Source organism: Prionailurus viverrinus, chromosome D1 (assembly GCF_022837055.1).
Source record: "Prionailurus viverrinus isolate Anna chromosome D1, UM_Priviv_1.0, whole genome shotgun sequence".
Taxonomy (NCBI): Eukaryota; Metazoa; Chordata; class Mammalia; order Carnivora; family Felidae; genus Prionailurus; species Prionailurus viverrinus.
In genome coordinates, this window is record NC_062570.1 from 109962050 (window position 1) to 110095856 (window position 133807).

General features: G+C 53.2%; 9 protein-coding genes across 17 annotated transcripts; 8 read left to right on the forward strand and 1 right to left on the reverse strand.

Annotated features, from left to right (window-relative positions):
- Positions 1-3375: 3375 nt before the first annotated feature.
- Positions 3376-7959, forward strand: INTS5 (integrator complex subunit 5). Its single transcript, XM_047824190.1, has 2 exons — positions 3376-3514; positions 4812-7959. Exons 1-2 carry the CDS (start codon positions 3435-3437, stop codon positions 7789-7791), a joined length of 3060 nt encoding a protein of 1019 aa, XP_047680146.1. The 5' UTR covers positions 3376-3434; the 3' UTR covers positions 7792-7959.
- Positions 7960-8174: 215 nt separating this feature from the next.
- On the forward strand, positions 8175-24115 carry GANAB (glucosidase II alpha subunit). 4 transcript variants are annotated; one of them, XM_047879052.1, is made up of 25 exons: positions 8175-8265; positions 10925-11029; positions 11174-11282; positions 11496-11623; positions 15342-15521; positions 16023-16088; positions 16893-16962; positions 17131-17218; positions 17306-17402; positions 17660-17840; positions 18438-18591; positions 18807-19042; positions 19125-19251; positions 19357-19436; positions 19667-19810; positions 19912-20008; positions 20337-20438; positions 20616-20859; positions 21685-21749; positions 21946-22022; positions 22135-22209; positions 22402-22515; positions 22637-22749; positions 22913-23013; positions 23152-24115. In XM_047879052.1, the coding sequence occupies exons 1-25, from the start codon at positions 8228-8230 to the stop codon at positions 23259-23261; spliced, it is 2901 nt and encodes a 966-aa protein (XP_047735008.1). In that variant the 5' UTR covers positions 8175-8227; the 3' UTR covers positions 23262-24115. The 4 variants fall into 4 exon arrangements, 3 of the variants coding, with proteins under 3 accessions (XP_047735008.1, XP_047735009.1, XP_047735010.1); XM_047879053.1 differs by lacking the exon at positions 16023-16088 and having other exon boundaries at positions 8176-8265; positions 23152-24114; XM_047879054.1 differs by lacking the exons at positions 8175-8265; positions 11174-11282 and having other exon boundaries at positions 23152-24114.
- A 1916-nt stretch (positions 24116-26031) lies between these two features.
- On the forward strand, positions 26032-30753 carry B3GAT3 (beta-1,3-glucuronyltransferase 3). The gene is made up of 5 exons (XM_047824050.1): positions 26032-26297; positions 27421-27595; positions 29038-29398; positions 29603-29893; positions 30250-30753. Exons 1-5 carry the CDS (start codon positions 26216-26218, stop codon positions 30346-30348), a joined length of 1008 nt encoding a protein of 335 aa, XP_047680006.1. The 5' UTR covers positions 26032-26215; the 3' UTR covers positions 30349-30753.
- A 398-nt stretch (positions 30754-31151) lies between these two features.
- On the reverse strand, positions 31152-32986 carry ROM1 (retinal outer segment membrane protein 1). Its single transcript, XM_047876834.1, has 3 exons — positions 32145-32986; positions 31504-31750; positions 31152-31411 (listed from the first exon to the last, which is right to left on the reverse strand). Exons 1-3 carry the CDS (start codon positions 32732-32734, stop codon positions 31193-31195), a joined length of 1056 nt encoding a protein of 351 aa, XP_047732790.1. The 5' UTR covers positions 32735-32986; the 3' UTR covers positions 31152-31192.
- Positions 32987-33447: 461 nt separating this feature from the next.
- Positions 33448-42615, forward strand: EML3 (EMAP like 3). 4 transcript variants are annotated; one of them, XM_047876825.1, is made up of 22 exons: positions 33448-33576; positions 34401-34572; positions 34644-34898; positions 34996-35109; positions 36152-36219; positions 36385-36508; positions 36729-36899; positions 37097-37166; positions 37253-37363; positions 37609-37704; positions 38090-38245; positions 38400-38541; positions 38963-39114; positions 39197-39322; positions 39406-39537; positions 40005-40072; positions 40576-40664; positions 40736-40833; positions 40963-41050; positions 41575-41673; positions 41957-42087; positions 42179-42615. In XM_047876825.1, the coding sequence occupies exons 1-22, from the start codon at positions 33555-33557 to the stop codon at positions 42380-42382; spliced, it is 2688 nt and encodes an 895-aa protein (XP_047732781.1). In that variant the 5' UTR covers positions 33448-33554; the 3' UTR covers positions 42383-42615. The 4 variants fall into 4 exon arrangements, with proteins under 4 accessions (XP_047732781.1, XP_047732783.1, XP_047732782.1 ...); XM_047876827.1 differs by having other exon boundaries at positions 42067-42087; XM_047876826.1 differs by having other exon boundaries at positions 34647-34898.
- A 147-nt stretch (positions 42616-42762) lies between these two features.
- MTA2 (metastasis associated 1 family member 2) lies at positions 42763-51628 on the forward strand. 2 transcript variants are annotated; one of them, XM_047876830.1, is made up of 18 exons: positions 42763-43419; positions 44156-44223; positions 44871-44964; positions 46576-46693; positions 46831-46894; positions 47052-47169; positions 47468-47570; positions 47748-47847; positions 47986-48174; positions 48278-48352; positions 48478-48536; positions 48765-48862; positions 48982-49121; positions 49381-49609; positions 49813-49902; positions 50193-50311; positions 50421-50569; positions 50789-51628. In XM_047876830.1, the coding sequence occupies exons 1-18, from the start codon at positions 43392-43394 to the stop codon at positions 50952-50954; spliced, it is 2007 nt and encodes a 668-aa protein (XP_047732786.1). In that variant the 5' UTR covers positions 42763-43391; the 3' UTR covers positions 50955-51628. The 2 variants fall into 2 exon arrangements, with proteins under 2 accessions (XP_047732786.1, XP_047732788.1); XM_047876832.1 differs by lacking the exon at positions 42763-43419 and adding an exon at positions 43551-43693.
- A 1035-nt stretch (positions 51629-52663) lies between these two features.
- TUT1 (terminal uridylyl transferase 1, U6 snRNA-specific) lies at positions 52664-64133 on the forward strand. Its single transcript, XM_047876829.1, has 9 exons — positions 52664-53433; positions 54970-55160; positions 58925-59240; positions 59396-59496; positions 60895-61364; positions 61946-62055; positions 62205-62315; positions 62478-62570; positions 62986-64133. Exons 1-9 carry the CDS (start codon positions 53352-53354, stop codon positions 64131-64133), a joined length of 2622 nt encoding a protein of 873 aa, XP_047732785.1. The 5' UTR covers positions 52664-53351.
- Positions 64134-65162: 1029 nt separating this feature from the next.
- EEF1G (eukaryotic translation elongation factor 1 gamma) lies at positions 65163-76040 on the forward strand. Its single transcript, XM_047876833.1, has 10 exons — positions 65163-65316; positions 66402-66560; positions 67515-67578; positions 67733-67875; positions 68434-68577; positions 70646-70775; positions 71166-71370; positions 75164-75336; positions 75426-75550; positions 75804-76040. Exons 1-10 carry the CDS (start codon positions 65305-65307, stop codon positions 75960-75962), a joined length of 1314 nt encoding a protein of 437 aa, XP_047732789.1. The 5' UTR covers positions 65163-65304; the 3' UTR covers positions 75963-76040.
- An 11029-nt stretch (positions 76041-87069) lies between these two features.
- AHNAK (AHNAK nucleoprotein) lies at positions 87070-117794 on the forward strand. 2 transcript variants are annotated; one of them, XM_047823416.1, is made up of 5 exons: positions 87070-87234; positions 97531-97633; positions 97941-98097; positions 98475-98662; positions 99622-117794. In XM_047823416.1, the coding sequence occupies exons 3-5, from the start codon at positions 97941-97943 to the stop codon at positions 116914-116916; spliced, it is 17640 nt and encodes a 5879-aa protein (XP_047679372.1). In that variant the 5' UTR covers positions 87070-87234; positions 97531-97633; the 3' UTR covers positions 116917-117794. The 2 variants fall into 2 exon arrangements, with proteins under 2 accessions (XP_047679372.1, XP_047679373.1); XM_047823417.1 differs by lacking the exon at positions 87070-87234 and adding an exon at positions 88175-88193.
- Positions 117795-133807: the final 16013 nt, after the last annotated feature.

Sequence of the window (133807 nt, forward strand, 5' to 3'; positions counted from 1 at the left end):
CCACAAGATCGTGACCTGAGCAGAAGTTGGACGCTCAAACAATTGAGCCACCCGGGTGCCCCTCATTCCACGGCATTTCTACCTATTTTAGGTAAACTTGACATTTTTGAAGAGCCCAGTGTAATTTTATTTATCTATTTAGGAATAATCCATTTCCCGTCGCTTACATCAATTTGTCTCACGATTAGTGCTTCTAAGTGTAGAAACTTGGTTAAGTGGGTGTCTGTCAGATTTCTCCATTGTTAAAGTATACTTTCCCTTTGTAATTCATAAGTAACCTTTGGGGCTGCTACTTTGAGATCGCATGAATACCCTATTCCCCAAAATCCTTTCACCCCGTGATTTTAGCACCCATGATAATCTTTACCTAATAAGTTACTGCACAAAATGGTAATTTTCTAATTTTATCCTTCAGTCACTGATATTATTCATGTGATATATTCTGTAAAGAAAACCCCTTCCTCTATAAAAATATCACTATGGATTCTGATTGTTTCTCAGTGTGTCATAATCTATGACTATTGCTTTTACAGGCTTGAAGTCATGGCCAAAATTTGGCCAACAGGAGCCTTTTCAAGGTGGTCTCTGTGTCCTTTTGACACAACACCATCAGTATTTGAGCACTTCCTTGTTTTCTGACATGATGATCTGTTCCAATCTCACCTGCTGCTTCCCCTGGCCTAAGACTGGGATCAGCCAATTTTCCAGGGAAACAGAATTATGTCCAGTTTTGAACACAGAAAGGAAAAGCGGTTGTTTGAAAATGTATTCAGATGCAGTAAAGAGAGGAGGGGAGGCAATAGGAAGGAGAAGGAAAGACATTTTTTTTTAATTTATGTTTTTTTGAAGTAGGCTCTACATCCAATATGGGGCTTGAACTCATGACCCTGAGACTAAGTGTTACACACTCTACTGACTGAGCCGGCCAGGTGCCTCAGGAAAGACATTTTTAATATTTTGAGACAGAGAGAGAGAGAGAGAGAGAGAGCGCGAGCGCATGAGTGGGGGAAGGGCAGAGAGGGAGGGAGACACAGAATCTGAAACAGACTCCAGGCTCTGAGCTGACAGAGCTTCACGTGGGGCTCAAACTCATGAACCACAAGATCATGACCTCAGCTGAAGTCGGACAGTTAACTGACTGAGCCACCCAGGTGCCCCATCTTCTTTTTTTAATTAAAAAAATTATTTTAAATCTTTTTTTATTTTTGACAGAGAGAGTCAGAGTGTGAGCAGGGGAGGGGCAGAGAGAGAGGGAGACACGGAATCTGAAGCATGCTCCAGGCTCTGAACTGTCAGCACAGAGCTGGAAGCAGGTCTTTAACTCAGGAGCTGTGAGACCGTGACCTGAGCTGAAGTCAGACACTTAACTGGCTGAGCCACCCAGGCGCCCTTTAATAAGTGATCTTAAGTGATGTTTGCAAAAATCTGTCAGATAGGAGACATACACATTTTACAGATAAGGAAATGGGCTTCAAACAGTTGGGTCAATTGCTCAGGGTTACACTGCTGATAAATTGCAGACATGAATCTAGATCTGTCCAACACCAAAACAGGCACCTTTGGATTATGAAATCCTTAAGAGCAAGGACCACATAATAGTCTTATTCCTGGAGAACTTACATGTTTCAAAAGTCTCCTTAATTTTTTTTTTTTTACATTTATTTATTTTTGAGAGACAGTGAGACAGGGTGCGAGCAGGGGAGGGGCAGAGAGAGAAGGAGACACAGAATCCGAAGCAGGCTCTAGGCTCTGAGCAAGCTGTCAGCACAGAGCCCAAGGCAGGGCTTGAACCCACAAAGCGTGAGATCATGACCTGAGCCGATGTTGGACGCTCAATGGACTGAGCCACCTAGGCACCCCAAAAATCTCCTTTTCCAGATCATAAGTTGAGGCTCTCAGATGGTAAGTATTGGGTCCCAGTTGGAGACAGTGTTAGGAGCAGAAATATTTATTGTTCTAGAACAGATCTTGCTAGTAGGTAGTATATGATGGGGAGAACAAAGGCAAAAGGAAAAAAAATAAACTTCCTTACAACTTATAGCCTATTGACAAGTACTTGAGACAAGCAGAATGGCCTTCCTCTGGAAGCTTAGCTGCCTCAATGTTAATATGTTGCAAGAGGCAAAAGACAACCTTAGCGTGACATTAGTGGGACCTCCAGGATCCTGTAATAAATTCCTTTGGACATTTCCTTTATCTCTACCTGCCCAAGATACATGTTAGCAATCATTGCCTAAACATATGACCCACTGATACACATTTAAGGGGGCTCACACTAAGAGTTTACTAGGTTGTAGTAAATGATCTTTTTCTAACAACAGCTAGCCCCTCAAGATCCTAGAAACCTCTCTTCCAAATTCCTTAGAGACCTAATGCTCTTCCTAACCCCCTCCCCAACCTGAAAGTTTATAATCAGCGCCTCCGTACAAACCAATAGCAGCTCTTTTTGCCCACAGGTCCTGTTCCCTTTTTAGCACCGAAGATGTCTCAAGAATTCTTCCTTGCCTATTCACTCGTGAATCCCAACATTTAGGATCAGTGAACATATTCCCTGGTTTCAATTTTCACAACACCCTAGGAGGTAGTTGTACTGTTACCATTCTCATTTCCCGAGGAGGAAGCAGGCATAGGGAGGATAAGAAGAGTATACAGCCAGTAAGTGGAAGAGCTGAAGCTTAAGCTAGACAGACTGGCCATTTTGGGGGCTATTGATGAATGCATAGGAGTTCGTCATACAGTTTCCAGGCTCCCTCTCCGCAAGGGAGAGGAAGGGCCCTGAGTTGGCAGGTTGGGGAGAGAGAGCAAAGCCTAAAGAACGGAGACTAACATGACTGTAGAGCCAGCCTGTGACTGGAAGAACACCTACAACCCAATTTATTTCGGACTTCCTCTTCCTCCCTCTCTTTCCTTTTCCTCTCGGGAATTTTCTCTCCCTTCTTTCGTTCTCCACCCCCACCCCCCGCCCCCCGCCTCGCTTTTCCCTTCCCTTCTCTCCTTTAACTGCTTTCTCCATTGTCACGGTCTGTTTACTTATCTACTTGTTTATTCGTTTAATATTGTCACTGTTGATTAAAATTTTTCCCAGTGCTTCCTTTTTTAAAAACCTCGCGAGTTGAATATTTTGTATTTTTGGCTTTAGACAAAAATAATTAAATCCAGTGTGAATAGCCGCAGCCTGCTTTAGTTTGTGTGTCAAAGGCCCTTTGGGGGGGAAATGGTTTTGTTGCGGGCGGGTTGGCTTCTTGCTGTCACAGTCGCAGTCCTGCTCCGGGGATCCCGACTCCGGTCCGGAACCAACATATGAGAGTCGCGGACGTGGCCGGACTGGTTTTCCTGCGAAGCCTAGTCGCTGGTTCCTTTCAGGGTTCCCGTCAGCGCGCATGCGCTACCTGCGCTTCGCCGCTCCCGCCTCGGGCTCGGGCTAGGGCTCCGGGATGTCCGCGTTGTGCGACCCTCCCGGGGCCCCAGGGCCTCCCGGGCCTGCCCCGGCCACCCACGGTCCCGCGCCGCTCAGGTAGTCAGAGCCCCTGGCATCTTCCCCCACCGCGCGGCCCTGCGCCGATCCCCAGCCTTCTCGGCAGAGACCCGGATCCTACCTCGAGAACTCGCGTCAGGGTTCTCAGAGATTCCTGGTCCGGTCTTCCCAGAACTCAAGGGGCTGCCGCGCCAAAACTCTGGGCTCCAGTGCCCGCCCTTCTAAGATCTCGGTCGTGCCTCCCCCTAACCCGCAGCGCCCCGTTACCCCAGATCCCGGCCTTGTTCTCACAGGAGTTGGGGATATCAGAACTCTTGGGAACCCAGCTGTCCTGCCCCTTTTAGAGCCGAGAGAACCCGGAGTGTCCTGTCTTCATGGAGTCTCCCTGAGAACCCAGGCCCACAAAATGCTTCCCTCTAGCCTTTCCCTTGTCCTGCAACTAAGATACTCCCCCTTACCTTAGGGTGGTTTATTTATTTATTTATTTAAGAAATCAAGGCACAGTCGGAGCCCTAGAGGATGCGGTCTTTGGCAGAAAAGGCAGTAAGAGGAAGGGGACTTTGCCTCTTCCCATAACACTGGCTTCTGAACCTCTACCACTGAAGCCATATGTTTTGGGAGGGGAAGGGGCTGAAAGGCAGACATTATTACCTTGTATGAACCCTGGGGATACCGTGGTTCCAAGGCACACTGAGAATGCTGGGAAGGTGGTGGTGGTTGATGTGGGGTCCAAGTGGTGTGTGCTTAGGATGCTTGCAGAATATGGGAGGAAACAGGTACTAGGAGGCCTTAACGAGGGTGCTTGTGTTTTGGGGGAAGGGCAGTAAAGTTGGAAAAGTGTTTTTAAAGCAGATGTTGTAGCCACACAAGGTATACTTACTTGATTCAACAAATACTTAATGGAGTGCTTTCCATATACCAGGCACCTCAGTAGAAGAGTATTCGGTGTTGAAGAGCACAGAAGTGTTTACTGCCCTCTTGGAGCTTATAGTCTGATTACTTAACCTTGGTTTCTTTATCTGTAAAGTGGGAACATAATAGTACCTACCTTATCGGGCTGTTGTCTGGATTGAAATAATACATATAAAGTACTTCAAGAGTACCTGAGATGAGTTATCTAACATAGACATTATTGTTATTATTGAAAGAAAAATAGGTAGCATTTATTGGGTGATTAGTGGAAACTTGACATGGTGCATTAGTGCTTCACTTACATTATCTTTTGAAGCACAGTTATCCCTGTTTTATGTGGAAAAAACCCGAAGCTCACAGAGGGAATGTAATGTGCCCACCATCTCCCAACACTCTAAATCTGCTTCTCTTGCTTTCTTTTCAGTGCTCAAGAGCTGTCCCAGGAAATCAAGGCTTTTCTGACTGGCGTGGACCCTATTCTGGGCCACCAACTCTCGGCCCGGGAACATGCTCGCTGTGGCCTTCTCCTGCTCCGCTCTTTGCCACCGGCTCGGGCCGCCGTGCTTGACCACTTGCGAGGCGTCTTTGATGAGAGCGTCCGGGCCCACCTGGCTGCCTTGGACGAAAGCCCTGTGGCTGGCCCCCCTCACCTCCGTCCACCCCCACCCTCCCACGTCCCTGCTGGGGGACCTGGTCTAGAAGATGTGGTGCAGGAAGTGCAGCAGGTGCTGTCTGAGTTTATCCGGGCCAACCCGAAGGCCTGGGCACCTGTGATTAGCGCGTGGTCCATTGACCTCATGGGGCAGCTGAGCAGCACATACTCAGGCCAGCACCAGCGTGTGCCCCATGCCACTGGCTCCCTCAACGAATTGCTGCAGCTGTGGATGGGCTGCCGGGCCACCCGCACATTAATGGACATCTATGTTCAGTGTCTCTCAGCTCTCATTGGTAGTTGCCCAGATGCCTGCGTGGATGCCTTGCTGGATACCTCTGTCCAGCATTCCCCACACTTCGACTGGGTTGTGGCCCATATTGGCTCCTCTTTTCCTGGCACCATCATCTCCCGAGTTCTCTCCTGTGGCCTTAAGGATTTCTGTGTTCACGGTGGGGCTGGAGGTGGAGCTGGTGGCAGTGGTGGAAGCTCTTCTCAAACCCCCTCTATAGACCCCTTTCCTGGATCTCCTGCTATCCCTGGGGAGAAACGGGTGCCCAAGATTGCCTCAGTTGTAGGCATCCTAGGGCACCTGGCCTCCCGCCACGGAGACAGCATCCGACGGGAGCTTCTGCGAATGTTCCATGATAGCCTGGCAGGGGGCACTGGGGGCCGGAGTGGGGACCCCTCCCTTCAGGCCACAGTCCCCTTCCTACTGCAGCTGGCGGTCATGTCACCAGCTTTGCTGGGCACGGTCTCTGGAGAGCTGGTGGACTGCCTTAAGCCCCCAGCCGTGCTGAGCCAGCTGCAGCAGCACCTGCAGGGATTCCCCCGAGAGGAGCTGGACAACATGCTGAACCTGGCTGTGCACCTGGTGAGCCAGGCCTCTGGGGCAGGTGCCTACCGCCTGTTGCAGTTCCTGGTGGACACAGCCATGCCTGCCTCAGTCATTACCACCCAAGGCCTGGCTGTGCCAGACACTGTGCGTGAGGCCTGTGACCGGCTGATCCAGCTGCTGCTTCTGCACTTGCAAAAACTGGTTCATCACCGGGGAGGGTCGCCTGGGGAAGGGGTGCTGGGTCCGCCCCCACCCCCCCGCCCTGTGCCCTTTCTAGATGCGCTAAGAAACCACGTCGGAGAGCTGTGTGGAGAGACATTACGATTGGAACGGAAGCGCTTCCTCTGGCAACACCAGCTCCTGGGCCTGCTCTCTGTCTATACTCGGCCTAGCTGTGGACCTGAGGCCTTAGGCCATCTCCTGAGCCGGGCCCGAAGCCCTGAAGAATTGAGTCTGGCCACCCAATTATATGCGGGGCTGGTGGTCAGTCTGTCTGGCCTCCTGCCTCTGGCTTTCCGAAGCTGCCTGGCTCGGGTGCATGCAGGGACTTTGCAGCCTCCCTTCACTGCCCGGTTCCTGCGCAACTTGGCACTGCTAGTTGGGTGGGAACAGCAGGGTGGTGAGGGCCCTGCAGCCCTAGGGGCCCGGTTTGGGGAGTCTGCGTCAGCCCATTTGTCTGACCTGGCTCCTCTCCTGCTACATCCTGAGGAGGAAGTAGCTGAAGCTGCTGCCTCCCTCCTGGCCATCTGTCCCTTTCCTCAAGAAGCCCTGTCCCCCTCCCAACTCCTGGGACTGGTGAGAGCTGGAGTGCATCGCTTCTTTGCCTCTCTGAGGCTGCATGGCCCCCCAGGTGTGGCTTCGGCCTCTCAGCTTCTTACCCGCCTCTCTCAGACCTCTCCAGCTGGGCTCAAGGCTGTCTTGCAGCTGCTAGTCGAGGGAGCCTTACATCGGGGCAACACAGAACTGTTTGGAGGGGAAGTGGACAGGGACAACGAGACCCTTTCAGTTGTCTCCGCTCCTTTGGCTTCTGCCTCCCTGTTGGACACAAACCGGCGGCACACTGCAGCCGTGCCAGGTCCTGGAGGGATTTGGTCAGTTTTCCACGCTGGAGTCATCGGTCGTGGCCTAAAGCCACCCAAGTTTGTGCAGTCGCGAGATCAGCAGGAAGTGATCTATAACACCCAGAGCCTCCTCAGCCTCCTGGTGCACTGCTGCAGTGCCCCCGGGGGGACTGAATGTGGGGGCTGCTGGGGGACTCCCACCCTGAGCCCGGAGGCAGCCAAAGCAGTGGCAGTGACGTTAGTGGAGAGTGTGTGTCCTGATGCAGCTGGTGCTGAGCTAGCCTGGCCCCCTGAGGAGCATGCCCGGGCCACCGTGGAGCGGGATCTCCGCATTGGCCGGCGCTTCCGGGAACAGCCCCTGCTCTTTGAGCTGTTAAAGCTGGTAGCAGCTGCTCCCCCAGCCCTGTGCTACTGCTCCGTGCTCCTGCGGGGGCTACTGGCCGCCCTCTTGGGTCATTGGGAAGCCTCTCGCCACCCTGATACAGCTCACTCCCCTTGGCACCTGGAGGCATCCTGCACCCTGGTAGCAGTCATGGCTGAGGGAAGCCTCCTGCCACCAGCCCTGGGGAATATGCACGAGGTATTTAGCCAACTGGCACCTTTCGAAGTGCGTCTGCTGCTGCTCAGTGTCTGGGGCTTTCTCCGGGAGCATGGGCCATTGCCCCAGAAATTCATCTTCCAGTCAGAGCGTGGTCGCTTCATCCGGGACTTCTCCAGGGAGGGTGGGGGTGAGGGTGGACCCCATCTCGCGGTTCTGCACAGTGTCCTCCACCGCAACATTGACCGCTTGGGGCTTTTCTCTGGCCGTTTCCAGGCACCTTCACCGTCCACTCTCCTTCGGCAGGGGACATAGCCTTTTCCATGATTCGGAAGCCAAGGGACGTTAAGCAGTGAGAGAGAGGGGGGGCTAAGGTGCTGCAGAAAGGTGGAGGTTTCTCTTCTAAACCTTGGCCTAAAGAGCGGTGTCACTTTTTTCCTCCCCCGCCTTTTTTTCTAAATAAAATTTACCGAGTTGAGAAAAGCAGAGTCCAGTGCCTCTGTCTGATGCTTAAGAGCTGGCAAAGTCGGACAGCGCCTGGCTCTGAACAATCCCGCCCCCGCCATCAGGCCACGCCCCTGGCCCCGCCTTCCGCGGGCATTTATTGTGTGCGCTCTGCCAATGGGGTAGCCGCCCGGCCGTTGTGTGGCCGGGCCAATCAGAAGGCCGGAAGGGGCGGGCGCTAAGATACGTGGCTCAACGCGCGCGGGGGGAGGGGAGGCTCGGGGTCAAGGAGCAAACCCGGCACAAGATGGCGGCGGTAGCGGCAGTGGCGGCGCGTAGGAGGCGGTGAGGAGCCCGGAATCCCGGGGCACGCCCGGGACGCCCCCAGGCCCCCCAAGCCCCATATCTCTCTTTCCTGTATGTCCTCCTAAAACTCTGTCACTCACGGCCTCGTGAGCACCCTTTGTCTCTCTGGAGGCGGCCTCAGGCGCCCCCAGTTTCCTCGCGGTAGATCCGCGCGGCGTTGGGGGCCCTTGCTTCTGGGGCTTCCCGCTCCAGCCCGGCGGCTCAAGAGGGCTGCAGCCGTTTGCTCTTCTTGGCTTTGGCCGCTCGCAGCCGTCCCCCCTCGCTTGGCGGCTCGCGGCGGTTAACGCTGCCGCCTCCTTCCTGCAGTGCGCGGGGCCATCGGGGCGGGGGACGAGACGCGGCCCGGCCTCCGGGAACGCAGCCTGCTGCCCCGCGGGTCCCTCAGCCGGGAAGCACCGCGGCTTGCTGTCCGGTCTGCACTACCTTTCTTGCCCTACCCCCCAGAGTCTCGGACCCTGCCCTGCCCTTGTCTTCACGTGGACACCAACCCTGGCTTGCTCGGTATCCACGGTCGCTGGGCACGTTAACTTCACGGCCTGCCTGGATGATGGTGCTCAAACACAACATGCAATCGAATGGTTTGGTCTGCGCTCTCGAGTTTATATTACAAAAAAACCAAAAAACAAAAACGGTTCAAAACAATCACCAGCGCCACAAAGCGTTTACCCGGACCTAACGGATATACCGGGGTGGGAGAGGCATGTACTGTCAACCAGCAGTGAAAAAAAGATTGGACTGTAAACTCAACTCTCTGGAAGCCTGTGATCTGAAACAATAAACGGGTGCATCTTACCCTGTGGCTCATTCCTGACTTTGGCTTGTGACCGCCTCTTGCTCTGGGGCGTTCAAGGCATCCCTGAGTACATAGAGCCTTCCAACAGGTCACATTTGAAAGATCTTTTAGAAATCCTATCCTCATTGGCATTTCTCCAAGCCCATTTTATAGATTGTGCAAATAGTACTCCAGAGGGTATTTAAGTCTGATTACTGCTGCTCTGGGCAGGTAGACCTGGGGTCAGTGGTGTAGTGTGCCTGCTGCAGTCACTCCTCAAGACTTGGGCCCCAAACCTTGCTGTTGAATTTTCTGGTAGCATTTCTTCTGCTGGTTTTGCTACTGATTATTCCTGGTTGGCCTATCAAACCACAGTGCCTGGTGTTTTCCTCACTTTTCTGTGTGGCCTGACTTCCTTTGCATATTCTTCTGGAACTGGAGGGCTTACTGTGTTGGGTGATTTCCTTTCTGGTGATTTTCCTTAGTTTAGGTTTCAAGCCAGTATTGAGGCTAATGCTGGATACAATGTATATAGTAAGCCCTACTCTTTAGCTACCTTGTTAGCTAGTAGGTTGCAAACTTTTAAGGCTGAGAAGAAAGGGAATCATGTGTTGTGTTTTCTCCCCTATTTGGAACACCTGCATCAGTCACTGGAAAGGATGTTTAAAATGCAGATTCCCGAACTCCCGGGATATGCACTTAGTAAGTCCTGCAGGTAATTCTTAAGAGACAATAAAGTTTGAGAACCTCTGTTTAGGGTTTACTCAGAATGGGCGAACATATCTTTCAAACTAACTTGCTCAAATAAGCCTATTAGTCCCTTTTCTGTCATTTGAGAGCACATTGGGGAAGTGACAGTTTGTGGTAACCTTGGGGTAATGGTCCTTAATGACGCAGGCACTTTTCATAGGTTGTGTGCTGTATTGTGTATCGTGAAGTATGTGGGCCCCGGAGTCAGGCAGAGCTGAGTTCAGTCTCAATGTCACCCCTTATTAGCTTTTCAGTTTTGGATGGATCATCGAACCTATTATGCCTCAATTTTCCCATCTGGGAAAAACCCCAACCCTACATTCACAAAGAAAATAACGAAAAAGATGAAAAAGAGGGAGTGTGTATAAAGAAGTGGTTTTGAATGGTGGTTGCCCATTAGAGTCGTTTTGGGAAATTTAAAAAAACTGACGCCCCGCTTCGTGCCACTTCGGTCAGAATCGCTGGGAGCAAGACCCAGGTGTTGGCACTTTTAAAAACTGCAGGGAAAATTGAAAACTAGGGATATAGGCAGTTAGCCAGGCCCCTGGAGGAACATTAGGGCTCCGTACATGTAGCTGTTATTTTTTGTTTTTCAGGCTTAGGTAGTGGTAGTGGTGACTTATTTTGAAGATACAGGAGTAGACATCAGAGGACCAGTATGCCTAGGGTGCTGGGGATGTTAGGACTCTATTGTGATAGCAGGCTAGCTGCGGGTACATCCTTAACATTTTCACCCTAGCTCCCCCTGAGGTCTTGCCCGTGGGAAGGCCGGGCTCGCTTTGTTTCTCTTTTCCTCCCACGGTACCACCACTTCCCCCGGGACTGGCTGTTACTGCTCCTTTCCTCTGAGAGGCTGATGTAACCAGAGTCAACACCAGGGCCTCTGAAGGCCAAAGATCCTTTGTCCACTTCCTGTGCCTTTTGAAGGGAAGGTGTGAGCGAGCCAGCTCCTCACGCCTAACGCTTCACCCCATGTCCACTCTGCCTTTTCTGTTTAACCAGACTCTGTCTTTCTCCCCTTTTAGGGTTGTGGTGGGAAGGGGCCTTTACCTCAGGAGGTGGAGCCCTTTCTGACCTCTGTGCTGATCGTTCCCTCTTTGTCTTTTTTCTCCTCAGGTCTTGGACAGGTTTGGTACTCGCTTGTTTAGGTGTCTGTCTGGGAGTTACCCTTGCTGTGGATAGAAGCAACTTTAAGACCTGTGAAGAGAGTTCCTTCTGCAAGTATGATATTTCTTAGAGAGTGGGATGGAAACTGGGGTAATGTGGGAGGTGCTGTGGCAGATTGGGTAGCCTGGGGACACTTGAGGTGGTAGAGGGACCTAGGAACATCGGGGAACCCTGCCACCTTCCCATTTCGCTTGGCAGGAGGCAACGGAGCATACGGCCAGGCCTCTCTCCGTACCGAGCCTTGCTGGATTCTCTGCAACTTGGTCCTGATGCCCTCACAGTCCATCTGATCAACGAGGTCACCAAGGTCAGGGGAGAAAAGGAGGAGTCTGGCGGGGGTGGAGAAATGGCTAAGGGGTAATTCGGGAAAGGTGAACCTGTAGCCAGCCAACATCCTTTCCCAACTATCTTGGGATTTTATGAGGAATAAGGAGGAGACCCCTCAGGAGGGAGTGAGTTCAGAGGGCATTCTGTGGTGTAGCCCTCTCCCTTCCCCACATCCAGACCTCTGCCCCCACAGGTGTTGCTGGTGCTGGAGCTCCAAGGGCTTCAAAAGAACATGACTCGGATCAGGATTGATGAACTGGAGCCCCGGCGGCCCCGATACCGGGTGCCAGATGTGTTGGTGGCTGACCCCCCTACAGCTCGGTAAATTTTTCCTGAGAAACCTATCCATTTCCGCAGCCTCTTTCTCCTTCTTGATGCAACTTTATTTGACTGACTTTCTTTTCTGCTTTTGGGTAACAGCTGACTAGCATCTTGCCACTCTCCTCAACCTTGCTCCATTTCTCCCTCTGCTTTATGTATTTTCTCTTTCACTTTTTGTCTTCTTTCATTCTGCAAACAGCTATTGCCTCCGTTTCTGTGCCAGGCCTGGGCTAGGTGCTGACGACGGGAGAGGAAATAAACAAGGCCCCAGGTCTTGCCCTCCAGCATTATGTCTGTGTGGTTGGTTCCTCCCTTACCTCTCCTTCCGATCACTTTTCTTTTTTCTTTCTTTCTCCTCAGATACTCAGGGTAGGATTACTCAAATTCTTGAGTCATGCCACACAGTCATTATGAGTATTCCGTGTATGGCTCTCTCTTTTTTTTAAGTTTGCTTATTTATTTTTTTCAGTAATCTCTGTGCCCAATGTGGGGCTCAAAACCATGACCCCAAGATCAAGAGTCCCACGCTTTTCTGACGGAGCCAGTCAGGCACCCTGTGCATGGCTTTCTATTAAGTACTTAATTTACAATTCGATATGATGAACCCTCCACGTTGTATACCGTTTACCTAACCCAACCATATACTTCTCCCTGTCCTGTGCCCCTGATCACCCCCACAGGTGATTGTTATTCTCAAGTTTATCATTCCCTTGTTTTTTTGTTCTTACAGTTGTACCGTGTATGTATAAGAACATATGTACACAAACATATTTGTATTTACATGCCTAAGCCATAAATAATGTAGTTGTGTTTGGTTTTGAGTGTTACAGGGCAAGTAACTTAGTGAATGTGGGCTTCTGGAATTTCCTTTTTTTTTTTTTTTTTTTTTTTTTTTTTTTAAACATTTATTTATTTATTTTTGGGGAGAGAGGGAGCAAGTACACATGTGCAGGAGAAGGGGCAGAAAGAAAGGGAGAGAGAGAATCCCAAGCAGGCTCCGTGCTGCCAGTACAGAGCCTGGCTTGGGGCTTGATCTTACAAACTGTGAGATCATGACCTGAGCCAAAATCAAGAGTCGGGTGCTCAACTGACTGATCCACCCAGCTGCCCCTGGAATTTCCATTTTTTGCGTAACTTTATATAGCTCTGTTGCATGTAGCTTTAGAAATTCGTGTTTACTGCTGTAGACTATTAACGTATGAATATATCCCACCTCATCGATCCCTTTCTACATTAAGGGGCACTTGGGTTGTTCCCAGTATTTCTGCTATTCAGAGTGTTGGCGTGAGCACTCTTGTCCATGTCTCCTGTGTCCGTGTGCACGAGTTTCTCTTTGGGGCAGAGCCACAGAGTTGTAGAATGTGGAAACACTGTTTTCCAAGGTAGAGCCGGAGCAACTGACAATTTACACTTCCACCAGCAGTATAGAAAAGGCCTCTTTGACCCACATCTTCTGCAACCCTTAATACTATTGGACTGAATTTTGGTTGATAGAATGGCTGTAGAATGATGCTGTGTGGTTTTCTTGGCTTCGTTGTCTTTCCCAGTTTTTTAGTGAGACTGAGCACCTCTGCACATGTCTGTCTGTTCTGGTTCATAATTCTGTGAAACGCTAGTTCATAGTTCTGCTCATTCTCCTGTTGTTCATCCTTACTGATTTGTAGAAATTCATTAGTCTTTTTTTTTCTTTTTTTTTTTTTTTTTAAAGTAATCTCTGCACCCAAGATGGGCTCAAACTCATAACCCCAAGATCAAGAGTCGCATACTCCACCGACTGAGCCAGCTGGGTGCCCCAGAAATTCATTAGTTGTTTTTTTTTTTTCTTTTTATGCTTATTTATTTTGAGAGAGAGAGAGTGTGTGTGTATGCGCACGAAAGTGGGGAAGGAGAACAGAGAGAGGGAGAGGGACAATCTTAAGCAGGCTCTACGATGTCAGCATAGAGCTTGATGCGGGGCTCGATCCCATGAGCCATGAGATCATCCCCTGAGCCGAAATCAAGAATTGGATGCTTAACTGACTAAGTCACCCAGGCGCCCCATTCATTAGTCTTGATCCTTTCTCACTTACCTGTATTGTAGCTCTATCCTTTTCCAGTTTGTAGCTTATCTTTTTACTCTCCTAAAGGTGTCTTGAAAAAATTTTTAAAAAAAAAAAATTTTTTTTTTTCAACGTTTATTTATTTTGGGGACAGAGAGAGACAGAGCATGAACGGGGGAAGGGCAGAGAGAGAGGGAGACACAGAATCGGAAACAGGCTCCAGGCTCTGAGCCATCAGGCCAGAGCCCGACGCGGGGCTCGAACTCCCGGACCGCGAGATCGTGACCTGGCTGAAGTCGGACGCTTAACTGACTGCGCCACCCAGGCGCCCCGAAAAAATTTTTTTATTTTAGAATAGTTTTAGATCTGTAGTGCAAGGATCTTATGAGAGTTCTTGTATACCCTGCACTCCTCTTCCCCTGTTGTTAGTATTAACGCAGTACATTTGTCATCCCTGATGGCTTGATATCATTGTTACTAACTAAAGTCCATGTTTTATTCAGATTTCCCTAGTTTTTATCTAATAAAAGTTTATCTAACAGTTTTTATCCTTTTTCCAGGATCCCACCTAGGATAACGTATTTAGTTGTCAAGTCTCCTTAGGCTTCTCTAGACTGGGACAGTTTTTCAAACTTTTCTTGGTTTGATGACATCTGAATGAGAAAATTTGGATTTGATAAGCAGGAATTCTGGATTTGAAATGTTGTTATGCATATCAATCTTTACTTTCTGATGTTAGCACTTTCTAAGTTGTGTTTTCTGTTTTTTAATGTTTATTTTTGAGAGAGAGCGTGTGCAAGCAGGGGAGGGGCAGAGAGAGAGGGGGACAGAGGATCTGAAGTGGGCTCTGTGAGATCATGACCTGAGCCGAAGTCGGACGCATAACTGATTGAGCCAGCCAGGTGCCCTCTAAGTTGTGTTTATTTTTTATTTGTTTATTTTTTTGAGCGAGAGAGGGCTCAAGTGAGTGAGGGGCAGAGAGAGAAGGAGGGAGAGGGAAGTGGGGCTCACCCAAAGCGGGGCTCAAGCTTGCCCAATGCGGGGCTCGACCTCACCTGAAGCGGGGCTCAAGCTCACCTAGTGAGGTGCTCACGCTCATGAACTGTGAGATCATGACCTGAGCCAAGGTTAGATGCTTAACCAACTGAGCCATCCAGGTGCCCCTAAGGTATGTTTAAATAATTCTCTATTTCAAAGTCGGAAAAAAAAATTTTTTTTCAAGTTTACATCTTCTAAAAATCTTAGGGGTGCCTGGCGAGCTCAGTCAGTAGAGCATGTGACTCTTGATCTCAGAGTCATGAGATCAAGCCCCACGTTGGGTGTAGGGATTACTTTAAAAAAAAGTTACAGAATCATAACCTGTCTGGAGTTGATATTAGTATGTAGTATGAGGTAGGAATATAGATGGTATCATTTTCTTCCTATTCCCAAAATGTTTTTCCTCCTTCACTATCAGATAGTCCTTTCCTCACCGAACTGCCATGCTACCTCTGTTACATTTGGAACTTCTACGTATGCTTGGGTCCGTTGCCCAGCGCTTACTTGATTCCTTTGATTTGTCCATCCTTGGCACTGTCCCCACACGCCTATAGCCCTTCGCAGGTCCCCTCTCTTCTGAAGTGTTGTGACTACTTTTGATCCTTTGCACTTCCTTGTATCCCTTCTGATCTCTTTCCCAGGCTTTCTGTCTCTGGCCGTGATGACAACAGCGTGGAGCTTACTGTGGCTGAGGGACCCTATAAAATCATCTTGACGGCGCGGCCATTCCGCCTTGACCTGCTAGAGGACCGCAGCCTTCTGCTCAGTGTCAATGCCCGAGGACTCTTGGATTTTGAGCACCAGAGGGCCCCCAGGGTCCCGTGAGTACGGGGCCTGGGACCGGAAGGGACCTGGTGTAAAAGAGCCTAGGGGTGTGGTGGGTTTGGCACTGGTTCCCTGGGAGGAGACAGGGTGGCAGGACCACCAGGTAGGGGGTGGGGCTGGGAGAAGCTGACTCTCAGGGAGGGTAGGAAGCAGACCCGGGTCACAGTTTTCTCCGTTTCCTGTACAGACCAGGAGGCAAGTCAGTTTTGTCCCTGAGCTGTACCCTGGGCACCTCCTCTGGGAGGCCTGCCTGGGTCTGCCTTTTCCTCCTTCCCCTCTCACACCATCACATTTCCCAGATTTATTTTCTTCCTTTTTTTGTTTTTTTTTGTTTTTGTTTTTGTTTTGTTTTGTTTTGTTTTGTTTTGTTTTGTTTCTTTTCCCCCCACCCCCCCATCTCTGGAAGTTTGTCGACTGAAACTCACTTTTATGTTTCTGTTTTTGTGTTGGTTTTGTGCCTCCTTTCCCCCTTCCCTACCCATCTCCTCCTGCCCCAGTTTCTCGGATAAAGTTAGTGTCACGCTCGGTAGCATTTGGGATAAGATCAAGAACCTTTTCTCTAGGTAAATCCATGGCCACTGGTACTGTATCTGTTCCTCTGCCCTTACCTGCCCTTTACTCTGGCCCCCAAGGGAAGGTGCCCCAGACCTTCCCATGCCCCACCCTGCCCTCACCCTTCTTTCCCCAGGTATGTGGGTATCTGGTCACTCTTCCCTGTTCCCTTGGCTGGGAGCCCCCTGGGAGAAGGAAGATGAAATGCTGGAAGTCCTTGAGGAATGTAGGCAGCTTCTTGCTTTGCCAAGGGGTGGAGAGATACTGCCTGTTGCTGGGGTTTCTGGCTCTCAGCTGGGGCGCACTGAGGCTCTAGGTAGAGCTGCTTGCCAGCTGCCCTTGAAAGCATTCTTTGGCAGAACCTCTTGTTTGAGTCCCTGCATATATCCGTAGAGGCTTGACCATGGTATGACCCACTTGCCTTTGTAAAACCCTGGTGTCAGGCCAAGAGGCCCGGTGACAGTAGTTGGGGCCAGAGTCTCGGAGGCAGCATAGCCAGCACTGGCATTCCCAATGCAGGCACTGGAGCCATCCTGCCTGTCTCTTCTGGAAGTGGGCAGAGGCTGGGGATTTGGTCCTGTGTGTGGAAGGCCCCTCCTGGTGGCATTTACTCATCTCCCTTCCTCATTTCTCTCCCCGTCCTTGGCACATTTATCTGCTCGCTGGGGTCCCTCACCAAGCTTTAACGTTCAGTCCCTTCCTCCAATGCCTTCGTTCCTTTGGACCCTTGGCTCTCTATTCCCTTACCCCTCCTTCCACTAGCCCCTCGTCCCTGCCCCCTCTGGATTGGAGCAGACAGCTCTCCTACCTTCCAGGCAAGGATCAAAAGACCCAGCTGAGGGTGGTGGGGACCAGCCCGAGGAAATGCCTGGGGACGGTGACAAGGCAAGTCGGTGGGCCAGGTGGTTGGGGCACAGGGCTGGCCGGGAGGCTGGAGGGGAAAGGCCCACAGGAAATTTGAGCTCAGTCTCCTCATCGGAGATGGAATTTAGAAAAGGGTGGGGGAAGAGAGAGCTATGTGTGATTGGAGGTGGTCTGCTTTCCTCCTCACAGCCAGAGGAGACCCAGGGGAAGGCAGAGAAAGATGAGCCAGGAGCCTGGGAGGAGACATTCAAAACCCACTCTGACAGCAAGCCATATGGTGAGGGACTGCAAGAGCCTTGGACAGGGATGCAGGGACTCCTTGTCAAACGGGAGCTCTGGAGCCCAGTTTTTGCTTTCCTTCCAGGCCCCACGTCTGTGGGTTTGGACTTCTCTCTGCCAGGCATGGAGCATGTGTATGGGATCCCTGAGCATGCTGAAAACCTGCGGCTGAAGGTCACTGAGTGAGTCCCATGGTGACACCAGGACATGGAGGGGAGGGGAGGGGAGAGAGAGGTCGGAAGTTGAGGCTGTGGGGTGGGGTCCATGCAGTTTGGATACTCCAGACAAGCATGAACCACTTCCTGAGGCCAGATCTCCTTGGTGATCAGAAAATTCTTCAAGTAAGGGTAGAGGAACGAGTTCTTATTACTCACCTATATCTGTGGGGTGGAGGTTGTGGGTGCCATAGCCTAAGGCCAGTCTGTCTGTCTGCCTTCAGGGGTGGGGAGCCGTATCGCCTCTACAATTTGGATGTATTCCAGTATGAACTCTACAACCCCATGGCCTTGTATGGGTCTGTGCCTGTGCTCCTGGCACACAGCCCTCATCGAGACTTGGGCATCTTCTGGCTCAATGCCGCAGAGACCTGGGTTGACATATCTTCTAACACTGCAGGGAAGGTGAGCGTGCAGGCGGGGAGCAATGAGTGCATCATCAGGCCTGAGACAAACGAGTGTGCTGGGGCATTTGCTTTCAAGAGGCTGGCGGGAGGCCCACAGGGGTACCTGTTTGGGGACTGCAACGGAGAAGAGGCCCTTGGCCTTGGGAGCAGCATGTGAATTCCCCAGTCATTTCCAGAAAACACATACTAATGGGGAAGGTATTGCCCTTTCTGCACTTATGGTTGGTACATTTCTTATTGACTCCACATCACGTACTAGATACTTTTCTAGGTGCTGGGAATGTATTGCTCATTGAGGTAGGAAAGGTCCTCGCTGTCAGGGTGGAAGACAGATGTCAGACGTATAACAAGGCAGGGGAGTTCAGTGGTGGTAAGTGCTGAGAAAGAAATGCAGTGGTCACATGCTGGGGATGGGGACAGTGCTGCTTTTATGGTGTGGTCCGGGAAAGCCTTACTGAGGAGGTGACCCTTCACCTCAGCCCAGAGTGACTTGTTAGGAGCCAGCTGTGTGAGGATTCTGAGAACATTGGCTTTGTCGCCGGGTCAAGGAAGAAGAGGGTAGGTGTTAGACCTGTGTCTGTGGTTCCCTCTGTAGACCCTGTTTGGGAAGATGCTAGACTACCTGCAGGGCTCTGGAGAGACCCCGCAGACAGATGTCCGCTGGATGTCAGAGAGTGGCATCATTGATGTCTTCCTGCTGCTTGGGCCCTCTGTGTCTGATGTGTTCCGGCAGTATGCCAGCCTCACAGGTACGCGCGTCCCCTCTCTGCCAGCCAGCAGCCTCCTTTGCTGGCCCTTGTCTTCTTGAAAGGGATGACTGCATTTTCAAAAATCCTGTGCCTCAGCCTACTTCCTAGCTCCACACCCTTCGCTTTCTGTCTAGTTGACAAACTTCCCTCGATTTCTGGGTGTTCCCATTGGCCCCGGGTTGGGCCTGACCCCACTGTGACCCCCATGCCTGCAGGGACCCAGGCATTGCCCCCGCTCTTCTCCCTCGGCTACCACCAGAGCCGCTGGAACTATCGGGATGAGGCCGATGTGCTGGAAGTCGATCAGGGCTTCGATGATCACAACCTGCCCTGTGATGTCATTTGGCTGGACATCGAGCATGCTGATGGCAAGCGGTACTTCACCTGGGATCCCAGCCGTTTCCCCCAGCCCCTTACCATGCTCGAACACTTGGCCTCCAAGAGGCGGAAGGTAAGAGGACTGTGGCCATGCTTAGTCTTCTCAGGCACAGCAGCCCTGGAGAGTTCTGAGCACCCATGTTCCTTGCCCGCAGCTGGTGACCATTGTGGACCCCCACATCAAGGTGGACTCCGGCTACCGCGTACACGAAGAGTTGCAGAACCGGGGTCTCTATGTTAAAACCCGGGATGGCTCTGACTACGAGGGCTGGTGCTGGCCAGGTAGGTGGGCCTAGAGTTGAGGGAGAGGCTGTCGCGAAACCAGGGAGTTAGGATGGTAGCCATTTTGCTCCTGGGAGGTTGACAGCCACCCTTAACTTGTCCTAGGCGCAGCTGGTTACCCTGACTTTACCAATCCCACGATGAGGGCCTGGTGGGCTAACATGTTCAGCTTTGACAATTATGAGGTACGTCAGCCCCTCCCCTCCCCGCGTCTGTCTTTCCCACCCTGCCTCCGTGAGTCTTGTCATTCTCCGCTGGCCAGCCCTGCTGTGGTTGGCTGCCTATGTTTATCCCGAGGCTTGATCCTGGGAGGACCCTGAGAAGGGCTTCTTTTTGCATTCCTAGGAGTTCTTTCATAGTTTGTCATCTTTCTCTCCTTTGTCATTCTGACGCTATTTCTGCCTTGTGTACTTAGGGCTCAGCTCCCAACCTCTATGTCTGGAATGATATGAACGAACCATCTGTGTTCAATGGTCCTGAGGTTACCATGCTCAAGGATGCGCAACATTATGGGGGCTGGGAGCACCGAGACGTGCATAACATCTATGGCTTCTATGTGGTAAGAGGCTGAGTGAGGAGGGCCTGAGGGTCGGGGAACTCGCACCAGATGACGGCAGGCTTTTTGCTCCTCACCACCCGTCCTCTTCTGTCTCCACCCAGCACATGGCGACTGCAGAGGGGCTTGTGCTGCGCTCTGGGGGCCTAGAGCGCCCCTTTGTCCTGAGCAGGGCTTTCTTCGCCGGCTCCCAGCGTTTCGGTAAGACTTGGAGAACAGAGCTGTGGCAGAGGGTGTGAAGGCCAGATCGGAAGAGTGACGCGCCAAGGCCTGCTTCTCCGAGCAGTCCGTCCACACAGCTGTCCTCTGAGAACAGCGCACCGCATCCCCCACCCCGCTGTCCCCGGCACTCAGAGGGAACCAGGGATCGGGGGTCCTGTCCCCTTTCAAGTGCTTTTGTGCATTTTGCCGTGCCTTCCTCAACAGGACCCTGGGGGCCCTAGAGCGGACGTGGCAGGTCGGAAGAGTCAGCTGTATGAAAAGCGGAGCCCTTCACTGTCTGCAAACTCCATCTCCCTGTCTTCCTTAGGAGCTGTGTGGACAGGGGACAACACTGCTGAGTGGGACCATTTGAAGATCTCTATCCCTATGTGTCTCAGCTTGGGGCTGGTGGGACTTTCCTTCTGCGGAGGTGAGAGGGGGAGGAATTGGGGGTCTTGGTCTGGTGGGAGAGGAGCAAGTAGAGGGCGCGGGACCCAGGCGTGGACAGAGCAAGCTGAGGGTCCAGGGTGGGGCCTGGGGGAGCTCCTTAGGCAGCAGCCCTCCTTCACCCACTTTTCCAACCTGCTTCCTCCCTCCCCTTTCTTAGCGGATGTGGGCGGTTTCTTCAAAAACCCAGAGCCAGAGCTCCTTGTGCGCTGGTACCAGATGGGTGCCTACCAGCCATTCTTCCGGGCACACGCACACTTGGACACTGGGCGGCGAGAGCCCTGGCTCTTACCTACTCAGTACCATGACATAGTCCGAGATGCCTTGGGCCAGCGGTATTCCTTGCTGCCCTTCTGGTACACTCTCTTCTATCAGGCTCATCGTGAAGGCATTCCTGTCATGAGGTAAGGCATTCAGCTGGGTCTGTGTAGAGTGGGCCGAGGTGGCTAAGGGACAGTGGGGACTGGGTTCCATCTCTGGGCCTCTCTTGTCACCCACCAGGGCCTTATGAAAGAGGGAAACTCTGGTTTCAAGGTCAAGAGTAAGAAAAGAATAAAGGGGATGAGTAGCAGTAAACATTACTGCCAGGCGTTGTTCATCGCTATCCCCAGAGGCTGAACCAAGGTAGACGAGTCCTTCTGTCCTTGGGAGCAAGACAGACGGACGTATGCAAATATACAAATAAGAAAATTGCCAACAGTGCTCTTTGAAAAAATAGATCAGGGATATGGAATTAATTTCTACAAATGGCCTTCTTAAGAAGGGCATGTGAGAGGTGGCCTGACTAATGAAGAAGATGGCCTGTGACCTCAAGGAAGAATGTTCCCACAGAGGAGGCTGCAAGTGCAGAAATTGTACAGTGGCAATGAGTTTGTTGTGTTCCAGGAATAGAAAGCCTTGTGTGTTTCAGGGTAAGGAACCGGAGGGAGAGGTAGAAGATGATATGGGAGAGGAAAATTTCACCTGACCCAGGACGACAAAATGGCCACTGGAGAGTTGCGTGGAGAATGTTTTAAGATGGGACAGGGGAGGAGGAGGCAAGGAGATGGGTTAGCAAGTTCAATGACTAGCCCCAGGGTAGGGCGCATAGCTGAGGCCTTCAGGTCAGTTGGGCTGTCTGGTTGCAAGCTCCTGGGTTGTGCTGTTCTTTCCTCCAGTTCCTGGGGCAGCATCTTTGACATCTGCCAAGACAGCAGGTGTCTTCCTTTCTTGTCTTGCTTCCTCCCTAGGCCCCTGTGGGTGCATTATCCTCAGGATGTGACCACCTTCAGTATAGATGATCAGTTCCTGCTTGGTAAGAAACGGGGAGGGCAGATGATGGTGGGTTGGGATAGGGCTGAGCAGTGAGCACCTGTGGTGGGGCTGGGTGGGGGAGGGGGTGGCTGTAGACGCCCAGGGAGGGAGGAGTGAGTGAGGCTGGGCAGGCGTTCTGGTGCTCCCTGTCTGGGAACCGACCCCCTCAGTTCACAGTCGATTCTGGTGTGTCTTAGGGGATGCGTTACTGGTTCACCCCGTATCAGACTCCGGGGCTCATGGCGTGCAGGTCTATCTGCCTGGCCAAGGGGAGGTGAGTTAAGGAAGAAAGGGTGTGGTGGGGAAAGGTGGTAGAGGCCAAAGAGGGTAAATGGGATGGGGGCCCTGTGTGGTGAGTGACCAAGTATCTCTCCTGCCACCCACAGGTGTGGTATGACACTCAGAGCTACCAGAAGCACTATGGTCCCCAGACCCTGTACCTGCCTGTCACTCTAAGCAGTGTGAGTATGCCCAGCCCAGCTGCCAGCTCCATCTGTCTGTAAGTTTCCAGAAGGAGAGAGTGTGTGCTTCAGGGTCTAGGACTTAAGCGGGCACAGATGGGGAAGAGCAAGAGACACTGCAGTGCCCGACACACTGCAGGGCCCAAGATTGGACAGTGGGGCAACTTTATCCCAGCGCTGCTCTCGCCCTAGATCCCCGTGTTCCAGCGTGGAGGGACCGTTATCCCCCGATGGATGCGGGTGCGGCGCTCTTCCGACTGCATGAAGGATGACCCCATCACTCTTTTCGTTGCTCTCAGTCCCCAGGTGAGCACATGGACAGGGAGCCCCCTCAGCCCTCTGCTCCCTTACTGGGCTTCAGTCCCCCGGGGAGTGCCCCTCACTCCCTCTTGGGCCCAGGCTTTCATCCATCCTACCCCCTGCTCAGGGTACCGCCCAAGGAGAGCTGTTTCTAGATGATGGGCACACGTTCAACTATCAGACTCGCCATGAGTTCCTGCTACGTCGGTTCTCATTCTCTGGCAACACCCTGGTCTCCAGGTAACGAAGTGCCCATTCTTCCTTGGTAGCCTCGGGGATGCTCACCGCACATTGTACTCTTCTCTTGTATTATGACCTTGCGTATGACCTTGTTTAAGGTCTCGTCCTTCCTTCTGCTCTGACATCTTTCTCCCTGATGGGCATTTGCTTTTGCTCCCTCTAGCTCAGCAGACCCCAGAGGCCACTTTGAGACACCCATCTGGATTGAGCGGGTGGTGATAATAGGGGCCGGAAAGCCAGCAGCCGTGGTACTCCAGACAAAAGGTGAAGAGCAAGGCTGGCCCCTGGGGTGGGGACAGAGGGGATGTAGGGGCAGGGCCAGGGACACCTTGCCCATAGCAAAGTAGTTGCTGTGCCATAACCTGTTGCTATAAGTGTGGAACTTTCTTTTTTTTCCACCAGGATCTCCCGAAAGCCGCCTGTCCTTCCAGCATGACCCTGAGACCTCTGTGTTGATCCTGCGCAAGCCTGGCATCAACGTGGCATCTGACTGGAGTATTCACCTGCGATAACCCAAGGGATGCCGGGGGGTGGGAGGGGTGCGGCAGTGATAAGAGTTCCTCTTCCTTCTGCCTTGGAGTGTGACCCTCCCCACACTTCACCTTTCTTATCTGAAGACCCAGATTCTGCCAACATCTGGGCAGGATGAGAAGCTGTCCCTGGGCTCTAACTTCCTCTTGTGATCTTCCGACCTCTCCCACCCCACTGACACCGTCTCCCTCCATTCCCCCAACACTCTGTTGCTCTAACTGGAGCACATTCACCTGTGAAGACCTGGGGACCACGAGGCCCTTGCTTTCTCTTTCCTTCCTTTCTTTTGGGGGCCCTGAATCCCCTCCAGACCCTCTTCATTCATACCTCTTGTGTGTTGATGCCGTTTCTTGGAAGAAGATGAGGGCAGTGAGCTTTAGGGCTCCTTTTCTCCTTCCCCTCCTCTCCCCACCAAACTGCTCTCCCTCCTTTTATTTCTTCCTCCTGATTCTTCTCTGTCAGCACTCCCCTTTTATGCCCCATTGATACACTGGGACCACCCCTTACCTGATAAGGGATGAATGGATCAAAGGAGTGAGGTTGCTGGAGAACATCCTCTTCCCTGTCACCCCAACCTTTCCTCTCCCTGATTGCTTCTAGAGCTGCTGCAGTTCTGACAGGGGCAGTTCTGTCTCCCCTGTCCCTTGGGGGAAAGAAGTTTCCACTCTTCTTTAAGAGGGGATGGGCATTAAACTTCTTTTGCCCCCTTTTTGTCCTCTTGAGGGGCATTCAAGATGGAGAAATCAGTTGTGGTTTCATTGAATCACGGTCACCTGTATTTATTGTTCCGAGAAGGCTGAGGGTGGGGGGAGATGATCATGTGTGCCCAGGGTTGGCCCGAAGCCCTGGGCGGGGGGTGGGACAGGACTAACTGGGGACAAGGGGGAATATTTGTGGCAATTTTTTTTACTTCCTCTTGGCCCCCAGCTGTGACAGGTTTTGATAAAAGGAGAAACAATAAAGAGATAAACCATAAATAACTGTTGGTGTCTGGATTCTAGTTCTGGCCTGAACCACAGACCCTTAGAAGAAGCCTGAGGGCCTGAGATTTTCATCCAGCTTCAGCATAAGCCTCATCAGTTCAGCAAAATGAGCAAGTGCAAGTGGTCTTCAACTTGCTAGAGGCCAGTATTTTCATAGAGGAGTCCGGCAAGGTCATCAGATTTTAGTAGGCCTAGTTAATAGTGGTGACCAGAGGGGCGCCTGGGTGGCTTCTTCGGTTAAGCATCTGACTTCCTCTCAGGTCATGATCTTGCGGTTCATGGGTTTGAGCCCCGTGTCAGGCTCTTGTGCTGACAGCTCAGACTGGAGCCTGCTTCAGATTCTGTCTCCCTCTCTCTGCCCCTCCCTCACTCGCACTCTTTCACTCAAAATAAATAGTAAAAATATTTTTTTTTAAATTTTTTTTAACGTTTATTTATTTTTGAAACAGAGAGAGACAGAACATGAACAGGGGAGGGGCAGAGAGAGAGGAAGACACAGAATCTGAAACAGGCTCCAGGCTCCGAGCTGTCAGCACAGAGCCCGACGCCGGGCTCGAACTCACGGACCGTGAGATCATGACCTGAGCCGAAGTCGGACGCTTAACCAACCAAGCCACCCAGGCGCCCCTTAAAAATATTTTTTTAATGGGCGTCTGGGTGGCTCGGTTGAGGGTCCGACTTGATTTTGGCTCAGGTCATTATCTGGTTTGTGAATTCGAGCCCCGCGTCGGGCTCAGCTCTGGCACTACAGAGCCTCTTTGAGATCTCCCTCTCTGCCCCTCCCTTGCTCGCACTCTCTCAGAAAAAAAAAAAAAAAAAAATAGTGGTGACCAGAGCTGATGGGGTCCCTCTTGAATAGAAACAGCTATTTAGTCTGATGCTCTCACGAATTCCCCATTGTTTCAGTGATGGGAAATAGTTCTCTCCATTTTGTAGACTGACGACCAGTCTCAGATTATTTTATAAGAAACTATAGGATTTTTTTTTTTTTTTTTTCAGGGAAAATGACTCCTCGGGAAGGCTTGTGCCTATGAATAGTTAGGGGATGTGTCCTTGGAATGCTCAGTTCAAGAAATACATGTATTTTTATTTATTTTGAGAGCGCAAGTGGGACGGGCAGAGAGAGGGAGAGAATCCCAAGCAGGCCACACTGTCAGCCCAGAGCCCATGGCAGGGCTCAAACCACCAACTGTGAGATCACGACTTGAGCCAAAGTTGGACGCTTAACCATCAAGAACTATTTCCAATTGTTTGGGAGGTGGCCCACTGCCTTGCACCCCACTCCCTACTCCCCCCTACGCTGCCCCCTATTGTCACCTGTTTAAGAAATGGTCAGAGGAAACAGTACAGATCTAGAAGGGGCAGCATACTGCATCATGGCAATTTCGCAGTTTTTGCCAACCTTGGTTACTTGTCTGTAAAATGGGGACAATACCACCTATGTCAGGATTCTAGTGAGGAATGCATGACAGACACCCAGAGCACAGGCCTGGCACGTGAGAAGTCCCAGGTTTCATTCATTCGTGTGACGAGTGTTTGTTAAACTATTACTGGGTGCTGTGACTGATAAATGAATGAATGAAAATAAGGAGGAAATCTAGACACGGACGGGCGTTCAAGGGGAAGGTTTCAACGTCGCTCCCACCAGGCTTGTGACTGCCCGCCACGCGAGCGCGACACGCCGGATATGACGTCACCCACTCCCGTGGTTCCCAGAACTAGGCTGTGGGACCGGAAATTAACCCGGGGGGCGGTGTGCAGACTGACCGGAAGTGGGCACGGGCGGGCGCTGTCGGCCCCAGCTCCCGGGAGCCGGTGGAGACGAGCGTGAGGAAGGCGGGACGCGGGGCGGGGCCGCTGCAGGGGCGGGGTCTGCAGGCTGGCGGGTGGGGGGCGGGGACCCCTCGTGTCCCCGGGACCCCGCCTGCCCGGGCGCCGGCGGCGGCACGGCCATGAAGCTGAAGCTGAAGAACGTGTTTCTCGCCTACTTCCTGGTGTCGATCGCCGGCCTCCTCTACGCGCTGGTGCAGCTCGGTGAGCGGGGCGGGGCGGGGGTGCGGCGGGCCCGTCCGAGGGCGCCAGCCGCCTTGCATCCCGCCCTGGGGATGAGCCCCCGCGCAGACACCATTCAGCCGGCTCGGCCCTCCGACAGCCCTCTGCGGCCGCCGGGCGCACTCCCCTCTCTAGAACGCACCGCGGCTTCCCACCGCACCTCGGATGAGATGCAGACTCCTTCCCAGAGTCCGCAAGGCCCCGCATGATCTGTTGCCGTCCTCCTTTCCAACCCCATCTCCTTCCCCACTCGCTCGCTCTGCTCCGGCCACACAAGCTGCATGACAGTTTCTCGAAAAGCCCACGCTCATTGCTGCTTCAAGCTCTTAACCTGTTCCTTCTGGCTGCAGTGCTTTTCTCCCAGCTCTTTCCTGGCCGCCTCTTTCTCATCCTTCAGGTCTCAGCTCAGATGTCACCGCCTCAGAGAGGCCTTCCCTGACCACCTTAGCTAGATTAACTCTTCTTTTTTTCTGGATTCTCTTTTATTCTCTATCTTAAATGTTTCCTTCGTGGCCCTTACCACAGTTTGTAATGATTTTACTAATGTGTTTCTTTGCTCAGTGTCTGCCTCCTCCACTAAACTGAAAGCTCCGCGAAGGCAGGGACCATGTCTGCTTTACTCCCTGCTGTATCCCCAGCACCTAAGGCTGTGCCTTCTACGAGGAGCATTCAATAAATATTTATCCAATAACGGAATCAATGAATTTTATGAGTCTTTGGTTACATAGCCAAGGGAACAGATTGAATGTTGCCTCTTACTCGGAGATTTAGAGACCAGGCTTTGATCCTCAGGTATTTAAAAGACTGCCCTGTTTCAGGAGATTGACTTCTTTATGGCTCCAGAAGGCAACATTAGGACCAGCAGGTAGAAGGGATGGAGGCAGATGATCAGCTCGATATCGGAATGAAAGCTGCAACAGATGGGATGTATTGAAGTTGGAGAGGGCTGCTGATTGAGACCACCAGGGATGTAGAAGAGGCTGTCGGGGAAGTTGTCAGGAGATGACTGCACTGGCTAGGAGTTGAACGAGAAGGTTATGCCCCTCTGGGATGCTCAACGTGCTGTGTGTGGTTCTCTGCCCCCATCCCTGCTTCCTGGGACCAGGCCAGCCATGTGACTGCCTCCCTCCCCTGCGGGCAGCAGCAGAACAGCTTCGGCAGAAGGATCTGAGGATTTCCCAGCTGCAGGCTGATCTCCGTCGCCCACCCCCTGCCCCTGCCCAGCCCCCCGAACCTGAGGCCCTGCCTACTATCTATGTTGTTACCCCCACCTACGCCAGGTACGGGCTCTGGTACGCCCAGGAGGCCTGGCACTGGCCAGGAGGTGGGGGTTGGGGAGGGGTCTGGGGAGTCACCGGGCCGGGGGGTGTTTCTCAAACTAGGGCATGCCAAGTGACAGGATAAATGAGCCACGTCTTTCCTCAAAGGTGTGTGAGAAAATGGTTGTTTTTCCATTGAAATGGACAGGGGTACACTGTGAAATCGAATACACAGCTCCTGCCAAAGTTTAAGATAGAGCCATATAGTTTCAAAGAGACGTTGAGCTTGCCCGAGTTCACTCTCTCTCAGGGATCCTTTGGGGAGAAAGCTTGAGCACCCCTGGCTCAATTGAAATAGAAAAGGCCCTGGCCTTATGTCACACCAGTTACGCCAGCTGTGATTTACAGTGTGTTTACTCTCTACCAGGCACTGTGCTAAGGGCTCTCCTTTCTTTTTTTTTTTTTAATTTTTAATGTTTATTTATTTCTGAGACAGAGAGAGAGCATGAGTGGGGGAAGGGCAGAGAGAGAGAGAGAGAGGAAGACACAGAATCCGAAGCAGGCTCCAGGCTCTGAGCTGTCAGCGCAGGGCCCAACGCGGGGCTCGAACTCACAAACCGTGAGATCATGACCTGAGCCGAAGTCAGTCGCTCAACCGACTGAGCCACCCAGGCACTCCTACTTTTTTTTTTTTTTTTTTATTAAAATATAGCTTTATTATTGATACAAACCAACTGGGGAACATGGTTTTGGGTCTGTCGCTAAAGAGCCTACTAACTCCTCCCTGGAATCAGATGGCTGACCCATCTAGGCACAGCCAGCTGTCAACCCCGTCCCCTTACACACATGCAGCACCAACCCTGGGACGGACAGACTGATCTGAAGGATCAAGAAGCCTAGAAGGATAAACTGGGCCACACCTTCCCAGTTTCTTGTCTAAACTCTGGAAAATTCCCTGGAGAGGAAGGAGGCAAAGGACTCCTCTAAATACCTCTATCCGGAAACCCAAGCACAGGAGGAAGAGGACCTGGTCCTAAGGGTATTTTAGAAAGTCATTATAATTTAATCTTCAAGATGACATTGTTGTAAAGTACCGTTCATCCCATTTGATAGCAGAGGAAACAGGTTTGGGGAGATCTGACCCATTTCCCCCCAGTGTCTTACCTAATAAGTAACAGAACTGGCATTCAGACCCAGAGCTGATTCCAAAGCCTGTGTCCCTTAACGTGTAGTCTCCCACAGCCAGAGCCCTTGGGTTGAGGCGAGTGACAGACACGGGCTGTACGAACAGGGGAGGTGAGTGAATGCAGTGTGAAATTGACAAGCGACAAAAGGAGTTTGGATATTGGCTGGGGAAAGACCACGGGGGATACTAGAAGGGGCTCAGGAGAAGCTATGTATACTGGCTGGAGTGAGTAAATGGTGCCCACCCCTCGCCCTCCTCTTCATCTCTCCCCCTGCAGGCTGGTGCAAAAAGCAGAGCTTGTGCGGCTGTCCCAGACGCTGAGCCTGGTGCCCCGGCTGCACTGGCTGCTGGTGGAGGATGCTGAAGGCCCCACCCCATTGGTCTCTGGGCTGCTGGCGGCCTCGGGCCTCCTCTTCACACACCTGGCAGTCCTCACCCCCAAGGCCCAGCGGCTCAGGGAGGGTGAGCCAGGCTGGGTTCGGCCCCGTGGTGTAGAACAACGGAACAGGGCCCTGGACTGGCTCCGGAGAGGAGGGGGCGCCGTCGGGGGAGAGAAGGACCCTCCCCCAGCCGGCACCCGGGGAGTCGTATACTTTGCTGATGATGACAACACCTACAGCCGGGAGCTCTTTGAAGAGGTGAGCACCGGAGGTGGGGGGGGCGGGATCGGGAGAGAGGCCAGGCGGGGCCAGCTTTGCCTGTTGCCCTGGTTACCAGTGTTGCTCTAGGCTGCTGTGTGAGGAGGGGGAGCAGTGGGCCAGAGTGACCCCAGCGGTCCTTCCTGCTGCTCCCTTGTCCCTGGGCCACCCCGTGTCTGTTTCGTCTCTTCTGACCTCTCATAGATGCGCTGGACCCGTGGTGTCTCAGTGTGGCCTGTGGGGCTGGTAGGCGGCCTGCGATTTGAGGGCCCTCGGGTACAGGATGGCCGGGTTGTGGGCTTCCACACGGCATGGGAGCCCAACAGGCCCTTTCCAGTGGATATGGCAGGATTCGCTGTTGCCCTGCCCTTGCTGTTGGCAAAGCCCAACGCCCAGTTTGATGCTACTGCTCCCCGGGGCCACCTGGAGAGCAGTCTCCTGAGCCACCTCGTGGATCCCAAGGACCTGGAGCCGCGAGCTGCTAACTGCACTCGGGTAAGGGATGAAGGTGGGCAGAACTCCGGCTTTGGGATATGGCAAGGTGATGGGGGGAAAGTGGAGTAAGGCCTTGGGGAGGAGGATCACAGGGTGGGTGTTTGAACCACGAGGGACCTTCCAGGGCCCGGACTCAACCTTGCCGACAGCACTACTGCAGGGGAAGCTGGGAGCCAGGGAAGGAAAGCGGTCCCCTGGGCACCCATGTAGCACAGAGCGGGTGAGGGGCCTCTCTTTTAGAGGCACTAAAGCCTCCTGCCATTCACGCTTTGGAGCCAACGCTGTGTGTGTAGAGGGGGTGAGTGGGTCCACTCTACACAGAGGGCCCAGTTCTAACCGAAAGCCTCCTGGGACAGGTTCTGGTGTGGCATACGCGGACGGAGAAGCCCAAGATGAAGCAGGAGGAGCAGTTGCAGCGGCAGGGCCGAGGCTCAGACCCAGCTGTCGAGGTGTGATGGCAGGCCCCACCCTGACTACCACCTCCTCAGGCACAGACCTGGCGGACTGGGCCCCTGGCCTGCCCAGGATCCGGTTTTCCTAGTCCTGACCCCTCAGAGCCGGGGCGGTGGCCCCTCTGCCCCCTCAGCCCCACGGCATGGCCCAGCTGCTTCGCCCCTCCCCCAGCCTGCCATGTGGCACTGCCCACAGGCTGGGGACAAGCAGCCCTTGTATTGAGCCAGGTCAGCCCTGTCTGGGGCGGAGCAGAAGGACAGGCACTCAGGAGGGAGGGCTGCTGAGCAACCGGGCAACTCACTGGGGCTGGGCATGCCCTGGGGGGCTGGAGGAGCTGGGCTGGACCCTCCCCACCTGAGCATGCTGACCCCCTCTCCTACCTCCAGAATAAAAGATCTCAAGCTGGAGGGGCCTGTGGTTTCCTTCATTCCACACATTCTGGCTCTTGCATTTGAGATCCTTCCCAGAGTCGAAACCCAGGAGTCCTGGCTTCTCTATCAGACAGAAATCAATTCTCCCAGGGCCCCCCAACCCCCTTGAAAGGAAGATCGGTGGCTTCAGTGCAAAAAGCTTTATTGAGTCTCTGTGCCAGGAGCAGTCGCCAGCCCTTCCCGTGTCGCTTTCCCATCACCCTGTGTTTTCTCTGTTCCCCGCTGGTTCCAGCCGCAGGGGCTAAGCCCCGGCCACCTGGTTTTCCTGCCGCCCCCAGTCCAGCTCGGTGACTATCCTTAACCCCTCTAATCCCAGGGACCCCCCCTCCCCCACCTGGAGCCTTGGTATGGAGTTGTGAGGTTTTCAGTGTTTGTCCATCCCTCCCCTTCCCCCCTCCCATTCCCCATCAGGCCACTAGGCCTCAGGTGGACCCTCCTTAGGAGGTGCCTCTTCCGGTGGGGTCTCCTCAGGTGCCGGCCTGTGAGCCACCCCTCCCTGTCGCCACGCTGTTTGCAGCATGTCCTTCAGCCCGCTGGGAAAGAGGTAGCCCTGGGTCTCTCCCTCCCCATCGATGACTCCTCCGAGCCCCTCCAGTGCTGTCTGCAGGTACCGCAGGCCCAGGAGCACCAGAGTCTGGGGGAAAAGCAAAGGGAAAGAGGTCAGTGAGGGTCCACCGCCCCAGGGGCCAGAGCTGGAGGCAGCCCTCAGACACTTTGCTGACTCACCTGCAGCAGGAAGGTGACAGCCAGCATGCTGCCCAGCGTGCTCGCCAAACCCTGCAGGTGCCCCAGCAGCACCCCGTGGCATCCTTGCGCCCAGAGGTTTAGGTTGGGCTGACGGGGATCAAAGAGCGGGTGGGCATGGGGGTCTGAGAGCCGGCTTTGCAGGCAAGGTCTGGGTGAGTGGGGGTTGCAGCAGGAGAAAGGGACACCGTCGATCAGATACAGGCCCTCCACGTTGCTCTGGATGCGGCTGCAAAGGGAGGGGACAGGGGAGTTAGGGCGCCTGGAAGTCGAGGCCTGGAGGAAAGGCTGCCGGGCACAGGAATGGAGAAGGGAAAACAGGAAAAAGACCTTCACTGACTGGTTTGCTGTGTGCCGGGCGTGCATAATTCATTTATCCTCACAATAAGTCTGTAAGATCGGTCCCATTAGCTCCATTCTACAAATGAGGAAATGGGCCCAGAGCTGTTTGGTAACAGGCCCTGGGTCACACACCTGATAGAATAGCAGATCTGTAACCCATTCTCTCGATCACTAGGCTCTATTTACTTCCTATCTGGGTAAGGTGGGTTTCAAGGGATGGGGAGGAGGAAAAGGAGGGGAAGGAGGCCAGGAGGAGGGGGGCGGGGGAATAAGACACTCACTCCACCACGTCCTGGTCATTGGGATCCAAGTAACGGCTGCTGACCCACTGGACCCCAAACCAATCCTTGTACCCGTGGCGCCCGCAGCAGTGGTGCCTCAGCTGCAGCTCATCCAACAGCCGTTTGGCATGACAGTGTCCGGGCACCTCTGTGTCTTTGTAGTGAACCAAGGCAGTCCCCAGGCCCTCCTCCAGCCCTGTGTCCAGACTCCCAGGTAAAGCCAGGGCCAGTCCCAGGGCCAGGACCAGAAGACCCCCGCCCCCAGCAGTGCCAACCACGAGCAGCGGGCCTAGGACCTTCCGCCAGGGAGGGTATTGAGCTGCGTCCAGACTGGCCCTGCTGGTCCCTGCACCCACCAGTCCTGTGCCCAAAGCCACCGCACCAGCTGCCAGGGCAACCCGGGGCAGGGCAGCAAATGGGCAGGAGGGAGCCAAGAAGGTGCTGAGGTGCCACAGCTGGACCTGGAGGTGCCCGCTATAGAGGAGGGTGAGGCCACCGGCCAGCGCCAGCAGCCAGGAGAGGAGCCAGAGCCCCTGTGCCAGACGGATGCGGGGCTGGAGGGGCAGCACCAGGGGCAACACCGGCGCCATCTCCCATCTCTGCCCAAGGGAAAGCAGAGCTCTCAGGGACTAGGGTTGGCCGGCGCAGGGTGCTGAGTCAGCCCAGCCCGGCTTGAGCTGGGCTAATGCCATCCTGACCCCAATACCCTGGGAATCCTCCCACCCCCATCCTTAATAACCCGCTGCCCTGGCCCCTGCCAGCCCCAATTCGAGATGCCTTGGCCTTGCCCCTTAGGAAAAGCCCCGCCCCCGGGCTAAGGGCCCATTTCATGACCCCGCCCCTGCCCCCTCGCGGAAGTGGGGAGGGGCCGGTCGGCTCTGCCCCTAGGGGCTAGGGGCAGGGACTCCGGGACCAGAGAGGACCCCAGGGATTCAGGGGGCGGGGATCCCGGAAGGGCCTGGAGGGCGGAGGCCCAGAGGGGGTCCGGGGGGTCAGCGGGTTAGCCCTGCCCGGGGACTGAGCCGCGAGGCCCGGACAGGGAGGGGTTACCAGGCGGCCCGGCCCCCCCCACCTCGTCCCGCCCCCCCTCCCGCGCTTCCTGGCGGCTCCGCGTCCGGCGCCTGTTTGTGCCGCGGCGCTGGGGCCCCGGACGGCCCCGCCACCCCACCCCCGGGAGCCGAGAGCGGCCCCGGGAGAGTCCGAGGCCCCGGCGGGTCCTGGAGCCTGCCGCCCCCGCTCCACAGCGCCCCCTCCAGGCCCTTTCCCCGCGCCCGACAGCGCCCCCGGGGGGTGGCACGGCACCCTTGCGCGCGCGCCCCGGGGTGCTTCCCCTTCCCCTCTCCCTGGCCATGGCCCCGGCGGCTTAGAAGCCTCCTCCGCCGCCGCCGCTCGGAGCAAGCCGGGGGCCGGATGGACGGGGCCGGGGGGCCCGGTGAGTACGGGGCGGGGCGGGCGGCGTGCCCCTTCCCGGAGCGCCGGCCGGTCGGCCGCTGCCAGTGCCCGACGGCTGTCTGGCGGCGTCCCCGCGTGCTCCTCGGCCTCAGGGGTTCTGAGCATCCTCCACTGTTCCTCAGGTCGCTCTCCCTAGTTATTTGGATCTCCTACTGTCATTTCGAACTTCCTCAACGTCATCCTATTCCCCATGTTATTCTGGGCCCCTCGATGTTTCTCTGCCCCCTATGTTATTCCGGGCCTCTTCTCATGGTCTTTCGGGTCGTTTTACTTCTGACCCGTTACCCTGGGACCTTCACTATGACTCCGTCTCCACTGATACCCTCTCCTGTCATTCTCGATCTCTCCTCCTGGTCCTGTGAGCCCTCAGATGACTGTACTCTTCGGGGCGCCCTCTTCTTTTCGCGCCCCCTTCTCCGTTTCTCTGCCTGCCTTGGAGACCTGAGCTTTGCTCTGGGGTGGGCCGGCATCCCGCGCCGGCGCTGCGCCTCCCTCTGTGGTTCCCACGTTCCTGGGCAGTACTCCATATTTTCCCCCTGGTACTCCATGGTACTCCCTGTCTTTGCGGAGGTTGAGACAGCAGCAGGAAGGGAGCCTTGCCAGGCTCCTCGCCTGCCCTGCCAGAAGGAGGCCCTTGATTCTCTACCACCCGCCTCCTCCCCTCCGGGCCAGCCTCCAAGCCCGGGGCTGCTTGAAGGGGGTAGTCCTATCGGACGAATGCAAGGTCGGAGGGGAGTCAGAATCCCCTCAGCCCTTTTCTTGAGGTGGTGGGTACATTCTGAGTGCTTCTTGGCCTTTCCCCAGGTGAGGGCCCTGCTCAGGAGGCCCTGCAGTCCTTGAGCCGGCGGCTTCAGGTGCAGGAGAAGGAGATGGAGCTGGTTAAGGCGGCCCTGGCAGAAGCCCTCCGCCTGCTGCGGCTGCAGGCGCCCCCGAACTCCCTGCAGGACCCTGGCGCCCCAGCTCCTACAAGGGACAGGTAGGCAGGTTGTCACGCCCTCTTCTTCCGAGGGCCTCTGGGGGCATCAGGTTGACTCACTGTCTCCCCAGCAGCCCTGCAGCCCCCCCAGGACTGCCACCCACGTGCAGCCCCTCCTTGGTGAGCCGGGGCACCCAGACGGAGACAGAGGTTGAGGTGCAGCCGTCCCCTGGACCCCCTGGCCTGAGCAATGGGCCCCCAGCCCCACAGGGGGGCAGTGAAGAGCCTAGTGGGACCCAGTCTGAAGGAGGGGGCAGCAGCAGCAGTGGTTCCCCTGGCCCCCCAGGGATCCTCAGGCTTGTGCAGCCCCCACAGCGCGCTGACACGTAAGTGTCCTGTGGCAGGGGCCAGGAGGGCCGGCGGGGGGACTGGGAAGCGTGAGGAGAGGGAACGATCTTTACCAGCTCACTATGCTCCTACCAGGCCACGGAGAAATTCTTCCTCCTCCTCATCCCCCTCAGAGCGGCCTCGGCAGAAACTCTCCCGGAAGGCAGCTTCCTCGGCCAACCTGTTATTGCGGTCAGGGAGCACAGAGAGGTGGGCGAGGCTCCCGCCACCCCCAACCCGCCCCACCCCACGCTCAGGCTCTCGACTTTCCACATCCCTCACCTCACTTCCCTGGGTGGGGTGGGGGGACCTCATCGCCCAACAGGAAGAAAGGAACAAGCCCCCCAGGGGCGCCTGCTGTGTACCCGGCACTGTGCTAAACCCTCGACCTCCTCCATCTCATTCAGTTCCCACGACACCCTTGGGGGGTAGGTGGTCTCATGCTGTTCATTGTCCAGGCGAGGAAGCAGGCTCAGAGAGGGTAAGTCATTTGTCTCGGGTCACACAGCCAGAACTAGGATCTGAACCCTCCTCTCCCTGACTTCGGTTCCATCATATCACCACATACCTTCCAGGATTCCGAGAGGTACCAAAAAGCTCTCGCGATTTTCCTGGATGACCGTTTTCGGAGTTTTCCCCCCACCGCCCCTCACCGCCCCCCACCCCACCCCCAACCAGGCTTTATTTCTACAGAGCAAGGGGAAATTCTAGTGGCTGAACATAGTTGTCTCAGAGTCTGTACAGGCCCCAGGACACCTGAGCGTTCATTCTAGCCATGTCCTCGGTTTCCCCTGTATTCTCAGAAGAGAAGTCACTACGTTTTTGATCTAATGACAGCTATCTGTGGAATTCACCTGTTACTTTCCCCTTGAGAGATAAAGACTTTCTTGCTGACCTCCCAGATCCCTGAAAGGCAGGGCTGGTGTACATTCTGGATTCACTTTGGCCCCATTTTACCGATGGAGAAATGAAAAGGTCAACCAGAAGCCTGGTAGTCTAGAGGAAAGGGCTCCCCGCCTGTCATGCTGCCGCACTGGCTCTGACAAGCTTTATGGCCTGAATCTTCTCATCTCTTACATGGAGCTGAGAGTCCCCATCTACTCTGGGGCCCCGAATGCTCCGAATGCAAACTAAAAGCCTGCAGAGATGACTCTGTAGGTCTCTGGAGTAACCTCCTTTCTTGTGTCCTGCCCTTCCCCACTTAGGTCTTGGGCCCTGACCCCATCCCTCTGCTTTTCTCTCTTCCCAACAGCCGTGGGGGGAAAGACCCCCTCTCCAGCCCCGGGGGTCCTGGGTCTCGGAGAAGCAACTACAATTTGGGTACGTACAGAGGAGTGAATAACTTGGATGACAAAGTTAGGGTTTGGGCGACAGCCCTGAGAGCTATTTTGGGGGACCTGTGAGGTGTGGTGGGTAGAGTTCTGCTCTGGCTTTCCTGGAAGGGAGGCTGCAGGGTGGTGGTTGACACCCCCCTTTTCTCTGTAGAAGGCATCTCAGTGAAGATGTTCCTTCGCGGCCGCCCCATTACCATGTACATCCCGTCTGGCATCCGCAGCCTTGAGGAGCTGCCCAGCGGCCCACCCCCGGAGACCCTCAGCCTTGACTGGGTGTATCCTGCCCCCTCCAATCCCCCAGGAACCACCTTAACCATCTTGGGAACCCCCCCTTCTTTATGGTTTCCCCCTGGACCTGCGGGATCAGGGAGCCCTCTGAATCCTCCCCTCCCATCCTCTGCCGATGGTGCTGCCAGCCAGAAGGTCTTCCGTTGCCCCCTCTTCCTCATTCTGCCCTTGATCTGACCCTTTCCTTGACTGTGATCCCCACTCCAGTTACGGGTACAGGGGTCGTGACTCCCGCTCTAATCTGTTTGTGCTGCGCTCTGGGGAGGTGGTCTACTTTATCGCCTGTGTGGTGGTGCTGTACCGGCCCGAGGGAGGCCCAGGGGGTCCTGGAGGTGGCGGCCAGCGACATTACCGGGGCCACACGGACTGTGTTCGATGGTGAGGGGCCTGGGACCTGGGAGTGGGCGGGCGGCTCTAGGCGCGGGGATGGTGGGCTTGGCAGGAGCAGGGTCTGGGTCGGTGTGGAGGAGCAGGAGAGTAGAGTCGCCTTGCTGCTCTGCAAGCATGGAGAAGGTGTCCTGAGGGGTCTTGAGAGACCGACCCCCTTCCCTAGAGTGTCTCCTCCCCCCACTTAGTCTGGCCGTCCACCCCGATGGTGTTCGTGTAGCCTCAGGACAGACAGCTGGAGTGGATAAAGATGGAAAGGTAAGACCAAAGCCCAACACCAGGCAGACAGGCTGAAATTCCAGCCTGCCTTTCCTTCATACCCCTGACCCCTTCTCCTCTCCCAGCCCCTGCAGCCTGTGGTTCACGTCTGGGACTCAGAGACACTGCTGAAGCTGCAGGAGATTGGACTGGGGGCCTTCGAGCGGGGCGTGGGAGCCCTGGCCTTTTCAGTTGCGGTGAGCTGACCCCAAAGCTTCTAGACCCCCATCTTCCTTGCCCAGGAACCTCATTCTTGCACTTCACCGGGAAGCCTCAGAAGTTCTGACCTTCCTGGACCTGGCTCCGCCGGTTCTCCTGAGAAAGGAGCAGGTGTCCCCTTCTCCTGCCCGCTCAACTTGTGATGGCAGCCCTTGCCTAATGACCATGAACCCACAGACTTCTAGGCCTCACTCGGCCCCTCCGATGTGTCCCCCATTCTCAGGATCAGGGTGCTTTTCTTTGTGTGGTGGATGATTCCAATGAGCACATGCTGTCCGTGTGGGACTGCAGCCGGGGCACAAAGCTGGCTGAGATCAAGGTGAGGAGTCCAGGCGGCCTGGCGGGGCACCGTGGTTAGGGACCTGGGGGCAGTGAAGTATAGAGAGCTGCAGACTTACCCATACGTTGACTTCCTTTCTGGCTGGGTCACCTGGAGGAAGCCCCCTAGCCTCTCTGAGGCTGTAAACGGGGATTTCAGAAGTTCTGGCTTCCTGAGGGATAATGTCTTAGGCATTAGGGTGGTTCTGGCATCGTGAGTGACAGGGAGGGGTGCCCTGAGGGGACCAGGGTCTGGGTCCAGCAGGAAGGCTTGTCCTCGGGTTTCAGGATATCAGCAGGCCGGCTGTCAGGCTGCAAACTGAAGAGTCAAGTCAAGTGAAGGTGCTCAGGGCTTGGGGTGGCTGAATCTGGTATCTTCCCTTCAGAGTACAAATGACTCAGTCTTGGCCGTTGGCTTCAGCCCTCGCGACAGCAGCTGCATTGTCACCAGTGGGAAATCGCATGTCCACTTCTGGAACTGGAGTGGAGGAGCAGGGGTTCCTGGGAACGGGACTCTCACCCGGAAACAGGGTGTCTTTGGGGTGAGGCGTGGATGGGTGTGGGGTGGGGGGGGGGAGGACAGAGTGGAGATGGAAGTATTGGTCTGAATACCTTAGACCCTGATACCACCCAGCTGGCAAGGGTCTGTGACTTTCAGTCTTTGGCCTTCCCTTTGATCTCTGCTCTCTCCCCTAGAAATACAAGAAACCCAAGTTTGTCCCTTGCTTTGTGTTCCTCCCGGATGGGGACATTCTTACTGGGGACTCAGAGGGGAACATTCTCACCTGGGGACGGAGCCTCTCAGATGCCAGGACCCCAGGCAGGGGTGGGGCCAAAGGTATGTGGTTGGAGGTGGCACCTGGGAAGTCTAGTACCCCAGAGGGTGTCTGTGGGAAACAGAGGATTTTCCTTTTTCTTTTTTTTTTTAACCATGAGAATTGATAGATCTCTGTGGACCCTCTAGAAAGGCCGGCTGGAAGGGTAGGGGCGACACGGCTGGGGCTTTGGAGTCTGCCAGATCCTGGGTTCAGATTCCAGTTTTGCCACTAGTTGTGTGGCCTTTAGGAAGTTACCTCACTTCTTTGAGCCTCGGTTGTTCAGTCTGTAAACTGGCTAAAATAATAGCTGAGGATCAGAGATCACATTCAGTAGGTGCTCAGCGGCTAGGAGTTATTATTGTGTTGTGACGGCCAAGGCTGCCTCTGTTCCCCACTTCCCTGTACCCCCACAGCATGACCCACTCGTGACTTTGCCAACAGAGACCTATGGGATTGTGGCCCAGGCCCATGCTCACGAAGGTTCCATCTTTGCCCTGTGTCTCCGGCGGGATGGGACTGTACTGAGTGGTGGCGGACGGGACCGCCGGCTGGTCCAGTGGGGGCCGGGATTGGTGGCTCTCCAGGAGGCTGAGGTGAGGGCTAGCCTGGGGTCGAAGGAGGGAGTGGGGAGAGGAATGGCCAGGGGGCCCCTGACTTCATGCCACCGTTCTGCAGATTCCTGAACACTTTGGGGCTGTGCGGGCCATTGCTGAGGGGCTGGGCTCCGAGCTGCTGGTGGGAACCACGAAGAATGCATTGCTGAGGGGAGATCTGGCGCAGGGCTTCTCCCCTGTAATCCAGGTTGGAGGGCCAAGGGCTCCAGGGAGGAGGGTGGGAAGTGCTACTGAGGAGGGGCAGAGGTAACAGCCCGTGATCTGCTGCAGGGTCACACGGATGAGCTCTGGGGGCTCTGCACACATCCCTTCCAGAACCGTTTTCTCACCTGTGGCCATGACCGACAACTCTGCCTGTGGGATGGGGAGGGCCATGCGCTGGCCTGGAGCATTGACCTCAAGGTAGAGCCCCGTGTCCCTGGGTCCCCAGTGCCACACCCACCATGGCTTCTGTGGACACCCCTCCTTCCCCAGCATCCCTCTTCCTTCTCCCCAGGGGCAGCCACTTTGTACTGGTATGGCTGTGTTGGCTACCAAAATCTGCATTCTTCTGTGCGGATGCCTCCAGTGTCCCCTAGGCACTGTCCCCTCCCGTTTACCCCCAAACCCCCAGACCTCCCTTTGATCCAGCAACAAATGGTTAATCTCTGGCACAGCCTCCTAGCTCAGTTCTGGTTGTTAAATATGTTGAGTATCGCCTAGTTTAGGCTCCAGTGACACCCTGCCTCCACCCCAGGTCTACTGCCCCTCTCCTCCCTGTCTCATCCTTGGGAGGAGAAGGCTTTGGTGTTGCCAACATGACGAGGTGTCTGTCCGGGAACCTTCACTAGAAAGGCATCTTCCTGAATTCACCTTCTCCCCCCTCCCAGGAGACTGGTCTCTGTGCTGACTTCCACCCCAGCGGGGCAGTTGTGGCCGTAGGACTGAACACAGGGAGGTGAGAGGAGCCAGGATTCCTGGGAGGGGAAAGCAGGAGCTTTGGGAAGGGCCCCTGATAATGGGGTGGCAGGGGAGGAGTGTGGCTCAGGAGCCCCAACCGCACCTTCTCGTTTCTCAGTGCTTTTCTCTGCAGCCCGGGCCTCCCCTGCTCTGCCTGTGGCAACTGTCATCACATCCAACCACTCTCCCCTCTGAGCCTGGGAGTGGCAGCTTAGGATAGAAAAGCTGTGGGGGGTAGGAGGGACATGGGAGAGACTGACACAGGGAAGTGACAGGCTTACAGACTCCATAAGGTTCCTGTATTCTTTTCTTAGAGGCATCAGAAGCCCCTCACCCTTTCTCTCTCCTTAGCGTCTTCCGATTTCCTGGCATAAGAATGCAGCGGCAACCTGTCTACATCACAGCCTTTCTGTTGGCGTCTCTGACGCTCTCCAACTTGCCAACCCCCACGTTGCCCAGGATGGGTAACCTCACACCTGCTTTCCACCCCCTCCCTTCCAGGTGGCTGGTTTTGGACACGGAGACCAGAGAGATCGTGTCTGATGTCACTGATGGCAATGAGCAGCTCTCAGTGGTCCGCTACAGCCCAGGTGGGAGCCACCCCCACCCTGGACCCAGACCTGTCCCTGGCCCTTCCCTCTCTGAGTGACTGTCTTTATAGATGGGTTGTACCTGGCCATCGGTTCCCATGACAACATGATCTACATCTATAGCGTTTCCAGTGAGGGTGCCAAGTCCAGCCGCTTTGGCCGCTGTGTGGTGAGGAAGCCGGGGTGGAGGGTGGGGCATTGCCATAGCAGGTAAACTGGAAGGGCTCTCATGCACTAAGGGGGACCTGGGGATGGGAAATGGTAGCTACATTTTTAGTCTCTTGACCCTTGCTCCCAGGGTCACTCCAGCTTCATCACTCACCTTGACTGGTCCAAAGATGGGAATTTCATCATGTCCAATTCTGGGGACTATGAGATCCTTTACTGTGAGTGGCTGTAGGGGAAAGCATGGGGAATGGGTAATCGTCTGGGTTTTGTTTCGGGGTGGGAGGCTCCTGGTTGGGAGGGAACGAAGAGTATGTAGGGAGCTCCAGGTAGAGATGGGGCTGAAGTGGAGTTGGAATTGTTCAGGTAGGAGAAATATTGTGAGTTGAAAAACCCTACACAGTTTTACACCATGCCTTTCCCCACGAGGACGTGAGGGAGTTGAGGAACGTACTAGGAAAAGATTGTTTAGGACAAGTTTCTCAGCAGGTGTGGAGGAATTGACTTAGCTAGGGAGGAAGAACTGATGAGAAGCTGTTAGGGGAACTTCAGAACTTCAGGATTCAGGAAGTGCATGGGGCTGGGTTTTGCCCTGGGCTGAGGGCTACCAAGGTGACCAGATCACATGCCATTACCTCAAGTTAGTCTTTCCAACCTACCCTTCCCGGTCAGTGGGTCGGTGGGTCGGTGTCTTGCCAACCGAGGGCAGGGGGAGAGCTGAGTTGGGTGGGTTCCCTCCCCCCAGGGGATGTGGCTGGAGGCTGCAAGCTGCTGAGGAATCGCTATGAGAGCCGAGACCGGGAGTGGGCCACCTACACCTGCGTGCTGGGCTTCCATGTCTATGGTGAGCAGGGCCTCTGAACCTTGCCGGGTGGGGTGTGCGGGGTAAGGTGGAGCCCGCACTGGGCTCGGAATGCTGGGCATGTGTCAGAGGGGTGGGTGTCAAGAAACCGGCAGATCCAGCCCAGGAGGCCCCTCTGGCCCTCGGTGGCTGCCGGGACCGGGAAGGATTGCCTGGAACGCGGCCGGTGGGCGGCCTCGGCTGCCTGACCGCCGGAAACGGTGCGGAGCCTGGGCCGTGGGTGGCCGCGGGGAGGAGGCCATACTGAGGCCGGCTGCTGTGCTAGGCGTGTGGCCAGACGGCTCGGATGGCACCGACATCAACTCCCTGTGCCGCTCCCACAACGAGCGAGTGGTGGCCGTGGCCGACGACTTCTGCAAAGTGCACCTGTTCCAGTACCCGTGCGCGCGCGCCAAGGTGAGGCCTCCAGGGGCCTCTGGGGCCGGGCGGGCGGGGACCGGGTCCAGGGCTTCCCGGCCACCGCAGCTCGGTCTTCTTTCCCGCCCAGGCTCCGAGCCTCGTGTACGGCGGCCACGGCAGCCACGTGACCAGCGTCCGGTTCACGCACGACGACTCGCACCTCATCTCGCTGGGCGGCAAGGACGCCAGCATCTTCCAGTGGCGAGTGCTGGGCGCTGGGGGCGCGGGGCCGGCGCCCGCCACGCCCTCTCGAACCCCCTCCCTGTCCCCCGCCTCCTCTCTCGATGTCTGACCGCTGCCGGAGGGGAGCCACCGGCCCTGCGGCGCGGCCCTGCCCACCCGAAACCCCCAGGACCAGGGGCCGACTTTTCCTCGACTTCGAGACATTCCCGATCGCGCGTTTCCCTGGAGGGGGCGAACGGCACCCCGCACACACTGTAGAGACCCGCTGGCTGAGCCGGGCAGCCCCAGCCTGGGCCCTGACTCCTGCCGCCTGCTGAGGGGCAATAAACCAAAAGCAAAGTCGCCTCCCAGTCCTTTTGTGGGGCGCGGCTGGGCGCCTCCGGGGCCCTGTGGGGGTGGCGATGAAGGAAAAGAGGAGTTTGGAAGGAGTAGGGGAGCGTAGGCCACTCATGCAAATAACAGGCAAAGCCGCTTGCAAATAACCCGGCGGAGCGCAAAGGCGCGCGAGTCTTTTCGCGGCCGCAGGCGGAGTTGAGGGGCTCCGGCGAGGAGAGAGTTAAGCCCAACACCTCTCCCGCCCTCGGAGGAGGGGCCGAGCTGCAACGGAAATAACCGAGCGCCGGGCCGCCGTTGGCCGGAGGGAGCCGAACCTTTTCCGGAAGTAGCCGATCTCTGGGGTCTCGCTCTCCGACCTGAGCCGAGCGCCGGGCCTTGTTCTCCGGATCGGCCGAAGGTGTTCCGGAAGGAGGCGAAACCCAAGGCGGGCAGGGCAAGCCTTCCCGGCGGCCGGCAGATCCCAACGTCTGGTGGGGCTCGGCGAGGGCGGGGAGAGTCAGAACCTGGCTCCGGTCCGGCGGGAGCCGAGCTTGTTCCGGAAGAGGCCGAGCGGACCGGCGCTGGCCTCGGCGTCCCGGGCGTGAGGCGGTAGCTGCGGCGGCGACAGCGCGGGCCGGGATGAACCGCGACGGCTGAGGCAGCGGAGGTGACGGCTGCGCGGGCCCGACCGAGACTTCCGCGAAGCGCCAGCCCCGCGCTCGGGGCTTCGCCTCGAGCCGAGCCCTGCCCCCGCGAGCCTCCCGGACCCCTTTGTGCGGCCGGAGGCGGCGGCGGGAACGGCCATGGCGGCCAACATGTACCGGGTGGGGGGTGAGTACCGGGGAAGGGGCTGCGGGGCCCGGGGCGGGAGAAGTCGGGGACCGGGGCTGGAGAGGCTCGGCACCCGGCAGCGCGGGGAGCCGCGTCCGGGGCGGCGTGGTCCCGAGCGCGGACCGGAACCGGAACCGGGAGGACGGGGAGCGAGGGTGCGGGGACGGCGACGCGGCCGGGCGCCGAGGCCCCCTGGAGAGCCTGCGGGCTGCCCCGACGGCACTCTCGGGGCTGCGTCTGGGGCCCCGGGTCGGAAGTGGGGCCTGGGAAAGTGGTGCGGAAGGAGCTGACAGGGCAGGCAGGGGGCACCAAGGGCCGAGGCGTCCGCTCTGCCGCCTGAGCGGGACCGCCGGGAGGTTTCCTCTCCCCCGGGGCGTTATTGTGCGCCTGGGTTCGAAAAGGCGAGGGCACTAGAGCGAACAATTGCCGATGCCGGGGTGCAACTCCATCGCTGAATTGTGGGGACTGCAGGGGGACCCCCTGTTTCTTGTCTCTTCGCTGAGGCTCACTTTTGAGAGAAAGATCTGATATTAGAACTCGGTGGTCAGGGGTGGTGGTGGCGGGGGGGAAACCCCTCATTTTCTCGTAGTCTCTCTACTTCCACATTTCAGCGTTCTCTCTACCTGGACCCTTATTCTTTTGGTCCCCTCAGGCCTCTTTTCTCTCTGACCCTGGTGCTCTGGCTTTCCCATCTCCTCCTCTGATCTTCCCGGTGCTTCCCCACCCCCTCCTACAGATTACGTCTATTTTGAGAACTCTTCCAGCAATCCTTACCTGGTTAGACGGATTGAGGAGCTCAACAAGGTGAGTGGAGCATAGTCCCACCCCTGCCCCTTCGGGTACCTCCCTCCCTCCAGGGGGTCTTTTTTTTTCTGAGGTCACTAACTTCAGATGGAAGAGAGAGAGATCCAGAGAAAAACCAGCCCTAATCCTAAGTGCCCATTCATATTCATTCATTCATTCATTTATTCATTCAGTGTATTCAGGAAAGGCTTTTGAGAGCTAGGTGGGAGCTTTCCTATTCCTTCTCTTGGGGGCTAAGGAAAGGGGAAGTCTAGGGGAAAAAAGTTTGGAAGTTGTCCTTAAATGTGAGTCTCTTTATTTGTAATTTCTTTGGGTGTCTGGGTGGCTCAGTGGGTTGAGGGTCCGACTCAGTTTTGGCTCAGGTCATGATTCCAGGGTTGTGGGATGGAGACTTGAGTTGGGCTCCATGCTGAGCGTGGAGTCTGCTTGAGATTCTCATTCTGTCTCTCTCTCACCACCTCCCCTCTCCCCGGCTCATGCTCTCTCTCTCTTAAAAAAAGAAAATTATAAAAAAAAAAAAGCAAAACCCTCATAGTTTCTTGGGTTTTTCTATTTACACCCCTTAGAAACTACTTCATGCTTAGTTTCTTCTTCATGTGTTTCCACTTTAAAACAACCCATTTTAACTGCAGTTTTCCCCCCCTTAGACAGCAAATGGAAACGTGGAGGCAAAGGTTGTGTGCCTTTTCCGGCGAAGGGACATTTCTAGTAGCCTCAACAGCCTGGCTGATAGCAATGCCAGTGAGTGTCTTCGTACCCCCACCCCACCCCCACCCTCCCTGTCTCCCCCTTCCCATGATCTGAGGTCTGGGCATGTCCCTGCAGGTGTTTCCCCTGGTAGCATGCCCAAAGCCCGGGTGTGAGTTTGGGGGTGGGAAATGCCTGGTCTACAGAAGGAGGCCTGTTTTTACACGTTGGGGTTGGAAGCAGGGTGGAGAGACGATGATAAGGAAAGCCAGAATATGACTTGTGTGGGAGTGTGTGTATCTGAACGATAGGTGGAAAAGAGATGATAGTATTTAAATAGGGGAGGAAGAAGAGCTGTAGAGAAGCAGGACCCTTGAGGGACGGTTTTGGGTACATTGGGACAATGGGTGGTGATTGTAAAGGTCAAGGTGAAGAGGAAGAGGTTGTACTTAGAAGCTTGCAGGACAGGGAAGCAGCCTAATTTTGTGGTCGCGAGGTAGCGAGAATACATTGAAAGGGCAGAATAGGAAGCTCGGAAAGTTATCTTGCCCTTTTTGCTCTTTCCCACCTCTTCTGTCCTTCTCCAATCCATTTTATGTCGTTCCCTTTTGCCTTGTCTTCCTTCTCTTTATGATTTTATCTTTTTTAAAAAAAATTGTCTCCTGTTTTCCTTAGTTGATTTTCCCTTTCCTGCTTTGGCTTTCTTTCCTCTTTCTCTTGTTCCTCCTTCTTAAATTATTTTCCTTATTTCAGGCTGCTTTGAGCACGAAGGGGTTAACAAGGAGCTAGGCCTACCAAGTTCCCTGGCCCTCTGGGGTTTCCAGCCCCATCTGGCAGGGGCTGACCTTGGCCTTGTCCAATCAGAAGGGGTGGGGGGTGTGGTCCCCCCCTTGCCTTAGCACAGGGTTTTGCACAGGGTTTCCGGAGCACACAGGCGAGGGGTGGAGCCCGCTGCACCCCCACCCCCCTTCTCCCTGAGGTTGGGAACAATGCACCAATGAGCCTGGGCCTGTGGCTCTCCTGCCCCCTCCCACTTTGGGTGGCACTCAGCCAAGTTAACCCTTCTCACCAGGGTTTCAGGGCAAGTCGCAGCTCCTGGGAAGGAAGGTGTTGGCACTGGCTTGGGGAAATACTGTCCTCGGAAGCCCCACAAACTTAGTAGTCAAGTGGACAGCGAAGGATTGTTACGGTTGCCTGATGTTTAAGAGCAAAGAGTCTCCTGAACTCTGAAAAGAAAAACTAGTAAACACAACCTTATGTGACAGTTGTTCACCATATTGGGTTTCTGAACCTCAGGCTGGTTTCGCAGGAGAGACGAGTGTGATGTTCCTGCTGGGCCTAGTGTGGGCAGATTTGTGCTTTATGAGTGGCATCTGAGCATTGGTACCTGGGTTTGAGATGGGTTTCTGTGGCATTCTTTGTACTCTCAGCAGCTGTTCCCAAGGCACTGGTGATGGGGAGCTGGGAGGACCGGAACAGCAAGAGAGGGCTAGGAGGAGAGGGCTCAGTGGGGAAGCTGGTGGCTGTAGGTATAAACGGCAGATGCCTGGGGAATGTGAAAAAAAACTAGCTGGGATAGGAAGTGTTTTCCCCGGGTCAAAGTTTCCAAGGTGGCTTCTTGCTGAATTAGTTTCTGACTTGACTTCTTCCTCCTTAATCTCCCAGGGGAGTTTGAGGAGGAATCAAAGCAGCCAGGGGTGTCAGAGCAGCAGCGACATCAACTGAAGCACCGGGAGCTTTTTCTTTCTCGGCAGTTTGAATCGTTACCAGCCACCCACATAAGGTATAGGACAATCGGGGCCACTGTGGCCGGTGTGCACTTCTTTAGAAGATGGAGAGGAGGGGCGTGGTGGCATAATGGAAGTGCTGTGGAGAAGGAATGAGGAGCTTACCTAGGGTTTTCGGACCTCTCTCCTGTAGGGGGAAATGCAGCGTGACCCTCTTGAATGAGACCGACATCTTGAGCCAATACTTGGAAAAGGAGGTGAGAAAGAGGTGTGGGGGGAAAGAAGGAGGGGAGTGGGTGTGCCCAGAAGGCCAGAGGAGAGTAGGACTGGAATGAGGTTCAGGTCCACAGACCGCCTGTCATGGGAATGCTGGATGCTCCCCACCGCCCGCTTACCTTTTCTTCCTGGCTCCAGGACTGCTTTTTTTACTCACTGGTGTTCGACCCTGTGCAGAAGACGCTTTTAGCCGATCAGGGGGAGATCCGAGTTGGTTGCAAATACCAAGCCGAGATCCCAGATCGTCTGGCAGAGGGTAAGCAACAGGACGGAGCGTGCGGCCCCTGAGTCATGTAACGTCGTAGTCGCTATGAATGGCGTGCTGCGGAGTCATAGGCTCCACGGCCTTCAAGGCTCTGTGCCATCGCCCTGACAAGCTGGGACCTTGGGAACCTGCAAGGGGCCAATGGGCACAGTCGGGAAGAAAAGTCCGAGAGTTGAGGTGGCTGATAGAATCCACGCCAGAGGCACGGGGGGAGCGAGGTGCTGTTGTGTCAAGGCACCTATTGTTCTCCTTTCCCTCTCCCTGATGTTGCCATTGCCCTGTTCCCCAGGAGAATCTGATAATCGGAACCAACAGAAGATGGAGATGAAGGTCTGGGACCCGGACAACCCTCTCACAGACCGGCAGATTGATCAGTTTCTCGTGGTGGCCCGGTGAGGGGTGGGTGGACGGGCAAGACGGGCTGGGGGCGGTGTGGACGCTCTGCATCGAATTCTCAGAGCTGGACTAGACTGGTTGTTTTGGCCTGCGTGGTTTTCCTTATCTGGCTTAGTTCCTCAGCTCACTCATGCTTTCTTGTCTCTCTCTTGACTTCTTAATATCTCCCTTAGGGCCGTGGGGACCTTCGCAAGAGCCCTAGATTGCAGCAGCTCCATTCGGCAGCCGAGCCTGCACATGAGTGCAGCTGCTGCCTCTCGAGATATCACGCTGGTGAGCAGAGGTTGCTGGGAAGTCGGGCAGGCTGGGCTCTGTGGGGACCTGCAGAGCCTGGGGACAGAGGAAGGGTCTCTGAGAAGCCCGGTGTGGAGGGTCTCAGGGCATCCGCATTGTTTCCCACCTTCCCGGTAGTTTCATGCCATGGATACGTTGCAGAGGAACGGCTATGACTTGGCTAAGGCCATGTCGACCCTGGTGCCCCAGGGAGGCCCGGTGCTGTGTCGGGACGAGATGGAGGAGTGGTCGGCCTCGGAGGCCATGCTGTTTGAGGAGGCCCTGGAGAAGTACGGCAAGGATTTCAATGATATTCGCCAGGATTTTGTAAGTGGACGGGGCTGGGAGGAGAGGTGGAAGAGACGACGGGTGAGGGAACGGGGACCCGGAGCCAGATGCCAGCTCAGCTTCCTTCCCTCTGCCTCCTTAGCTGCCTTGGAAGTCACTCGCCAGCATAGTCCAGTTTTACTACATGTGGAAAACCACAGACCGCTATATTCAGCAGGTATGGGCTGGGCTGGGAAGGCTGGACCAGGGGCCTCCTGCTCACCCCTGCCTTTGAAGTTGATGACATCGTCCCGTGGAGGTGCTCTGATCCTTCTCTTTCTTCCTTTTTTCCCCTTCTTGCAGAAAAGATTGAAAGCTGCTGAAGCAGACAGCAAACTGAAACAAGTCTATATCCCCACCTAGTAAGTGTGGTAGGTGGGGGAGGCTGGCATGTTTTCTTTTTCTCCCTCCCCACCCTCCCCGCCCCCGCCCCCCTCCCCCCCCCCCTCCCCCCCCCGCAATGCTTTTCTCAGTGATTGGTGGTGACCACGGCAGGAGTCAGGGTCAGAGGGTCAAATGATCGGGAGGAGGTGGACGTGGATTCTCTTTCTTGACCGGTTCCTGGTTTCTCCCCACACTGTTCCTGTCAGTACTAAGCCAAATCCTAACCAGATCATCTCTGTGGGCTCGAAACCTGGCATGAATGGGGCTGGATTCCAGAAGGGCCTGACTTGCGAGAGCTGCCACAGTGAGTTTCAGGGAGGGGCAGGGATGTTGAGGGGGGTGAGGTCTTCTCTGGGCCAAGGACCTAAGGGGCTCAGGTGGCATATTTGTCCCAAACTCCCCCTTTTCTCCATGTTCCTGCAGCCACACAGTCTGCCCAGTGGTACGCCTGGGGCCCACCCAACATGCAGTGCCGCCTCTGTGCTTCCTGTTGGATCTACTGGAAGAAGTATGGGGGACTGAAGACCCCGACCCAGCTTGAGGGGGCTGCCCGGGGCACAACAGTAAGGACTGATGGGGAATAGGTAGGGGAGAGCAGTAAGCATAGTGATGTGAGCTTCAGGTGAAGGCCAGAACCTTAAAAGGTGGTTTGATGTGTGTGGGGTTGGGGAGGTGGTGCTTAGTGGTGGTTGGGGAGACGGGTGGTTGGGATGGTAGTAAAAAGATCAGGCGGGAATAAACTGCTTTTTGCAGAGAAGGAAGGAAACAAGGGAGCCTCAGTGCCCATCTGTGTTCTCTCTTTTTCCTATGTCTTTCTTCCAGGAGCCACACTCGAGGGGTCATTTGTCTCGACCTGAAGCCCAGAGTCTCTCCCCCTATACGACCAGCGCCAACCGGGCCAAGCTACTGGCTAAGAACAGGCAAACATTCCTGCTTCAGACCACAAAGCTGACCCGTCTTGCCAGACGCATGTGCAGGGACCTGTTACAGCCGAGGAGGGCTGCCCGACGACCCTATGCCCCTATCAATGCCAATGCCATCAAGGCAGAGTGTAAGGGCAGGAGCGGTGGGGCTAGTGGCAGGCCTGGGTGCTCTGGCCAGAAAGCAGAGCAGAGACCAGTGTTTCTCTGGAGGTTTAATGACCACAGGGACAGCAGGCCACAGCGGTTTGGTAGGAGATTAGATGTGGCTCCTGGCCGTAGGAGAGGCCTGAGTAGTGAAGCCCCTTCAGAAGCTTTCATCTTTGCTCTCCAGGCTCCATTCGACTTCCTAAGGCTGCGAAAACTCCACTGAAGATTCACCCTCTGGTGCGGCTGCCCCTGGCAACTATTGTCAAAGATTTGGGTATGGGATGGGGAAACCAGACTGTGGGTATGGGATGGGGAACCAGTTAGATGGTTTCAGGGTCTCTGTCATCCTTTTACTATCATAGTCCAAAGAGATTTAGTTTAACCAACTGTACTCCTGTAGGTCAATAATGGTTTTCATAGGCTGTCCAATATTACCATGGTGAGCTAAGGCCACATTCCTGTGGTAGTTGCCAGACTGCTTTTGGGGATGCCCAGGGAAACTACATACAGAAGAGAAAACATGAAATTTCTCCAAGTTTTTTCCTGTTTTTTTTTTCTTGGCAGTGGCCCAGGCACCTCTGAAACCAAAAACACCTCGGGGTACCAAGACACCGATCAACAGAAACCAGCTGACCCAGAACCGGGGTCTGGGGGGCATTATGGTGAAACGGGCCTATGAGACTGTGAGTTGACAGCTGGAGTGGGCCAGGCCAATTGGGTGGGCTTTTTTTTCTGATAGGGATCTGTGAGCCCTCTCTCATTGTGCTGCCTGCGCCCACCCCTCCTCTCCAGATGTCAGGAGCCGGGGTCCCCTTCTCTGCCAATGGAAGGCCTCTGGCCTCAGGGATTCGTTCAAGCTCACAGCCAGCAGCCAAGCGTCAGAAACTAAACCCGGCTGATGCTCCCAATCCTGTGGTGTTTGTGGCCACAAAGGATACCAGGTAGGGAGCCCACCCACCGTAGGAGGGGCTGAGAGGTTGATAACCCAGGTTGGTGGGTAAGAACAATAGGAATTCTGAACAAGACCAGCTCCAGAAGACTGGGCACGGGGTGGGGGTGCCAGGAAAGAATGGGCCAGAAGGCACACTATGGCATGGAATGGGGAAGGGGGTTTACCTTGAGGGTCCTAGCCTTCATTCCACTCTTCTTTTCCTGGCCAGGGCCCTGCGGAAGGCTCTGACCCATCTGGAAATGCGGCGAGCTGCTCGCCGGCCCAATTTGCCCCTGAAGGTGAAGCCACCACTGATTGCAGTGCGGCCCCCGGTCCCACTATCTGCACCGTCACATCCTGCCAGCACCAATGAGCCTATTGTCCTGGAGGATTAAGCGTCTGCGGGGAGGGAGGGAGGTGGGCTGAAAGCTAGAGGGTGGGTGCCCAGGGCACCCACCCTCCCTTCCCTCTAGTATCAAAGGGAATGAGGAGTGAGGGAGGGAGGGAGCAAGTGTGTGTCCTTGGAGGGGTCGGGCGCCCTCTGGTGTTACCACTTGTGAGGCTCGTCCCCTTCCCATGCTTCTCCATGCCTGGTGGTGGAGGACACACTGCAGGAACTTGGTCCATTGTGGGAACCTAGCCTGTTTTGGGGGGTAGGACCCACAGTTGTCTTGGACAGTTTTGGGGGGAGGGTTTTTTAATTTTTTAAAAATTTTGCCTCCCTTTTTGAAAGGGGATGGGGGAGGGGAAGAGTAAATTGATAGGAGGTGGTGGTACCTGGTTGGGGGAGGGGGGCGTGCACTGCCATGACTGCCATGTCTATATCTTTTTTTTTTTTTTTTCTAATGGGGGTTTCTCTTCCTGTCCGGTGTCCGGACTTTCCTAATTGGAGTTTGAGGCCCCTACGCTGGCATCAGCCCCAGCCCATGCTCTCTCTTTTCCTTCCCTCGCCTTGTCCCCTCTGCCTTTTGTACGCCAATTCTCAGAAATAAAGATCTTTTGTCCGTTTTTTTAACCTCGGATTCTGTAATTGGTTCTTATAGTAACAAATAAAAAGCTGTTTTCTTCAGCTTCTCCCGGCTCAGCTGTTTTCTGCCATGGGGGGTGGGGGGTGGGGGGTGGGGGGGAGGGTGGTGTCTTCAGTTGGAATAAAGGACAAAGGGATAAGAAAGAAGATACAGATGGTGCTTGCCCAGGGAGCAGCTTTCTGAGATAGGCAGCATGGACAGGCAGACTGTTCTGCTAGCTTTCTTGGAGGACCCAAACTGCTCCCCAGCTCCCTGTGGTGCTGGAACTCGAGCTCCATCTTGGTACAGATTCACTCAAAACAGAATCAGCTGACTCTCTGGTTGGTGGCTTCCACAGGAAGGGAGGCGTGAAGGTGCTTTTTCTTCTATTTCCCAACCCTTAGCTCTCAGGAAATTCTGGGAGTTGCTGGAAGCCAGGGCAAGATGTAGCCTACCTTGGCGGGGGGGGGGGGGGGGGGGGGGCGGTACTGCAGTATCTTACCACCCAGCTCTGTGGTTTATTTGCACAAGTTGCCACTTCAAGGATTCCCAAGACCAGCCTCAGTAACTGCCTTGGCCTGAGGTCCACTCTAGTGTTGTCTCCTGTCTTTTTGGGTTTGGGAAACAAGCCTGAGCAGGGCCCAACAGGAGGAGCACCTTCGGAGAGTGAATAAGAGGTTAAGCCTGTTGTACGTGTTCCTTCCACACTTTAGAGATAGATAGGGGAACAGATTCAGCAGTTGGGACTTTGCTTAAGGTTTCGGATCTTGAGATGTCTGCTTCAGGTCCAGGGCGCTTTCCGCAGTCCGAAGCTGTGCGCTGACAGCCGCAGCAGGAACTGCTTAGCCTATCTGAGAGTCTTCTCCACGTCATGTTCTCTGTCCCCAGGGCCTCCCCAGCTCCTTTACTCTCCCCATTCTGAGCTTACACCCCGGCAGTATCGGGAGAAACTGACCACTCTACCAGTCTGGGGAAAGAAGCATTTTTTCCCTCCAATGTCTCCACTCAGCTGTCACATGGTAGGTTCCATCGCCTGCCTTGAAGGGGGCCGGTGGCTCTGGCGCCTCGTGAGTACACTTCACGCAGCCCACTATTGCGGAAGGAAAGCCTGACTCACCGGGACCGCAGCGATCTGGCTGTGGCTGAGTGGAGTCTAGAGGGTGCCCACAGGGGCAGAGCTCCCCAACCAGGGCTAGGAAGTGGTCCCTGAACGCCCATTTTAGGGAAGGACAGAGGGCAGAAGGAGAGAGTAACAGCCCTAAGGAACTTGGGAGTCCAGGGGCAGCCTTGAGTTTTGTGAAGTCGGCTCATCCTCCGCCTTTATTCGCTAGGTGAATAAGGAGAGAGGATGCAGCGCCGCGGGTCTCTAACCGCCTCTTGAAAGAAGGTACAAACAGCACACTCCCGAACTCCCAGCAAGGATAGAGCACTCAGGCTTCAAACCCCCGCCGGCGCCGGTTTTTGTGGCCACTCTATGAATATTCATGAAGCCTTGGGCCAATCAACGCCTAAGTGGCTCAGAGCACACCAATCGGCTTACCGCATGCAGATAAGTATCAAAGATGGGCGGCTTTTCCAGAAGCGGGTGAAGACTTAAAGCCGGGTGGAAACGGAACCCGGAGCCTTAGGGACTCAGTTTCCGGAGGAGTGTGCCTGCGCGATTGGCCTTGCTACGTCATTTCCTATTGGACTGGCGGAAGTTGCTTCCAAGCGCGCTGCGATTTGTAGGCGTGAGTTCCGGTGGTGGCAGAAGTGGTTGTGTGTTGTCCGTACTGGAGAGTCGCGATGGCGGCAGTGGATTCGGATGTCCAATCGCTGCCTCGTGGGGGTTTCCGCTGCTGCCTCTGCCACGTTACTACAGCCAACCGTAAGCGGTGGCTTGTGAGGGGGTGGTCGTGAGTTTTCGTCTTCGGGTCCTAGTTTTTGTCAAGTCGGTTGGTAGGGTCACTCACCTCGGTTTTCACTCTGCCTGTACGAAGGGATTGGAGAGTGGGGAAAGCCCCACCACTTTGCCCCCTCATCCCTAGTATCCGAAATCTCTACAACTAAAGTGTCATGATCTTATTGCCTCTATCACCGTCATCTGTTGGACGCCCCCTTTGTGCCTGTTACTCGGCTGGGCTCTCGGGTGGGGTGAGGGGATTTAGAGGTGAAGGAGCTCACCATCTAGAGATGCAGACAATTCCAGAGCTCTAGAGATATGTTTAGACAGCTGGAGGATCACTGAGAAAGTAGCACTTAACTCAGGGTAGCCCTACGGAGGAGCTAGGCAAAGGCAGAGATGGGTGAGGTAGCAGGGTAGCAGGGCATGCATGATGAGAAAGTGGATTTGGCAGAATCGACAGGAGTCTTGTATGACAGCGCAGGGGACTCCATGAAACCTCAAATTCCACTTTAAAAAAAATTTTTTTTTTCAACGTTTTTATTTATTTTCGGGACAGAGAGAGACAGAGCATGAACGGGGGAGGGGCAGAGAGAGAGGGAGACACAGAATCGGAAACAGGCTCCAGGCTCTGAGCCATCAGCCCAGAGCCTGACGCGGGGCTCGAACTCATGGACCGCGAGATCGTGACCTGGCTGAAGTCGGACGCTTAACCGACTGCGCCACCCAGGCGCCCCTCAAATTCCACTTTTGAAGTCTTGAATCGCGATCTTTCCTAAACTGGAATCATGATCTTCCTTAAACAGATTTTCCATTCTTTTTCTTTGTGAATGACATTACCACTCTTTGTCCCCTAGGGCAAGCCAGAAATCCAAGATAGTCTTCCCTGGCCCCACATATACATTGGTCACAATAGGCAGCTGACCCAAAATTTAATAAAAAAAAAAAAAATAATAATAATAGCAGCTAAACTTTTCCCGTGGTCCACATGTACCAGACTCTGCCAAGTACTCTTAGATGCATAATACCTCTGTGGTACTGTTAATATCTTCATTTTGTGTGTGCACAGAGATGCACAGAGAGGTTAAGTAACTTGCCCAAGATCTCACACAGCTTGCCGGAGCTGAGAATTGAACTTGGGCAGTGTGACTTCAGATCTTGCACTTTCAATCTCTATACCATACCTAGGGATGATTCATGAGGGAATAGTCTAGGGTCCTGTTTTATTTAGTTCCTCTGTATATGACCTGGATAAGCTTCCCGTTAATTTCTTTACAATTTGCAGGTGTTGCTCTAGCACTTAGAGATGGTTTAAGAAAAAGTGGTAGCTAGCTCTCTGGGGAACCACTTAGAATGCATTATATAGACAAATGGACAAGAGAGGAAGGTGAAAAGAGCTAGGACTTTGTTTATTCAAAGATCACACTTCCTATGGCTTGGAAGGATTAGTAGGATTTAGGTATGCATTTAAGTCCACCGAAGAGTGATTTGGATGTTTTTGTTTCATGTTTATCTTTGCAGGACCCAGCCTAGATGCCCATTTGGGAGGCCGGAAGCACCGGCACCTGGTAGAACTACGAGCTGCCCGAAAGGCCCAGGGTCTTCGGAGTGTGTTTGTCAGTGGCTTTCCCCGGGATGTGGATTCTGCGCAGCTTTCTGAGTACTTCCAGGCATTCGGACCCGTGGCTAGTGTCGTCATGGACAAGGACAAGGTAGAGTGAATGGCTATTGGCGTAAAGAACGAGTCAGGTGTGCCACATACAAAAAGAAATGAGGCAGAAACCAGCAGCCCTGTTTCAGCTGGTGCCTCATCCTTGGCGGGCTTGTCCTTGGTGGATACCACAGTACTTGGGCCAGTCCAGCTTTGTGAGCTTCCCCGCCCCAGCCCCTGCTTGGGTTTTATCAGTTCACCAGAGTTAGTCACTGGGGGACTTACTGGTCATTTATTTATTCAGTCAATCTTCATTTGACTTGCCAAGTATTAACTGCTGACTTTGTACTGGGCACCATGCGTAGAGCTGCATTTTCAGTCATGAATAGGATAGATCTGATCTCTGCAGGCACAGAGCTTACAGTTTTGTGAATAACGTAATTACAGCGAAGCAGGTGCTTTGAGGCCACACCATTGGGAGATCTGTCCTAACCCCACAAGAGACTGGTTGATAAAACAGCTAGCAGTTTATTAACTTCCAGTGAGAGATACTAATGTTAGCTGGCCAAAATACCCTGTTCTTTGGACAGTGCTAGACAAACAGGCTTATTCTTTGTGGTCCTTTTTGTCTTCCAGGCAGACCTTTTGTCAGTTTGTTAGTCCTCTGAAAAAAGTTCAGTATTGTACTGCTGTGTTGTGTCATCATATTATAGTTCTGAGGTTGTGCTCTCGTTATGCAGGCATGGCTTTGACTGCCCATGTCTTCTCTTAGGACGGGCTGGGGTGTGTTTTCCTTAGCGATTGCGTTCAGCAATGGACCCACAGTGGCTTAAACAAAAGGGGTTTAATAATTCTTCTTCTTCTTCTTCTTCTTCTTCTTTTTTAAGTTTATTTGAGAGAGACAGTGCAAGCAGGGGAGGGGTAGAGAGAGAGGGGGATAGAGGATCCACGGCGGGTTTTGTGCCAACAGCAGACAACAGAGAGCCTGATGCTGGGCTCGAACTCCTGAACTGTGAGATCATGACCTGAGCCAAAGTCAGATGTTCAACCGACTGAGCCACCCAGGTGCATCTAATTGTTCTTTGTAACAAGAAGTCCAGACCTGGGCAGTCTAGGACTGTACTGTTTTCCTGCTCTGTCATTAATTGGCAAGTGGCTCTCACTTCTTAGTTGTGATAATGCTGCTTGCACATCTTCAGGTAAGGAAAAGGGGCAGGCTTGGGTGCCTGGGTGGCTCAGTTGGTGGTTCAACATCCGAGTCTTGGTTTTGGTTCAAGTCATGATCCTAGGGTCATGGGGATTGAATTCTGCTTTGGGGTCCGAGCTGAGCATGGGGCCTGCTTAGGATTCTCCCTCTCTCTCTCTCTCTCTCTCAAAATGAATGAATGAATGAATGAATGAATGAATGAATGAAAGACTGAAGGACAGTTTAAAAAGGCTAGTGCCATATGAGCCTGACTTTATTCCCCTGCTTTTCTTTTATTTTTTTAATGCTTGCAAATTTACCTTGAGAGAGAGAGAGAGAGGAGAGGGAAAATCCCAAGTGGGCTCCGTGCTGACATGATCTTACAAATTGTGAGATCATGACCTGATCCGAAATCAAGAGTTGGAAGCTTAACCAACTGAGCCACCCAGGCTCCCCTCCTCTGATTTTCTTTATTTTCTAGGAAAAATTTTCCACACGCCTCTTCATTAGACTTTGTATATCTCATAGGCCTGAATTCTATCCCATGGTTACCCCTAGCTACAGGCAAGACTGGGAAATGTGTTTTTAGCTGGACACCTTGCCCTTTTGAACAAGAATCAGGGTTCTGTTAGTAAGAAAGAATGGAGAGGGCATCTGGGTGGCTCAGTTGTTAAGCATCTGACTTCGGCTAAGGTCATGATCTCACAGTTCCTGAGTTCGAGTCCCACATCAGGTGAGTCCTGCATTGGGTGAGCACAAGCCCTGCTTCAGGTGAACAGGAGCCCTCCTTTGGGTAGAAACTGGAGCCCCGCTTCTGGTGAGCCCTGCTTCTCTCTTGCGCTCTCTCTGCCCCTTGCTCACTTGCACCCTCTGTCTGTCTCTCAAAAAAAAAAAAAAAAAAAAAAGGAGAAGGTGTATTTATTGGGTGAGCACTTGGCAGTGTCTGCCCCAGACTACTTCCTCAGAAAACTCAGTACCTTCATTTTTGTTCATATTTGCTTCAGTTGTAAAGAATGACCTTTTTCTGAACTTAAACCTCAAGTTTCTGAGGCTTTTAATTATTATCAGAATAATGACTAAAGTTTTTATTGAATAATTATCATGCACCAATCATGTGCTAAGTAGTTTACAAACAATATCTCATTTAATTTCCACAACAGTTCCTTGAGGGAGATCATCACTGGGAAGTTGGAGATTTGGGGGATTAAGCCCCTTACTTGGAGGCAGTCACAAGTTACTTTTTAGTTTCTTAATTTCTAAAATGGAAATAATAATGTATACTGTGTAGGAGCCTTGTGAGACTTAGGGATAGTTCATGTGAACTGCTTGGTTTGTAATAAGCCCTCAGTATAATAAGCTCAGTAAGTGGTAGCACTAGCTTGGGGTGATGGTATTGAGAAGAGAAAAATAGCCAGGAGACAGCCTTCTGAATCTGCTAATCCTGTCCTCCCTGATGCCTTCAGTGGAGTTCTTGAGAAAAATATGTGTGCAGACAAGGCCAAGCAAAGAGACACCTAATTCCTAGCTGGGGCTTTGATTGCAGACTTGGTGTTGAACTGCAGTCTGGTGCGTAGTGTGATTCCTCAGAGTTGGAAGATTGGCCTGGGCCGGTCCAAGTGGCTGCGTTTCTTCCTTGTTTCACATTTTTTGTTGTGTTTGGCATAGGGCAGAAGTGAGATGAGTGATAAAATTCACACTTCTGAAGTACACAATTCAGTGGTTGCTAGTATATTTACAAGGTTCTTCACCCATCCTTCCAGAATGTTTTCATCACCCCTCGCCTCTGATTCAGGCCCGTGTGCTGGTGAGGCTGCTCCCCCTGTCCCACTGCTCCATTAATTTTAATTTGTGTATGTGGTGTGAGGTCCAATATCATTCTTTTGCATTTGGCTATCCAGTTGTCCCAGCCCCATGTCGAGAAGACTAATCTTTCCTCATTGAATGGTGTTGACAACTTTGTTAAAAATCTGTTGATCATATGGGGCGCCTGGGTGACTCAGTCAGTTGAACATCCAACTTCAGCTCAGGTTATGATCTCACAGCTCGTGAGTTTGAGCGCTGTGTCGGGCTCTGTGCTGACAGCTCAGAGTCTGGAGCCTGCTTCTGATTCTGTGTCTCCCTCTCTCTCTGCCCCTAACCCACTCGCATTCTATCTCTGTCTCTCTCAAAAATAAATAAACATTAAAAAAAAAATTAAAAAAATAGTTGACCATAGAGGTATGGGTTTAATTTCTGGAGTGTCCGTTCCATTCCCTTCATCTTTTTTTTTCTTTTTTAAGTTTATTTATTTTGAGAGAGAGAGCGCGTGCGCGTGCGTGTGAGTTGGGGAGGGGCAGAAAGAGAGGGAGACAGAGAATCCCAAGCAGGCTCTGCACTGTCAGTGCTGAGCCCTACATGGGGCTCAAGCCCATGAAACCATGAGATCATGACTTGAGCTGAAGTCGGATGCTTCACTGACTGGGCCACGGGGGTGCCTTGAGAATTGTTTATCTGAGTATATTCCCTGTTCAGAAACATTAAGCAGATATTCCTGATTTATAGGGTGGTCCCAGTTTCAAAGAGTGTCACCCACTGTCAAATCACGCGTTTGGATTCTTGGTTCCAAAACCATGATCACTGCCCCTGTTGTGATTTGCCAGGGAGTTTTTGCTATCGTGGAGATGGGGGACATAGGGACCCGAGAAGCTGTCTTGTCACAGCCCCAGCACAGCCTGGGAGGACACCGCCTGCGGGTCCGGCCACGGGAGCAGAAAGAGTTCCAGAGCCCTGCCTCCAAATCCCCCAAAGGAGCGGCCCCTGACAGTCACCAGCTGGCCAAAGCACTAGCCGAGGCCCCCGACGTTGGGGCACAAATGATGAAGCTCGTGGGGCTGAGGGAGTTGTCCGAGGCTGAGCGGCAGCTTCGGAGCCTCGTCGTGGCCCTGATGCAGGAGGTCTTCACAGAGTTCTTCCCTGGTGAGTCCTCTCCCTTCCCGTGTCTCCCTGTTCTTCCCTCCCTCAAGTCCACACCCCATTTATCCGGCTGCTCTTCCTTCTTTGTGCCCCCGTGTCCTTCCACCCCATACTCCTCTCTAATGTTGCCCCGCCTTTATTTTCTGCCCGGCACCCAGGCTGTGTGGTCCATCCTTTTGGGTCTTCCATAAACAGTTTTGATGTCCATGGCTGTGATCTTGACCTCTTCCTGGATCTGGGTGACCTGGAAGACTCCCAGGTGAGTGACCAGGGAGGTAGCTAGGAAGAGTCAGCAGGGATGGTCCTCTCTCTCTCATGTCTAGTTCCTCATCTGTAAAATGGGGATAATAGAAGCTACCTGAAAGGGTTATTGAATTGGAGAAACGTGAATGTGGATGGGGATTAGGTAGAATGAATATGAGTTGACATAGGATACATGGCATTTGTAACATGAAAAAATCAGATTTCAAAACAGTGTATAGAATACCCTATTTGGGGAAAAAATATATAAGAGGACATACAATAAAGTAATTCTGGGGTTATGTTTTTGCTTATCTATATTTTCTAATCTCTAATGTACAGTTTCTGTGTTTGGAATAGGAAAGGTTGTTAAGGAATAGGAAAGGTTGTCTTTTTGTAAAAGATTTTGTTTTTTAGAGCAGTTTTGGGTTCACAGGAAAACTTAGCAGAAAGTACAGAGTTTTCATATACTTCCTACTTTACAAAAAGGGTTATTTTAAGCTAGTTTTGTTTTGTTTTTAAGTCTATTTGAGAGAGAGAGAGCATAGGCAGTGGAGCAGCAGAGAGAGTGAGGAGGAGACGGAATCCAAAGCAGGCTCCAAGCTCTGAGCTGTGAGCACAGGGCCTGACATGGGGCTCGAACTCACAAACTGTGAGATTATGACCTGAGCCAAAGTCGGATGTTTAACGACTAAGCCACCCAGACGCCCCATAAAAATCTCTTGAGAGCAAGTTGCATACATTGAATCCCATAATAGTCCAGTGTGTATCAGGGAAGCACAAAGGTGTCCTAGTGTGTAGAGGCAGGACAGTTAGCAAGTAGGGACATGTTAGCCTGGTGCAGGTGTAAAAGGTTATGAGACTTTAGTCTATAGCCTGTCCTCTACCTTCATCAGTTGCCCACCAGCAGGCTAGCGTTGTTTACTCGGTCTCCTTTACAGTTCCTCTGCCTTCTTTTGTCTTTCGTGACCATGACATTTTGGTAGACTACAGACCATTTATTATGTGGCATTAAAAGTTATTTTTAATGTAATTAAATTGATTTATTTTTGAGTTTATGCATTTTGAGAAAGAGAGTGCACAAGCAGAGGAGGGCAGAGAGAGAGGGAGAGAGAGAATCCCAAGCAGGCTCTGCACTGTCAGCACCAAGCCCGATGTGGGGCTTGATCTCATGAACCATGAGATCATGACCTGAGCCGAAATCAAGAGTCGGATGCTTAACTGACTGAGCCACCCAGGCGCCCCAAGTTATTTTTAATTTTGAAAAGGGATTGTGAGGATTAAATGAGTTAATTTATATAAAACCCTTGGAGTGGGGCCTGACTCATAAGCAGTAATAGATAGGTTTTGAGGAATGTTGCCCACATGGGGAACAGCAAGAGAGGCGACTATTCATTCAACTCATTTCTATCTACAGCCAGCCCCAAAGGCTCCAGAGTCTCCATCTTTGGATTCAGCCCTTGCATCCCCACTGGATCCTCAAGCCCTGGCCTGTACCCCAGCTTCCCCTCCAGACTCACAGCCTCCTTCTCCCCAAGACTCGGAAGCCCTGGACTTTGAAACTCCTTCCTCTTCCCTGGCACCCCAGACTCCGGACTCTGCTTTGGCCTCTGAGACCCTTGCCTCTCCCCAGTCCCTGCCTCCAGCCTCCCCACTGCAGGAGGACCGGGGAGAGGGGGACCTGGGGAAGGCCCTGGAACTAGCAGAGGCCCTGAAAGAGGGGGAGAAGACAGACGGGGTGGCCATGCTGGAGTTGGTGGGATCCATTCTTCGGGGCTGTGTCCCTGGAGTGTACCGAGTCCAAACTGTGCCCTCTGCCCGACGCCCTGTGGTCAAGTTTTGCCATCGGCCTTCAGGTCTCCACGGTGACGTCTCCCTCAGTAACCGGTACCTTTGTCGTGGGGGTGGGGTGGTTGGGGAAGGGCAGCTGAGCACTCTGGGGTGGTGGAGAGGGAACCCCTGTGCAGAAAGCTCCTGCCTTGCTGAGCATTGAGGTTATCCTTGTTGGGTTCCATCCCCTCCTTCTGCCATTTGCCACCTGTCTGGCATCCGTTTTCACGAATGTAAAGGGTGTTCCTTGAAATACTGTTTTTAGGGGATTCAGAAAAGAGTTCCAGGGTTGAATAAGTTTGGGAAATGCTAAGTTAAATGCAAATAGGTCTCCCTTTCCTCCCTCTCCTCCACTTCCTCTTTCCTTCTCTTTCTCCCTCCCTTCGTTTCTTTGCATACGAAAGGCTTTGAGCAGTCTTGTAACTACACGCTTCTGGAATATCCTATCCAGGAGGGGCATATAGGATGTAGTGTTTCCCCAGACACATTGATGGCTTTTTGTATACCCTTTCGCATGACCAGTGTGTTAGCAGACACTTGGGAAACCCTCTTTTGGCTTTCTTCCAACTGGCCCCCGTTCCGCAAGCCGGGAATGAGAGCGGGGTTCCCCAGCACTGACACCCTGGTCTTTGTTCCAGGCTGGCCCTGCATAACTCTCGTTTCCTGAGTCTCTGCTCTGAGCTGGATGGGCGAGTACGGCCCCTCGTGTACACCCTCCGCTGCTGGGCTCAGGGTCGAGGGCTGTCAGGTGAGGATGAATCAGGACAGACTTGGGGTAAAGCTGCTGTTGGGGCAAAGGGAGGGAAGGGGGGAGGCAGGTATAGGAACCAGGGTTGAGAAAACCAGGGAGGGTGTCAGATGGCATCCCCAATCTAACTGGAATTATTATTTACCCAGGGAGTGGCCCCCTTCTCAGTAACTACGCCCTGACCTTGCTCGTGATCTATTTCCTTCAGACCAGGGACCCTCCTGTGTTGCCCACTGTATCCCAGCTCACCCAGAAAGCAGGTACGGCAGCCTGGCCTCCACCTTCTGTATCTTGGTAGCATCGGCTTTCCTCTTGTTTATCTCGTTTAGATGCACTAAATTTACCCCAGGAATGAGATCTCTGCTTATCACCCCCAAATCTTCCTGCTTCCAGGCTGACCCTCACCTTTTTCACTTTCACAGGTGAGGGCGAACAGGTGGAGGTTGATGGCTGGGACTGTAGTTTCCCCAGGGATGCCTCAAGACTGGAGCCCAGCACCAATAAGGAGCCCCTCAGTGAGTTTGGGGAGCCCGGTAAAGGATTAATAAATGATGTTAGTCACAAACGTAGATGTGACATAGCTCAGTTGCTGTTTGCCAGGCACGGTTCTCGCAACCACCTCGTGGGACAGCTAGTATTACTGCCATTTTACAGATGAAGAAACCATGCATTGGAGCAATGAAGTGGCCTGCTCAAGGTTACACTGCTAGCAAGGGGAGGGAGCAGCATCTGGGGAAGGATGTTGCTGGGGGCACGGGGAGAGAGGCTGGACCTCTTGTCTATGGAGACTAGAGGAGCCCGGCTTCTGACACTCTTCTGAGCTACTTGGAAGGGAAAAGAAAGTCCTTCTAACAGAATGCCTCTAGTGCAGGCCTGTCTCGGTTCTGGCCTCTAAGTAACCCTTTCTGCCTGGTCTTCCTCCTCTTCCAGGTTCGCTGCTAGCCCAGTTCTTCTCCTGCGTCTCGTGTTGGGATCTTCGTGGCTCACTGCTGTCCCTGCGGGAGGGTCAGGCACTGCCTGTGGCAGGGGGCCTGCCCTCTAATCGCTGGGAGGGTCTGCGCCTTGGCCCCATGAATCTCCAGGACCCCTTTGACCTGAGTCACAATGTGGCAGCCAATGTGACCAGCCGGGTGGCCGGGAGGCTACAGAACTGTTCCCGAGCGGCCGCCAATTACTGCCGAAGCCTACAGTACCAGCGCCGTTCCTCCCGGGGTCGGGACTGGGGGCTGCTCCCTCTTCTGCAGCCCAGCTCCCCCAGTGCTTTGCTGTCCGCAACGCCCATCCCCTTACCCCCTGCTCCCTTCACCCAGCTCACTGCTGCCCTGGCCCAGGTGTTCAGGGAAGCACTGGGATGCCATATGGAACAGGGAACCAAGAGACTGCGGTCAGAGGGAGGTGGGCCTGAGGAGTCTCCCCAGGGAGGGACAAGCAAAAGATTGAAACGAGATGGACAGGAAAAAAGCTGGGAGGAGGGATGGGAGGAGCAGCAGGGATGCACGGGAGACCCCAGCGAAGATGGGGTGGAGGAAATGGTTATAGAGGTTGGAGAGACGGTGCAGGACTGGGCCGTGCATAGCCCTGGGCGGCCAGGGGAGCCACCCCTCGTGACCGGGCAGCATCTAGCCCCTGGAGAAGAGGGGCGGTCAGGCCATGCGGCACTGGCAGAGCAGGGGCCCAAAGGACCTGAGGCAGCAGGAGAAGGGGCTCGGGGTGAGGCAGGGAAGGGGATGTCCCTCTCCTTAGTGAGCTGGCGCTGTGCCTTGTGGCACCGAGTGTGGCAGGGGCGGCGGCGTGCCCGGCGACGCTTGCAGCAGCAAACCAAGGATAGAGACGGAGGCGGTGCCGGCGCTGCAGAGTGGCTGGCAACGGAGGCTCAGGTAACCCGGGAGCTGAGAGGACCCGGCAGTGCTGCACAGAAGCCAGCGGCTGAGCCGCTCCTGACTTTCGTGGCGTCGGCCTCCCAGGCCGGCCAGAATCTCACTGTGACCCCACTGCAGGATTCTCAAGGCCTGTTTCCTGACCTCCATCATTTCTTACAGGTTTTCCTCCCTCAAGCACTTCGAAACCTCCTCAAGTGAAGACAGGGACCCTAAGGGGCAATAAAGCTGCTAGTTAATAAGCACTACAGTGTCCTCTAATTTCCACCCAGTACTTCCCCTCCCCAGACCTTACCGCCTCTTCTCAGAGGTGCCTTTGACCACCCCAAAACGTGTGTCAGCCTGTTCCATCATACCATTTGTCACAACTTGCAGCGAGGGCCGGTGATGATGGTGTGTTCCTGCACCTGGGGCCCACTCAGCAGAGTTCCTGGAGGCTGGGGTGCTGGCTGGGGGCTGGGGCAGTAGCTGTGAGAAGAACCAAGTTTGGCTCCACGTTTACCTTGCTGCCCAGATTTATATGGTGACGGCCTGAAATTGGGGTTCAGGGTTCTACAACCGTTCTCTCACTTTACAGAATTCATCCTGCTCTTATTAAAATGGGTGAAACATTCTCCGACCTGAGCGTGGGTAAAGGGCAGCCCATCATGGGTAAACTGCCCCTAAGGGTGACGAGCGGAAGGGATCCGCCGTGTTCTCTCTTGCCCCCCCGCCCCTGCTGCAGGACCAGTACCAGAGCCATTCCTGCAGTAACTGCATCCCGGAGCCGCAAGGTGATTTAATGCGAGGAAACCTCACTTCTGCAGAGGGTTTCTGACCTGGGCTCCGGATAGACATTCATCCTCTCTAGAAAACCAGAGCGGGAACAAATGGAATTATCCACGCAGGAGTTGTTTCCGCTCCAGTGAGTGTCCCACAGTCCTGATGTTAGGGGGCTGGCAGGATCCCCGTCAAGTCACCGCGGGTTCCTGAGCTGGAGGGGAACGCTTCTGGGACCCCGCGCGGCGCGGAGTTGGCAGCGGTGCCACGTCGCCGCCCAGAGGAGGCCCTGGATTGCGGCCCATTCTCACAGCTTACCCTCCGCGCCTTCTACCTACACGTCGGGACTCGGATTGGCCGTGCCTGAGGGGCGGGCCAGTCGAGAGTCCCACTGCGCAGGCGCGGGCTTTTCCGCGCAGGCCGGCAGGCCCCGCCCCTCTCTTTTCCCAATTCAGCGCCGCGGGATACCGAACTGTCGTGCGTATGCCTTCTATGCCGTCCTCGCTTTGCGGCTGCTGTTTCTCCACGGCTCTCCCCTTCCCCCCCTTCTCTCCCGGACGGCTTACTTTGCGGCAGCGCCGAGAGCCCCACCCCCTTTCTCTGCGGAATCACCATGGCGGCTGGGGTAAGTTTGCCGGCTCTGGCGATCCAGGTCACGGTATCCGACGCCATCCTCTGCCCGAGTGGGGCCCTCCGGCGTCAGAGGAGTTCTGGAGCCGAGTGGGGAACTGGTGGGGGGTCTAGAGATCGTACTGTTGGAGAGCAAGGCTTCCAGGCTCCGGAGGGGAACTGAGGCTGGGGCTCTCGGAGGCCAAAGAGGTGGAAGGGTCTGGGGTAGTGGAGAAAAGAGATGTCAGATCCTGGCCGTCTGGGGCCTGAGAAAAGGGTTCGGGTTCACTGCCGCTTCGAGACATGGTATCCGGGCAGGTTGACAACTTTTGTGACCGTTTTGTAGGGCAACAGCAGGGACTGGGTTAAGACGAGGGTCTTTGTGGGCAGGTACGGCTGTCTCCGGTTAAGGGTTCATCATCGGGGAGGTTGGAGAGTGAGAGGAATCCCTGGACGGTGGAGTCAGCCCAGCTGGACCGTTAAGAGAAGGACTAAGAGAAGGAGAAGCTACTGCCAGGGAACTCACTGCGGGACGGGACGGGACGGGCGGGGGTGGGGGGGACGTTAGCGTGACAAGAAGGAACGGGCTTTTGGGGAGACCGAGTTGATTTGGGAGGAGAGGATGCCATTCGGTTTCGCCTGGCTGTTCTGAAGGGAACTTGGAAACGGTCGGTGTGTGTGATAAACAGTGATGGTGCTTTAAAGGGATGAGCGGCTCAGCGGTGGAGTAGGCAGGTACTCGCCAACCATCAATGAATGAAACCAGGGAAAGGAGGAGTGTCTGTTTGTCGGCAGGTGGAGTCTGCGGGTTCTGGAAGTTCTGGGTTTCTTGAAGATACATTTGAGGGGGTGAGAGTGCTTCTGGAGCTGTCCTTAGAGAAGGTCAAACCTGTCAACAAGCTTTATTTAGCAGTTGGTGTGTAGTTCTGTCCCCGGTATTTCAGAGGACTCTGATTACACATGACAGATACCAGAGAATTTGGTTTACCAGAGGGAGTTGAACGGATTGGGAATAACTCAGGGAATTTATCCCTGGAGGTGACATTTAGAACTGAGACCCTTCTGTCGTTAACATTCTCCATCTTCCCCCTCCCCCCACAGACCCTGTACACATATCCTGAAAACTGGAGGGCCTTCAAGGCTCTCATTGCTGCTCAGTACAGCGGGGCTCAGGTCCGCGTGCTCTCCGCACCACCCCACTTCCACTTTGGCCAAACCAACCGCACACCTGAATTTCTCCGTAAATTTCCTGCCGGCAAGGTGAGTAGGACGGTGGAGAGGGGTCTCGGATCCTGAGAATCCAAGGAGGCCTGAAGATGGCCTCCATCTTTAAAAGGGCGCTTTCCATATTACAATTTATTTATTTTTTTTACATTTCATTGACTTAAAAATTTTTTCATTTTAAAAAAAAATTTTTTTTTTCAACGTTTATTTATTTTTGGGACAGAGAGAGACAGAGCATGAACGGGGGAGGGGCAGAGAGAGAGGGAGACACAGAATCGGAAACAGGCTCCAGGCTCTGAGCCATCAGCCCAGAGCCTGACGCGGGGCTCAAACCCACGGACCGCGAGATCGTGACCTGGCTGAAGTCGGACGCTTAACCGACTGCGCCACCCAGGCGCCCCCCAAAATTTTTCATTTTAAGACAAGTGTGTATTTGCACATAGTTGGGAATAATGCAGAGCCTGTTCAGTGACCTGTTGTAAAATTCACAGGTTTCTTTATTTGTGGGAGAGAGAATGAGTTTTGACTGTTTTTAGTGCAAATGTATCAGGTACCTGCTATGAGCTGACCGAGGGGCTTTTAGAGATGGGTAACTAACCATACTAAACAGAGAAGAGATCAGTGTAGTGTGGGGAGTGCCACCCTGCTTTCAAGAATATGGAGAAAAGAGACAACATTTAGTTTCTGGTCTTTTGCCTATTTGATTGAGGGATTTTACACAAGTATTTGATAATATCTAAATCTTTGGGTTTTCCATGTGAGTTCAGATACCAGGGATACCAGGTAACTTAAATATTTTTGGTTCCGGGGTTTCAGATAATATCAATAGTTTGTGTCAGTAGTTGCTTAGTAAGGGTCGTCAGCCTTATAAAAGAACTCTCATCCAAAACAACTCTAGGGCCTGGGATTGGCTAGTGAGAAATTACTGTGTACTTGACTTACTTTTTTTTTTTTTTTCATTCCACTCCCCTTTCGACTGTTTTATCCCAGGTTCCAGCATTTGAGGGTGACGATGGATTCTGTGTGTTCGAGAGCAATGCCATTGCCTACTACGGTAATTTGCGGTGGGAGTGGGAATGGGAAGATCTGGAATGAAGGAGGTAGGAGAGGATAAGGGTGAGCTGGAGTGACAGGAGAGGAATTTTCATGGACTTGGATTGGTGTTGGCATGACCCCAAAGTGCTGACCTTTGTGCTCTGCCTCTGCAGTGAGCAATGAAGAGCTGCGGGGAAGTACTCCTGAGGCCGCAGCCCAGGTGGTGCAGTGGGTGAGCTTTGCTGATAGCGACATAGTGCCCCCAGCCAGTACCTGGGTGTTCCCTACCTTGGGCATCATGCACCACAACAAGCAGGTAAGCCTTGGAACTTGGGGAGAAGCCAGGGGCAGGGATGGCATCAGCTCCTGAGTGTCGGGAGTAAGGAATTAAATAGATTGAGGAAAGGAGATGCTGAGAACGTACGGATGATAAAAGACCTAATCTCTTGGGTGTGAGTGTGGAGCACTGGGCTGTTGATGGTATCCGGGTTGTTTTGTCACATAGACCCAGTGGAGGTGGTGCCTGTCATGAGTGGTCAGGGGAGAGATTTCTGCTGTAGAAAAGCTATACCCAATGGCAGGAGGGTGGTTAAACCGGGTGACCTCTGAGGTTCCTTCTCAAATCCAAAAATACAGGACTGTGGTCAGTATAGTGGGAAATTAAGCCAGACTGCACCATGAAGAAATTTGACATTGAGAGCTTCAGTGTCTGATAACATTTGGAATGATCCTAGAGTCTGACTCCATTGCAAAAGGGTTGGGGATGAGCCAGAACTTAGTAAGTGAAATAGTTATCTTAGTTCGATCATTGGGGGAGGGGAGCAGGGAAGGGGGGGGATACCCACTATTAAGTTTGGTCATTTGAAATCAATAGGCCACAGAGAATGCAAAGGAGGAGGTGAGGCGAATTCTGGGGCTGCTGGATGCTCACCTGAAGACGAGGACTTTCCTGGTGGGCGAACGTGTGACACTGGCTGACATCACAGTTGTCTGCACTCTGTTGTGGCTCTATAAACAGGTGACGTTTATAAAGAATCTGGGTCGGCAGAGGGTAGGTGGGGTTAGAAACTAAGGGATGAGTTTGATGAGTCATTTCAGGTAACAGCTCTGACTCTAGGAATTCCAGATTTGAGTACCATGCTGCTTTTCCCCTTTCTGAGAAGTCTGGTAATGTTCTGTTGTCCTGATTTCTCTGTGGCAGCTAAGATGTTTCGTTTTGTTTCCATATTTCTTGGGAAAGCCAGCTGTGCTTGGTTGTAAAGACAGAGCTGGTCACTTCATCAAGAAGATCTTGTGGAGGCAGAATTAGGTTCGATTCTTGGCTTCGTTACTTACAAGTTGTAGGTAGAGGTGAGTGAGAGCGACTGAGAATTCATTTAGTCCTTTTTTTTCTCTGTAAGCTATAAAACCAGGGTAGTAGTAATTACTCTTGAAGTTATCAGGTCAAAGAAAATGACATGTTGCTGGGTCCCGAGCAGCAGCTCTCGGACTGATGCTGGTCCAGAGCAGTAGTGTGGTAATTGTAAAGAAAAAAAGCACCTACTTTGTCAGACACGGTGCCAGGGGCCTTGCAGGCATCATCTTAGTCTTGCTCTGCTGTGCGGGTGAGGAGAAATTCGCACCTGGTCCAAGGGCACGTAGCTGATAAATGGTGAAGGATTTGAACCCAGCACTGCAGAACCAACACTGTTGGCTGCTATCCTCTATCTCTGTGCCAAGGTCACTTTCCCTCTGGTCTTAGCAAGCTACAAGATGGTAAATGAGTTGGTTTATGAAGCTGAGTTTAGTTTAAGGGACCGTGTGATGTATTGAAATACTTTTTTGCTTTTGAATATTTATTTACTTATTTTTGTTATTGAACATTCTTTAGTTTCTGAAGTTTGGATCGTGTGGTTAACATAGATGGTATTTGTTAGTCTTAATTTATTTGGCAAAATGAGTAATTGATAGCTCTGTGTGTCTGCACTCTTTTTTTTTTTTTTTTTTTAATTTTTAAAATGTTTTTTACTTAGAGATAGGGAGGGAGACACAGGATCTGAAGCAGGCTCCAGGCTCTGAGCTGTCAGCACAGAGCCCTACGCGGGGCTCGAACTCACACACTGTGAGATCATGACCTGAGCCGAAGCTGGGAAGCTCAATTCCCAACTGATTGAACCACCCAGGCGCCCCACCTTTTTTTTGTTTGTTTGTTTATTTTTGAGAAAGAGAGAGAGAACACACACACACACACACACACAGCATGAGTGGGGGAGGAGCAGAGAGACAGAGACACAGGATCCGAAGCAGGCTCCAGGCTCTGAGCTGTCAGCAAGAACTATGCGGGGCTTGAACCCACAAACCAGGAGATCATGACCTCAGCCAAAGTCAGTTGCTCAGCCATTTGAGCCACCCAGGCATCCTCCCCTCCCCCCCTCCACCTGCCTACCTTCCTTCCCTTCTTTCCCTTCCTTCCTTTCCTTTTTTTAAAACAATTTATTGAATTGAAGATTGGAATACGTTGGCGTGAATTGGCTTTGGAAAAGAAGTAAGGTGCCGGGGGCGCCCGGGTGGCTCAGTTTTTGTTAAGTGTCTGACTCTTAGGTTTCTTTGTTGTTGTTGTTGTTGTTGTTGTTTTGACTCTTAGTTTTTGCTCAGGTCATGACCTCTTGGTTCATGAGTTTGGTTTGTGAGTTCCAGCCCTCCATCAGGCTCTGCACTGAGAGTGCAGAGCCTGCTTGGGATTCTCTCACTCCCTCTCTCTCTGCCTCTCCCCTGCTAGTTCCTCTCTTTTGCTCCCTCTCAAAATAAATAAGCTTTAATAAAAAAAAAAAGAAAAGGAGTAATGTGCCGTGTAAACATTTGTGCTAAGTAGATTTGTAGTAAATGAGGGGTGGGATCAAGCACCCGTTAAATTGGACTGTACTGTGAAAAAGAGGAAGGTAAGCAGGAAGTAGCCCCCCAGGTAAGAGGGGACTCTAGGGAGCTGCCATCTGGGGCCTCGAGAGGAAGGTGGAGCTTTGATCTAGAAAGAAACAAGGGTCTCTGGCTTGACACTCTTCAGGACCTTTCTCTCCACTGACTCGGTTTCCACCCTTCTGTTCTGACAGGTCCTGGAGCCGTCTTTCCGCCAGGCCTTCCCTAATACCAACCGCTGGTTCCTCACCTGCATTAACCAGCCCCAGTTCCGAGCTGTCTTGGGGGAGGTGAAACTCTGTGAGAAGATGGCCCAGTTTGACGGTAGGTCAGAGCAGGCGGAAGAGCCGTGCGACCTGACGCAGGGGCTGGTTCATTCAGTCTCAGCCCTTTGATGTTCCATCAGGCTTTTGGGTTTTGTGGACCCACAGAATGTAGGGTATCCCACATAGTGACCGATACTTCAGGAAACTTGTTTCATAAGCATACGTACCCTCACTTGTTCGTATTAACGTCTAGCAACGTTGGTGCATGTATGTTGCCGAGGGTTGTGTTCTTGGCTTGGGGACGTATGGGGAACTGATGGCAGCGCAGGGCCTAGGCCCCTTTGTAGTCCCACCCAGCAGTTTTCCTCTGTTACCCTGCTCACTGCCTGGCTTTAGAGGCACATGGAAAGAGGCAGGACATTGAGTTCTCTCCCTTTCTCTGTACCAGCTAAAAAGTTTGCAGAGAGCCAGCCTAAAAAGGACACCCCAAGGAAAGAGAAAGGGTCTCGGGAAGAGAAACAGAAGCCCCAGGCTGAGCGGAAAGAGGAGAAAAAGGCCGCTGCTCCTGCTCCCGAGGAGGAGATGGATGAATGTGAGCAGGCGCTGGCTGCAGAGCCGAAGGCCAAGGACCCCTTTGCTCACTTGCCCAAGAGGTAAGGATACTGGAGAGTTAGGGACCCAGGAAGGCCAGTGCGTCCCTGTGCATGTTCCCCTTACACAGCAAGGGCCCAGAGTTTTAGGGTGTCCGTGTAGGAGTGAAGGATGTTTGTTTGCAAGTAAAGCAACTTCTGAGTTTATTCTCAAGAATTGGATGAATTTAAAAAAATTTTTTTAATGTTTATCTTAGGGAGCGGGGGAGGGGAGAGGGAGACACAGAACCCGAAGCAGGTTCCAGACTGAGCTGTCAGCACACAGCCTGTCGTGGGGCCCGAACTCAAGAACCATGAGATCATGACCTGAGCCAAAGTCAGACGCTTAACTGACTGAGCCACCCAGGCGCCCCAAGAACTGGGTCCATTTTAAAAGTGGAAGGCAGATTCTAAGTACGTTTCTTACATTTGGGAAAGAGATAAGAACTCCCTTTCTAGCAAATAGACGGGGCACAGCATTGGGTGTGGAGGTAAAGTGGTCTTGAACATGCTCAGTCAATTTTGAGAGCCCCCAGAGCTAACAGGGAGAGGATACAGAGAGCCTCATGTCTGCCCTGCTGGGCTGGCTCTGAAGCCGTGACACCAGGTCAGTGTCGTTTGATTGTTATTTTTACTCTTTGGATGAACAGACAATGTAAAAATTCTTACTGAGAAAAAGGAAGGTGACCATGGCTCCATAGTGCCTGTCTGGTTCATTTTGGGGGGGGGGGGGAGTTAAACCCCTCAAGGAGAAAGAAATAGATGGGATGGTCGTCACCCCACCCACTTCCAACCTTTTCAGTAAAGGTTGGGGTTCTTGGAAGAAAACGCAGTCAAAGGAAACTTTCAGGTGAAAATGGTGGGACATCTAGTACTTAGCCGCTTCTCCAAACTCAAGTTCTCAGTCACTGCCCTAGGTCATTCATTAGGATTGCAGGCCTAATGAGGTGCCTGGGTGGCTCAGTTGGTTGAGCATCTGACTCTTGATTTCACCTCAGGTCATGATCCCAGGGTCGTGGGATCGAGCCCCATGTTGGGCTCATCGCTGAGCACGGAGCCTGCTTGGGATTCTCTATCTCCCTCTGCTCCCTGCCCCTTGCATGCATACTGCTCGCGCGTTCTCTCTCTCTCTCTCTCTCTCTCTCTCTCTCTCTCTCAAAAAAATTGCAAGCGTTATGATACTGGTTTTGTCCGTAGCCACTTCACATATGTAGTTCTTGTTTTTCCCTGCTTTTCTCACCTGCTCACTCTGCCTTTCCCGAAGCTGTCTGGCCTTTCAATAGTTCTGTTAGTGTTTAACGGGGTTCAGCCTCCCTTATTTTGTACTGGTTTTCTTTTGTTTCTTTTATTATCTTTATGTTTACTTATTTTGAGAGAGGGAGTGCTAGCGGGGGAGGGATAGGACAGAGGGAGAGCGAGAGACTCAATGCCAAGCATCCGTGCTGGCAGCGCAGAGCCCAGTGTGGGGCTCAAACCTACAGACTGAGATCATGACCTGAGCCGAAATCAAGAGTCGGACACTTAAGCGACTGAGCCACTCAGGCGCCCTGTAATGGTTTTTTGTGGGTTAACCCAGCATGAAGGTGCACACTGCTGGAGGGTACGATAGGAGCGTGGAGACTTCTAAATGACGAGCATCCTAGTGCTGGGTGGTCACCGTTAGGAGCTGCTGTTTCCCCATTTGGGGAGAAACTTGGAATGTAGCTCTTAGGCTTAGCAGCTCATACAAGACCAAGGAAGGTTTCAGGTGCAGCTGTTCTTTACAGATGTATTTCTTTTTGAACCGAAGTGACGTACTTTGAACTTAGCACAGGGGCAGGTCAAGAGTTGAATAGGCTTTTTGGCGTGTGTGAGTATGCTCTGGTAACTAACCCGAATTACATATGCTGTTGTAACATAGACACCGTTAATTTTTAGAGATTTTCACATATATTAGGTCTGTATACTCTGGGCAGAAAACAAATCAATAAACTGAAAATCTTTAATAAACTTTGCATTTCTTCTTTTGGGGAATGTTGGTTAATACCAATTTGTTGTATTGCCATGACGCTCTACTGGGCTGCCTACCTAGATGATTTTTCCCCTGGATTTTTTTTTATTTTTTATTTTTATGTTGAGAGAGCGCGGAAACATGTCCGCGTGTGTGTACACACACGTGAGCATGAGCTCGAGCGGGGTAGGGGTGGAGACAGGGAGAGCGAGAATCCCAAGCAGCCCCATGGAGCTCCAGAGTTCGATCTCCCAAACAGTGAGATGGTGACCTGAGCCGAAATCGAGAGTTGGACGCTTAACTGAGCTACCCAGGTGCCCCTCCCCTGGACTTTTAAGATCACCAAGGTTACGTCTTCAAAGATGAATACTATTTGTCTCGAGTTAGTTCTAGTCCTTTTAAGGCCTTCCAGCTCAACTTGTTCCAGGAGGTGTTGAGAGCCTGTGGTCATTTGGTTGAGAAATGGATGCAACGTGGTCACAAATTAGAAAGTTTCAACAGTTTGGGAAGGTGTGAAGGAAAAAATCCCCGGTCCCTTTTTTGGGTGGTTGAGATGGAAGCTCCTCAGAGGAGGCCTCTGATGGGTATTTGGGAAGGAACGTAGGACCCAGGGTTGAAGTCCAGCCTCTACTTTGCTGTAATGCAACAGGGGGCAGATCCGCACCACTTAATGGTTTCTAACTCTAGGGTTTGTTACTGTTACTTATGTTAGTGAATAATTGGACCAATGAAACATTTAGTAAGGGCTTTTTTTAAAAATAATTTTTTTGTGTATTTATTTTGAAAGATAGTGATAGAGCATGAGCGGGAAGAGGGGCAGAGAGAGGGAGACAAGCCCAAGGAGGCTCTGTGCGGGACTCTAACGCAGGGCTCGAACCTACGAACTGTGAGGTCATGACCTCAGTCGAAACCAAGTCAGATGCTTAACCATCTGAGCCACCCAGGCGCTCCAGGCATTAAAACATTTGTAAAAAGATATAGAGTGATATAGTATCAAATTAACAAATTGTAGAACGCACAAAACTACATACATCATCTTTGGAAAGTCACCAGTGGCAAGTGTATAAAAATATTAATTAGTTGTCTTGTTTGCTGGCATTGTGGGTTTTATAACTGCAAAGAAAAGTAGAACTGCTACCGTGAGAAGAGGGACCTCTCTGTAGCGGCAGAGCCTTCTCTGCTCAGTGTGCCAGATCGGAGCCAGATCGCTTCAAAAATAATCTGAACCTAAGGGCTTTTCAGCATCCGGACTTGTTCCTGGGCAGAGTGACTAAGGCCACGGGTGTGAGGTCTGGGGTGGAGTCCCTTTGAAGATGTTCACTGCTTACATTGCTGTCACATTGTAGTGTATGTAACCTGAAGAGGCCAATGGTGGGGGAAGAAAGTTGGGTGAGTCAGTTTTTAAGTGTGACTCAATGGGAAAGCACCCCCCCCCTCCCCCCAGGGGCCTGCCAGGAAGAAAAGGGAGTGCTCATTCTAGGTGTCCGCTAGGGGGCAGCAGTTCCCTGTGCCTTTCTTGGGGCTGCCTCCTTCCAGCGTGCCCCGCCCGCGCCCCCCCCCTCCCCCCCCCCCCCCCCCCCCCCCCCCCGCAAGGCAGGTCCCGCCCTCCTCAATCCCAGCCGACTTAGGCAGGGAGCAAAGGAGCACCCTAGCTCCTTCCCTCCTTAGCTCTCTTCCCTCTAAGGTTGTACCCGTTTGCCAGTCCAGTGACCTCTTTAAACCAGTACATTGTAAGTGAAGATTGCCCTTAGCTTCATCTTTAGCCTGACCGCCCTTGGTTGCCTCAGTAGGACCTCCACGTTGACCTTGCTTTTTGCCTCCACTCAGTACCTTCGTGTTGGATGAATTTAAGCGCAAATACTCCAACGAGGACACCCTCTCTGTGGCGCTGCCGTACTTTTGGGAGCATTTTGATAAGGATGGCTGGTCTCTGTGGTACTCCGAGTACCGCTTCCCCGAGGAGCTCACCCAGACCTTCATGAGCTGCAACCTCATCACCGGTGAGCAGAGGGTGGGTCTAGGAAGAAGGGAGGACAAGGTAGTGGGTGATGTGATCCTAAAGGCAGCGTGTTCTCTCTCACCCCTTCAGGAATGTTCCAGCGGTTGGACAAGCTGAGGAAGAATGCCTTTGCCAGTGTCATCCTCTTTGGAACCAACAATAGCAGCTCCATTTCTGGAGTCTGGGTCTTCCGAGGCCAGGAGCTTGCCTTTCCGGTGAGGAAAGTTGTAGGGGAGGAGTCTGTCTCTTGAGGGTGGGGCAAGGGTATGGGAGACACACTTTTATTCCTGTGCCTTGTAGGCATTCAGGAGAGTTCAAGGAACATGTACAGGAAGGAGCCGTCACAGTCACAGGAGTTTTAGGAGCTGATGACATGTGTCTGAGCTGAAACACATGAGCTGGAACAGGTGTGGGACAGTATCTGATAACCTGACCACATGCTTCTCAACCTGGCCTTTTTTTCCCCAGCTGAGTCCAGATTGGCAGGTGGACTACGAGTCCTATACGTGGCGGAAACTGGATCCTGGCAGTGAGGAGGCCCAGACGCTGGTTCGAGAGTACTTTTCCTGGGAGGGGGCCTTCCAGCACGTGGGCAAAGCCTTCAATCAGGGCAAGATCTTCAAGTGAACATCTCTTGCCGTCACCTAGCTGCCTGCACCTGCCCTTCAGGGAGATGGGGGTCATTAAAGGAAACTGAACATTGAACCCTTACCCGTCCTGCCTCCTTTGTGAGTGATGGCTTCTTCCAAGGGGACTAGTTTACGTTAAAGCAGGGTATTTTATGGGCCTGCGGTACCTCCCTTTGCAGGAGAGAAGTCTTCGGAAGAGCAGAGAGGCCTCTGCTCAGTTTTGTCTTTATTCACCCTGCCTCTACCGTGATGACTGACTGCTACCCTAGCTGGGAAAGATTGGATACAGTTAGGGTGGGTAGGGACATGGTGTTTTGTAGCCACCTTATTATTATTATTACTATTTTTTTTTTTTTTTTTTTTTTTAAGAGAGTATGAGCAGGGGAGGGGCAGAGAGGGGGAGACAGAATCTGACGCAGGCTCTGGGCTCCATGCTATCATCACAGAGCCTCACCTTGGGGCTCGAACTCCCAAACTGGGAGATCATGACCTGAGCCGAAGTGGGACTCCTAACTGACTGAGCCACCCAGGCACCCCAAGTAGCTACCTCATTCTTGAGGACCAGATTGCAGACCTTCCCCAGTGAAGGGAGAGAGTGCCTGCAAATGGTGCTAAGAACTAACCTACAGTAGTGCACAGTGTCAAGGAACTTCACATTATTTCTCACAGATGCCCTGGAAGGTAGGTAGGTGGTGGCATCCAAGGGTCATAGTTTAAGTTCTTCAGACAAGTGGGAATACAGGCATAGAGTGCTCACAACAGGCACTGGCCCTCTTGGCCCTAAGCTGGCTGTGGATCATCTATGGGGTGTTCTTTTTTCTTTCTTTTTTTTTTTTTTTTGGTTTAGTTTTGAGAGCGAGAGGCTGCACACATGCAGGTGCACGCACAAGTCGGGGAGGGGCAGAGAGAGAAGGAGACACAGAATCTGAAGCAGGCCCCCGCCTCTGGGTTGTCGGCACAGTCTGACGCGGGGCTCGAACCCATGAACCGTGAGATACCACCTGAGCCGAAGGAAGTCGGACGCTTAACCGACTGAGCCACGCAGGCACCCCTGGGGTAGTTCTACTTTCTAACAAGGAAGTGGGCTTCGGAGATTTAAGTGACTTGCCTGCGGAGACAGGATTTTGAACCCAGTGGGTGTCACTGACGCCCAAGCTCTCAATGTGCCCTGCTGCTTCCTGGAATGTAGAGCAGTCATAATTGCCATCTGAAAACCCTGCTCAGACCTGTGGTTACTGTTTTATCTCCTTTGAGCTTAATTTTTATTCCACCCTTTTCAGAGGTTCTTGTTCCTACTCTGTTTTTGAAGAGCTTTGAGGGTCTCCCTGTGGGTTAACAGCTCAGGTGAAGCTGGAAAGCTCTAGTTGGATTCGTGTTTTGAGGCATATGAAGAAACAGTCGCCACTCAACCTTTGGTCTCTAGTTTATGGTTTTATGTTTTTTGTTGTTTTTTTTCTCCCACCTTCTTAGTGGGAGAAAGAAGGGCTTAGGTTGGGAGAGGAAGAAGGTGATCTTTCCAGGTACAGACAGGGTCTGGTAGCTTGGGAAAGGGTAAGGCTGTAATCTAGCTGGGGACCTGGACTCCAGTGGGGGTTCTGGGAAGAATGGGCCAAGCAGGGCTGTGGTTTGGAATCCAGCTGGGTGAGGATGGGTCGGTTCTTGCTCAAGTTCGCTCCCTGGCAGATCATCTTGAGTCGGATCCAAACTTGCCACCTGTCTTGCTTCCGAGCATTCCCGGGCTGCTCTTGCTTAGGATCTAAAAGTGCTAGTTGCTGGTGGGGCTGGGCCCTGCGCTGGGTGCTGGGGCCTTGCCGAACCTGTCAGACTCCCTCCACGCCACACCTTCCTGCGCCTTCACTTGTGTCATCTTCCCCTGCTTCCCGGTACCCCCAGTCTTCCCGAGAGCTGAATATTTACTCAGAAGAGGCCCAGGAGTGGGGCCTCGGTATCCTGTCTTCCCAGGAGCTGAATACTTAGAAGAGGCCCAGGAGTGGGGCCTCGCTGTGGAAAAGGGGGGGGTTCTGCAGGGTGGGCTAGCGCGCGGGCTGCCGCAGGCCTGGCACCCCATGTGGACTGGGTGGGTCTGGTGGGCCCAGCCTCTCTCCGACTGCAGGAAGCGTGACTCATCCTCACGTCCTGCCTCCTGTGCCCCAAACTCTGGCGGTTTGGTGCAGAGAAGGGCGGCCAGGTTGTTGGATGAGGCCGGGCCTGCGCTTGGGGGAGGGCCAGTACCCACAAGCGGAGGTGGGGTGGGCAGCTCGAGGGGAGGGTGTCGAGGCCTCGGTGGCTCTCGCTGTTGGCCTCCAAAGCGGGATGAAACTGAAGGGCCCCTTCCCGCCGGGGTGGGCAAGAAAGAGGTTAACAGCAGGAGTTTCTAGCGGCAGATGTGGGGCGGGAAAGAGGGGAGGTCCATCTGGAGTTGGTCGGGTCCCGCCCTGCCCCGGGGAGGCCTGAGTCACCGCACAGCCCCGGGCTCCCCGGGCTCGGGACTCTCGCCCTCCCTCTCCGATCCAGGCCGGGGCCCCGCGCTGGTTGGAGCTCGGCCCGGCTCCTCCGCTCTTCCCGGCCCCGCCCGGCTCGCCGAGGCGGCCCCGTGAGCGCCTGCGCGCCAGGGGGGACGTCTCTGCCGGGCCCTCTTCCTGACACGCGGGGCAGGAGGCCCGCGCCACCAGCGCACCACCTAGAACTGGCATCCCGGCGCCCACCGTGCGGCGCCTGCCGGCGGGGGCCGAGGTCCCGGGCAGGAAAGGGAAGGGGGTGTTGCGAGTGGGTCGGGGCTGAGAACAGGGCGTGTTCCTGGAGAACGAGGGTAAGATGGACCGAGGAAGCTGTTTTATCCACCTACTGGGCAAAACCTTAGAGCATCCCTAAAGGGAGGTGGAGAAACTAGAGAGGGGTCGTCGGGGCTCAAGGGTGCAGTTGACCGCAGACGAAATCTTTTCTTTCACTTGAATTCCAGTATCGTTGACATACAGTGTCCCATTCGTTTCAGGTGCACAGTATAGTGATTCACCACTTCCATACATCATCGCGGGGTGCTCATCAGACGAGGGCGCTCCTTAGTCCCCAAACCCCGTGTCAACCCAACCCCCCACCCTCCACTCCTCTGGTGACCATCCGTTGGTTCTCTGTAGCGAAGTCTGTTTCTTGGTTTATCGCTCTCTCTTTTCTGTTTGCTCGTTTGTTTTGTTTCTTAAAGGCCACATAGGAGTGAAATCGTATGCTATGTGTCTGTCTCTGACTGGCTTATTTCACTCCCCATGATACTCGCTAGCTCTGTCCCCGCCCTTGCTGCAGATGAAATCTTGCCGGAGCCCCGAGTGTGAATGGGAACGCCTGTATGTAAACTGGTAGATACTGGTCATAAGCAGCTATTTATTTTAGCTTTGTTGGCGCTTCTGCTTAAGTCACTTATTAAAAAGTCTGAAAGCCTTTAAAGTTCTTCCAAGAAAGACCTAGATTGTCTTCTTTTTTTTCATGTCCTGTTTGAGCTGGAGCTGGACAGCTGCTCGGCACACTGGGTCAGGCCCATCCCACCAGCTGCCCACATGCCCCAATGTGCCACTTCCCCTTTTGAAAGGTGGGGGAAGGGTCTAGAATGTTGAAGGGAGAGGAATAAAGTGTTTCGGAGGCTCCACCCAGTCATTTCTGAAATTAATACTGTGGTTTTCATGGCAACCAGCACTCTTTGTCCCCAGAACCCAGAACTTTCCCTCCACACAATCAAATGGGTTTTCCTGGGTGACTCTGGCCTCCTTGCCTCTCCCCACCAAGCTGTACCTACAGTGCAGGGTAACTTCCCCAGCTTGGCCTCGTCCTCCGTATGTTTGAGCGCAATTCTGGGGTCCTCACCCTCTCCTCTCTGCCTCCCCTAATGCCGGGGAGCTGAGATATAGGCACTCCTGAAAGGTTAGAGAAACTGCCACCTGCTCCTGTCTGTTTGCTCTAATCAGGCTGGCATGGCTCCCGGAGGAGGCTGTTGTTTTACTCCAGTGGAATGACTGGGGTGTCCCAGTGCTTCAGCACCCAAGGGATGGGTGGAATGGTGGTAATGGCGGCTGCCGGACCCTAGCACTGAACGTCTCATAAGAGAGAGAACGCCATGGGCAGGTGGGACCTGCTGAAATGGCCAAAGTGCCCTTGGTGACCCTGGATCTCTAGATGTTCCTTGGCTCTTTTCATTCTTGTGGCCCCCTCCCCTTTGGGAACCTCCCCCTGCCCCCTGTTTTCCTGATATCCTCAGGATTACAAAGAAAGCCTACTGACCTTACCTTGTTTACACAATGGGCTGGCCATGTGCAGAACAGGGGCTGGATGGTCAGGGTTTGGGGCTATTTCTGATCGGATCTCCCATGGAATGTGCTTCCCTCTACTTCCAGCTGCCCCCTCCCCTCCGCAGCAGGAACAGCTGTCATGTGAGGGCCTCTCCCGCTGGCTCAGCCCTTTTGCAATCATCTGGCTGGCTCCACTGGGATGGGGGTGGATAGTGAGGATGGGCAGAGCCAAAGGGTAAATGAGGGGACCTGGCAGGGCCGGGAGGGCTATGGGGTTGAAGGCCGAGGGAAGAGGGGTTGCCAAGGCCAGGTAGGAGGGGTGGAGTAGGCCAGGGAGGCAGTATGATGAGCTTAGGGCGCCCATCAAAGGCAGTGGGACCTGCAGTGCAACCGGAAACTTTCTAGGTGTAAGGGAGATGAGTTGGTTATAGCGGGACCCTGGGCAGTCATTCTTCAGGGAGCTCTGCATTTCCCCTGAGTCACAGGGAAGCCACGGGGTGCTTTCCTGCCAGTCCGCCTCTATGTGGGGCCTGAATCACCCAGTCACCTAGGGTGTTGGCTGCCCTATGGTGGTGGTGCCTGTGCCTCACGCCACCCACTCCGGTTAGGACGGGGGTTAGCAAACATACCCCTTTCTCCCAGCCTCCTCAATGCTTACACCCTATCTCTTTGACTCAGACGTCCAGAATGTACCTTATTCGGGATTGGGATTGCCGGGGAGACCACATCAAGACATCCCTTTATTTCACCCAGGAGGAAATGAGCCCAGAGAGGGGAAGTGACTTATCAAGGGGGCATGCTAGCCTTTCCACAGTTCTCGAAGCCACTCACTGAGTCACTTTTGCTCCTAAGAGCAGGAGGGCGCTTCCCCCCCAAAGCTGCAGGGAGAGAAGGATGCACTCTCGGTTTGGGAGGCAGAGAGAAGGTGGTATCCGAAGCCACCAGCAGCCCTGGCTGAGCGAGAAGCACAGAAGTGGAGCAAGTCCCAGGGCAGGTCAACCCCGGTGCTCCAAGTCCTGGGGCGGGCAGAGGGCACAGGGTGTAGCAGAGGCGGGACTTCGAGTGACAGGAACCTCAACTATGTGGTGACTCAGGCTCTGGGCAGCCTAGGCCTTTCCTTCACGGCTCAGCCTGATCTCCTTCAACTGGACTTGGGAAGTGTAAGTAGAAGAGGGAGGGAAACCCAGGCTGGTCTCTTCCCCGGCCCCCCCCCCAAAACCCCCCAAACTGGGGGAAAGGCAGAGGAAGTTGGAAAGGGTGGCGGAAAGGCAGATTCCAAAAAAGGGGAGAGGAGCCTGGTGTTCCCCTCCCTCCCCGCTCCCCGCTCCCTGCTGGGGAGGGGAGCTGGCTGGGGCGTCGGCTGCTCATTCCAGCTCCCTCCCTGGGCTCCTGTTTACTTAGAGTCAGACTGCCGGGTCCCCAGCTCAGTTCTGAGCTCCCCTTCCTCCCCCCCCCCTCCTTTGCAGCCTATGCAATCATGCTTTGCCACTGTTTTCGTTAATCTCGGCTCCACATTTCCTATATCTTCTTGCTCTCTCCCCATCTGCACACCCACACCTCCCCCGGCCTCTAGGCTGTCTCTGACTGTGCTTGGAATCAGGCAGTGACAGGTATGTCCACCTGTCCCGCCCGCCCTGCTCACTTCGTCCCCTTTCTCTTGCCTGGACGGTCTTTCTGTGCCTTCTTTCCTCCCAGAGTCTGCACTCAGAGCCCTGCCTGTCCTCTCTTGTTCTCTAATCAGCTTTAACTTGGGTTCTGCTTTGGCCTGAAGATTTCAATTAGGACCGAGTGTAATGGGCGGGTTTCCGGTATCCCGGCTGTCGGATCTGAGTGATTCAGGAACTCCTTATTTGAAGTCCGGGGTTTAAATACAGGCTGGGATTTGAACAGAGCCGGAATACTCGACTTCAGATTTTGAGTGCGGGTGAGGAGTTTGGGGTTTGACGATTGCTGAGCACCTAATGTGTGGATCCCAGAATCACCCACTAGGTCTGCTGTTCTCTGGGGAAGACAGATTGGGAAGCAGTGAAAAGGGAACAGGGAAGGGCCTGATGTTTGGCAGAGATGCTAAGCTCCGGGTGTGTGTGTATGGGGTGGAGGTGGGGTCTGGGAGATCCCAGATGGCTCAAAGGAGGGGTAACAGTCATTTCTCTGCTTCTAAGGCTGACACGCCAGAGGGCCCTCATGGGAGGGGCAGGGAGTCTGCTTTCAAAGAGACTGCAAACAGATTGCACACTTCACTTCCTTTCTGGGATCACAGTTTAAAAGCCATGATTACTTTTTGAGCAGTCGGCCTCTCGTCTTCCCTGTAATACACTGATTTTAGAGAAGGGGACTGTGGTGAGGAGGGAGGGGAAGGGGAATCCCCTGGCCAGGGGCCTGCCCACAGAGCTCCCTTTGTGGTTGCTATGGAAATGGGCATAATAGGAACAAAACAGAGGCACGTCGCCTGGCAACCGAGGAGCCCAAGGTTCATCACACACACTGTGTGTACACATCAGGGAACCCCCTGCGGGGAGGGAGCAAAACTTCTGGGGAAGCTGGGGTATCCCAGTGATGACGAGTCCTAGAACTCACCTAGCTCGGCCAGTGAATCTGCAGGACTGTGGTGTGGGATGCCTCTGAAAGATGATGGGAGTGCCAGCAGGAGGGCTCAAGTCCTCCCTGATCCCTGGGTAGCCCTTAATTTGACAGACGAGTCTGAAGCCTCCCCGAAGATACAGGTTTTCTTTGCAAAGTTGACACCGCAGGAATCCTTATAACTAAAGAAATATACACAGTGTGTATCTGTGTGCGGGTGGGGGGTGAGGTATCCGTGTAAAAGATCTGGCCGAAAAGATCATGTCCGATTTTCCCAAAGCATAGGACCTGCAGGGGACTCAGAATACAGTTCCTTCAGGACAGAGCACCTTGAGGGCAGGGATTGCATCCTGTCAAGTTCTCCATTCCCTGCACCGCCCCCCCCCCTCCCCGTAGGCCCCTGGCCTTGTGTTGGACACACAATAACTGTTTGTGTAGCTGCACGTGAGGTAAGTGGAGTGACTGCTCCCTGGAGGTTGACCTTGAAGGGAAGTGTGCGGTTCAGGATGCTGTTGTGAAAAGAACAAGGGCTGTGGGGCCAGTTGTACCTGTAGTTGGTTCATTCATTCATTCCTTCATTCACTCCTTCATTCCACACAGTGTTCTTCATTGATTGTTACATGCCAGCCTCGGCTCTAGGCGCAGGACAGACAGCAAAGAACAAAGACTTCCCTGCCCTCATGGAGCTTAGATGCCAGTGGGAGTTTTGACCCCTGCTTCTGAGGGTTTTGTGCCTTTAGGTAAATCACTAACCCTCTCAGACTATTCCTCCCAGAGCATGTGAGGATTAAATGAGCTAACACATGATAGTGCCTGCTGTGGGCATTAGACACAATCACCATTAGAGTAGCTTTGCGGGGGCGGGGGGGGGTGGAGAGCCACAGCCGTGGGCAGAAGGAGAAGGGTTGGCAGAAATTTCCAAAAGAGTGTGTGTGTCTCCAATCACATCATTGAAAATTGTTGAATATATTTCCCTTCCCCTGCGCTGTGGAAGCTGGCCTAGGAAATCCCAGCTCCAGCAGGCACGATCGTGGCTTTGTACGGGGCAAGGGTCTGGGTTACCCCATTCTCTACACTCCTGCTTGGAGTGGGGCAACAGCCAGTCCCCAGGACCATCCCCCACCAGGGATCTTGACACTCTTACCCCTGAATGAAGTACCTGGACAGTAACCCCTGCTCTATAGCTGCTCCAAACCCAGCCCCTCCTGCCTTCTTCTCTGTTGACCAAGAGGGTGGCCAGAACAAACAATGCAGCAGATAAGTTGGCCTGGAGCCCAGGACACTAGCCTCTGCTCTTTCACTCCTGGGGGGCTGACGGAGCCCGGGGTGCAGTGAGGGCACAACACCCGCACCCTTCCCCCACTGTTCCTTTCCTGCTCCAGCCCCTCCCTCCAAACTCCCAGAGCCCTTCTGCAGATCCCCTGTGTCTTTGTGGCAAATCATCCGAGCAATCCTTCTGAAAACCTAGGTAAATCCACTCCCATTTAAATATGTCCTGGGAAGGGGCGCTTGGATGGCTCAGTCGGTTGGCCGGTTGGGCGTCCGACTTCGACTCGGTCATGATCTCACGGTCTGTGAGGTTGAGCCCGGCGATGGGCTCTGTGCCGACAGCTCAGAGCCTGGAGCCTGTTTCCGATTCTGTGTCTCCCTCTCTCTCTGCCCCTCCCCCACTCACGCTCTGTCTCTCTCTCTCTCTCAAAAATAAGCATTAACATTTTTAAAAAAAATATGTCCTGGGAAAACTTGCACTTTCAAGGAACCAGATGATTCATTTCATAAAGTTAGATATCCTTTGGTATACTGTTAGCAGTGGTTACTTTTGGGGAGAGGGCCTGAGGAGGGGAGGAAGGAGATGTTTATTTTTTATTGTTCTACCTTTCTGTATTGTTTACATTCTTCACCAGATGGAGGCATTGATTTTATTTAAAAAATGTCAACAAGGATTGTCTGACTTGGAGCGTTGCGGGCCACTTTATCTGTATTCTTGGTCCATTTTTGAAAAGCCGAATAGATGTTTCTGAAAATGAAATATGAATTAAAAGCCATTGGTAAGGGAAATATAGTAGCTCTTGGTTTTTGTGTTTTAAAAGCATCCCAAAGTTGAAAAGTTTGTATACGTATATACATATGTATGTGTGTGTGTGTGTGTATATATATATATATATATATATATATATATGTATATATATAAACTTAAAAAAATTTTTTTAATGTTTTATTTATTTTTTAAGACACAGACAGAGCATGAATAGGGATGGGGCAGAGAGAGAGGGAGACACAGAATCCAAAGCAGGCTCCAGGCTCTGAGCTGTCAGCACAGAGCCCGATGCAGGATTCGGGACTCAAACTCACAAATCGTGACATCATGATCTGAACTGAAGTCCGATGCTTACCAACTGAGCCACCCAGGCACCCGTTTTTTAATAAGGCAGGTTGGGGGGGCAGTCGGTTGAGCCTCGGTCCCTGGTCTTTGGCTCAGGTCATGATCTCAGGGTTTGTGAGTTCAACAGCCCCATTCATAGGGCTCGAGGCTGTCAGCGCAGAGCCGGATTCTGATCCTCTGCCCCCTCTCTCTGCCCTTCCCCCGCTCACACTCTCTCAAGAATAAACAAACATTTAAATAAGGCAGGTTCTAGGGAAGGTGTACAGAACAAAATGGAGAAGGTGCTTCTTTAGAAATCCTGGGTCTATGGCTGTGTTTGTGATGTGTGTGGTGGGACTGCCTCTGCCATGGGTTTGAGTCCCTATCTACGTGTGTGTATGTGTGTGTGTGTGTGTGTGTGTGTGTGTGTGTGTGAGTGAGAGAGAGAGAGAGAACGTTCTTGCACACACGAGCAAGTTAGAGACAGTAGACATAGACACAGAGACATAGAGAGAATGCTAGTGCCCCAGTCTCTGCTTTGTCTGTCTGTCTTTGCATGTCGATGCCTGTCTGAATGTCTACACATGTGTCTCCACCTTTCCGTGTGCATTGTATGAGTCTGCACAGCTATGGCTCCTTTGCTATGTCTTCCCTCCCCCACGGCCTGTACCCTGTGCTGGTAACTGGACCTGGGACACAGCCCCCAGGGCTGGCAGCAGAGTTGGCTGCTGGGTATTTTTAGCCTGTAAACATGTTTGCCATTTCAGAGGACAGGACCGCAGGTCTCAGCCCTAGCCCACTCATGATCTTGCAGCGAGGAGGGAGCTCCTGCCTGGAGCCAGGTCTTCTCCTGGACCCCCCAGCCTGGGGTCTCCCTTCCTCAGCATTCGGGAAGGAAGGAAAGCTTCCTCGATGCGGGTAGTGGGTGGCCGCCTAGGTGGAAGGATAAGAGGAGTCGTCGGGGGAGAAGAGAATGGGAGGTGGAAGGGGACTGCGTAGCGCCAGAAGGCCCCCCTGCACCCCATCATTAAGCGGTTAATAAAATCTCATGGAGTTAGAAGTGGCTGTGGGAAATCGCAGTAAATCTGGAAACAGCGTCCTTCCAAGTGGGGAGGTGGGGGAGGGACTCGGATAAGAAATGGTAGGTAGAGGAAAGGCGGGCGCTCCGGCCTGCAAGGAGTCTGCAGAAGGGGGGGCGGGGGGGGGAGTGGGGAGGCTGCCGGCCTGACTCCCATGTCGTTGCAGCGGCCGGAGCAGCACCGTGGTGCGTGGGGCCCTGGTGACTCCACGTGGGCACCCTAACTCCAGGGGTGGGGCCAGCGTCTTCAGACCGGCTTTGTGGGGGGAGGGGCTGGGGGCCCTCCGAAAGGGGCGAGGCGAGAAATGGGCGCGGCTGCCTGGAGCTCAGGAACTAAGTGAGGAGGAGACAGGGGCCTGGAATTTGAAGTGTAGGTTCCTGGGTTGAGAGAAAACTCAAAAGGTCCGCGCCAGGCTGGAGGTCGCGGCCGAATCACCCAAGCCCCCCAGCCGCTCCCGCAGAATGAGCTGATTCGCGGTTCTAGCTGGGAGGATGAGCCTTGGGGAGCTTCGAGGAGTTTCTGGCCGAGGAGACCACACACTGCATACGTTGGGGGTAGATCCAGGCACGCGCCAGGGACGGGGGCACTAGATGGGGGCAGGGTAAGGCAGCCCCTCGGACGTGCGGCGCCCCCACGTCCCTGCGACCCCCAGTGGCCCCCCCCACCCCCACCCCGGCAGCCCGCTCCCGGGTCCTTGTAGGGTCGGCCCCCGCTCGCCAGTCCCAGCCCCAGTCCGGCCCCGCCCGGCCCCGCCCTCTCCCCACTGCTCGGGGCAGACCCGCCCGCCGGAGCCGGAGTTACAAGAGCCGCCTCCGCGCGCGGGGGCCCGGCCACTCGGAGCAGCTCCGCCGCGGGGACTGCACCGCCCGCCCTGCCGGACCCGCCCCGACCGGGGCTCGCCGCCTGCAGCAGCCGCAGCACCGCGACCTGAGGCCCCGCGCGGGCTATGGCTGTGCCCTGGGGCTGAGCGCGCAGGTAGGGGCACGGGGCGCACCGCGGCGCCGCGGGAACAGGACTCTGCGAACGCGCGAGGGGAGGTGGGCTGCAGGGTTTGGGCCGCGCTCTTGGGCCAGGCGCGCTGCGAGGATTCAAACGGCGTGGAGCAAGCTAGGCAGCCCCGGGTCGCGCGGGCAGGCGACGCGTCGCGTCGCGTCGCGTCGCGCCCTGGGAGCCGAACTCTGCCTCCGGAGGTGGGGCGCAAGTTGGGCAAAGTTGGAAAATCGCTCCGAAGCGCGCTTTGCTCCAGTCCTTATTTCTCTCGAGGGCTGATTGTTAGTTCTCCTGCCCGGCAGGGAGCCCTGTTCCTGGTCCGGGGGCCCCTGTCCCATCCCCTCCTTCTCTTTGGGGCGGTGGCTCAGCTCACTGCTGTAGCTCCTATTCCGTGTTTACTGGAGAAGTTTCCGAGGTCGCCGCCGCGGCCCCTTGGCCCCTCCCGGAGCCCCCGCGCTCCCGCGCCCCCTCCGCTGTCCCTCCCCGCTCCCCACACCTCCGCCTCTAACTTCGCGTCCGGAGTCCTCCCGGCCCCACCCAGTTCTGTACCACCGGCCTCTCCCTTTCTCAGCCCCCCTCCAGCTGCCCCGCCCTAGTCTGGCCGCTCCGCGTTCCCGGCTCCAGAAGACTCCCTGCTTCCTCCGGGGCGGCGCTGCCTGGACGTTTGCAGCGCGCCCCCCGGCGGGAAGGGTGGGAGTGGGGGTGGGGGGCGTAATTAGGGAGATTCCAGCACTGGGGTGGGCGGGGAGGGGGGGGGCGGTGTGGCGGCCCGGCCCTCGGGACCGCCCCTTCCCCTTCGGGGGCGGTGCGCTCTCCCCCACCCCACTCCCAAACTCGTCGGGGCGGGATGGCCCCCGCCCCAGCGCCTGGCTCGGCGCCAGCAGCCTGAGGAATGTGGTGGTTGGAGCCGCTGACTAATTCAAACCAGAACTCGGGGAGGAGTGGTGAGGGGCAAAGGGGAGGAGGGGAAGGGGCTGTGTGTGGGAGATGGGGGCAGGAGCGGGGCCCCGCGTAGGAGGAGGGCTTCGCTGCGCTCTCTGGACCCTCCACTCCAGCGGTGCGCTCTTGGAGAGAGGGTTGGGGGACGAGGTCCTGCCACGGAGTTGGAAAGGCTTGAGTGCTTAGGGTGTGTTCGGAGAGCGGTGTTATGTAAGGCTTTCCCATGCAGGGAGAGGGTGTGCAGTGTGTGAGGGCCTGGCCCTCCCCTGGCTGGGCTGGGCGCCCCCTGCAGTGCCAGGGCCGGGGATGTGGGGGCGCAGCCCTGGGCGGAGCTGGCCGCGAGGGACACGTGGGGTCTGAGCAGGCCTGGCTGTGCCCCCCTTGCGTGGGAGGGGAGCCGAGTGGGCAGAGGGGGCAACTCAGGGCTCTAGTTGGGCGCCTGCACCCACAACTGGCCACGGAGAATTGTGTGCGTGGTGTGTGTGCTCTCGCCTTTCACTGGGTGTGGCTGCAGAGGGGTGGTGGTGAGGTGCCCCGAGGGAGTTTGCGCGGTGGCCGCTGAGAGCCCTGCTCTGTGTAGTGGATTTGTGGAAAGGCAGGGTGGGATCATCCCATGGCAGTGGGGTCCTTAGAGAATGACCTGGCGTTTTGGAGGAAGAAGGACTACGATATTTACCTCTGTGTCCCCAGCACAGCGCGGGGCTCCCAATAATTGGTTTTGAAACAGTTCTTTCTTTAGAATCCAGCCTCCGATGACAGGGTTCACCTGCCCTTCCTTGCACTGCCCCGCACTGGTAGGGGCTGGGTTGATGTTGTGAGGCATAGTGACAGTGTGGGGCTGTAGTGACAGGTGAAGGTGCGGGAGTGGGGGGGCGGGAAAGAGGAAGAGATTGAAGATGCCTTGGAAGGCATTTTCAGGCCTCCACACCTATGCTGCCTCAAAACTGGGGGAGCAGGGTCCGCTTTCATTTTCCTCCCTTCCGCTGCCCCTCAGGAGGGAAATTCCTGGAGCTGGGTGTGGCCCTCACTTCCTTTCCGAAGCTGAATGGGGAAGCTTCCTTCTACTTGGCCCAAAGGGATTGATGGGTTGGGCCAGCCGTCGGTAGGCAGAGTGTGCAGAGTGGGGAGCAGAAGGGCACCCCAGGCTTAGGGGGCACCTCCTCGCTCTGAGCTGTGAGCTGTGGTTGGAAGGAGGTGGGGGTGGGGCGGGGTAGGAGAGGACTTGGGATCTTGAAAACTGGGCTAGCAGAGGACACGGGGTCTGCAGGGTTCGAAATGGGGATCAGGGGGTGTTCTAAGCCCCTCTGTAAAGTCTTGTCCTTAGGAGATTATATGCAGAGACACTGGTCATTGAACAAGGACACATAGGGAGCCACGTAAGTCGTGCGGGGCTTAGTGCTGCTGACATGGAGGCCCTTAGCAATGGCTCAGGGTCCTGGTCTGGGCAGTTCCTTGAAGAACTAACCCCACAGAGCTGAGGACTCGTACCAGCCGGACTTGGTTCAGGGTCCTGAGGCTACAGGTCCAGGGCCCAGGGTGGGACAAGAGAGAGAAAACCATGGGAGACTCGTGGAGACGGGAGGGGGTGGGGGAAGGGCAGCAGCAGACCAGGGCAGGGAATGGTATGGGGGTCTCCGGGATCACCTGAACAGGAGGCCCTGGGTGGAGGTGCCCAGGCATTGCCAGGCTGGATTCCTTGGCTCAGCTCGGAATTGGCTGGCAGGCCCTGGTGGAGCATGCTACCCAGATCCTGAGCAGCTGGTTTGAGAGGTTGGGGCAAAGCTGTGGGGGCGGAGGGGTGTGTGGGGCTCTGGGGTGTGGTCACTAACCTTCCTCAGAACTTGGGAACCGCCTGGGGACAGACAGAGGCATACCAGGAGAGCTAATCCTACTCTTCATGGGAACCCTCCCACTGCTGGCTCTCCCTGCGCCCCCCCCCCCCCGCCCCCGCGCCCCCCAGGTTTCTCTCCCTGGAGGTGGTAAGCCTGTGCATGCCCTGTGCACCCGAGGAGAGGAAGGCAGGCGGCTGCTGGGGAGGGTTTAGAATGTGCTGGTTTCAGTCGGGTGGGGGCCAATGTCTAGGGCCTTTTGCTGTTTCTTTGTCCCCCATGGGCTTCATCCAGGCCCCCTGGGGAGCTGGCATGTCCCTGGTCTCTGCCCATCCCTGCTGGGCTCCCAGGCCTTCCGGAGCAAGGTCGCTTTCTTCCATGCCTGGCGTGGGGGCTGCGTGGATGGGCCACAGTGGGGCTTAGCAGGAATGAGTATGCACACAGGAGTTTTGAGAGAGCCCCTCTTCCTCACCCTGGCCTCACTTCCCGCCTGTGACACTGCTGGGCTGTTGTGGCTGGAGGTCTTGCGTCCCAAGCATGGAGGTCTCACTGTGGCCTTGAGTCCCGGTGACCACTAATGTCATAGTGGGGAGGTGTGTGTTATTACCTGTGAGCAGATGGCCCTCTGGCTATGCATGGTGGCCCTGGATGTGTCACTTTGCTTGCCTGTGGGACTTTTAAGGCAGGGGACAGCAGTGGGACTCTGCCCGGGTAGTGGAGGTTTCATAGGGGCTGGAGGGGCTGCAGATAAGCGCTGGAGTCAGTTTCTCCATCCTGGACAGGTTCTGGGCCCTGGAGTTTGCATCCAGAGGCCCTCGGGAGAGTGAGGATAGCTCTGGGAGTAAGGCTGAGTGATGCCGGACGAGGCACTGCACATGGCTGGTCAGGGAGGGGCATCCTGCCCTGTCCCTGGGGGCCAGAGCGGAGGTTCTAGGGGAAGGGGAAGTGCCTGGAGCTGATCCCGGCTTCGTGTCCTGGCTGGGATGGGGGGCGGCTCTTTGGCTGCAGAGCCAACCGACCGGCCTGGCCCTGCGCCCCTGCACTAGCGTGGTCTGACCGCTGGGCGGAGAGCTCGCCTGTGGTCGGGGAGTTTCTGCGCCCTCCTGGCTGTAACCTTCCCCCAGGGGGAGACGGACTGTTCTTCACCACCCCTGCCCCGTGGAGGGTGCCACCCTTGGAGTTGGTGTCTTTGTCCAGCGGTCCTGGGTAAAGGCTCTCTCTTCCTTGGCTGTGTGGCCAAGTGCGGGCACTTGGGCTGGATAATGTGCTCCTGGCCCCAGGCCCGTCACAAGGAGGAGAGTCCCTCTGGGTCAGGGGAGGAAGAGGGAATCTCCCTCCCCGCTGAAAGTGAGAACTTGGAGCTCGCTGGGGAGTTGGGGGGTGGGTGGAAGGAAGCAGCGCGCTGATGGCCGGGGGGAGAAGTGGAGAAAGGTGTCACGGGGGAAGCCAGTGGGCAGCTGGCTGGTGGGGTAGGAGTGGGGATGCCCTGGACGTGGAGGTGCAGAAAACTCCCCATGGTGGTGAGGGGCTGACAGGGAGGAGAGGGCTCGAGTGATGAGGTTGGAGGAACATCCTCCTTGGTGGGAGTCGTGGGCTGGGCTAGTGGCCCAGAGAGCAAGGGAGCAAGGAGATGGGCAGGGGCACACACGTAGAGGGAGACACAGACTCCCGGGCACCGGGGTAACAGGTGTAGGTGCCCTCCATGATGGGCAGGGCCTGGGGCTTCCCAGACCAGGTGTCTGCGGGGAGAGGGTGAAGGCAGGGGTTGTGGCCCCGCTCAGGGCTGCGAAGGGTGGAGAACAGGGCTGATGAGCGTCTGTGTGCACACGCGCTGTGTGCGTGCCCCCGTTTTTCTCGGAATGTCTCTCCATACGTGGCAACTGCATACGCGGAGGCTCATTTGGAGGCTTGGGCCCTGGAAGAGATGCCACCCCTGTTTGTCCTTGTGCCTCTGGGATGAGGGGCTGCCTGTTGTGTCTGTTCCCAGTGAGTGGAAATATTTGCCTTGCCTTACTGGTGCCTTTCTCTAGAGTGGGTCTTAGGCTGCCCAAGCCCCAGAGGGGACGATTCTCTTGGCCTTCGCTTGCTGGGGCCCGGGAGAGTCTACAGGTGGGCTGGATCTGTGTAGCTCAGGATTGCTGACTTGTAGGGACATGGCCTCAACGAGCCCCGGAACCAAAAGGCCCCTCACTCAGTTCCTGGGCTGTCGGATGCCTGGGTCTCTGCCCATCTGGGTTTGCTGTCCCCAAGCTGTTGGCCAGGAGGTGGCCGGTGTGTGTGCAAAGGAGGCTGGTGGCCTCTTGCCCTCCCTCCTATGCTTCTGGCCCTTGAAAGCCACCTGAAAGGTGTCACTGCTGTCTGGGCAAATCTCCCGCTGCTCCCTGGGTCTTTGGGTCCCCTCCAGTAATCTCAGTCCCTCCCTCTCTTGGGGGTAATGCCCCTCGCACCTCATATCCCTCTAGATGTGCATAGAGTCCTCTCCATCTTCCTGGGGGCGTCTCTCTGGCCCTCCTCCTCCAGCCCAGGTCTCTGTTTTCTGTGTATCTCTGTCGTGCATCTTTCTCTGTGGTTTCTCATCCTGTGTATTTTTTTGTGCCCTCCATCCCTCCGCCTCGCTAAAGACCGTTTGCTTTGGAGTCACAGAGTTCTAGAAACCCAGGCTTGCATCTCAACTCTAGCTTATCCTTGGGGCAGTCTTCTTACCTCTGGGGACCTGTTGCTGCGTCTCTAAAACAAGGACAATTAATTATTAATCACACAGGGCCGTGACTGGGATCGAATGAGACCCCAGGCGTGGAACCACAGCACGGAACCTGGCACACCCCAGGAGCTCTGCAGAATTCTCTTTCCCCTGCTCTGTTGGGGGTTTTCGCTCTATGCGGAGCTTTGTCTTCCTCTTGGCTGCTTAGTGTTTAGGAGCATAGATCGCCCCCCCCCCCCCCCCGGGTGTGTCTCTTTTTTCGTCGCATATCCTACCCCCTCATCCTATTTTCAGTGTTTGGGACTTTCCCTCTGGTAGAGGTCTCTACCTTGGGTGTGAGTCATTCGTTCTGTTCTTCGTAGCTTGGGGAATGGCTCTCCCTGCCTTGTGTGTATGGTGCATGTGATCGCTAATGCGCATGCCGCTGGGCTGGCTAGAAGGTCCACTGCTCTTGGCGTCCTCCCCACGGTGGGTGGGAGTGCCACCGCCGGTGTCCATCCTTTGGGGGACAGATACTCAAACTTGTGCTCCTTCCGGCGTGCATCTTGTCTTCAGGTTTGGTGCATGGAGGCATCGGGGCCCATGGACCTATCTTGGGGAGTGTGTGTCTTATGGTTCCTGTCATCTTGACATTGACGCCGGTGGCAAGGCTGTTTTTGGCTGTAGCAGCAATTAGGCTGGACTCCCCCCCACCCCCCACCCCCCACGGCTGACTTCATGCTGGCTCTTGGGAGGAAGAGGCTCTGTTCCCTAAGGGCAGTGGGGGAAGGACGCTCCTCTGGATGTCACCCTGCAGAGACCCTCCGCCCTGGGCATGGAGTCCGCTACCTGGATCCGCCAGGGTCTTGTCCCCAATCCACAGAGGTGCTGCACATCCTCTTTGCAGTTTTGAATCGACAGGACAGCCTCGTTCTTCTCTCGCTGCTTCTGGCCCGCGTCATGGTGTGTGTGTCCCTGCAGCCTTAGATATATGATCTCTCAGCCTTACAGATGGAGCAGACTTATCTCTCTCTGACTTCCAAGCAGTCCACTGCCTTAGCGGGTCTCCACTCCAGTCCCTCCCATCACGAAGGATTCTGTAAGCCAGTGTCAGGTGGGCCTCGGAGTAGGGAGCTGGCAGACGGGGGGTCCTGGGGCCCCAACACTCTCTCGTTCTCACCTCTCTGGACCTCGCTTTCCCCATCTGTAAATACCAGCCGGTGCTGTCCCACAGGACTTCTGGCGGTGCCGGAAGTGTTCCACATCTGCCCTGCCTAACGTGGTGACCCTTGTGTGGTTGTTGAGCTCTTGAAATGTGACTATTGCAAGCAATGAGCTAAAATTTTAATTTCGTTTAATCATTTTATTTTATTAAAATATTTTTATGTTACTTTTTAAATTTACATCCAAATTAATTAGCATATGGTGTTAAAATACGTTTTTAAAGTTAATTTATTTTGAGAGAGAGAGAGAGAGAGAGAGCACGAGCAGGGGAGGGACAGAGAGAGAGGGAGACATAGAATCTGAAAGCAGGCTCCAGGCTCCGAGCTGTCAGCACAGAGCCCAATGCGGGGCTTGAACCCACAAACCTCGGGATCATGACCCGAGCAGAAGTCGCACTCTTAACCGACGGAGCCACCCAGGCACCCAAATTAATTTTTTCAACATTTATTTTTTTATTTTTGAGAGAGAGAGAGAGAGAGAGAATCCCAAGCTGTGAGCACAGAGTCCGATGCAGGGCTCGATCTCACAAACCGTGAGAGTTGGACACTTAACTGACTGGGCCACCCAGGCGCCCCTTAATTTAAATTAATTTAAATATAATTTAAATTAAGGCAGCTACCCTGTTGACAGCATGGCTTTCAGATGTCTTCCAGCTCCAAAGACTTAGGAATCTCTGCTGAATGTGCAGAATTTCCCAAAGTTCCAAAGACCCTCCTTTGGGTAACCGCAGGGCAGGGCCCTCGGCGCCCCAGGGGAGGCCTGGCGTTGCCTGACTTGTGTGGGAAAAGAAGGGACCATCTATCTGGGCTTGGTACAAGCTCCAGGGGTGTGGGAGAGACTGGGAGCAGGGACTCAAATGCAAAAAACAGACCCTTGCCACCGTGGTCTCGAATCCCACACTAGCATCCCTATGTCCAGCCACCTGAATGGGCCAGGGCAGGTGGGAGGGGAGGGTGCTGGTCCTGGCTGTGCCAGAAGGAGAGCCCTGAGCCTGGGTAGTCAGTGGGTGCCCTGCCAGGGCCAGCCTACAGCCGCGGGTCCAAGCGGCTCCTGTTCTCACGGGCTGTGGAGGCTTCACCTTCGAGATGGCTCTCTCCCCTCATTAGCCGCCAGGCCTGAGGTGCATTAGCCGGTCCCTCCTGAGCCTCTGAGCTGTGCTTCTGGGGACACCTGGCCTGTCTCCACTGGAGCCCCGGCCCCTCTGTCACCCAGGGGTCTGGCCAACGAAGCACTTTGTCTATCTGGTTTTAGGCGTGACCCTTTGCATGTCTGGAGCTGTTGCGGCCCCAGTGACTCACTGGGGAAGGAGGGAGGGTGGGGCTGAGCTGTGGGCGAGGGTGAGCTGGCTCGTGTTCCCCCCCTTCGCTGGCTGCTGGCTCAGGACCAGGATGCTGGGCAGAGAAAAGGGGCCCTGCTCGAGGAGGAAGAACAGGGTGCTAAGGTGGTTGGTGGCTTCAGAGGTCGGAGAAGCCCTCAGGCTGGAAGCCTTTTCCATCCCTGCCCTGCCTGGCTCCCTGTCTGCAGGGCTGGCTTCCTGGGGCTGGCCGCTGGGCAAAGGCACCTTTAAGTTGCAGCTTCGCTGTTCCGCGTGACTTCCTGTGGTGGCTCCTCTGTTTGGCATTTCTGCTCGTCCGGAGGGATGGTGATTCCCCAGCTCACACCTGTGCCCACAGGCCACTCGCTGTCAGTGGCTCTGCTCGCCTCCTAGGCGGCACCCGTGTCATAAATACTGCCTGTATGAGTTCAGGGGGTGGAGGACTGGGGTCTCTGTGGCTGTCTACCGGCCCCCCCCCCCCCCCCACCGTGCTGTGATCTGCCTGACACCACAACTGCTAAGTGCCCAGGAGTTTCCAAGAGACACAATCCCGTCCTCAGAGGCAAACTCTAACACTTTCAAGAAAGCTGGTAAAGGGGTGCCTGGGTGGCTCAGTCGGCCGGGCATCCGACTTCGGCTCAGGTCATGATCTCACGGTTCGTGAGTTTGAGCCCCGCGTCGGGCTCTGTGCTGACAGCTCGGAGCCTGGAGCCTGCTTCAGATTCTGTCTCTTCCTCTCTCTCTGCCCCTCCCCCACTCACGCTCTGTCTCTGTCTCTGTCTCTCTCTCTCTCTCTCAAAAATAAATATTAAAAAAATAAGAAAGCTGGCAAATTATTGGTTCGCTTTGCCCCTTTCTTTCCTTTTATATTTCATCCCCCAGTCCCCGAGAAGGCTCATAAACCTTCTGGAACATTCTGAGGCTAAATGGGTCACACCCAGAGCACCTTGCCTCATAATTTATATCCGGGACAGGAACTGAGTCTTTTAAATCTCCCCATCTGGCACACGGAGCGCATTCAGTGAACGTGGCGAGGAGCTTCGAGGGAGGTTAGGTAACGATCTAATGCAGCGTGGAGCGCGGGGCTCTGCTGTCCGTCCCTTGCTGGTCTTCTCTGCCGTGTCTGGTACAGTGTTGCACTTACAAGACGCTATCAGTATGCGTGGATTTATCGACTGGTTGACTAATTCCTGAATGTAAACAGCTTCAGGGTGGGGCTTTGGGTGAGGCTCTGAGTGGTTTTTAGCATCCCCAACTTGGTTTCACAGACCATGCTTCGGGGTGACGCTGCCACCACCATTCTGTGTGGGTGGCTATGGGCCATGGCTGTATCCAGAGGCCCGCCTCGTGTCTTCCCAGGGCACCTCTGCAGCTGACAGCTCATCCTGTGGCCAGAGGGCATCTTTGCTCCTGAGTGCCCGCACCTATGGGGCCCTGGCTCAGGGCCCGGTGTGGGCAACCAGATGAGCCCTGACTCACCGTGTCCCCGAGGTGGCTTAGCTGTATTCAGGCCTCTTGGGCGTGGGCTGGCTCCAGGGGGTTTGGAGCTTCTTTTTTCTCAGCTGCTGTGCCTGGAACTCCCAGCCGGTGAGGGTTCCCCTGGTCCTAAGGACTGGGTTAGACCGGGTGAGCCAGTGTCACTGTCACAGGGGAAGGAGGGCACCACTGTTCCTGTTTTCAGGGCCGCCACTGGCCCCCAGTGCTGGAGGCCCCGAGAAGGGGTGACCGCTGCAGACCCGATGCGGTGTAGGGGAGAGAGTTGTGGACTCAGAGCCCAAGCAGAGTGGTGCTCTCGCTGTGGACTCCGGGCACACTGCCCTCCCCTCTCCCCCCCGCAATCTCAGTCTCTCCATCTATAAAATGGGGACAGTAACATTTCCCTCCTGGAGCTGTTCTAAAGAACCCACCGAGGACGGTGTGTATCGTGGAGCTTGTGTGCACCAGAACTTTTCACACACGCGCTCTCTCTCCTCCAGCCCTCCGGGAGATCCTATATCGTCTCCATTTTCACAGATGAGGAAATGGATGTTCAGGGAAGTTGAGTGACTTGGCCAGGGTCACACACACACAGCTGGGAAAGATGCAGAGCCAGGGTTGATAGCTACGTCTGGCCTCCCCTAATCCCCCTCTCTGTGATCCCAGGCTGGAGAGTCACATAGGAATGGAATGATGACAGTGGGCAAGGTTGAGGTTTTGGTCTGGCCCAGAGAGCAGAACACTTCGCCATCTCTTACGGTCGGGGTGCCGAGCAAGCCAGTTGTTGAGGGCGAGTGTCCTTGTCCGCTTTTCCCTAGGCCCTGTGACCGAGATTCCCGACGACGACGAGAGACTGAGAAGACAGGAAGGAGGGGCGGGCTCCTGGCAAGGCATCCGCTCCTGAACTGAGTCCTGCAAAAGGTCCGCGGGAGGGAGGGTGTGATGGAGGGGATGGTCAGGGGAGGGGAGGGACCCTGTGTGGCATGGGAGGCAGGGCCCTGGGTGGAAGGGATGAGGGGCTGGTTATCTCCGAAGTCGGTTGCCACCAGTGTGCACTTTCCGTATCCTCTGCGGTGCCTTGGGAACATTCCACAGTGGACACAGGCCCCTCGGAGACGCTGCTTCACTCCCTGGGAGCTCACAGCACCAGAGATCTTTGGCTTTCTCATCTCCTCATACCCCCTGAGCCCCCGCTTGTCCTGAGCCCCATTTCCTTACCTCACCCCAGATGGAGAAGGAGGAGGAGACGACCCGGGAGCTGTTGCTGCCCAACTGGCAGGGCAGCGGCTCCCATGGGCTGACCATTGCCCAGAGGGACGACGGCGTCTTTGTGCAGGAGGTGATGCAGAACTCCCCTGCGGCCCGCACTGGGGTGGTCAAGGAGGGTGAGTCACCTCAGGGTGCGGGCTGGGTGCTGGAGTGGGGTGGAGGATGGTGGCGGACGGGAGGGCACAGTCCCAGTGGGATCAGGATGGTCGGTACCCGAGCCCTGCCCTCTTCTGCCCCCATTGGGGCAGGCGGTGATGTAGGGCGGTGGAGACGTAGTCCCTAGTCCTCACTCCACTGCTCACGAGCTCTCTCACTTCGGACAAATTAGTTGGCCTCCCTAAGCCTCAGTTTCTTCATCTGTGCAACGTGTATTATGGTGGTCGGACATGCGTTAAATTAAGTCAGTTCGAGGGCCCAGTGCGTGGTGGCTGTGTGTTGTTTCCCTGAGACCCTGGGTGGGGGTCTCACCAGCTTCTCGCTCCTCCCTGCTCAGGGGACCAGATTGTGGGTGCCACCATCTACTTTGACAACCTGCAATCAGGCGAGGTGACCCAGCTGCTGAACACCATGGGGCACCACACCGTGGGCCTGAAGCTTCACCGCAAGGGCGACCGCTCCCCTGAGCCTGGCCAGACCTGGACCCACGAAGTCTTCAGCTCCCGAAGCTCCGAGGTGGTTCTGGTGAGTGCCTCGGCGGCTTTTCTGCGCCCCGAGTTCCCCCTGGCCATGCCGACCTGCTGGCCACTTTCTGAGCCTTGTGCCTGCCTGCCGGACCTCTCTTGTGGTTACTTTCTCTACTTTCTCTCTTGTGCGTTCTCTGATGAGCCAGTCTGTGTGTTCCTGTTTGTGTCTGGTGTGCGGCTGATGTTGCCCTGAAAGTCTCCCGTCAGACTCTTCAGAGCCCCACAGCGTGGGAACCCACTCACGCTGTCTGGTCCTAGATGCCAGGAGGAAGGTCAGCTGTTTTGTAAGAATCTTCGAAATAGCCTCACAGGTGCCTCACAGGCAGCAGTTTTCAACTTCCAGAGGCCTGGACTCGTCTGTGAGTCAGAGGCTGGGCGGCAAAGTGCCTGAGGGATGTTTCTTTGCTCCTTCTGCCGGCTTCTTTAGTTAACACATAATGGGTCCTCAAAGTGACAGTGTTAACCCCAGCACACTGAGTCTCAACAAATGCTTTCTTGAGAGGTCCCTGAGAGAATTCCCCCTGCCGATTAAGTAAGCCAGTGAGTCAGTGAGTCGAGAGGATTAAGTAAGCCAGAGTGAGTCGAGAGTCGGGAGCCTAAAGGGTGAAGTCCACACAGAAATGGTCACCCAGGAGGCATCCCTGGGACTTGACACCCATCTGAATCTAGAATGGATTGTAAATCTTTCATCCACACAGCGCAGCCGTCTACCCGGCTCCTCTCCCCATGGCTTTTGCTTCCCGGAGTTTCCCCGAATAATTTGTTTTCCTCCCGTGAGGTGGCCGTCAGCCCCTTTCTTCAGCCCCCTTTGCTCTGCCCCAGGAGGCTCCGTGGGTCTCTGTTCTGGTCCCAGCTTCTTTGGGAAACGGGCAGCCATGTTGTCGGCTGGGCTGTGGCCGGGCGTCTGTGACTCGGGCGGACCCTGCTTCAACCTCTGCCGGGCGTGTCTTTCTGCAGAGCGGGGATGATGAGGAGTACCAGCGCATCTACACCACGAAGATCAAGCCTCGGCTGAAGTCGGAGGATGGCGTAGAAGGGGATCCTGGGGAGACCCAGAGCCGCACCATCACAGTGACTAGAAGGGTCACGGCCTACACTGTTGATGTGACAGGCCGTGAAGGTGCCAAGGACATCGACATCAGCAGCCCTGAGTTCAAGATCAAGATTCCACGGCATGAACTGACTGAAATCTCCACTGTGGATGTGGACACCCACCCTGGCAAGACAGTGATCAGACTGCCCTCGGGCTCGGGGGCAGTGTCTCCGACCACAGGCTCTGTCGTGGACATCCGAGCGGGGTCCGTTTCCGCTTCGGTACCAGAGCTCCAAGGTGCTGGCCACTCGAAGCTCCAGGTCACCATGCCTGGGATAAAGGTGGGAAGCCCAGGCGTCAGCGTCAGTGCGAAGGGCTTGGACTTGGGTGGCAAAGGAGGGGCCCAAGTTCCGGGAGTGGACATTTCGTCTTCTCTTGGGGGTGGGGGAGTAGAGGTGCAGGACCCATCTCTTGAGAGTGGCAGTAATGGGAAAATTAAAATTCCCACTATGAAAGTGCCAAAATTTGGTGTCCCAATGGGGCCTGAGGGCCAGGTGCCAGTGGCAGGGTTGAGTGTTTCTGCACCTGAATTCTCTGTGGGGCACAAGGGAGGCAAGCCAGGCCTGACCATTGGTGGGAACATCCAGACCCCTCAGCTAGAAGTCAGTGCTCCTTCTGCCAGTATTGAGGGGCTTGAGGGGAAGCTGAAAGGCCCCCAAATCACTGGGCCATCACTTGAGACTGGTCTAGGCCTGAAAGGTGCCAAGTCACAGGGGAGCATCGGGGTGGACGTCTCTGTGCCCAAGATTGAGGGCACCATCACTGGCTCCAATGTGGAAGTTCAAACCCCTGACGTTGATATTCACGGGCCTGGGGGCAAACTGAATATGCCCAAGATGAAAGTTCCCAAATTCTCTGTATTAGGTTCTAAGGGAGAGGGAGCTGGCATTGATGTGACAGGTGCAGTGACTCTTCCTGGGGTCTCTGGGAACATCAGTCTGCCTGAAGTTGCTGCCGGGGGGCTGGAAGGGAAGGTGAAGGGTACAAAAGTTAAGACTCCTGAAATGATTATTCAGAAACCTAAAATCTCCATGCAAGATGTGGATCTGAGCCTTGGGTCTCCTAAACTGAAAGGAGATATTAAGGTTTCTGCGCCTGGGGTGCACGGTGATGTTAAAGGCCCTCAAGTGGCAGTGAAAGGCGCCAAAGTGGACATAGAGACACCTAGCCTTGAGGGGACTTTGACAGGACCCAAGCTTAGTAGTCCTTCTGGGAAAACAGGCACCTATGGGATCTCTATGGCAGATGTAGACTTAAATGTGACTGCCCCTAAAGTGAAAGGGGGTGTGGATGTTGTACTCCCAAAAGTAGAAGGGAAAGTCAAAGTCCCTCAAGTTGACATCAAAGGACCCAAAGTGGACGTCAGGGCCCCAGATGTGGAAGTGCATGGCCCAGAATGGAACCTGGAAGTGCCCAAGTTCAACGCTCCAGGAGTTGGAGGGGAAGGCCCAGATGTAGATGTGAAACTACCCAAAGGAGATGTCAGTATTTCAGGGCCCAAGGTCAACGTGGAGGCCCCAAATGTCAACGTAGGGGGCCTGGGAGGCAAACTTAAAGGCCCTGATATTAAGCTGCCTGAAGTCAGTGTCAAGACACCAAAGATCTCCATGCCTGATGTGGACTTACATGTTAAAGGCCCAAAGGTAAAAGGAGAATATGATGTAACATCCCCAAAACTTGAAGGAGAACTGAAAGGCCCCAAAATGGACATTGATGCCCCGGATGTGGATGTTCATGGCCCAGACTGGCATCTGAAGATGCCCAAGATGAAAATGCCCAAATTCAGTGTTCCAGGGCTCAAAGCAGAGGGCCCAGAAGTGGATGTGAATCTTCCCAAGGCTGATGTGGACATTTCTGGGCACAAGGTAGATGTTAGTGGTCCAGATGTGAGCATTGAGGGACCAGACGGGAAATTGAAGGGAGCTAAGTTTAAGATGCCTGAGATGAATGTCAAAGCCCCGAAGATCTCCATGCCAGATGTGGACTTACATCTGAAAGGCCCTAAGGTAAAAGGAGAATACGATGTCACAGTGCCAAAAGTTGAAGGTGAGATTAAAGTTCCTGATGTTGAACTTAAAAGTGCCAAAGTGGATATTGATGCTCCAGATGTTGATGCTCATGGCCCAGATTGGCACCTGAAGATGCCCAAAATGAAAATGCCCAAGTTCAGCATGCCTGGCTTCAAAGCAGAGGGCCCAGAAGTGGATGTGAACCTGCCCAAGACAGACGTTGACATCTCAGGACCCACAGTGGACCTTGAAGTTCCAGATGTGAATATTGAAGGACCCGAAGGAAAGCTGAAGGGTCCCAAGTTTAAGATGCCTGAAATGAATATTAAGGCCCCAAAGATCTCTATGCCTGATGTAGATTTGCATATGAAAGGTCCCAGGGTAAAAGGAGAATATGATGTTACAGTGCCAAAACTGGAAGGGGAACTCAAAGGGCCAAAAGTAGACGTCAGTGCCCCCGATGTTGACGTTCATAGTCCTGAATGGAACCTAAAGATGCCCAAGATGAAAATGCCCAAATTTACCATGCCCAGCCTCAAAGGGGAGGGCCCAGAAGTGGATGTGAACCTGCCAAAGGCTGATGTGGACATTTCGGCACCCAAGATAGATATTAGTGCTCCAGACTTGAGCCTTGAAGGACCAGAAGGAAAGTTGAAAGGTCCAAAGTTTAAGATGCCTGAGATGCACTTCAAAGCCCCTAAGATGACTCTGCCAGATGTTGACTTGGATCTTAAAGGACCCAAAATGAAAGGAAATCTAGATATGTCTGCACCAAAAATAGAAGGTGAAATGAAAGTTCCAGATGTGGACATCAAAGGACCTAAGGTAGACATTAAAGCACCAGACGTGGAAGTCCAAGGTGCAGACTGGAGCCTGAAAATGCCCAAGATGAAAATGCCCAAGTTCAGCATGCCCAGCCTCAAAGGGGAGGGCCCAGAAGTGGATGTGAACCTGCCCAAGGCTGACCTTGACATCTCTGGACCCAAGGTGGACATTGAAGCCCCGGATGTGAGCCTTGAAGGTCCAGAAGGGAGGCTGAAAGGCCCTAAGTTTAAGATGCCCGAGATGCACTTCAAGGCTCCCAAGCTCTCCATGCCTGATGTGGACTTACACTTGAAAGGTCCCAAAGTGAAAGGGGATGTGGATGTATCTGTGCCCAAGATAGAAGGTGAAATGAAAGTGCCAGATGTGGACATCAAAGGCCCCAAAGTGGACATTGATGTCCCAGATGTGGATGTTCATGGCCCAGACTGGAACTTGAAAATGCCCAAGATGAAAATGCCCAAATTTAGCGTGCCTGGCTTCAAAGGCGAGGGCCCAGAAGTGGATGTGAACCTGCCCAAGGCTGACATTGACGTATCTGGCCCCAAGGTGGACATTGAAGCCCCAGATGTGAGCCTTGAGGGCCCAGAAGGGAAGCTAAAGGGCCCCAAGTTTAAGATGCCTGAGATGCACTTCAAGGCTCCCAAGATCTCCATGCCTGATGTGAACTTGAATCTTAAGGGGCCAAAACTGAAGGGAGATGTGGACGTGTCTGTGCCTGATGTAGAAGGTGAAATAAAAGTGCCAGATGTTGACATTAAAGGGCCCAAAGTTGACATCAGTGCTCCAGATGTGGATGTTCATGGGCCAGACTGGCACCTGAAGATGCCCAAGATAAAAATGCCCAAGATCAGCATGCCAGGCCTCAAAGGCGAGGGCCCAGAAGTGGATGTGAACCTGCCCAAGGCTGACATTGATGTCTCAGGACCCAAGGTGGATGTTGAAGTTCCAGATGTGAATATTGATGGTCCAGATGCAAAAGTAAAAGGTCTTAAATTTAAGATGCCAGAAATGAATATAAAGCCTCAGAAGATATCCATGCCAGATGTTGGTTTGCATTTGAAAGGTCCTAAAATGAAAGGAGATTATGATGTTACAACTCCAAAGGTAGAAGGAGAGATAAAAGCACCTGATGTTGACATCAAAGGGCCCAAAGTGGACATTAATGCACCAGATGTGGGGGCTCATGGCCCAGACTGGCACCTGAAGATGCCCAAGGTGAAAATGCCCAAGTTCAGCATGCCAGGCTTCAAAGGAGAGGGCCCAGAAGTGGATGTGAACCTGCCCAAGGCTGACATTGATGTCTCTGGACCCAAGGTGGACATTGATGTTCCAGATGTGAATATTGAAGGTCCAGAGGGGAAACTAAAGGGTCCAAAGTTTAAGATGCCAAGCATGAATATACAGACACACAAAATCTCTATGCCTGATGTTGGACTTAATCTCAAAGCCCCTAAACTGAAAACTGATGTCGATGTTTCCCTTCCCAAAGTGGAAGGAGACTTGAAAGGTCCTGAAATTGACATGAAGGCCCCGAAGATGGATGTGGATGTTGGTGATATTGATATTGAAGGTCCAGAAGGAAAGCTGAAGGGCCCTAAGTTTAAGATGCCTGAGATGCACTTCAAGACCCCCAAGCTCTCCATGCCTGATGTGGACTTACACTTGAAAGGTCCCAAAGTGAAAGGGGATGTGGATGTGTCTGTGCCCAAGATAGAAGGTGAAATGAAAGTGCCAGATGTGGACATCAAAGGCCCCAAAGTGGACGTCGATGTCCCAGAGGTGGATGTTCATGGCCCAGACTGGCACCTGAAGATGCCCAAGGTGAAAATGCCCAAGTTCAGCATGCCTGGCTTCAAGGGTGAAGGCCCAGAAGTGGATGTGAACCTGCCCAAGGCTGACATTAATGTGTCTGGCCCCAAAGTGGACATTGATGCTCCTGATTTGGATATTGAAGGACAAGAAGGAAAACTAAAGGGCTCTAAATTTAAGATGCCTAAGTTGAATATCAAAGCTCCTAAGATATCCATGCCAGATGTGGACTTGAATTTGAAGGGACCCAAAGTGAAAGGAGAAATAGATGCTTCTGTGCCTGAACTAGAAGGTGATCTCAGAGGTCCACAAGTTGATATCAAAGGTCCTGGTGTGGATGTGGAGATGCCTGATGTTGACCTGGAATGTCCTGATGCAAAGTTGAAAGGCCTTAAGTTTAAGATGCCCGAGATGCACTTCAAGGCTCCCAAGCTCTCCATGCCTGATGTGGACTTACACTTGAAAGGTCCCAAAGTGAAAGGGGATGTGGATGTATCTGTGCCCAAGATAGAAGGTGAAATGAAAGTGCCAGATGTGGACATCAAAGGCCCCAAAGTGGACATTGATGTCCCAGATGTGGATGTTCATGGCCCAGACTGGAACTTGAAAATGCCCAAGATGAAAATGCCCAAATTTAGCGTGCCTGGCTTCAAAGGCGAGGGCCCAGAAGTGGATGTGAACCTGCCCAAGGCTGACATTGACGTATCTGGCCCCAAGGTGGACATTGAAGCCCCAGATGTGAGCCTTGAGGGCCCAGAAGGGAAACTGAAGGGTCCCAAGTTCAAGATGCCTGAGATGCACTTCAAGGCTCCCAAGATCTCCATGCCTGATGTGAACTTGAATCTTAAGGGGCCAAAACCGAAGGGAGATGTGGATGTATCTGTGCCAAAATTGGAAGGAGATTTGAAAGGCCCCAGTGTGGATGTGGAGATGCCTGATGTTGACCTGGAATGCCCTGATGCAAAGTTGAAAGGCCCTAAGTTTAAGATGCCAGACATGCACTTCAAGACCCCCAAGCTCTCCATGCCTGATGTGGATTTACACTTAAAAGGCCCCAAAGTGAAAGGGGATATGGATGTGTCTGTGCCCAAGATAGAAGGTGAAATGAAAGTGCCAGATGTGGACATCAAAGGCCCCAAAGTTGACATCGATGCCCCAGAGGTGGATGTTCATGGCCCGGAGTGGCACCTGAAGATGCCCAAGATGAAAATGCCCAAGTTCAGTATGCCTGGCTTCAAAGGCGAGGGCCCAGATGTGGATGTGAACCTGCCTAAGGCTGACATTGACGTCTCTGGACCTAAGGTGGACATTGAAGCCCCGGATGTGAGCCTTGAAGGTCCAGAAGGGAAGCTGAAAGGCCCTAAGTTCAAGATGCCTGAAATGCACTTTCATGCCCCTAAGATCTCCATGCCTGATGTTGATTTCAACTTAAAGGGGCCTAAAGTCAAAGGAGACTTTGATGTTTCTGCCCCAAAGCTGGAGGGAGAGTTAAAGGGTCCAGAATTGGATGTGAAAGGCCCCAAATTGGATGTTGACATGCCAGACGTAGCTGTGGAAGGTCCAGATGGAAAATGGAAAAGTCCTAAATTTAAGATGCCAGACATGCACTTTAAAGCTCCCAAAATCTCCATGCCAGACATTGATTTACACTTAAAAAGTCCCAAGATAAAGGGAGACGTGGATGTTGATGTTCCAAAATTGGAAGGTGACCTCAAAGGGCCAGTTCTCAAAGGTGACATCAGTGGGCCAGATATTGACATTGAAGGACCAGAGGGCAAATTGAAAGGTCCCAAGTTCAAGATGCCTGACATGCATTTCAAAGCCCCAAATATTTCTATGCCTGATGTGGACTTAAATTTGAAAGGACCCAAAATCAAGGGGGATGTTGATGTGTCTGTGCCTGAGGTAGAAGGTAAAATTAAAGTACCAGATGTGAACATCAAAGGCCCGAAAGTAGACATAAATGCTCCTGATGTTCATGGCCCAGACTGGCACCTGAAGATGCCCAAAATGAAAATGCCCAAGTTCAGCATGCCTGGTTTTAAAACAGAGGGCCCAGAAGTAGATGTGAATCTTCCCAAGGCTGACATTGATGTCTCAGGACCCAAGGTTGACGTTGAAGTCCCAGATATGAGCATTGAGAGTCCGGAGGGAAAGATCAAAGGGCCTAAATTTAAAATGCCAGAAATGAACATCAAAGCTCCCAAGATCTCGATGCCAGACATAGATTTACACTTGAAAGGTCCTAAGGTCAAAGGAGATGTGGATGTTTCCCTACCTAAGGTGGAAGGTGACCTAAAGGGCCCCAAAGTGGACATTGATGCCCCAGATGTGGATATTCAAAGCCCAGACTGGCACCTGAAGATGCCCAAGATGAAAATGCCCAAGTTCAGCATGCCAGGCTTCAAAGGAGAGGGCCCAGAAGTGGATGTGAACCTGCCCAAGGCCGACATTGATGTATCAGCACCCAAGGTGGACATCGAAGGCCCTGATGTTAACATTGAGGGACCAGAGGGCAAGTTGAAAGGTCCCAAGTTCAAGATGCCTGAGATGAACATCAAAGCCCCCAAGATCTCCATGCCTGACTTTGATTTGCACCTGAAAGGTCCTAAGGTCAAAGGAGATGTGGATGTTTCCCTGCCTAAGGTGGAAGGTGACCTAAAAGGCCCTGAAGTTGACATCAAAGGGCCCAAGGTGGACGTTGATGTCCCAGATGTGGATGTGCATGGGCCAGACTGGCACCTGAAGATGCCCAAGATAAAAATGCCCAAGATCAGCATGCCAGGCTTTAAAGGCGAGGGCCCAGAAGTGGATGTAAACCTGCCCAAGGCTGACATTGATGTCTCAGGACCCAAAGTGGATGTTGAATGCCCTGATGTGAATATTGAAGGACCTGAAGGAAAGTGGAAAAGTCCAAAGTTTAAGATGCCTGAAATGCATTTTAAGACTCCTAAGATATCTATGCCAGATATTGACCTTAATCTATCAGGTCCAAAAATAAAAGGAGATGTGGATGTCACAGGTCCTAAGTTAGAGGGAGACCTGAAAGGCCCTGAAGTTGACCTCAAAGGCCCTAAAGTGGACATTGATGTCCCAGATGTGGATGTTCATGGCCCAGACTGGCACTTGAAGATGCCCAAGATGAAAATGCCCAAGTTCAGCATGCCAGGCTTCAAAGGCGAGGGCCCAGAAGTGGATGTGAACCTGCCCAAGGCTGACATTGATGTCTCTGGACCCAAGGTGGACATTGATGTTCCAGATGTCAGTATCGAAGGTCCAGATGCAAAATTGAAGGGTTCCAAGTTCAAGATGCCAGAGATGAACATCAAAGCTCCCAAGATCTCCATGCCTGACTTTGATTTGCACCTGAAAGGTCCCAAGGTAAAGGGAGATGTGGATGTGTCTCTGCCTAAGGTGGAAGGTGACCTGAAGGCCCCTGAGGTTGACATCAAAGGCCCCAAGGTGGACGTTGATGTCCCAGATGTGGATGTGCATGGACCAGACTGGCACCTGAAGATGCCCAAGGTGAAAATGCCCAAGTTCAGCATGCCAGGCTTCAAAGGAGAGGGTCCAGATGTGGACGTGAACCTGCCCAAGGCCGACATTGATGTATCAGCACCCAAGGTGGACATCGAAGGCCCTGATGTTAACATTGAGGGACCAGAGGGAAAGTTGAAAGGTCCCAAGTTCAAGATGCCTGAGATGAACATCAAAGCCCCTAAGATCTCCATGCCTGACTTTGATTTGCACCTGAAAGGTCCTAAGGTCAAAGGAGATGTGGATGTTTCCCTGCCTAAGGTGGAAGGTGACCTAAAAGGCCCTGAAGTTGACATCAAAGGGCCCAAGGTGGACGTTGATGTCCCAGATGTGGATGTGCATGGCCCAGACTGGCACCTGAAGATGCCCAAGGTGAAAATGCCCAAGTTCAGCATGCCAGGCTTTAAAGGTGAGGGTCCAGAAGTGGATGTGAACCTGCCCAAGGCTGATGTTGATGTGGCTGGACCCAAGGTGGACATTGTAGGCCCTGATGTTAACATTGAGGGACCAGAGGGAAAGTTGAAAGGTCCCAAGTTCAAGATGCCTGAGATGAACATCAAAGCCCCCAAGATCTCCATGCCTGACATTGATCTTAACCTGAAGGGCCCTAAAGTGAAGGGTGATGTGGATGTGTCTTTACCAAAAGTGGAAGGTGAGATTAAAGTTCCTGAAGTAGATCTTAAAGGCCCTAAAGTGGACGTTGATGTCCCAGATGTGGATGTGCATGGCCCAGACTGGCACCTGAAGATGCCCAAGATAAAAATGCCCAAGATCAGCATGCCAGGCTTTAAAGGCGAGGGCCCAGAAGTGGATGTGAACCTGCCCAAGGCTGACATTGATGTCTCTGGACCCAAGGTAGATATTGATGTTCCAGATGTCAATATTGAAGGTCCAGATGCGAAACTGAAGGGCCCCAAATTCAAGATGCCAGAGATGAACATCAAAGCTCCCAAGATCTCCATGCCTGATTTGGACATTAATCTCAAAGGCCCTAAAATGAAAGGAGAGGCGGATGTTTCCCTTCCAAACGTAGAAGGTGATTTGAAAGGACCTACTCTTGACATCAAGGGCCCAAAGATAGATGTAGATGCTCCAGATATTGACATCCATGGCCCTGAAGGCAAATTAAAAGGTCCCAAACTGAAGATGCCAGACATGCATGTGAATATGCCTAAGATCTCCATGCCTGAAATTGACCTGAATTTGAAAGGCCCAAAGCTTAAGGGAGATGTTGATGTTTCTGGGCCCAAATTAGAAGGTGACATTAAAGCTCCCAAGTTGGATGTAAAGGGTCCAGAAGTGGACATTTCTGGTCCTAAGCTCAGTCTTGAAGGCAAGTCAAAGAAATCACGTTTTAAGCTTCCTAAATTTAATTTTTCGGGCTCCAAAGTTCAGACACCTGAGGTGGATGCCAAAGTTAAAAAGCCGGATATTGATGTGACAGGTCCAAAAGTTGATATTAATGCTCCTGATGTTGAGGTCCAAGGAAAAGTGAAAGGATCCAAGTTCAAAATGCCTTTCCTGAGTATTTCATCTCCTAAAGTTTCTATGCCTGATGTGGAGTTAAATCTGAAAGGCCCTAAAGTCAAAGGAGACTTGGATGTTACAGCTCCTAATTTAGAAGGTGACTTGAAAGGACCCAAAGTGGATATTAAGGCCCCAGAAGTTCATCTTGATGCACCCGATGTGGATGTGCATGGTCCAGATTGGAACTTGAAAATGCCCAAAATGAAAATGCCCAAGTTTGGTGTGCCTGGCTTAAAAGCAGAAGGGCCAGAAATGGCTGTGGATCTGCCCAAAGGAGATATCAACATAGAGGGTCCCAGAATGGACATTGAGGGCCCAGAAATCAATGTGGAAGGTGTAGAAGGAGGCTTAAAAGGTCCCAAACTCAAGATGCCTGACATGAATATCAAAACTCCCAAGATCTCCATGCCTGACATTGATTTAAACCTGAAGGGCCCCAAGGTGAAAGGTGATATTGATGTTTCTCTGCCCAAAGTTGAAGGGGATCTGAAAGGGCCAGAGATCGATATCAGAGGCCCTAAAGTGGACGTTGATGTCCCTGACGTGGATGTGCATGGCCCAGACTGGCACCTGAAAATGCCCAAGGTGAAAATGCCCAAGTTTAGCATGCCAGGTTTCAAAGGTGAGGGCCCAGACGTGGATGTTACTCTCCCTAAGGCTGACATTGATGTTTCTGGCCCCAAAGTGGACATTGATGCCCCAGATGTGAATGTTGAAGGTCCAGATGCAAAACTGAAGGGCCCCAAGTTCAAGATGCCTGAGATGAACATCAAAGCTCCCAAAATCTCCATGCCTGACTTTGATCTGAACTTAAAGGGCCCCAAAATGAAAGGTGATGTGGATATGTCTTTGCCAAAAGTAGAAGGTGACTTAAAGGGCCCTGAGGTGGACATCAAGGGCCCCAAATTGGACATTGACACTCCTGATATTAACATTGAAGGCCCAGAGGGAAAATTGAAGGGGCCCAAATTCAAGATGCCAGAGATGCACCTAAAGACTCCAAAGATTTCCATGCCTGACATTGATTTAAACCTGAAGGGCCCCAAGGTGAAGGGTGATGTGGACGTTTCCCTTCCCAAGTTTGAAGGAAATCTGAAAGGCCCTGAAGTGGACCTCAAAGGTCCCAAGGTGGACATTGATGCCCCTGATGTGGATGTTCATGGACCAGACTGGCACCTAAAAATGCCCAAGATAAAAATGCCCAAGATCAGCATGCCAGGCTTCAAAGGAGAGGGCCCAGATGTGGATGTGAACCTGCCCAAGGCCGACATTGATGTATCAGCACCCAAGGTGGACATCGAAGGCCCTGATGTTAACATTGAGGGACCAGAGGGCAAGTTGAAAGGTCCCAAGTTCAAGATGCCTGAGATGAACATCAAAGCCCCCAAGATCTCCATGCCTGACTTTGATTTGCACCTGAAAGGTCCTAAGGCCAAAGGAGATGTGGATGTTTCCCTGCCTAAAGTGGAAGGTGACCTAAAAGGCCCTGAAGTTGACATCAAAGGGCCCAAGGTGGACGTTGATGTCCCAGATGTGGATGTTCAAGGCCCAGACTGGCACCTGAAGATGCCCAAGATAAAAATGCCCAAGATCAGCATGCCAGGCTTTAAAGGCGAGGGCCCAGAAGTGGATGTGAACCTGCCCAAGGCCGACATTGATGTATCAGCACCCAAGGTGGACATCGAAGGCCCTGATGTTAACATTGAGGGACCAGAGGGCAAGTTGAAAGGTCCCAAGTTCAAGATGCCTGAGATGAACATCAAAGCCCCCAAGATCTCCATGCCTGACTTTGATTTGCACCTGAAAGGTCCTAAGGTCAAAGGAGATGTGGATGTTTCCCTGCCTAAGGTGGAAGGTGACCTAAAAGGCCCTGAAGTTGACATCAAAGGGCCCAAGGTGGACGTTGATGTCCCAGATGTGGATGTGCATGGGCCAGACTGGCACCTGAAGATGCCCAAGGTGAAAATGCCCAAGTTCAGCATGCCAGGCTTCAAAGGCGAGGGCCCAGAAGTGGATGTGAACCTGCCCAAGGCTGACATTGATGTCTCTGGACCCAAGGTGGACATTGAAGCCCCAGATGTGAGCCTTGAGGGCCCAGAAGGGAAACTGAAGGGCCCCAAGTTTAAAATGCCTGACCTGCACTTCAAGGCCCCCAAGATCTCCATGCCTGAAGTGGACCTGAACCTGAAGGGTCCCAAGGTAAAGGGTGATGTGGATGTATCTCTGCCCAAAGTGGAAGGTGACCTCAAGGGCCCGGAAGTTGACATCAAGGGCCCGAAAGTGGACATTGATGTCCCAGATGTGGATGTTCATGGGCCAGACTGGCACCTGAAGATGCCCAAGGTGAAAATGCCCAAGTTCAGCATGCCAGGCTTCAAAGGCGAGGGCCCAGAAGTGGATGTGAACCTGCCCAAGGCTGACATCGATGTCTCTGGACCCAAGGTGGATGTGGAAGTTCCAGATGTGCATATTGAAGGTCCAGATGCAAAACTGAAGGGCCCTAAGTTCAAGATGCCAGAGATGAACATCAAAGCTCCCAAGATCTCCATGCCTGATATTGACTTACACCTGAAAGGTCCCAAGGTAAAGGGTGATGTGGATGTTTCTTTGCCTAAAGTGGAAGGTGACCTCAAGGGCCCGGAAGTTGACATCAAAGGGCCCAACGTGGACATTGATATCCCAGATGTGGATGTGCATGGGCCAGACTGGCACCTGAAGATGCCCAAGGTGAAAATGCCCAAGTTCAGCATGCCAGGCTTCAAAGGCGAGGGCCCAGACGTGGATGTAAATCTGCCCAAGGCTGACATTGACCTATCTGGACCCAAGGTGGACATTGATGTTCCAGATGTGAATATTGAAGGTCCAGATGCGAAACTGAAGGGCCCTAAGTTCAAGATGCCAGAGATGAACATCAAAGCTCCCAAGATCTCCATGCCTGACCTTGACTTTAATCTGAAGGGCCCCAAAATGAAGGGTGATGTAGATGTGTCTCTGCCCAAAGTGGAAGGTGACCTCAAGGGCCCTGAAATAGACATAAAGGGCCCCAAATTGGACATTGACACTCCTGATGTCAACATTGAAGGCCCAGAAGGAAAATTGAAGGGGCCCAAATTTAAGATGCCAGATATGCATATTAAAGCCCCCAAGCTCTCCATGCCTGACTTTGACTTAAATTTGAAAGGCCCAAAGGTAAAGGGGGATGTGGATCTTTCATTACCTAAGGTGGAAGGTGATCTAAAAGGGCCAGAGGTGGACATTGAAGGTCCTGAAGGGAAACTCAAAGGTCCCAAATTTAAGATGCCTGATGTCCATTTCAAAACCCCACAAATCTCCATGAGTGACATTGATTTGAACTTGAAAGGACCGAAGATAAAGGGAGATTTGGACATTTCCATTCCTAAACTGGAAGGAGATCTGAAAGGCCCCAACGTGGATGTTAAAGGCCCTAATCTAGACATAGACACTCCTGATGTTGACATTCATGGCCCAGAAGGGAAACTGAAGGGCCCCAAGTTTAAAATGCCTGACCTGCACCTCAAGGCCCCCAAGATCTCCATGCCTGAAGTGGACCTGAACCTGAAGGGTCCCAAGGTAAAGGGTGATGTGGATGTGTCTCTGCCCAAAGTGGAAGGTGACCTCAAGGGCCCGGAAGTTGACATCAAGGGCCCGAAAGTGGACATTGACGTCCCAGATGTGGATGTTCATGGGCCAGACTGGCACCTGAAGATGCCCAAGGTGAAAATGCCCAAGTTCAGCATGCCAGGCTTCAAAGGCGAGGGCCCAGAAGTGGATGTGAACCTGCCCAAGGCTGACATCGATGTCTCTGGACCCAAGGTGGATGTGGAAGTTCCAGATGTGCATATTGAAGGTCCAGATGCAAAACTGAAGGGCCCTAAGTTCAAGATGCCAGAGATGAACATCAAAGCTCCCAAGATCTCCATGCCTGATATTGACTTACACCTGAAAGGTCCCAAGGTAAAGGGTGATGTGGATGTTTCTTTGCCTAAAGTGGAAGGTGACCTCAAGGGCCCGGAAGTTGACATCAAAGGGCCCAACGTGAACATTGATATCCCAGATGTGGATGTGCATGGGCCAGACTGGCACCTGAAGATGCCCAAGGTGAAAATGCCCAAGTTCAGCATGCCAGGCTTCAAAGGCGAGGGCCCAGACGTGGATGTGAACCTGCCCAAGGCTGACATTGACCTATCTGGACCCAAGGTGGACATTGACGTTCCAGATGTGAATATTGAAGGTCCAGATGCGAAACTGAAGGGCCCTAAGTTCAAGATGCCAGAGATAAATATCAAAGCTCCCAAAATCTCCATGCCTGATGTTGACTTGGATTTGAAAGGACCCAAAGTCAAAGGAGATTTTGATGTGTCTGTCCCTAAGATTGAAGGTACTTTCAAAGGCCCAGAAGTAGACCTTAAAGGTCCAGGTGTGGATATTGAAGGCCCTGATGTCAAGCTTAGCGGCCCAAATTTAAAGATGCCATCGCTGGATATATCTGCCCCTAAAGTAACTGTTCCTGATGTTGATTTGCATCTCAAGACACCTAAAATTGGGGTTTCTGGTCCCACGTTAGGTGGTGAACTGGACCTCAAAGGGCCCAAAGTTGATTTAGAAGCTCCAAGCTTGGACGTACACATGGAGAGCCCAGATATCAATGTTGAGGGGCCAGATATTAAAATTCCCAAATTTAAGAAACCCAAGTTTGGATTTGGGGCAAAAAGTCCCAAAGCTGACCTCAAGCCAGCTTCCTTGGATGTGGCTGTTCCCGAGGCAGAACTGAACGTCGAGACTCCTGACATCAGTGTTGGTGGCAAGGGCAAGAAAAGTAAGTTTAAAATGCCTAAGATTCACATGAGTGGTCCTAAAATGAAGGCCAAAAAACAGGGATTTGATTTGAATGTTCCTGGGGGTGAAGTTGACGCCAGTCTCAAGACTCCTGACGTAGATGTCAATGTTGTGGGGCCAGATGCCACACTTAAAGTTGATGTGAAATCCCCCAAAACCAAGAAACCTATGTTTGGAAAGATGTACTTTCCCGATGTAGAATTTGACATTAAATCACCTAAATTTAAAGCAGAGGCCCCCCTCCCTAGCCCCAAAATAGAGGGTGAAATCCAGGCACCTGATCTGGATATTTCTTCAGGGATTAATGTGGAAGGTCCTGACCTCAAGCTGAAGGCTCCGAAGTTGAAGGTGCCAGGTATGGATGTTTCCGGCCCCAAAATAGAGGGCGACTTCAAAGGCCCCAGGGTGCAGGCAAACTTGGATGCACCTGACATCAACATTGAAGGCCCAGATGCTAAAGTCAAAGCACCATCGTTCGGCATTTCTGCCCCTCAGGTCTCCACCCCCGATGTGAACGTTAACTTGAAAGGACCAAAGTTAAAGGGTGATGTCTCCAGTGTGGGACTGGAAGGACCAGACATAGATCTGCAAGGTCCAGAATCGAAAATCAAGTTCCCCAAGTTTTCAATGCCCAAGATCGGCGTCCCTGGTGTGAAAATGGAAGGCGGAGGAGCTGAGGTCCATGCCCAGCTGCCTTCTCTTGAAGGAGGCTTGAGTGCACCTGATGTTAATCTTGAAGGAACTGATGTGTCTCTGAAGGGGCCAAAAGTAGACTTGCCTTCAGTGAACCTCTCTATGCCCAAAGTCTCTGGACCTGACCTTGACCTGAATTTGAAAGGACCAAGTTTGAAGGGAGACCTGGATGCCTCTGTTCCCAGCGTGAAGGTGCATGCCCCAGGGCTTGACCTCAGAGGTGTCGGTGGAAAGGTGAGGATGGAAGGAGATGGTGTGAAAATGCCGGGGATTGATGCCACAGCGCTAAACCTTGGCCTTGGCGCGCCAGACGTGACCCTGAAGGGACCAAGCCTGCAGGGAGACTTGGCTGTCTCTGGTGACATCAAATGCCCTAAGGTACCAGTAGGTGCCCCTGATCTCAGCTTGGAGGCACCTGAAAGTGGCATTAAACTTCCCCAAATGAAGCTGCCCCAGTTTGGCATCTCCACACCAGGGTCCGACTTGGACATCAGTGTCAAGGGGCCACAAGTGACCGGAGAACTAAAGGGGCCAGGTGTGGATGTGAACCTCGGAGGCCTGAACCTGAAAGGGCCTCAGATCTCTGGCCCTCAAATCTCAGCACCAGACATGGCCTTGAACTTGGAAGGACCAAAAATAAAAGGGAGCCTCGGGGCCACTGGTGAGGTGAAAGGCCCCGCTGTTGGAGGAGGCCTTCCGGGCATCAGCGTGCAGGGCCTCGAAGGAAACCTCCAGATGCCTGGGGTTAAGGCCTCTGGATGTGATGTGGAGCTGTCAGGTGTGAATGTGAAACTCCCAACGGGGCACATTTCTGGTCCTGAAATCAAAGGCGATCTGAAAGGTTCGGGAATAGGTTTCCAGGGTGCTGTTCCTGACATTAGCGTGAAGGGGCCTTCCTTTAATACGGCATCTCCTGAGGCAGATTTCGGTGTCAGCTTGAAGGGCCCGAAAATCAAAGGAGGTGTGGATGTATCCGGGGCTGTCAGCGCCCCGGCTGTCAGTCTGGGTGAAGGGCATATGAGTGTCAGAGGTTCTGGGGGTGAGTGGAAAGGACCCCAGGCCTCCTCCGCGCTCAACGTGGATGCGCCTAAGCTTGCCGGGGGACTTCATTTCTCAGGACCAAAGGTAGGAGGACTCCAGGGTCCTGGGCTGAGTGCGTCTGGGTCTCCAGGCCACTTGGAAAGCAGATCTGGAAAAGTAACATTCCCCAAAATGAAGATCCCCAAATTCACCTTCTCTGGCCGGGAGCTGGTTGGCAGAGAGGTGGGGGTGGATATCAACTTCCCGAAAGTGGAGGCCACTGTCCAGGCTGGTGCCGGAGAGGGCGAGTGGGAAGAGTCCGATGTAAAACTTAAAAAGTCCAAAATCAAAATGCCCAAGTTCAATTTTTCCAAACCTAAAGGGAAAGGCGGTGTCACTGGCTCACCGGAAGCATCCATTTCAGGGTCCAAAGGCGACCTGAAGAGCTCCAAGGCCAGCCTCGGTTCTCTGGAAGGGGAAGCAGAGGCTGAAACATCGTCGCCCAAAGGCAAGTTCTCTTTGTTTAAAAGCAAGAAGCCGCGGCACCGCTCAAATTCCTTCAGTGACGAAAGGGAGCTGTCTGCGCCTTCCACCCCGACAGGGACTTTGGAGTTTGAAGGTGGGGAAGTGTCACTGGAAGGCGGGAAAGTCAAAGGGAAACCCGGAAAGCTGAAATTTGGTACCTTCGGTGGATTGGGGTCAAAGAGCAAAGGCCATTATGAGGTGACTGGGAGCGATGACGAGGCAGGCAAGTTACAGGGCAGTGGCGTGTCCCTGGCCTCTAAGAAGTCCCGACTGTCCTCTTCTTCTAGCAATGACAGCGGGACTAAGGTTGGCATCCAGCTTCCCGAGGTGGAACTAGTCGTTTCCAAGAAGGAGTAGCAGGTCTCTGTGTGGGTGTACATATATGTATAAAAATACATCAGCCTTGGGTGTGTTTGTATATAAACTCCAAAGAGAAACACGCCGACAGACAGCCTCAGCATAATGCAAAGTTCTGGCCTCTGCCAGTAACAAGCGCTGAAAAGCCAACCGCCCTTAAGCTCACGGCCAGCGCTTTACAGATAGGTAAAGAGTTCCAAGTTCGTCCAGCCCATGTGCAGAGTCAACAGTATTTGCCTTAAGATTTCAGGTTTTTTTTTTTGTTTTTTTTTTTTTGCATTGAACGCTGAGAGCTCCTGTTTACTAAGCAAGCTTCTGTGTTTATTATCCTCATTTTTACTGAACATTGTTAGCGTTGGGGCAATGGAAACCCACTTTTTCATTGTAATGACTTTTGGGGCTTTTGTTAGTAAGGGTGGGGTGGGGTGGAAGGCAGTAGGGAGGGTCAGACCTCCATTTCTCCTAAGATTGGATCTATTCAAACAGCAAACACCCAGTGAGGGCCGAGAGGAGCTGGCGGGCAGGGCAGGGCAGGGCGTGTGGGTGTTTCTCGATCTCTGTAGCATCACTTCTCCCCCCCCACTCCCCCACCCCCCCATGGGTGGCGGTCCCAGCCAGTTTGGTGCTCATGGTGAGAGAGAATTACAATCTGTTTGCAGATTGGCCAACCCACCAGCTCCACGCGAGGGGCTTCCATTCTGTGTATCGTAGGAGAGATGTTTATCTTCATGACCGCCACATTCCTGAAACTAGTTCTGATATCTTTTAATAAAAGTTACCGTGATTAAGAAAATGTCCCGCACTTTAATGGCAAATTAATGGAGAATGTAAGGAAATTGATGCTGTCGAAGGCAAATAAAGCTGTTCATTAACCCTGATGTCTTGTGCCTTTGCATTCTGTGTTGGGAGTTTGAAGTCTGCACACCCAGCCCTGATAGTTCAGACTCAGTCCATCCAGCGGACTAGCTCGTTTCATCAGTGGCTAATGAGGGAAGTCTCCGTTGCCTGATTTCTCCGGGTGAGGCTGGCTGCGAGTAATCAAGAGAGGCTTGGCACGTTGGCCGCCCGGGCTCCAGGACCCACCCACCCGCTTTCCATCCTCAGATACGAATACACGATTTAGAAATGGTTCTGAATGGGTCAGAAGATACCAATGGGGATGGAAAATAAGACCTATGGGGTGGTAGAAAGGGCTCTCTCTGGCTCTGAGTTACAGGCCTGCCATCTCTTTATTTTTTTATTTTTTTGCTTTTTTAAAATTTATTGATTTTTGAGAGACCAGAGAGGGACAGAGCACGAGCAGGGGAGGGGTAGAGAGAGAGGGAGACACAGAATCCGAAACAGGCTGCCGGCTCCAAGCTGTCGGCCCAGAGCCCGACGCGGGGCTCGAACCCAGGAACCTCGAGATCATGACCTGAGTTGAAGTCGGATGCTCAACCGACTGAGCCGCCCAGGCACCCCCCAAAATAAATAAGACATTTAAAAGAAACGTGAGAAACCTCTCAGCCGCCCTCTTTGACGGCAGACCCAGGCTGGAGGCGGTGGCCTCGGAACGGGAGCCCTCCCTCCTGTGGTGGCAGTTACCATAGGAGGGGCAGTGTGGAGGAGGTGCTGGGGGCTGGAGGTACATGTGGGGGACCCATCCCAGCTGGCTTTGCTTTGCTGGCCCGCCAGCCCCTCTCATTTCCCACTCTCCCTCTCTTTGCTTGACACCTGCATCGCCACTCACCCCTGCCCTCTCTCAGTCCCTGATGAGGATGCTTCACGGGGTCCCCAAAGTCCTGCACGGTCCTTCAGGAGGTGTTACACTTAGAAGGGGGGGGGGGAGGAGGTTGGTGGCATCAGGAGACCGGGGAGGGGCTGGGCTGGTCTCCCCAAGGTCCTTGCTCAGAGATGCACCGAGCGCCCTGCGGACCACAGCCTCACCTCGTACCTTGCTTTAGGCAGTGTGACAGTGGGTGGAAAGACTGGCTAAGGGGACATTTCAAAAATAGAATGACTTGGAAATGCACCACGTGCTCACAAATGGCAGTAAATGTTTTGCTTTCACACAAACTCATTTCTCAATCTGTCAGGGTCCCTACAGGAAACAAAATTCCACTTGAAGATTAGTTCAATCATAGAGGATTAGAGAAAGGGACTGTTCAAGGAATAGTGGGCAGGAACAGAGGAGCCAATAGGGGGTGACGGGAACACGGACAGCAGGAAGCTGGTATCTCCCAGGGGCCTGAAGGGGTTTGGGGAAGACATGGTGTTCCTTGGAACCCAGTGTGAGCTGGAGGCAGAGGAGGGTCCACCGGCAGGAGCTGTAGTCACAAAGGACATAGCATTTGCCGGAAAGTGCTGGTCATGGGCAACAGGAAAATGACCTTTCCTCCTTACGGTGCCTCTCCCTGGAGGGTAAGTGAGTCTAGGTGTTGCAGGTGAAGGGGTCAGCCTCCTGGAGGCACAGAACCTCCGGGAGGCAGAGGGCAGGCAGAAGGGCTCTGAAGGGGGAGATACAGGTAAAGGATCATCAGGACGATGTCCCAATCCTCTCATTTTTCCGTTAGGCAAGTTTGAATTTCTGTATTTTGAGATTTCTGAAACTAGCCCTCATCACATGGGATGTATTTGATCACAAAGTACCAGGACAATTTTTGTTTTAAACAAACACACTTAGGGGCGCCTGGGTGGCTCAGTTGGTTAAGCGTCTGACTTTGGCTCAGGTCATGATCTCGCAGTTTGTAGGTTCCAGCCCCACGTTGGGCTCTGTGCTGACAGCTCAGAGCCTGGAGCCCGCTTCGGATTCTGTGTCTCCCTAGCTCTCTGCCCCTCCCCTGCTCACACTCTGTCTCTCTCAAAAATAAATATTGAAAAAAAATAAAACACACACACACACACATAGGGGCACCTGGGTGGCTCACTCAGTTAAGCATCCGACTTCAGCTCAGGTTGTGATCTCAGGGTTCGTGAGTTCGAGCCCCGCATTGGGCTCTGTGCTGACAGCTCAGAGCCTGGAGCCTGCTTCAGATTCTGTGTCTCCCTCTCTCTCTCTCTGCCCTCCTCTGCTCATACTCTGCCTTTCTCTCTCTCTCAAAAATAAACATTAAAAAAATAAAAATATATATATTTGTTCCCTCTCTTTTCAAAAGGCTCCCAATGTCACCTATACATTAAAAAAAAATTTTTTTTCCCCTTGGGGAAACACAAGTCTTATTGTCTTGAAGTTTTGCAAATAGCCAAAAGTTGGGGGAAGATACTCCAGGGTTGTCAGGACAGAGCCTGGAAAGCAGTACTGGCCTGGGAGTAAATGGGATTAGCCGCGACCTTGGGCACATTAAGGTTCCTCTCCCAGCCTTGGTTTCCTCATTTGTAACATGGCTCAGGCTTGCATTCTTTAAGGCCGCTGCCAGTTCTAGCTGTTTATGATCCTTTCAGAAGTAAGGTTAATTAGGTGCGTGGAACTGTTTGGGGTCAAAAGCAAGGTGTGATTATAATATAATGTAACTAATTTTCCTGTGAGGTTGGTAGGTTGGATCAAATGTTTCCAGCAATAGCAGCGTTAGTGAATTACTGCTATGTCTTTAGTAAATTTCTGCTATGTCTCCAGTGTTCCACTGGGATTTAGCATGTTGCTGGCTCTCATCGCCCTGCCCTTGCACATTAGCCGACGTGAATTAGTATCTGGGAGATGCAGCTGTGCATGTAACTGATGTTCCTTTATTTCTTTTTTTTTTTTTTTTTTAATTTTTTTTTCAACATTTATTTATTTTTGGGACAGAGAGAGACAGAGCATGAACGGGGGAGGGGCAGAGAGAGAGGGAGACACAGAATCTGAAGCAGGCTCCAGGCTCTGAGCCGTCAGCCCAGAGCCTGACGCGGGGCTTGAACTCACGGACCGCGAGATCATGACCTGGCTGAAGTCGGACGCTTAACCGACTGCGCCACCCAGGCGCCCCAGTGTTCCTTTATTTCTTTGTCCGTTGGGGCGTTTTCGTTTATTTATTTAACTTAAAAAAAAATTTGTTTTTAAGCAATCTCTACCCCCAACGCGGGGCTCAAACTCACGACCCCGAGATAGCAGTCGCATGCTCCTCCAACTGAGCCAGTCAGGCGCCCCCGATGTTCCTTTTTTTTCTTTTTTAAAGTGTATTTATTTTGACTTTAAACCTACAGAGACCTTGCAAGAGCGATACCTAGGATAATCCATATGCCTTTCACTTAGATTTTTACCAATGTTACCTAGTTTGTTTTAATCTATGTACAGGTTATCAGTAGCATCAGGTTTGCTGGATCGTTTGAGAGTAAATTGCAGACGCCACGACCCTTTACTCCCAAATACTTTAGCATGCATGGACATCCTGTTTAATAACGCAATACAATCAGCAAATTCAGAAAACTTAACATTGACAAGGGGAGCCTGGGCGGCTCAGTCGGTTGTGTCCGACTTCAGCTCAGGTCATGATCTTGCAGTTTGTGGGTTCAAGCCCTGCGTCAGGCGCCGTGCTGACAGTTTGGAGCCTGGAGCCTGCTTTGGATTCTGTGTCTCCCTCTCTCTTTGTCCCTACCCTGCTCACGCTCTGTCTCTCTCCTTCAAAAATAAATAAACATTAAAAAAAATGAAAACACTGGTAAAATATTCTTATCTGACATACAGTCCATTTGTAAGTTTTATTAACTGCCCAACCACTGCCTTTTGCCAAGGTCTTTATTCCCATTTTGGTTTCAACCCATGTCCACAATCCCACCTGACGTTCAGTTCTCCTGGTCTCTTCCATCTGGTTTCTTCAATCTGGAACAGGTGCTCAGACACTGATATTTTTTTTTTAAAGATTTTCATATATTTTTTTAAGTTTTAATTTATTTATTCTTGAGAGAGAGCCAGAGAGAGAGAGAGAGAGAGAGAGAGCAGGGGAGGGGCAGAGACAGAGGGACAGAGAATCCCAAGCAGGCTCCACACCGTCAGGGCAGAGCCGATGATGTTCATGAACCCTAAGATCATGACCTGAGCCGAAACCAAGAGTCAGACGCTTAACTGACTGAGCCACCCAGGGGGTGGGGGGCGACATTAATATTTTTTTAATATGCGGGGCTGGTTGTCCTCTAGAAACGTCCCTCGGCCTGGGTTTGTGTGATGATGTTTGTTTCCCTCTTGGTTAGATTCGGGTTATGCACCGGGGGCAGGAATACCACGGAAGCGGTGTGGGATCGCTTCTCAGGACCCGCAGGACTTGGAGCTCTTGATTAAGGAGCAGATGGCCAAGCTTCTCCATGGTAACAGTGCCATGCTTTCCCTTTGGAATTAACAAGTTAACCCAAGTTTTTTTTTGAGAGAAGTCCAAGTTCGGGCAAGTTTATTTTGCAAGCGCACAAGGGCTTGGTGGCATGTGGGCCCCAGCCTTGGCGTGCTGTCCGGCCGGGGCTTTTGCGAACGGGGTTCTGGTTTTGCAGCACAGAGTAGCTCTCTGTCTCTCCTCACGAGGACAAAGAATTCGGTGCATGAATGCTTGCCATAGGCGGAGAATGCCATGTGCTGTTTACCAGCCTCTGAATAGCCCTGCGGTGGCCGGCAGCCGGGACCCACAAGCGCTTCTCAGAGCTGAATGTAGAGACTCCGTCATGGGCCACAGCGAATGTGTGGGGAACATTCTGCTGAGGAGTGCGGTTTCAGTTCCCTTTAAAAAACCTCTGTTATTTTCCACCACACACTCGAGAGGCCTGGCCTTAATGGAAACGCTTCCCAGCAAGGGGGCCAAGGGCTGGGAAGGGTTAAGAATGAAAAACCCCTCTCTTTGGACAGGACATTCCAGTCCACAAAGTGCCTTATCACTTGAGATCTCACACCGGGCTCTCAGCTCTATGGGCAAGGAGGCATAAAAAAAGGTGAGGTTAGGGGAGGTGAAGCAATCGGTCTCAACTCACGGAGCTGGGAATAGGTGACTCTGATAGGTCAATGCAAACCTTCTGACTTAAAAAAAAATTGTGTTTTTTTTCCCCCCCCTTTTCCCATGATGCTATTGCTGTTTCCCTGTGGAAACTGGGGATCTTTTTCTGGGGAGGTTTTAGGAAATGGAAGATGTCTCTTGAGATTTGTAGGGCCTTGACCTTTCAACGACATCCCTAAAGTAGATATTAAATACATATGTGCAAAGCCTCTCTCCTCAGTGAGCTTATTGTCTCGTAGGGGAATAATAATAATAGCTATCTTCCTGGCTGTATGACCTTGGGCAAGTGATTAAACCTCTCTGTGCCTCAGTTTCCTACTCTATAAAATAGGGATAATATGGTACCTCTCTCCTGGCGTTGCAATGTGTTTGGCATAAAGTAAAAACTATGTGTCAGTGATTACTCTTGAATACTTTGTGTTAGGCATTCTATATGATTGTACACGCTTTTTGTCTCTTTTGACTTCTACAACAACCCCAAGAAGTGGGTACTCTTTTTCTTACTTACAGGCAGACAGAGGCTCCGAGAGGTTAAGCAATGTGTTCAGGGTCACACAGCTAGAATGTAGCAGAATTCAAACTGGGTCTGGTCTGACTGAGAAGGCCGTGCTTTCTGCTTGCTCTGATTACGGGAAAGACTGTGTTAAAAACAGTCTATAACTGTTTCAAGGTCTGGAGAGGATTGTGGGGTACACAGTGCAGCAAAGGGAACAGGAGGAAAAGGTGGAAGTGAAGTGTGTGGGGAGGTTGGGGGGGAGCAAGAGAAGGGTGGGGAACTTGGAACGAAATTCAAGACCACGGAGCTTAGCTGGTTTCTGGTCCAGCCCAGAAAGGAAAGGAAAAGGCTCTTAATCAATTTGCCCATTTTGGAAGCAGGAGGGAGACTCCGGGCCTCAAGCAAAGTGGTTCAGCCCCCTCAGCTGCTGCCAGCCCCGCTGCTCCTGCTCAGTGTTACCCAGGGTCTTTTCCTCTCCAGAGTCTTCCCTCTTCCAGGCTGATGATAAACAAGGGAGTAACTATAATCAAAGCATTTGCATTATAAGTAGCCCCACTCCCTGTCCCTGATCGCTGTCCTGGCAGCATGGAAACCTCTGGGCTGGCTCCAGCCAGCGGCCTTGGCCTCGCTGCCCCACAGCCCTGGGAATGCAGGCCAAGGCCTGCGCACAGCCCTCTGGCCAGCTGGGGCCCTGTGGGGCTGACCTCCCTCTCTGGGGCGTGGAGGGGAGGGGGGGCCAGGCAATGTGAAGGGGATTCAGAGAAGAGTAATTCTCAGACTGTGGAGAGAGCCTCCCTTTTTTATTCTTTGGCCCTGATGGCTCCAGGGCTGTGGCCAATTAGAACTGGAGACTTGCTAACAATCTGCGCTGTGAGGACCTCCCTGCTTCCAGGGTGAGACGCAGCAGCCCCATCCACCCGCCACCCGCACCCCACCCCAGGGGAAGGAACTGAGGCCCCCACCAACTGGGACCACTGGCCCTTTATTCTGGAGATGATGGGGGCTCCAGGGAAGAAGGAAGCAGAAATCTATAGGGAAAGCAGAAGAGCAGGGCCTGGGGACCTTGAGAGGGAAGGCAGCTGGGAGGAGCAAAGTGCTAGGAGGAGAGAGGGGAGGAGGGAGATTGGAATGAGCAGCTGGGAGCGTGAAAGTGGGTGTAGAGGGGAGGTGAGAAGAGAGAACGCGCAGGGAGCAAGCAAAGGGGCAGCTTAGCTCGCCTCCTATCTCCATAAGCCTCTCCTGGCTCCCCAAAAGAACTTCAGAAACAGTGAACATGCAATGTCACTTTGTCCCCCAAACTCCAGCCTAACTTGTTTTTTGCTTCAGCCCCAAACCATATGACACCCTTCAGCCCTCCTCCCCCCCCCGTCCCCCCCTCCCCGCCCCATACTGTAATCACGGGGCCTGCCAGTGTCCAGAGAGTAAAAGCCTCCCACAGCAACTGCATCCCAGAGGAGTAGAGGGGAGGGAGGGAGGAAAGCAGAGGGGAGAGGGCCAGATCCAGGGAGTATCTGCCACCCCACCCTGTTCTGTCGATGTGCCAGTCACCAGGCCATCCTCGGTCCGGTCCGTGGACATTTTGCCAGGCTGAGTTTTACTCACTTCAGGGCTGCTGTGAAGGTGGCGACGGTGGCCGGCTGGGACTGGGGGAGGGGCACCGTTGGTAGGGAATTGGGGACGGAAGACTCTGGGGAGGGGCTGTTCAGAAGGAAGGTACTACACCTCCAATGGCTTCCAGGAGAGCTGGCCTCCTTACCCAGTTGAGGAGGGACGGAGGGTCGCTAGCATTTTCCTTAGGCCAGACTTCCCTCAAGAAATGCTGTGTTGGAGAGTGACTGCGCCATAGATGTTAATACTTAGGATATTTACATTTAAGAAGAGGGCTGGGCCCATCAACTGATGAATGGATGAAAAAGATGTGGTTTATATATACAATGGAGTAGTACTTGGCAATGAGAAAGAATGAAATCCTGCCATTTGCAGCAACGTGGATGGAACTGGAGGGTATTATGCTGAGTGAAATAAGTCAGTCGGAGAAGGACAGATACCGTATGTTTGCACTCATATGTGCAACTTAAAGCAACTTAACAGAAGACCATGGAGGAAGGGAAGGGGAAAAAATAGTTACAGAGAGGGAGGGAGGCAAACCATAAGAGACTTTTAAACACAGAGAACAAACTGAACGTTGCTTGGGTGGGAGCGAGGGGGGCGGGGAAAATGAGTGATGGGGATCGAGGAAGGCACTTGTTGGGATCAGCACTGGGGGTTGTATGTAAGTGATGAATCACGGGAATCTATCCCCCAAGCCAAGAGCACACTCTATACACTGTATGTTAGCCAGCTTGACCATAAATTATATTAAAAAATGAAATAAAATTAAGTTAAATTAAATTAAATTTAATTTAATTTAATAAAAAAAAAAAAAAAAGTGGGGCGCCTGGGTGGCGCAGTCGGTTAAGCGTCCGACTTCAGCCGGGTCAGGATCTCGCAGTCCGTGAGTTCGAGCCCCACGTCGGGCTCTGGGCTGATGGCTCAGAGCCTGGAGCCTGTTTCCGATTCTGTGTCTCCCTCTCTCTCTGCCCCTCCCCCGTTCATGCTCTGTCTCTCTCGGTCCCCAAAATAAATAAACGTTGAAAAAAAAAAAAAAAGAGGGCTGGGGCGCTTGGGTGGCTCTGTCGGTTGAGCGTCCGACTTAGGTTCAGGTCGTGATCTCACCACGGTTCATGAGTTTGAGCCCCCCGCATGGGGCTCAGACTCGCTGCTGTCAGGGAGGAGCCTGCTTCAGATCCTCTGTCCCCCTCTCTCTCTCTGCCCCTTCCCCGCTTGCGCTCTCTTTAAAAAAACAAATAAACTTTAAAAAAATTTTTTTAAAGGGGGCTTTTGGGCTCCAGGGATGGGTCCCTTAAGGTGTTTATTTCAGACCGATGGGCGGGCCAGCTCCAGGCATTTGGGGACAGGAGAGCCTTTTAGCAAAGCCTCACAAGCCGCAGAGGTAGGTCTTGTTTTCCCCACTGGGGCCCTGAGCGCTCAGCTTTCAGGGTCGTGGTGGGGCATTTCACCCCTACCTGTCTTGAGGTCTCCACTCTGGCCGGGCTCTTAACAACCTCCGGCCTTTTCAGCCTGGGCTCTGTATCCTCACCTGAATGTGTGGTTTCCCCCAGGGGGCACAGCGTCCATCCTGGCCTCTATCCTCTGTGTCCAGTGGCCAGGCGGTGGGGAGGGTTGGAATGAGAACAGACAGGATGGAATAATGACCGGGCATTTTCTACTTATAACAGTGCAAGCTCAGTTCACAACTTGAATTTCAAGTGGGCCCTTCAGGCAGATTAGGGAGGTCAAGTGAGAGAGTGGAGGCAGCCGTTGCGGATTGTCTAAATTCCTAGAAAATAAATTCTAGGAATTTAGCTGTGGGGAAGGAGGAGTGCCAAGGTGAGCACACCCCACTCGGGGCAGGGGGTCAGAGCTGGTAATCCAGGAGGCCCCGGGGCAAGGAGGAGGTGGCTTTTTGGTCTTCTTTCTGTATTTGGACACCCTGGGTTTCCAAAAATCACTTGTATTTGAATCAGATCTAAGAGACAAATTAACACTTTTTTTAGCCAAGGGCTTTTTTTTTTTTTTTTTTTTTTAAATCCCCACTGAACTTCAGTCCCTCTTATGGAGGAAAACCGCTCCCTCCTAAACACCGCTTTTGGTGACTGCCCTTTGTTTGAAGTAATCATTGTCCCTAGAAATGGGAAATTACACATTACTGTTTACCGAAAGGAAATAAACACCTTGGATGACTAGGGTTCTTGCCCCCAGGGAGCGATCCCCGACCTTGCCCGCAAGCTGGGTGGGAAGCCTGCACACTACATCCTGCAAACACATTCACTTTCGGTGTTTGACCATTTCTGCAGGGGAAATGGTTGGATCCTGTGTGTCCCACGAAGCTTGCTTGCCGTGTCCTTGTTACGTCATCACGGAGGACCTTTGCTAGTCTTTTTCTGGTTGCAGAAGCAAGTACAGGAAAAAACATGGGGAACGGGGCGTGTCTCCTGCTTACTCTGTTCAGACATGGACTGGACTCTTGTTCCGTGTTCACGGGTATCTGATGAGCTCTCACTAAATAAGAGTGAATAGGAATGCTTTATTGAGACGGCCTGAGCCACAGGCAGGTTCACGCAGGTAGGAAAAGGTCTTGGAGGTGGTTCTGAGCACTGTGTCTGTCTCAGCCTTTCCGTGTTCTGGCTCCGTGGTCTCCCAAGCCGTCCCCTGCTTTTCACTCTGGCCATTGTCAACCCCGGCAGCCTCGAGCTGGCCTCTGAGCCCCACGCAGCTGTTTCCAGTGCTCTTTAACATTCCCTGCTGTCTCCAGCCCCCTGACCTTTAAGCAGGTTTCTCTTCCCCATCCGTTGGATTTCAGTTTAGGCGGCATTTCTTCCTGGGATTCTTCTTCCCTACCCCCCACCCCCCACGTGCCTGTGCATTCGTGCTGGTCTGTAGCTTCCTGTTCTCCGCATTATTCATACTAAATTATCAGTGACTAGTTGCTTGTCTGTCTGCCTCCCCCATCAGACTGTCAGCTCTGTGAGGGAGGGATGCAGCCTGCTTGTTGAGCATCACAGCTCCGGCACAGTGCCAGGCACACAACACACGGCAGAAACTCAGTAAGCCCTTCTATCGCTATTTTGTCACTTCATACACTTCCCCTTAGCAACATGAGCTCCAGTTGTTCGCTGCCCACTCTTGTGTATTTCGCCGATCTCCACCCTATCTCCAACCGGCAGCCTCTACTTGGGTAACAAAAACAAACAAAAGAAAACCTAGAACATCAACAAAAGAAACACACACCAGAACTGGTTCTCTGGTAAGTTACTCCTAAGGGGTTTTGCAAATCAGCTGTTCTCCTTGAGCTGTTGCTGAGTCTGATTTGACTTCAGCAGGGGATGGGAAGCGTGCGGCCCGTCAGTCAGCAAACTTCAAAATCCACACCTTGCCCGTGTGCGGGACTGCCTCTTTGGGGTGGGAAAGGACGTAAAAGAAAAGCCTGGAGAGCCAGGAGGTGAGATGGTGGTTGCAGAGGGCAGAGGGGGATGCTGAATGCGGATGAGGCCTGCAGGGGCTTGGTTGGAGAGGAGGAGTGGGGCTGGGGGGAGGTTCCAGATGGCCCCCACCAGAATTGCGGCGGAGATCTGATGACCAAGAATTGAAGCGAGGAGGAGGGGCTCCCTAAATCTGATCACTTTGCTCCAAAACCGGTGGCTGGCATCTGAAACGTGACTCATTGCCTGAGTCTGGGAATTGACTTTTGATTTTTTTTTTGTTCCCAATGATTTTTATAATATTTATTTTATTTTTGAGAGGCGGGGGACAGAACAGGGCAGGGCAGAGAGAGAGGGAGGCACAGAATCCGAAGCAGGCTCCAGGCTCCGAGCTGTCAGCACGGAGCCCGACGCGGGGCTCGAACCCACCAACCGTGGGATCATGACCTGAGCCGAAGTCAGATGCTTAACTGCCTGAGCCACCCAGGCGCTCCTGTTTTTATTAATTAAAAAGAAAAAAAATGTCTTTCTGATGAGATTCTGAGTGTTCCGACCAGGCTTTGTTTTACTCAGAGAGTAATACAAAGAAAGCGCCTTCTTTTGCACACCCCCCCTCCTTCTGGTCCCTCCCTCCCTTCCTTCCTAGTGAAATTTTTGACCGGAAAGCCTAGCCAGGATGTGGAGAGTTGTGTTTTCCACCTGAAGCAAGGTGGGGCTGCCCTTCTCTTTGTTGCGACAGACCGCGTCACCCCCACCCTGCCGTTCTCCTCTTTGAGCTGGACAAACACAGCGGCAGTGGCCCCGTTGCCAGTGCAGACCTTTGCAGAATGAGACAAAGCCCTTGTGTATTTTGCCGGGAAGCACTTGGCTGTGACGTCCAGGCATGTGAGCGCACAAAAGCGTTGTGCGGTGCCCCTGCACACGGCGCTCACACGCACGCCTTCCGGAGCCTCCTTCGAGGACAGCAGGGCCGGAGTGTGGTAAACGTGTTTATCTTTCTCAGGTTTGGGCAAAGCCCTTCTAGGAAGTAGATTTTGAGGCATTGAGATCAGAAACCTCCTGGGGAAGTGGTATGCAATTGTGTGTTTTCGTGTGGTGCAGCGTGTTTGAGCGATGGCCGTTTGTCAAGAAAGAGATCCCATTTCCAGCCCAACACAGACTTGTCCTTTGGCAGCTGACTGGGTGTGTGTGCTGGCTCCTTACCTACAGACAGCAGGGCCCTGGAGGGAGGAAGGGCTCCCCAGCTGAGGGCGAGAGGATATGTGAATTGGTGGGTTAGGAACCCTCCAGCTGATTCTCCTAATTTAAAGTGGAAAAGAGGGGAGTCTGGGTGGCTCAGGTCATGATCTCAGTTAGTGGGTTCGAGCCCCCACGTCGGGCTCCGTGCTGACAGCTCAGAGCCTGGAGCCTGCTTCGGATTCTGTGTCTCCCTCTCTCTGTGCCCCTCCCCTACTTGTTCTCTCTCTCTCAAAAATAAATAAACATTAAACAAAAACTTTAAGTGGAAAATAGACGAGATGGAGGTGGTTCTTTAGCCAGCCTGATTTCCAGTATCCACTACCGAGCAGTTTAAAACTCACTTGGATTTTATAAACCATGAGGGCTCTGCAAAGCTGCTCACCACGCCCTGTGTCGGGCTCTATGAGGGACTGCACGTAGGTTTGGGAGGAACAGGTTGAAACCTGACTTTGATCAGTAGCAAAGCCAGCCTTCCACAGCAAACATGAATCTCCTGGCCAATCAGATTATCTCAGCCTTCCAGCGCCCGTGTGAACTGGCTTGACAGAGAAGCTGGCTGGGCCAGGGTTCAGGTGGGGCAGCCTCGTGCCTATAAGGTGTGATTTGAAGGCCTCAGGAAAGACCCACCCTGGCCTGAAATGTCTTCCCACTGGCTCATCAAGGATGTCTGCAATTTCACTGTTAGTGAGTCATTCCTTTGTGTTTACCATGGACATTCTCCTTGCTGTCCCTCTGAAATGCAGGTTGCTCTGGGGTATAGACTTTACATTCTTACCCTTCTCACCTTAAATTCTACTATTAATCTCTTGGATAAACCACCACCTCTGTTCCATTTTTTTCTCTTTCTAGTTTTATTGAGATATAATTGACATATAACCTTGTGTTAGTTTTAGGTGTGCCACGCAATGACTTGATATTTATATACATTGCAAAGTGATCCCCACAATCAGCTTAGTTCCACTTTCTAAATCTTAGGCCCTTCTCGAGTCACCTCACCTACGCTGTTCCCTGTGTTGTTCGGTGTAGACAGGAAGCAGAGCTGGAAGCCAGGTGGCCTGGTGTGGGGACAGAGGGGAGGAGCAAGGCGACTGAGGGCGCTCACGTAGCTTCCTGGCCCCATAAGGGCTGCCGGCCGCAGTGCTCTGGTTCCAGATGGCGCACGAGGGGAAATGTCCTCTCTGCTTTTGGCCGTGGTGGAGCCCTGTCAGTCCTTCAGGGCTCCTTCCCTCGCTACTCTGGCTTCCTTTCCCTCACTCTCCGCACCCGGGCTATCCCTCCTTCCAACCATTCTGTCGCAGGCAGCCATCCTCACTGTAAGGGGCCCCCTGAAGAAGAGGGCCTCTCACTGCTACCCCGAGGCGCTACAAGCTCCTGAGTCAGACCAGAGCGGGGTGGGGGGCACCCTTTCCTCCTTCCGCACTTGGGTCTCAATCCCTCCACGAGGCTCCAGGCAGGGGCCCCAAAGCTGCCAACTACAGACACCCCAAGTTGGGCAGCTGGCTGAAGCGGGCATGGAGCGTGCTCAGTGAGGGGCCAGCCAGGGGCTGCGGGTCTCCATGAAGGCCTTAAACCATTCTCGCCTCTTCCTCTTTCCCGGGCCTGGAAGAGATGACTGGAGCCTGTCGATGCCATGGCCCTGCCACGAGGCACGTCGTATCAGCCCGTGCCTCTCTCCCAGAGTCACCTCCCTTCCTGCAAAGTGAATATGCCATAAATTCCACTGGAATGTAAGCTCCATCAAGGCAGGTACATTTATTTAGTTTTGAGAGACAGAGAGAGACAGAGCACGAGCAGGGGAGGGGCAGAGAGAGAAGGAGACACAAAATCCAAAGCTGGCTCCGGGCTCTGAGCCATCAGCACAGAGCCTGACGCGGGGCTCGAAGAACATTTCCAAAGATTTCATTTTTTTCCCCTACTTTGCCCATCTCCCCACAAAAATTTAACTTTTTTCTATCTTTTTTGTTTGTTTGTTTTGAGAGAGAGCGAGCGCATGCACGCTAGAGTTTATGAGCAGGGGAGAGGGGCAGGGGGAGAGAGAAAATCCTAAGCAAGTGCCATACTCATTGTGGAGCCCGATGCAGGGCTCGATCCCATGAACTGTGAGATCGTGACCTGAGCCAGAATCGGGAGGCGGACGCTCAACTGAGCCACCCAGGTGCCCCTCACATGTTAATAGCTACTCAAAATTGCCCTCCCAAAAGGCTGTATCCACATACATTCCCACTCCATACCCTTACTGGTTTTTAATTTAATTTCTTTATTTGAGAGAGAGAGAGAAGAGGTAGAGAGCAAGCAGGGGAGGGCAGAGAGAGAGGGAGACAGAATCCCAAGCAGGCTCCATGCTGCCAGCACAGAACCTGATACAGAGCTTGAACTCACAAACTGTGAGATTATGACCTGAGCTGAAACCAAGAGTCAGACGCTTAACCGACTGAGCCACCCAGGTGCCGCAATACCCTTATTGGTTTTCAGAGATCTCTTATTTTTTTCCCAATCTGTTGGCCAAAAGCCATTATCTCATTGTTAGAATAAAAATGTTCGGTTCAATCCTCTTGGCCGGAAATTGTGAGTGATTCACATTAGTAACATAACCACATGTATAGTAATAATGCTATTTAATTGCTATGTATTCTGTTACTTAGTAACTATTTTACATGGAGTGAGTAATAATCAGGAATAGGTACAGATCAGTTTTCTCCCCATATTCCACCATGACCTTTATTTATTTCTATTTTTAAAAAAATTTTCGGGGCACCTTGATGGCTCAGTAGGTTAAGCGGCTGACTTCGGCTCAAGCCATGACCTTGCAGTCCGTGAGTTCAGGTCCCGCGTCGGGCTCTGTGCTGACAGGTTGGAGCCTGGAGCCTGCTTCTGATTCTGTGTCTCTCTCTCTCTCTCTCTGCCCCTCCCCTGCTCACTTCTCTCTCTCTCTCTCTCAAAAATAAATAAACATAAAAAAATTTATTAAGAAAATTAAAAAATATATTTATTTATTTGGAAAGAGAGCGCAAGCGTGAGTGGGGGAGGGGGAGGGAGAGAGGGAGAGAGAATCCCAAGCAAGCTTTGTGCGGTCAGCGCAGAGCCTGAGATGGGGCTCAATCCTATGGACCGCGAGATCACGATGAACCAAAATCAAAAGTCAGACGCTTAACCAACTGAGCCGTTCAGGCACCCACCCTGCCCCATGACTTTTAGATGTAAAACACAAGAATCTGGGGTCTTGGAGGGTGCAGACCTCCACTTCTCCCTGCTTAATCTGTCTTCAAAGCGGCTCCAGTGAGTTCTTTGGCGCCACAGCCTCGCCTTCCTTCATGTCCCTTCCTGCCGCACAGCGGCTGTGTCCCGGAATGACATGTCACATGGTCCAGTCTCAAGCAGCAGTATGTTCTCTGCCTCTGGGTTTCTCCTTTAATCAGTTCGGAACACGTCAGCTGGTTTTGTCCTTTGCTTGACTTTGAGGTTATCATCAGGGCCATCTTCGGGTACATCAGAAGCTATGTCATGGGCTGGATCCCACCTTAATCTTGTCCAAGCTCACGCATCACCTCGGACAATGTTTTCCACAGAGAAGTGCATTTTTCTTAATGTTTATTTTTGAGGGAGAGAGAGAGCGAGCAGGGGAGGGGCAGAGAGAGAGGGAGAGAGAGAATCCGAAGCAGGCTCCAGGCTCTGAGCTGTCAGCACAGAGCCTGATGCGGGGCTCGAACCCACGAATCGTGAGAAGTGCATTTTAAAAGGAGGAAAAACTGTGAGAGCATTTGGGATTTTACACTATTTAAATTTCGTGTCTATTTCCCTCCCTTACTCCCACCTTGACTCCATGTGTTCTTTGCTCTATTCTTCTCAACCTCCGTATCCAAGATAATATAAAAACGGCAGCTATAAGTGATTCTTCCCCCCTGTAAGTTTTCTCTAGGCCTGGTTCTTTGTTACTGACAACATCTAGCTTGGAATCATTTAGTGACTCTGGGGCACCTGGGTGGCTCAGTCGGTTAAGCGTCTGACTTTGGCTCAGGTCATGATCTCATGGTTTGTGGGTTTGAGCCCTGCGTCGGCTTCTGTGCTGACAGCTTGGAGCCTGGAGCATGGTTCGGATTCTGTGTTTCCCTCTCACTCTGCTCCTCCCCAACTCACGCTCTGTCTTTCTCTCTCTCTCTCTCAAAAATAAACATTAAAAAAAAAAAAAAAAGAATCATTTACTGACTTTT

What these genes read in the sequence shown, in the direction of transcription:
- TUT1 (XM_047876829.1), top strand. Translation starts at nt 53,352, where the DNA reads ATGGCGGCAGTGGATTCGGATGTCCAATCGCTGCCTCGTGGGGGTTTC. An exon ending in TCGTCATGGACAAGGACAAG is followed by an intron (nt 55,161 to 58,924) that starts GTAGAGTGAATG and finishes GTGATTTGCCAG; the next exon opens with GGAGTTTTTGCTATCGTGGA. An exon ending in CCAGCTCACCCAGAAAGCAG is followed by an intron (nt 62,316 to 62,477) that starts GTACGGCAGCCT and finishes TCACTTTCACAG; the next exon opens with GTGAGGGCGAACAGGTGGAG.
- EML3 (XM_047876827.1), top strand. Translation starts at nt 33,555, where the DNA reads ATGGACGGGGCCGGGGGGCCCG. An exon ending in CACACGGACTGTGTTCGATG is followed by an intron (nt 36,900 to 37,096) that starts GTGAGGGGCCTG and finishes CCCCCCACTTAG; the next exon opens with TCTGGCCGTCCACCCCGATG. An exon ending in TGGCTCTCCAGGAGGCTGAG is followed by an intron (nt 39,115 to 39,196) that starts GTGAGGGCTAGC and finishes ACCGTTCTGCAG; the next exon opens with ATTCCTGAACACTTTGGGGC.
- GANAB (XM_047879052.1), top strand. Translation starts at nt 8,228, where the DNA reads ATGGCGGCGGTAGCGGCAGTGGCGGCGCGTAGGAGGCG. An exon ending in CAGAGGGCCCCCAGGGTCCC is followed by an intron (nt 15,522 to 16,022) that starts GTGAGTACGGGG and finishes CTCCTGCCCCAG; the next exon opens with TTTCTCGGATAAAGTTAGTG. An exon ending in TGCCTGGGGACGGTGACAAG is followed by an intron (nt 16,963 to 17,130) that starts GCAAGTCGGTGG and finishes TCCTCCTCACAG; the next exon opens with CCAGAGGAGACCCAGGGGAA.
- B3GAT3 (XM_047824050.1), top strand. Translation starts at nt 26,216, where the DNA reads ATGAAGCTGAAGCTGAAGAACGTGTTTCTCGCCTACTTCCTGGTGTCG. An exon ending in CTACGCGCTGGTGCAGCTCG is followed by an intron (nt 26,298 to 27,420) that starts GTGAGCGGGGCG and finishes TCCTGGGACCAG; the next exon opens with GCCAGCCATGTGACTGCCTC. An exon ending in GCCGGGAGCTCTTTGAAGAG is followed by an intron (nt 29,399 to 29,602) that starts GTGAGCACCGGA and finishes GACCTCTCATAG; the next exon opens with ATGCGCTGGACCCGTGGTGT.
- ROM1 (XM_047876834.1), bottom strand. Translation starts at nt 32,734, where the DNA reads ATGGCGCCGGTGTTGCCCCTGGTGCTGCCCCTCCAGCCCCGCATCCGT. An exon ending in AATGACCAGGACGTGGTGGA is followed by an intron (nt 31,751 to 32,144) that starts GTGAGTGTCTTA and finishes CTCCCTTTGCAG; the next exon opens with CCGCATCCAGAGCAACGTGG. An exon ending in CTGTCACCTTCCTGCTGCAG is followed by an intron (nt 31,412 to 31,503) that starts GTGAGTCAGCAA and finishes CTTTTCCCCCAG; the next exon opens with ACTCTGGTGCTCCTGGGCCT.
- MTA2 (XM_047876830.1), top strand. Translation starts at nt 43,392, where the DNA reads ATGGCGGCCAACATGTACCGGGTGGGGG. An exon ending in GACTTGCGAGAGCTGCCACA is followed by an intron (nt 48,863 to 48,981) that starts GTGAGTTTCAGG and finishes ATGTTCCTGCAG; the next exon opens with CCACACAGTCTGCCCAGTGG. An exon ending in CAATGCCATCAAGGCAGAGT is followed by an intron (nt 49,610 to 49,812) that starts GTAAGGGCAGGA and finishes TTTGCTCTCCAG; the next exon opens with GCTCCATTCGACTTCCTAAG.
- INTS5 (XM_047824190.1), top strand. Translation starts at nt 3,435, where the DNA reads ATGTCCGCGTTGTGCGACCCTCCCGGGGCCCCAGGGCCTCCCGGGCCT. An exon ending in CACGGTCCCGCGCCGCTCAG is followed by an intron (nt 3,515 to 4,811) that starts GTAGTCAGAGCC and finishes CTTTCTTTTCAG; the next exon opens with TGCTCAAGAGCTGTCCCAGG.
- AHNAK (XM_047823416.1), top strand. Translation starts at nt 97,941, where the DNA reads ATGGAGAAGGAGGAGGAGACGACCCGGGAGCTGTTGCTGCCCAACTGG. An exon ending in CACTGGGGTGGTCAAGGAGG is followed by an intron (nt 98,098 to 98,474) that starts GTGAGTCACCTC and finishes CTCCCTGCTCAG; the next exon opens with GGGACCAGATTGTGGGTGCC. An exon ending in GAAGCTCCGAGGTGGTTCTG is followed by an intron (nt 98,663 to 99,621) that starts GTGAGTGCCTCG and finishes GTCTTTCTGCAG; the next exon opens with AGCGGGGATGATGAGGAGTA.
- EEF1G (XM_047876833.1), top strand. An exon ending in GTAAATTTCCTGCCGGCAAG is followed by an intron (nt 66,561 to 67,514) that starts GTGAGTAGGACG and finishes GTTTTATCCCAG; the next exon opens with GTTCCAGCATTTGAGGGTGA. An exon ending in GAGCTGCAACCTCATCACCG is followed by an intron (nt 75,337 to 75,425) that starts GTGAGCAGAGGG and finishes TCACCCCTTCAG; the next exon opens with GAATGTTCCAGCGGTTGGAC.